Here is a 144,179-nt window from a genome sequence, read left to right as displayed (position 1 = left end):
ACGTCTTATTTTAACTGTGGTTATGGCTCAAAGAATAAACCCAATAGGACAGACTAGAGAGCCCAGAAATAGACCTTATGCATATGGAAACTAGATCATTGCAGACACACACTGCAGCTCAGTGAGGAAAGGAAAAAAATCCACCACAAAGAGAACGAATGATTATTTCTACCTCACACCATACCTGGGAATAAATTCCAGGGGATTTAAAAATGTAATATACAAAACTTTAAAAGGAATAGAAGAAAATATAGGATAATCTCTTTTCATTCTTGGGATAGGAAGGATTTCTGAAACAAGGTGCACAAAACCCTAACCATAAAGAAAAAGATGGATACATTTGACTACATTAAAATCAATAATTTCTGCTTGGGAATTCCCCAGTGATCCAGTGGCTAGGACTCCGAGCTTTCACTGCCGAGGGCCCGGGTTTAATCCCTGGTTGGGGAACTAAGATCCTGCAAGCCGTGTGGCATGGCCAAACAAAAACCAACAACAAAAAAAATCAATAATTTCTGCTCATCAAAGAGGCCACAACGAAAAGTGAGAAGACAAGTCACAAACTTGGGTAAGGTATTTGCCACACGTCAATGATAAAATATATAAAGCATATATAAAATATATAAAGAACTTCTACAAGTTAGTAAGAAGAAAATGAAGCATCCAATAGAAAAATAGGCCAGCGAACACAAACAGGCATTTTATATAAAAGGTCCAATACACATATGAAACTTGACTCACTTTCCTAGTAATCAGGGAAGTGAAAATTAAAACCATAATGAAATACCATTTTACTCTCAGTCTATTGACAAAAAATCCCAAGTGTTGTTAATATTAAGTGTTGGCAAGAACTTGGAACAAGGAGGATACCTATGCAGCACAGGTGGGAATGTGAATTGGTTCAACGCATAAGAAACAATCTGGAAGAGTTTTTTTTTTTAATATTTATTTATTTATTTATCTGGTTGCGCTGGGTCTTAACTGCAGCAGGCGGGCTCCTTCAGTTGCGACTCAAGGGCTCCTTAGTTGCTGCACGTGGGCTCCTAAGTTGTGGCATGCATGTGGGATCCAATTCCCTGGCCAGGGATTGAACCTGGGCCCCCTGCATTGGGAGCACGGAGCCTTAACCACTGTGCCACCGGGGAAGTCCCCAATCTGGTAGAATTTTTGTGAGTTGGCCATTTGCAAACTATGTGGCCCAAAGATTCCCTCCCTAGGGAATACAGGTGTGTATATAATAGAGAAAACCTTGCAGAGGTGAACAGAAGCCTTGTAGAAGAAATGTTCATTAACGCATTGTTGTAATAATAGTAAAAAATCAGAAAGAACCCAAATATTCATTGTTAGAATAGGCAATTAAATTATATATTCACATAGTGGATTGATACACAGCAGTACAAATGAATTAAATACTATTACAGGTATCAACATGGCTGAATCTTAGAAATATAAGGTTGAGGGGAGGAAAGCAAATCAGAGAATAATACATGTATTTTATTACTACTTTTATAGTAGTCAAATCCAAGCAAAACCACATTAAGAGCTTCATAGATATGTGGTCATAAAGACTTTTAAAGCAAAGCAGAGAAACTCAGGATAGGAGTTACCTGGATTCGTTAATTAATATACAAAGATTGGCTTAATAGATGGAAAATTGGTATATTTTCATGATTGTCTTTGGATCTAAAAACAGATGTATCTTTAATGTCCCTCATAGGATATAGAGGTGGTGGTGGGGGGAAGTAGAGGCTGGGATGATGTGGGAGCCTCTGAACATGGGAGCCAACAGTTTGTTTCACCCCTGAGCATGAATGCTTCTCCCCATATTGGGAGGTGGTCTACTTCTCCTCCACTTAAATCAGGGCTACTTTGGTGACTTGCTTTGACCAATAATGCATTAAAGTAATATTCTGGATCTTCGGATTCCAGGCTTTAAAAGGACTGGCAGTTTACCCTTCCCCTCACTTGGAGCTCAGTTGCCAAGCTGTAAGGAAGGCTGGGGTATTGATTGGCACCCATTTGTAGCCATACGCTGGACAGTAGGGGCCATTTTGGATGGTCCAGCCCAGCGAAGCCTCCAGCTGAGTGCAAAGCACGAGGGAGCAGCTAGCCCACAAGGGCTAACAACAGTCAGTGTGGAACTCAGCCATCCTGCAGAATCAAGTTCTGGGGTGGCTTGTTATGCAGAAGCAAGGGGAGAGGGACATGCAAAGAATTCAGTGATATTGGCAGTCTTCTGTTTTGTGGGTTGGCTGTGGGGTCATTGTACTTCATAACTTACATGCTGGTGATTTAAATATAGTATTCTGTACGTATTAAATGCTTCACAAAATAAAATATGAAAAAACCCCCCAATTTATCAGATTGTTATCTCCCTAGTTTTGATTTGTATTTTCTATGCAACTGTGATTAAACATCTGTTCATGTTTGAGCAACGAACCATTTGTATTTCTCTGTGAACTGCCTGCTCCTATTCTTTGCCCCTTTATCTATTGGGTTATTCATTTTTTCATATCAATTTATAAGAACTTAGCATATTAAGGAAAATAGCCCTTTTATGTCCTGTGTTTCTAAAATATCTCCCCCAGCTTGCCACTTATAAACTTTTGACTTTGTGGTATGTTCTGTTGCACATACATTTTAATTTTTTATTAGTCCAAGTTATTATTACTGGTAGGTATCATGCTTAAAAAGATTACCCACCTCCAAGATGATCTTTTAAATCATCTCAAGTACTTTTAAGATTCATTTCATACTTAAAACCTTTGAATTAATTTTGTTACAGGGAAGCAGGACCCAGGTTAATTTTTTGTCAAAATGACTAGCCAGTTGTTCCAATAAAAAGAACCCACACGTACCCCACTAACCTGAATTTCCTTGTACTTAAGTCAACTTCTGGGCACTCCATTGTGTCTCATTGATCTTTTCCTTTGCTACACCAAACTCTTTATATTTGGAGACAGTTCTCCCCCCTTTTCAGGATTTACCTGGCTATCCCCCATGTTTACTTTCCCCAAATAACTGAATGTGTCAGTTAAAGAATAAACCCTGTTGGCATTTTAATTGTGACTGCCTTGCATTTAGATTGGGAAAGGTAACAGAACCCAACATCTCTGCAAGATTGCCTTTGAATCTGAGAACAAGGTGTGTCTGCAATAATTTGAATCTTTTACATCCTTCGCAGGATTACCGAGTCTGTGAGCCAAGGGTGTAGACACCCATCCTTACCCCCAGGGCAGGACCCAGGTCGCACCTCTGGGGTCCACTCAGCCAAGGCTCCAGGCAGGTCCCACACCCTTCTTCTCTGCAGCATGTGACCCTGTGACTCATGCCAAACCCTACCTCAGATCCACCGAGATGGTTACTAATCGCCCAGAAAGTGTGGCGAACACGACACCGTCCTTGTGCTTAAGGACAAGCAATAATGATGTCATCTTCCGTGTAGAACTGAACGGGTGGTTTATAGGCACTTAAAAGCAGCCAGACCTTGGGCAAGTTGCATGATCTGCGGTCCCTTTCCTCCTCCCTTGCCTGTAAAATGTGAATCTACCTGGCGGGGAGTGACAGAACGAAGGGGACACCTACGTTCCTTGGCTGAACCTCGGAGCAGGCCCACCTCTTCAGGGACCAGACGCCAAGCCCTGAGTGAGCTTCTCCTTCCTGCCGCTCCCACCACACCCACCTGCACCCCAGCCCCCAGGGACACCTGCCTAGCCTACAGGTTGGAGGAGCACCGTCACCAAGCCAACACCCCGCCCCGCGCCCGCCACCCGCCTTTCCCAAGCCAGAATCACAAGTCAAAGATGTGTATTGTTCTACAGACACTTCTGAAAAGAGATCTAATTGAGAAAATATACAAGGCATTTAAGAGTTTCATCTCCAGCGAGCACCGAAGTCTGACTGGAGGCGTCGGAGCCCTCGTCTTCGGGGCTCAGGGCTGAGGTTAGCACATCGAATCATCAGTAAAAACATGCAAAAGTGAGAAGGAAACGGAAAATAACGCTGTGTTCCCCCAAAGCAGAGGGGGACGGAATTTCAGAACAAGGAGGCAGGGTGTACAAGTACCAGGTGGCTCTCCCTCCCTTCCCCCGGTTTTCCTCTCAAACTGCCCCGAGCTGGAGAAAGCGGGGAGCCCCGCCCACTGGGCAGGACCCACAGCGCATCCCTGCTCAGTGCTCAGCCCGCAGGGCTGGCCGTGGACAGGAAGAGATACCCCCACTTCTGCCCTGTTCCTTCCCTGGCTGTGGCCGCGGGGACCCCGCTTGTGCTCCTGGGGGGCCAAGGCCCCCAGCCCTGGCTCCTTCCTTCTTTGGTTCCACCCGGAGATTGTTGTGCTTGACGGATTCATCCCACCCCCCAAACTCCAGGCTCCCACTGGTGGGCTGAAGGCACTGACAGGAGTCCTGGGGAGACCCCCAGGACAGCCACCTTCCCTTGTGCTCTGGGCGGGTCCACCTCTGGGTACGTTCCCTCCAGCCTCAGCTCAGGCCCGGGAGTCAGGACAGGGGAGGAAGTGTGCTGTGCACGGAAAACGCCTCTCAGGCCTGTCCCAGCTGTGCAGACGTTCCTGAACCCCCCTCCACCCCCCTGCCCCCAGCCCGCCCCTCGCCAGAGCCCCAGCATGCCTGGCCCTTCCCTCCAGTCCTCCCCCTTGGGCTGCCACTGCAACTGTGGGCCAGGCCCCCGGGGACCTGACCTCAAGATGGTGGTCACAGAAACCATCTTGGGGCGCCCCCTCCATCCCCCAGACCCAAGAGGGCAGCAGAGGGTGAGGCCTTGAGAGGTTACAGCTCTGGTACAGGGAGGCGGGCAGGGCTGGAGAGAAACGGGAAGACACGTCACATCTATGGAAAGGCGTCCAAAGTACAAGCTAAGCGAGGGGAAGGGCCAGAGTGGCCAGAAGAGAAAATGGAAGAGGGCAGGGGCGGGGCCTGGAGGGAGGGGCGGGGCTTCACGCCACCCCGCAGATGAGCGTCTCCACCACGAAGGTGTTCTCGAAGTGGCGGATGGCGTTGCAGTTCTTGGCCCCTCGCTTGTTGATCCCTGGGAGAGAACAGAGAAATCCCAGTGAGGCCTGTGTGCTGGCCTAGAACTGGCTGGGCCACAAAGGCCACCAGCCTCAGAGCCTGAGCAGGGCCTCAGGACCCGGGCCGGGGAGGAGGAGGCCCAGGAAGCGAAACCCAGCTTCACCCAGAGGCAGCGCAGTAAAGCGGCATGAGCTCGAAAGCTGGAGTCAGACCTCCCAGCTCTGCCACCTTCTTGCTGTGTGACCTCAGGGGTGTTTCTTAACCTCTCTGTGCCTTCGTTTCCTCATCTTTAAAAGGGGCGGCAAGAATAATGATGACAAGGATGAGGACGATGATAACTTACACTCTCTTAGGAGGACGTAAAGAGTGTAAAGCAGTGCCTGGCACAGAGTAAGTGCTCATTAGCTGTTATTACTGCTGCTACAGTCTGAGCTCTCTGACAGCTGGTCTCCAGCTACTTGGCCAGGCACTGCCAGAGGGTGGCCGTGGTTTGGAGCTCAGGGCAGGGGCCAAGGTGGGTGGAGTCAGCCACTCACGCCTCCGGGTGGCCCTGCGCCGCAGCCGGTAGGTGTCCTTCCCGCTGCACAGGTGGTAGATGAAGGAGCCCAGGGCCTCCTTGTCACTGACGTGCTCCGTGACCACCATCTCCTCCTGGATGATGTATGTCTGCGGGAGGTAGGTCCCCCTCTGCAAAGGGAGCGGCCCCAACACTGGGTCAGTACCAGGGCTCGCCGCTCTCGGTCCCCGACTGCCCACTGCCCTCGCTTCCCTCCTTCTGCACTTGAGCCCCCAGCGCCTGCAGTGCCCATCCAACACGCCCACCCCCTCATCCAGAGGCCGCACGGCGCGCCTTTCTGACGTCCCCAGGCACTTCCTGCACCTGCACCTGCACTGCCGTGAGTCACGTGTGTGCGAGTCTGGTCTCCCACCCTAGGGGGAGCGCCCCTCGGGGGCAGGGTCCCCATCTCCTCCCTGCACTGCTGACACGGGGCGACGTGGGGCATGGCCATGAACACTAAGGAAGCTGGTCTTGGGGTTCTTCTCAAGTGAGGGAGGCAGAAGGGGGAGGCTGGGGGGGGCAGAAAGGAGAGGTGTTGACTCTGAATGTGGGAGAAGGGAGCTGGAGGCGGGGGGACCAACCTGGGGTGCTGGGCCCAGCTGACAGCAACGCCAGGCCCCCCATCCTTCCCTTGTCTCATGGAGGAGGGGCAAGGGAGGGACAAGATGCTGCCGGGGCCCCGCTCACCTTCACGTTCATGAGGAGCTCCCAGAAGTTGCGAGGGGGCAGCACGATGGTGGTGTTGAGCTCAATGACATAGCACTTGTCCAGGGAGATGTCGTGATAGGCAGTGAGACCCTGAACAGGAAGAGGGGGCCGCGTCAGTCTCCGCAGGCGAGGGACTGGCCCCGGCGGGCTGTACGAGGCCGAACCCCACCGCGCCCACCGCGCCCGTGACGCACCCAGATTCCTCAGCACCGGGGCGGGGCCCCCGGGGCCCCCTTCTCCCGCTCCTCTCCTAGCCTGTGTTTGTAGCAGGTTCCACTCTCTAGATGAAAACACTATTAAGTGCTTCGGTCGTGACAAGGATTCTTCTTGGGGGTATATAGCTGAGGTTCGAATTTCAGGGCAACGTCCCACCTGTGCATCTCACCAAAGCTGGGAGGTCCCGCCACCCCTATGGACAGCCTGGACCCCCAGCGAGAGATGCTCCTCCCAGCGCCCTGTGCTGCATCTCGGTAAGATGTCAACACGGAAATAGCTCAGTAAAAAGGAACACTGGCCTCGCCCGTTACAGCCAGCAGCTGTCAGGTGGCCAAGGAGAAAATCAACCATGACTAGTTCACATTCAGTGACAACCGCATGACGTATATGATAAAAGCGGTCTCTTTAAATCCCTGATTGACCTAAACCATAGATATCTACTCCATGGTTTATATGACACGGTATGTACTCCAAGTTTGTACAAGGGGCGTGGGCATTCTCCTTTCACACCTGTTCCTCCTTGTGGCGCCCCCCTCGCCGCCCCCGCCCCGGTCCCTGCCCGGCCTCACCCGCGGGAAGTCGCCTCACCCGCTGGAAGTCGTGGATGATGTCTGCGGGGTCACCGCCCCCAAACTGGGGCACCGGCACGTTGATGCGCTCGTAGTTCTCCTCGAGGTAGATCTTTACGTCCTCCTCCAGCTCCATGCGAGTGCGGACCTGGGAGGACAGGGAGTCCTCGTAGAGGACGCCACAGTGGAAGAAGTTGTCTCGGGCCAGCTGAGCAAGGCGGGGGGGGGGGGGGGGGGGGAGGGAGGGAGGGAGAGAGAGAGGGGGTGGGGGGAGAGAGAGAGAGAGAGAGAGAGAGAGAGAGAGAGTCCGGTCACACAGCGCCCTCCGTGAGACCACTGCTGCCTGCCGAACCACTCCCGGCTCTGAAGGCCTGGGGAGGCAGGGAGGATGGGTCTGTGACACCCATTTCACAGATGGAGAAACTAAGAAACATGGGGAGTCAGGGAGGGTGAGCCGGGTCTGCCAGTTCCTAGGAGGATGACCTTTCTGGGCCTCAGTTTCCCCATCTGTAAAACAAGGTGACCCCTCAGGCCCCTTCTGGCCTCCGAGTCCATGAGTCTATGGCTGGGAAATGGGGCAGACCAGTGGGGGACAGACACCTGAGAAAGAGCCTGGGGTCAGAGGGGTGTCCTCAGGGGCAAACAGGGGGACTCTGGATTGGACAGGCTGGGCCCTGCAGGGTGCCACCCTCCGCCACCACCAAGGGGTGCTCGCCCGCCCTTCTTGCCCCCTTTGCGAGGCCCTGCAGACCTTGGAGGGCACGGGAGGAAGGGGTAGGAGCTGAGAGGCAGCCCTGTTATCAGATTCTGGTGGCACCGTGTCCAACCTCAAGCAAGGACCCACCACCTTCCCTGGATCCTGTGCTTCCTGAGAAACCTACACAAACACGGTGTCCCCTATCTGAGGGGCACGCCTAATCACTCCATCAGTAAGGGAAGGGAGGCAGCCTGGCGTGACTGAGGCTACGTGACTGACCGGTGGACCGCGGGCCCCTCCTGCTTCTCCAGGGCCTCCTCCAGGTCCGGCCCATGATGGGCAGACACCCTTTTCTCTGTTTTAGTGTAAGCTGTCCCAGAAGGATGAATCATCACACATGAATCATACTGTTCCAGGGCGTAGACCCAGAGGTTGCTCTGAGGTTCCCCTACTCCCTGGGAATTGGGGTGGGGTGAGGAACCCCAAGAGGGCATGAGGGGGGCTGAGATCAGAGGGGAGGTCCAGGGCAGGGCCACAGCCGCAACATGAAAAGTCCCCAGAAAGTGAGAACCAGGAACAGGTGGGGAAGCAGGCCATGGACGGAGGGCAGCTGAGGTTTCCAGGGTAAGATCACATGGACTGCAAACTCTTCAGTCATTTCCACCGTAGAAAAACTGGATGACAACAAAGTCAAAGCCCAGTGCTTGAGGGTGGGAAGAGGTCACTTGGGTCATAAATGACTGGCAATTCCCAACCTTTTTGTCACCGAGATTCCCCATTCGTTATGTTTATGGTTATTCTATTAGGCAACCTTTCATTTAACTACTTTCAGTTCTGAGAGCTTGGTGGCCCTGCCTCCCTCCCCAGGCCTGGGCTGATCGCAAGGTTGCTGTGACCACGACCAGTTCTTTGGCCCAGCTTCGTGCACAGATTGGTTGTGTGAGCAGATAACCAGGGTGTGATCGTAGGTGGAGGTGACCGTCTATAAGCCACCCTCCACCCTTCACGGTTTATAGCCCAAATGTCCACACGTGGAATGTAAGTCCTTAGAGCAAGACCCATGGGCACAGGGGCTGGGCTCTGAAGGGACTGCAGAGTTCCAATTTCTGTTGCACCTGAGTTTCTGGTGCTAATGCCCTGGGGTGACGCTGTGGGAAGGGGCTGTGGGCCTCACAGCCCAGATTCCGATCCCGGCTCCCCCATCACCGACTGTGCTCCTGGGAGAGCTCCCTGTCAGCCTCAGATGCAACCAAAGAGATAGGCAAGGACACTCCTCCGGAGCCCGTGGCAGTCAGTCAGAGGACGGGGACCTGGTCCTGTCTCCTGGACCAAGACCAGGGAGGAGAAGGATGCAGGTCTTCTGGGCTTGCCTGGGCACCCCTCCCACCTAGGGGTCATGTCCAGGGCTTCCTGCTGCCCTCTCCTCACAGCCCCAAGCACCTGGCCCTCCGCCGTTTACAGTGCCCGCTCCTGCCAGCTCCCACCCACCGCAAACGCTCACCCTTCCCTCTCTAAAATGCCACTCTTTCTCCAAGGCCCCGCCTCCCTCCGCCCCGCCTCACCTGAGCGAGGAAGAAGTATCTGTAGATGTAGACAGAGGCGAACACGAGGCCCATGAGCAGCACGACCATGCCCATCGACAGGTAGCACAAGCCGCCCACAGAGCTCCCCTTCTTGTAGCGGTGGTAGGGGGGCCGCTCCTCCTGGGGACAGCAGTGCAGGGTCAGCCCCGTGGTGGTCCCGCACCCCTGGGAATGCCTGCCACCCCTTTCCGGAAGTGAGACCTCACGCTGCTGGCTGGGAAGGAGCCTTGGAGCAAAGGGAGGGGGGGGGACAACGCTCAGGACACACAGAGCATTGTCTCTGGAAGGAAAGGAAAGCATTACCAGGACCCCCGGCTGTTCCCATCTAAAGAGAAACAGAGCCCCACCTTGGACCCACGGGGACTAAGCAAGCATGTTTTGAATCACCCACGCCATTAGTCCCCTTCGTTATGCCACTTGTGACCACAGTAGATTCTTTCGAACGTAGAGAGGGGGGAGGCACAGACATGGCCTTGGTGACTGAGCCAGGCCCAGGAACCTGTAGGAGCTGGAGTCACTGGGCGGGCGGGAGCCGCTGCTCTGGGCAGTGGGGACCAAGGAAGGCTTTTGAGGTAGGAAGTGACAAGATGCACCTGAAAGCTGGAGTGCCCAGAGGGACCGGAATGGGGACAGCGGGGGTGGGGAGCCTGCTGGGCTCTTCCGCGGAAGCTGCGGCGGGAAACGATGGCTGACCAGTGGGGACAGGGCCCTGGGAGGCCCACAGGGTCTGCGCACGCGAGCTCGCGCCTGCCGGCAGCCCTGGGCAAAGGTCAGCCTGCCAGGGCGGCGATGGCATCACACGGGCACTGGTGTCGAGCAGGCTGTCAGGAGCAGGGCCCGCAGGGTGAAGTCTGGAGGCTTCCAGAAGCCTCTGCCAGGAGGGAAACGTGGCTGCCGGCAGGGAGGCCAGGGCAGGAGGTTCCTGGAAAAATCCTCTCTGGGGAGCCAGGCTCAGGTTCGGGACGGCAGCTGCAGGACTGCCAAGAAGCAGCAAGCCAAGCTGACCCAACTCCAGTCCACACACGTCTGGGCCAGAGGATGGAGGTGTGTGTAAAACTCAGCAGCCCCGCTTTCCCTGGAGCACTGGACTGAGAATCTCCTGACTCAGGCTCTTCCCAGCTGTGTGACCTCGGCCGTCGCTTGTCTTTATGCCCTTCCTCGCCGGCACCCCTGCCCTAACCCGGGCCTCCTTCACACTGGAGATGTTGCAAAAGCCCCAGGCCTGGCTCTGCCTCTGGGATCCATCATTCAGTCCCTCCTCCACGGTGTCCGGATGCAGCCGGGTGAGGGTAGAGGCCAGTGCCCCCGCCAACCTCAAGGAGCTGTGGCAGAGGTGGGGGGCAGGCGGGGACCCTGGACCTTCTCACTCCGGCTCCGCCGCTAACCGTCTGCTTAGCCCTCTGTGCCTGCTTCCTCTCTTCCTTCATCCTGCTTAGCAGGAGGTCGGGCAGTGGGGACATGGTTCAGGTCCAAGTTACCCAGGACAGGCCTTTATTCTCAGGGCACACAGGGGGCCCAGGCTGGTAGGGGTGGGGTGCAGAGCCTGCTATGCTTGGGGCACGTGGGGGCGTGGGACCTGGGCCTCAGGGAGCAGAGGCGCATGCTGTCAGAGTGGGTGACGCCTCCCTGCTTGGGGCCCTCCTCTCTCCCCACACCCTTCCCGCAGGAAAAGGGCAGAAAATGCCTGAAAGACACACCCCCCCATCACGAGGCACATGTATCACCAGGCCAGTGGCCCGCAGCCTCCAGCACCATGGGATGGAGACACAGGATGGAGAGGTGAGCCGGCCCATCCCATACCCCCTCACAGGCTGGGCCATCTGCAGGCCTGGGGCCTCTCCCCACCCTGGCCCCGCTGCAGGGGTGCTGCGATCGAAACCAGAGAAGCACCTGGTGAGACCACCCCACTGGCTGGCATCTCCTCGGCATGCTGGGGCTCTCTGGGGGCAATAACCAAGGTCACTGGCACACTTGGGTGGCCACTGCCCACAGGGCCTCCAGGGACAGCTGCCAGTGGGAGGGGTGGGAGACTGCAAGCGTTTTGACTTTCCAACGGGCTCCCGGGATCAGCCCAGGACGGGGCGACCCGATGACCAAGCTCTGCCAGCGTCTCGCAGGAACAAGCCACCCAGGGGCTCCAGCCATCCTCAGTGGGTCCTAAGGAAAGGTGGGTGACGCAGAAGAAAGGCCAGGCGCCACACCCACTGGGAATCCTGCCCTGGGGGCACAACATTTGTATTCAGCGAGACCAGTGGGGCTGCAGGGACCCGGAGGCCCCCAGCAGCGGCTGCGATCCGCGCGTGGGAGCATCCCAGCCTGCTGACCCTCCAACCCTCTGCTGGTCCTCCTGTGAAATGTGAGCAGACTCTTCCTGACACGGTTTTGTTGGGATTAAAGGAGACAGAGACCCTGAAAGCCCTTTGTAAAGGATAAAGTGTTAGATAAAAATAGCAGATCTTTATCAGCTAAAGCTCTCCTTTTTTTTTTTTGAGGGCCACCACCAGCCAGCTGTCGAGGCTGCACAGTGGCCATGCTTTGCTCCTGCGTTTGTTCGTTCGGGAAAACCAGAGAAGCAAAAGCAAGCTTATGAGAATCGCTTTTGAAAAAACCAGAAAACAAAAAAAAGTCAATGGGCTACAAAGCAAGAGCCTGAGGGCCAGCTCCACAATTGAAGCTCACAGACAAGGAGAGGCCTACCAGTTTTATAGCTGCCTTTCTGCTCCCGGCTGGGTCAGGTGTTTCTATGTGCCTGGGGGAGGGGCCGGGCAGGGGGGCCAGGCTGCCCCAGGTGGGGAGGAGGAGGTCAGGGAGGACGGTGAGTGAGGAGCGGCTCCAGAGGAAAATGAGGCAAGGCTAACGTGGCTGAGGACAGTCTCCAGCCGGGACCCCTGGATGCCACCCTGTGTCCTCACACGCCTCTGTGGGGGTCCCTGTGAAGGCTGGGGATGCCCCCCTTTCCCAGAGCAGTGGACAGTGGCTTCCTATCCTGCTCCTACTGACACCTCTAGGGCACACCCACGGCTCAGGCCCTGCTCCCCTCCCTACCCGACATCCCTCTGCCTGGCATGCGGAGGCCAAACCCCCAGAAGCATCATGGCTGAGCAGGGGGGACGGAAGGGAAAGCAGGCCCAGAGGCTGCTGGTGTCCCGGCTTCGAGACAGAGGCACTGGGACTGGGACGTAAAGCCCCACGTGGGCGGGAGGCCCCTGAATCCTGCCCTCGTTGTCAGTGCTTGAAAGGTCAGCCCTCAGAGGCCTCTGGGGAGCCTGTAGGCAGCCTGGGCTGGAACCTGGGGCCTCACCCCTTAGGATCCTGGGGGGCTTCCAGAAAGTAGAAAAATACTGTTTCCATGGCAACTGGGCTTCCTGAGCCACAGGCCTCGCTGTGCACTCGTGTGGGGCACGTGGGCCACATGTCCAGGGACCCGAGAGGGGCCCAGGCCTCGGCCTGCCTGTTTCACGGAGCCTGCGGTGGAGCTCCTTAAATGATTAGGCGAAGCCAGGGCCCGAAGAGTCAGGGGGAACTCAGCCAACTTAAGCATTAGCTCAGAAGACCCGCAGGGCTCACGGACAGAGCTCCCCAGCTACCTTCCCTCGGTAACGATGTCGAAATTAACTGCAAGCAGATTAACTACAGTTGCAGGCTGCTCGGAAGAGGCTAGCAGGGAGCCAGAAATGCAGGCACAGCAGGACCGGGCGGGCGGCTGGGGGCGGGTCTCGCCTCACCTCCCCAGCGCCAGTGCCCCCTCCTCAGCATCTTCCTTTCCCAGGCTGCAGACCACAAAGGCAAGGGCACCAGAGAGCGAGACAGACAGACAAGCCTAGCAGGGGTCAGGGGGCTGGGCCTCTGCCCACCGAGCACGCAGAGCTGCGCTCAGACGTACAGACGTCAGCTGGGTAAATGCGGACAAGGCATCGTGAACCTGCCATCAGGGACACCCACTCCTGCCTGTGACCCACTGGTGCCCACGGTGCAGGCCGTGTGAGGAGGAAGGGCGTGGACCCCGAGACACTCTCCACAGCGCTCTGCTCTGCGCGGCTTGGCTGGGCCAGGCAGATTCCCTCTTCTGTTCTGTTCCTGACAGTCAAGGTGAGACCCCAGAGAACAAAGGCTGGGGAGGACGAGAAGCAGAGCTGCGGCTGGAAGGGCTCTCCTGGGGGAGACACAGCTCAGAGGCACTGCAGGGCCTGCGCCGCGCTGCTCTTACCATAAACAGTTTTTTTATGGGAAGAGAAACTCATCCTCTGTGGCAATCTGCTGACAGCCTTGAAACATGCAAGGATGGGCCGCGGGGAGAACAGAGAAGAGAGGGAAATGAGAGAGAAAGCAGAAAAGCCACTGTGGCACAAGTCCAGACGCCACAGCCCCTCAGGGAAGGCCCAGGGCAGGCGGGCAAAGGGCAGGACTGCCCACTCACCAAGGTCCTCTTGGCCCAGGCCGCAGGGCTGGTGGGGATGGGGCACTGGGGCAGGGCCCTCCCCCAACCACTCCAGGAAACTCAGCTCCCTCCTGCCGAGGACCTGAGGCCAGGAGGAGGAAAGTGAAATCTGATCCCCAGGTATGCGGGCTGGGGGAGGGGGTGACACAGGGGCCATTAATCAAAGGCAAAAGCCAAGGAGAAAATTACAGCGCTGAGACGACTGTACTGAACACGTTTCTCTCCTCTTGCAGGCCCCCAGGCCCGACTGTTCACGAGTCTCTACATGCCCACACCTGGCTGTGTGTGTGTGTGTGTGTGTGTGTGTGTGTGCTGGCGTGCGCACACATGGGGGAGCAAAGACACAGGCAGATGGTGGGGAGAGGGGAACTGGGCTGAGAGGCCCAGGGCAGGCCAGGGGGCCTCCAAAGGGGAAGAATGACCCGGCCAGAGCGTACTAAGAGGGGGTGCTTCCCGTGCAGCCCACTTTCCAGGCTGGCTTGCTGCCAGCTGCCCATCAGCGCAGCATCATCCGGGAGGCAAGCACCACGTGGGGAGGGTGGGCAGCTGGAGGCGCAGCTGGGCCCTCACACCCATCCCTTCCTGGCCCACCGAGGCACTTCCTTCCAGCGGCACGTCTGGGGACAAAATCCTCCTTGTTTCAGTTTTCACTCAGAAGCAGGGGGAGGCCCAGTGTGAGAGTGCTCCTGCCGCCCTACCCTGGCCCCTGGGGCCTGCACACAGGTTGAAATTTTATTAGGACAGCTAGGGGGTGGGTCATTGATGAAAGGCACTCGTGAACTCATCTGTTCATCGAGTGGTCCTTCCAGGGCTTTAAATCTTATTTTCGAGTCCAGTTCAGTAACCAAGGAGGGTTCCAGGGTCACCCCCAGCCAGAACAGACCTTCTGATAAGCTTTCCTGTGGCAGGCCCATCAGCACGGGACAAACCCAAATGCCCTGTGTTGATGAAGCAGCTCCTGGGGCCTCCCAGTCTGCCTGCCCCGGGCTGATGCTGTCCTGGGCTACTGTGAATGCCGGGCGCCTGCCGAGCTTACTGGGCGAGGTAGGAGGCAAGAATGGGGGTGCTTGTTCTACGTCGGGCACTGGATGTGGGGGAAACGTACCCACTGGCCAGGCGAGGCCACAAGAGGCTCACAGAAGTGAACTCTCTTCCCAAGGCTCAGATTCCACCAGGCGACTGGCAGAGCCAACATGCGACACCCAAAAGCCTCCCCTGATCCCCTGAGGGCCAGTGAGCTGTGAAAGTTTACTAATAAGCAGATCTGTCCTAAAGGGGCTGGGATTTTAATCCTCCTCCTGGGGCCCCATCGCTCCCCCTTGCCAATTAAGAGAGCCAGGGGACCCTACCCAACTAACAAGGTCTGGGGGGGAGGCACACTCAGCAGGCTCGAAGCCATTGAAAACAGCACAGGGAAAATGCTGATATTTCCATTTCATGCTGGATGAGGGGGAAGAGAGGACGCTTGACTTTGGAGCCAGAAGCTGGATGTCAGTTACTGCCAAGGCGATGCTGGCATCTGCCATCCCGCCTGACACCATCAGCAGGCTGCTGCCAGAGAATGTGCGACTCCTGTGAAATTCGGCAGACCTTCGGATGGAGTTTGAAATCCATCCTTCCACTGCCTGGCTGGTCCTCCCTCCTGCCCGAATCCTACAGCTTTTGGAGGCAGGGTCCAGTTTTCCAGGCCTCATCTGGGTGCCCGGCCCTGGGAGTAGCAGCTGGGAGAAGACAGGGGTGAGTGTGCTGCCTTGGGCCCCCAGCCCTGCACCCTCCAGGGGCTAAGTGGAAGGGAGGAAGGAGGTTTAAAGGGCCCCCTGCAAACTTTTAAAGCTGCAGGCCATGCCGTCAACTATGAAGTGTCCCCCCCATCTAAGCATCAGAAGAAGATGGAGCTGCTCTGGTGGGGGCTGCAGAGCACCCCCCTCCCCACGCAAACCCAGCCCCGGGGGTCACTGATGCTGCAGCGACCACACCAGGGCAGGGGAGCGTGCCAAGGCTCTTCCTGGAACTCCCCACTTAGGTATCTTTGCTCTGGCTATAACACCCACCTCTGAGGACCCTCTCCTGTGTCCTCTCTTCCAGGGCACAGGTCATCCTGAAGCACCCACCCTCCCATACCCCCAAGCAAGGTTTAGTTTGAGCCATCAACTTGGGGAGGGGCCTTGGCGCTGAGGAAGACTTCCCATAAGCCAGCAACGGGAAGGGGGAGGGGGGGGGGACGGGAGCTTGGCGCGCCCCAGGAACGCCAGGAGCGACGGCCGCGTGGAAGCAGCGTAGACGCCTCTACCGAGGCACCACAGAGCCAGGCTGGACCAGCTCTCTCTCCCTCCCCTCCTTGCCCGCCACGCGTCCTGCCCCCTCTGGGTCCTCCTCCGGTCGGACTCCACGCAACTCAGACAGTTTTCCACGGCGGAAATGCCTCCTCTCCCCCAGGCCGGAGGGAAAGGGGAGGAGGGGAGGCCCCTGGAGGGGGCGGGGTGCACCGAGGCCCGCCTCCACAAAGCGCAGCCTGGGTGCTAGAGGGCACCAGGGCACCGCGGGGTGGAGGGGGTAGCCCAGTGCGCGAGGGAGCCGGGAGGGGAAGGAAGAGGGCAGGAAGGCCCAGGCGGCAGGGGGGGGCGGTGGGATCAGGGCACCCAGCCTCGTAACCCCGAATCTCGAATCCCGGACGTGCGGCCAGGCGGATTCTGGTTTATCTCCATTTCACGTATCATCACTTTCTGGTCCACCAATTCAGGTGCAGACTAACAGCACATCCCTTGCCCCCAGCAGTCCCCCGTTTGGGACGCAATCAATAGTCCCGCCCCCTTCGTTGGCACCAGACCCCCTCTCCCCATTCCCCACCAATCACAACCCACCGCCCTACTTTGGGGAAACAATGTACAACCCTCCTCCCATCCCCCACCTGGGGACTCGACCCGCGGCCCCTCCTCCATGATTGGAACCAGACACACATACCCCCACCGACATTCCTCGAACCTCTCCGGACCAGCTCCCTCCCCTATTCTGGGGCCAGGCGCCTAGGGCTCGGTCCACTTTTGGAAGAGACCTTGAGCGCTTCCTCACCTGGGACCAGCGACTCGGACCCCTTCCCATTTTTCAGACTTATGCTTTCGGCTGCCGCTGAAGGCCAGGACCCAAGGCCCCTCCCCACTTTGGGATGGCTGACCCATTCCGGAATCCCACCCCCGCTCCGCTCGAGGCTCCGGGGTCCCGATGCGCCTCGGGTAGTCGCCGGAGCCGGCAAGGCGCGCTTTGACACCCCGCCCCCTGCCTGAGACCCCCGGTCCCTCTCACCCGAGCCGGCGTCAGCAGGATCTCAGCGGCTGGGGAGGGCGCCGGGGCCGAGGCCGAAGCCTTGTCGGCCTTGTCGGCCTTGTCGCCCTTGATACCGGCCACCGCGGGCTGGAAGCTGATCTTCACCATGGCTGCGCCGGGCCGCGCGTCCGCCCTGCAGCCTCCGGCCGTGCAGCCGCTCTCTGTGCAGCCTCTATCTGTACCGCAGCCGCTCGGCTCTCCGCAGGCACCGGAAGTTTAGATCGCGTTGGGTCCTTTTCTCTAACCCCACCCCCAGCCCGCCCCGCCCCCGCCCCCCCAAGGGAGGGCCTTGGCGTCCTGCGCACCTGCGCCCCCTTCCCGCCAGCGGGGCTCGCAGTGACCCCTGCCGGGCGCGCTGCTCCGTCCTGGGGAAGTCTAAAGTTCCCTTAACCACTCACTCACTCACTCCATCCATCCATCGCATCCATCCATCCAATCAGGCATGGACTCAGTCCCCATCGCTGCTTTATCCCTTCCAGCTGCCTCTCCAAGACCAGCATCTCCAGAACATACAGTTTTTGTTAAAACCGTGTTTGCCAGGCAAATGCATCTTCTAGACAAGTTCCCGGTGCCCTCTATCCCACTTCATACCCTCCTCTTTGGAAATGCTGGAGTCCCCACTGAACCTGCTCACACAGCTCCCTCCTCCCACTTCCTTTTCCGACGCGTCCTGGGCCCTGGCAGGAGGCTTCAGGGCCAGGTGCCCAACTGCTTGCCTTTATCCTGCATCCTGCATCCATCTACACATCTTTCATTCTCCATCATCCTTTTTCCTTCATCCTTAATTCCTGCAGAACCTTCCTGGGCGTGCATGCGGAGGACACTGGGAGCAGAGAAATGAAGGCAGCCCCTGCTCTTTGACTCTCTTGTGTAACCTGTGGCCTCAGTTGCTGAGTGAAGGGTCCTGCTGGCCATTTCTCACCCACCCAGGAGGATTATGGCAAGTGTGATGGGAAGACCCGCAGGGCAGGGTGTCTGGAGGCTCAGTCCCCATCTTACTTGGGATGCCTTTGGGCTGCTCCACCGCGCCCTCACCTGTGACTCCTCCCACTCCCCATCAACCCAGTTGAGGAACCAGGATTGGCCCCAGTAGGAAGGTCTCCTGGAATCAACCCCTGCAACAGTTCATTTTAAAACTAAAACCCCAAATGTGAACTTTTACATGTGTTTTACCTCTTTCCCCAAATTGAGTAGTTGAGTGCCGTTCTTAAAAAAAGATCTGGTTTATTACAATTGAAAGCACTGGTTATTTAAGACTTAACGATGGTAATTAAGCCCTAGAAGGTCAGTGGAGCGGCTTACTGGAAATGCAATGGTCTCAGACAAGTGTATACCCACGACCCTCCGAGCTCTATCAGCTCCCCAGAACTTATTCATCTTATAAATGAAAGTTTGTACCCTTTGACCAACCTCTCCTTATTTCCTCCACCCCCCAGCCTGTGGTAACCACCATGCTGTCTCTGGTTCTATGAGTTAGATTGTTTAAGGTTCTACATACAAATGAGTTCACGCGTAGTATTTGTCTTTCTCTGTCTGGTTTATTTCACTTAGCATAACATCCTCCAGGTTCATCCATGTTGTTCGCAAATGGCAGGATTTTCTTCATTTTTACAGCTAAGTAGTATTCTATTTTATATATACACACATCTTCTTTATCCAGTCATCCACCAATGGACACTTAGGTTGTTTCCATGTCTTGGCTATTGTGAATAATGCTGCAATGAACATGGGAGTGCGGATATCTTTTCAAGATACTGATTTCATTTCCTTTGGCTATATCCCCAGTAGTGGAACTGCCAGATCATATGGTAGTTCTATTTTTAATTTTTTGAGGCACCTTCATACTGTTTTCCATAATGGCTATACCTGCTAATTATATCAAAGAGAGCGTTCTGCTGAAAAAAATCAGTAGAAAGAGACAAATCTCTGGAAGATCTAATTAATAAATAAGAGAGAAAATATTAATACATTTCTATATCCTATAGAAAGAAGACGTAACTATAGACAAGGTAGATATTACAAATTATAATGTATTTTATATACAATCATATCTAATATATATATTCTGAAGTGATGATTTTATGGAAAAGTATAAATGGCCAAAACGTACTCAAGAAGTAGAAGGGGACTTCCCTGGTAGCGCAGTGGTTAAGAATCCGCCTGCCAATGCAGGAGGCACGGGTTTGAGCTCTGGTCCGGGAAGATCCCACATGCCGTGGAGCAACTAAGCCTGTGAGCCACAACTACTGAGCCTGCACTCTAGAGCCCACATACCACAACTACTGAGCCCGCATGGTGCAACTACTGAGCCCGCACCCCTAGAGCCGGTGCTCTGCAACAATAGAAGCCACTGCAATCAGAAGCCCGTGCACCACAACAAAGAGTAGCCCCTGCTCACCGCAACTAGAGAAAGCCCGCGCACAGCAACAAAGACCCAACACAGCCAAAAATTAAAAAAAAAAGGAAGTAGAAGATCATAATGCCCTATAATAAAGGAAACTACTGGAAAAAGTTCTCAAGCAATTATCTCAAAAAATGGTTCTGAGCAGCCAGACCACTTAACTGGATAATTCTTTCCAACTAAAGCAATAGTTAATTCCACTGATGCTTTGATTAGTTTTAGATATAGATTATATCTTCTTTTTTTTTTTTTATAACTAGGATTATTACTTATAACATTATACCAGAACATATAAGATTTTTAGAAGTTTCCTGTAATATCTGAAACATTTATATTAACATATTTCCATACATATTTCCATACAAATACAAATATAAGATTTTTAGAAATTTCATCTAATGTCTGAAACATTTATATTAACATATTTCCATACATATTTCCATACAAATACAAATATAAGATTTTTAGAAATTTCATGTAATGTCTGAAACATTTATATTAACATATTTCCATACAAATAACCCAATGAAAGTTTAGTATTAGTTGTTTTGTTTGTTTTTTTATACTGCAGGTTCTTATTAGGCATCAGTTTTATACACATCAGTGTATACATGTCAATCCCAATCGCCCAATTCAGCACACCACCATCCCCACCTCACCGCAGTTTTCCCCCCTTGGTGTCCATATGTCCATTCTCTACATCTGTGTCTCAACTTCTGCCCTGCAAACTGGCTCATCTGTACCATTTTTCTAGGTTCCACATACATGCATTAATATACAATATTTGTTTTTCTCTTTCTGACTTACTTCACTCTGTATGACAGTCTCTAGATCCATCCACGTCTCAACAAATGACTCAATTTCATTCCTTTTTATGGCTGAGTAATATTCCATTGTATATATGTACCACAACTTCTTTATCCATTCGTCTGTTGATGGGCATTTAGGTTGCTTCCATGACCTGGCTATTGTAAATAGTGCTGCAATGAACATTCGGGTGCATGTGTCCTTTTGAATTACGGTTTTCTCTGGGTATATGCCCAGTAGTGGGATTGCTGGGTCATATGGTAATTCTATTTTTAGTTTTTTAAGGAACCTCCATACTGTTCTCCATAGTGGCTGTATCAATTTACATTCCCACCAACAGTGCAAGAGGGTTCCCTTTTCTCCACACCCTCTCCAGCATTTGTTGTTTGTAGATTTTCTGATGATGCCCATTCTAACAGGAGTGAGGTGATACCTCATTGTAGTTTTGATTTGCATTTCTCTAATAATTAGTGATATTGAGCATCTTTTCATGTGCTTCGTGGCCGTCTGTATGTCTTCTTTGGAGAAATGTCTATTTAGGTCTTCTGCCCATTTTTGGATTGGGGTGTTTGTTTCTTTGATATTGAGCTGAATGAGCTGTTTATATATTTTGGAGATTAATCCTTTGTCCGTTGATTCATTTGCAAATATTTTCTCCCATTCTGAGGGTTGTCTTTTCGTCTTGTTTATGGTTTCCTTTGCTGTGCAAAAGCTTTGAAGTTTCATTAGGTCCCACTTGTTTATTTTTGTTTTTATTTCCATTACTCTAGGAGGTGGATCAAAAAAGATCTTGCTGTGATTTATGTCAAAGAGTGTTCTTCCTATGCTTTCCTCTAAGAGTTTTATAGTGTCCAGTCTTATATTTAGGTCTCTAATCCATTTTGAGTTTATTTTTGTGTATGGTGTTAGGGGGTATTCTAATTTCATTCTTTTACATGTAGCTGTCCAGTTTTCCCAGCACCACTTATTGAAGAGACTGTCTTTTCTCCATTGTATATCTTTGCCTCCTTTGTCATAGATTAGTTGACCATAGGTGCGTGGGTTTATCTCTGGGCTTTCTATCTTGTTCCATTGATCTATGTTTCTGTTTTTGTGCCAGTACCATATTGTCTTGATTACTGTAGCTTTGTAGTATAGTCTGAAGTCAGGGAGTCTGATTCCTCCAGCTCCATTTTTTTGCCTCAAGACTGCTTTGGCTATTCGGGGTCTTTTGTGTCTCCATACAAATTTTAAGATGATTTGTTCTAGCTCCGTAAAAAATGCCATTGGTAATTTGATAGGGATTGCATTGAATCTGTAGATTGCTTTGGGTAGTATACTCATTTTCACAATGTTGATTCTTCCAATCCAAGAACATGGTATATCTCTCCATCTGTTGGTATCATCTTTAATTTCTTTCATCAGTGTCTTATAGTTTTCTGCATACAGGTCTTTTGTCTCCCTAGGTAGGTTTATTCCTGGGTATTTTATTCTTTTTGTTGCAATGGTAAATGGGAGTGTTTCCATAATTTCTCTTTCAGATTTTTCATCATTAGTGTATAGGAATGCAAGAGATTTCTGTGCATTAATTTTGTAACCTGCAACTTTACCATATTCATTAATTAGCTCTAGCAGTTTTCTGGTGGCAGTTTTAGGATTCTCTATGTATAGTATCATGTCATCCGCAAACAGTGACAGTTTTACTTCTTCTTTTCCAATTTGTATTCCTTTTATTTCTTTTTCTTCTCTGATTGCCGTGGCTAGGACTTCCAGAACTATGTTGAATAATAGTGGTGAGAGTGGACATCCTTGTCTCGTTCCTGATCTTAGAGGAAATGCTTTCAGTTTTTCACCATTGAGAATGATGTTTGCTGTGGGTTTGTCATATATGGCCTTTATTATGTTGAGGTAGGTTCCCTCTATGCCCACTTTCTGGAGAGTTTTTATCATAAATGGGTGTTGAATTTTGTCAAAAGCTTTTTCTGCATCTATTGAGATGATCATATGGTTTTTCTTCTTCAATTTGTTAATATGGTGTATCACATTGATTGATTTGCGTATATTGAAGAATCCTTGCATCCCTGGGATAAATCCCACTTGATCGTGGTGTATGATCCTTTTAATGTGTTGTTGGATTCTGTTTGCTAGTATTTTGTTGAGGATTTTTGCATCTATATTCATCAGTGATATTGGTCTGTAATTTTCTTTTTTTGTAGTGTCTTTGTCTGGTTTTGGTATCAGGGTGATGGTGGCCTCATAGAATGAGTTTGGGAGTTTTCCTTCTTCTGCAATTTTTTGGAAGAGTTTGAGAAGGATGGGTGTTAGCTCTTCCTACATGTTTGATAGAATTCACCTGTGAAGCCATCTGGTCCTGGACTTTTGTTTGTTGGAAGATTTTTAATCACAGTTTCAATTTCATTACTTGTGATTGGTCTGTTCATATTTTCTGTTTCTTCCTGATTCAGTCTTGGAAGGTTATACCTTTCTAAGAATTTGTCCATTTCTTCCAGGTTGTCCATTTTATTGGCATAAAGTTGCTTGTAGTAGTCTCTTAGGATGCTTTGTATTTCTGTGGTGTCTGTTGTAACTTCTCCTTTTTCATTTCTGATTTTATTGATTTGAGTCCTCTCCCTCTTTTTCTTGATGAGTCTGGCTAATGGCTTATCAATTTTGTTTATCTTCTCAAAGAACCAACTTTTAGTTTTATTGATCTTTGCTATTGTTTTCTTTGTTTCTATTTCATTTATTTCTGCTCCGATCTTTATGATTTCTTTCCTTCTGCTAACTTTGGGTTTTGTTTGTTCTTCTTTCTCTAGTTTCTTTAGGTGTAAGGTTAGATTGTTTACTTGAGATTTTTCTTGTTTCTTTAGGTAGGCTTGTATAGCTATAAACTTTCCTCTTAGAACCGCTTTTGCTGCATCCCATAGGTTTTGGGTCGTCGTGTTTTCATTGTCATTTGTCTCTAGGTATTTTTTTATTTCCTGTTTGATTTCTTCAGTGATCTCTTGGTTATTTAGTAACGTATTGTTTAGCCTCCATGTGTTTGTCTTTTTTACGTTTTTTTCCCTGTAATTCATTTCTAATCTCATAGCGTTGTGGTCAGAAAAGATGCTTGATATGATATCAATTTTCTTAAATTTACTGAGGCTTGATTTGTGACCCAAGATGTGATCTATCCTGGAGAATGTTCCGTGCGCACTTGAGAAGAACGTGTAATCTGCCGTTTTTGGATGGAATGTCCTATATATATCAATTAAATCTATCTGGTCTATTGTGTCATTTAAAGCTTCTGTTTCCTTATTTATTTTCATTTTGGATGATCTGTCCATTGGTGTAAGTGAGGTGTTAAAGTCCCCCACTATTATTGTGTTACTGTCGATTTCCTCTTTTATAGCTGTTAGCAGTTGCCTTATGTATTGAGGTGCTCCTATGTTGGTTGCATATATATTTATAATTGTTATATCTTCTTCTTGGATTGATCCCTGGATCATTATGTAGTGTCCTTCCTTGTCTCTTGTAACATTCTTTATTTTAAAGTCTATTTTATCTGATATGAGTATAGCTACTCCAGCTTTCTTTTGATTTCCATTTGCATGGAATATCTTTTTCCATCCCCTCACTTTCAGTCTGTATGTGTCCCTAGGTCTGAAGTGGGTCTCTTGTAGACAGCATATATATGGGTCTTGTTTTTGTATCCATTCAGCCAGTCTATGTCTTTTGGTTGGGGCATTTAATCTATTCACGTTTAAGGTAATTATCGATATGTATGTTCCTATTACCATTTTCTTAATTGTTTTGGGTTTGTTTTTGTAGGTCCTTTTCTTCTCTTGTGTTTCCCACTTAGAGAAGTTCCTTTAGCATTTGTTGTAGAGCTGGTTTGGTGGTGCTGAATTCTCTTAGCTTTTGCTTGTCTGTAAAGCTTTTGATTTCTCCATCGAATCTGAATGAGATCCTTGCCGGGTAGAGTAATCTTGGTTGTAGGTTCTTCCCTTTCATCACTTTAAGTATATCATGCCACTCCCTTCTGGCTTGCAGAGTTTCTGCTGAGAAATCAGCTGTTAACCTTATGGGAGTTCCCTTGTATGTTATTTGTCGTTTTTCCCTTGCTGCTTTCAGTAATTTTTCTTTGTCTTTAATTTTTGCCACTTTGATTACTATGTGTCTCGGCGTGTTTCTCCTTGGGTTTATTCTGTATGGGACTCTCTGCGCTTCCTGGACTTGGGTGGCTATTTCCTTTCCCATGTTAGGGAAGTTTTCGACTATAATCTCTTCAAATATTTTCTCTGGTCCTTTCTCTCTCTCTTCTCCTTCTGGGACCCCTATAATGCGAATGTTGTTGCGTTTAATGTTGTCCCAGAGGTCTCTTAGGCTGTCTTCATTTCTTTTCATTCTTTTTTCTTTAGTCTGTTCTGCAGCAGTGAATTCCACCATTCTGTCTTCCAGGTCACTTATCCGTTCTTCTGCCTCAGTTATTCTGCTATTGATTCCTTCTAGTGTAGTTTTCATTTCAGTTATTGTATTGGTCATCTCTGCTTGTTTGTTCTTTAATTCTTCTAGGTCTTTGTTAATCATTTCTTGCATCTTCTCAATCTTTGCCTCCATTCTTATTCCGAGGTCCTGGATCATCTTCACTATCATTATTCTGAATTCTTTTTCTGGAAGGTTGCCTATCTCCACTTCATTTAGTTGTTTTTCTGGGGTTTTTTCTTGGTCCTTCATCTGGTACATAGCCCTCTGCCTTTTCATCTTCTCTGTCTTTCTGTAACTGTGGTTTTTGGTCCACAGGCTGCAGGATTGTAGTTTTTCTTGCTTCTGTTGTCTGCCCTCTGGTGGTTGAGGCTATCTAAGAGGCTTGATGGGAGGCTCTCAGGTTATATCTTCTGATACAAAAATCTGACAAATAAAAGAGAAAAACATAATTTTAGTTATGAATAGAGATACAAAAATTCAGCAGTACCTCACAAGAACAGTGAAATGCCATGTAGGACTTCTCCTAAGAATAAAGACACAGATTTTGTATTTGGAAATCTATTTGGGGAGAAATTGCTTTGTAAAATAATGCTTAAAAGTAATAGTTATTCAAACTTGAAAAGCAGAGAAAAGCATAAAGAAACAAAACAACTATTATGACAAAACCCACAATAACCACTGTTAGTGTTCTGTTATTTTTTCTCCAATATTTTTTACTCTCTGTGTGTATGTTTGTGCTGTGTTTTTTTTACAAAACTGGAACCACATTTTGTGTGTGTGCCTGTGTGTGTGTGTGTGTGTGTGTGTGTTCTCAACTGAGGGCAATTTTGACCCTCAGGGAACACTTAGCAATGTTTGGTGACATTTTCGGTTGTCACAGTGGGGGAGGACGAGGGGGCAGGGTAGGTGCTACCAGCCTCTAGTGGGCAGAGAAGCAAGAGATACAGCTGAACATCCTTTAATGCACAAGACAAAGAATTATCCAGTGTAAAATGTCAATAGTGCCAAGGTCGAGAAACCCTGATTAATATCCTGTCATTTTTCTTTTAAAAATAATTTCAGCGTTTTCTCATGTGGTAGGCAGAATACCCACCCACCTCAGCTCCCCATATCCTAATTTCTGGACCCTGTGAATTTGTTACCTTGCATGGTGAAAGGAACTTTGCAGATGTAATTAAGGTTATGAACCTTAAAATAGGGAGATTATCATGGATTATCTGTGCGAGCCCAGTCTAATCACACAAGCCCTTAAAAGCAGAGAACTTTCTCTGGTTAGAGTGAGAAAGATGTGGCAGAAGGAGGATGGAGATTTGAACTATGAGAAGGACTGGATGTGCCGTTGCTGGTTTGAAGATGATGTGGGCTGGAGGCAGGTGTTGTCAGGGAAACAGGTGCCCTTAAAGCCAGGAGAGAGGCTCCCAGCCGAGAGCAAGAAAACGGAGACCTCCGTCCTACACCCACACAGAACTGAATTCTGCCAACAACCTGAGTGAGCCTGGGAGAACATTCCCCTCCAGAGCCTCCAGATAAGTAGCCCAAGCTGACTGGAACCTTGCTTTTGACCTTGTGAGACTAGGCACAGAGGAAACAGCAGAGCCCACCTGTACTGTTGACCTACAGAACTCTGAGATGGGGAAGCTGTGTTGCACTAAATTTATGATAACATGTTACAGCAGCAATATAAAACAAATACATCTGGCATGATTAAAAATTGTCTCATATTCATGAACCTCTTTGTGTGTAAATCTTGTCTCATCTCATAGACCTTTTTTTTCAAACATTGCCGTGGTCCTCTCCAGAATTTTTTTTTTCAATTTATCATCAGCCATATTTGTGAGAAGTGGCTATACTACCTTTGGTGAAGTCATTTAAAATGTGTCCTTTAATTTGATAAGTAAAAACATATACCTCAACATTATAATTTTTTAAATTGAAGTATAGTTGATTTACAATATTGTGTTAGTTTTGGGTGTACAGCATAGTGATTCAGTTATTTTTTCTGATTATATTCCATTATAGGTTATTACAAGATATTGAATATATTTTCCTGTGCTATACAGTAAATCCTTGTTGCTTATCTATTTTATGTAGAGTAGTTTTTAATCTGTTAATCCCATACTCCTAACTTGCCCCCCGCCACCACTTCAGTAACCATAAGTTTGTTTTCTACATCTGTGAGTCTGCTTCTGTTTTGTATATAGATTCATTTGTATTATTTTTTAGATTCCACATATAAGTGATATATAGCATTTGTCTTTCTCTTTCTGACTTCACTAATCATGATACTCTCTAGGTCCATCCATGTTGCTGCAAATGGCAATATTTCATTCTTTTTTATGGCTGAGTAATATTCCATTGTATATATACCACATCTTCTTAAGCCAGTCGTCTGTTGATGGGCTCTTGGGTTGTTTCCATGTCTTGGCTATTGTAAATGGTACTGCTATGAACCCTGGGGTGCATGTATTTTTCCAAATTAGAGTTTTCATTTTTTTCTGGATGTATACTCAAGAGCGGGGTTGCTGGATCATATGGTAGCTCTATTCAATAATATAACATTTTGTCAATTTTTTATTCAAAAAATTTAAAGTGCCAGATATTTGCTAATTATGTAGTTTTTAAAAGAACTACATCTTAGATTTATCAATTCTGTTTTTTCTGTTTTCTAGTTACTTTATTTCTGCCTTTTATAAAGTGAATATTCTTTTTTCTTCAGATTTGTTCTGTTCTTCTTCTTTAACGTTTTTTTTTTATTACTAGTGAAGATAAAACATTTGTTCTCATGTTCATTATGTCTCTGCCTACCAATTGGGGGAAATATTAGCTATTTCATAGGTAATAATGATTAAGTGATAACATTAGGCTTAAATGAGATAATAAACAGCACAGAACTGGAGGTATCATAACTCAAATAACTTTCTGCTGCCGGTTATTGTTGGGATTGCTTTCAGTTTTTCACTATTATAAACAATGCTGCAGTGAACATCCTCACTACTCTTCACAAAGGGCATCCAGTTCAAACCCCACCAGCTCTGCCACTACTGCTTCTTCCTCTCTGTAGCCTCCCCAGTTGGTGGGGGGGTGGGAGGTAGGTTCCATTTAAATCATTTGAAAAAGAGTAGTACTATTTTATCTGAATTTTTCAGAACACGGCTCAGAAAAAATAAAAATATCATCAACAGGTATATGAATTTGAAATATATTTTGAATCATGTTTTTTTTAACCCATCACGTTATATGAGACTTGATTTCTAGTAAAATTTTTTAAAATTTACAATGGAAATAACTTGTTTGTCTGAGGATGCAGTAAATATTTGCATATTGGAGAAATTTCAGACAGTATAGGAAGTCAGCTGTATTAGTTAGCGAGGGTGGCCATAACAAAGTATCACACATTGAGTGGCTCAAACAATGGAAATTTTTTGTTTCATAGTTCATAGTTTCATAGTGCCCTGGTTGGTTTCTTCTGAGGTCTGGAAGGGAGAATCTTTTCCATGCCTCTCCCCAGGTTCTGTTGATTTACTGGCAATCTTTGGCGTTCCTTGGTGTGTAAAAGCATCACCCAATCTCTGCCTTCATCTTCACATGGAGTTTTCCATATGTATGTCAGTGTCCAAATTTCCCCTTTAATAAGGGCACCTATCATATTCGATTAAGGCCCGTCTTCATCAGCTCATCTTAACTAATTACATCTGCAACAACTCTGTTTCCAAATAAGGTCATATTCTGAGGTACTGAGGGTTAGGACTCCAACATATGAATTTGGGGGGCACAATTCAACCCATAGCAGCAGCCTTGTCCAAAATGACGTTTCGCTAGGATAACTTCTGTTATCAGTATCGATACACAATTGGTGTATATTCTTCTAGGCCTTCTCTACATGCATATATATACTCACAAAGTTTATCTTGTAAAAAATGGAATTATGCAGTTTTCTAATCTGCTTTTTTCAGTTAACAAAATGTTCTGAACAGCTTTCCATGTCATCAAACACAGACTGTAGTTTAATGAGTGCATAGAATTGTATCCTTTGATGTGCCGTATGTTATTGATTGAAGAATATTCCAAACTTTTGCTCTTCCAAGCAAAGCAGCCATGAAGATACTTGTATGCTGTGTGCTTCCCTGCTTCCTAGCTTGCTATTTTCCGAAGATACATTGCTACAAGTGGGTCTGCTGGTTTAAAGGGCCTACCTCTCGCAAAATATGTTGATACATATTGACAACCTGCCCTTCAGAAAAGCTGTGACTGTTTATACTCCCTTCATCAAAGCACTTCCTCTTTCCTACCTGCCCCTCCCCAGCCTTCCACACTTCAGCGAGGACGACTCTGTTCTAGCAGCTAACGCCAGATCTTGATCGTCCCTGTGCCTCTTCTTTGTCTCACACCCCGCACTGAATCTACCAGCAAGTTCCCTGGTCCGAAGTCTATCCATATCCGACCGCTTCTCCCGCCTTGGTCCACGCCATCATCTCACCTGGTCTTTCACCTGACCCTTTGCAGGGTCCTCCCCACTTTTCCCGGCCCCCGCAAAAATCTGTTCTCCCTTCAGCCGCCAGAGGGAGCACTTTAAAAAGTAAATCAACCAAGCCCTGCCTTTCCCCAAGCCTGCCTCTGACTTCTCTGTTCATTCAGGATAAACCCCACAGCCCTGGCCAGGCGGCTCCTGACCCTACTCTTTAGGGTTCTGCCTGTGTCCTTTCCCAGTTTTTCTACTCGTGTGTTTCTCTTCATAAAAAACAGAGATCTCTTTGTATATTAGGAATATTAGCTCTGTCCATCAGAAGTCACTGGTGTTTTTCCACTGTGACACCTGCCTTTTGATTGCATTCATGGACTGTTTTGATATAGAAATCCCTCAAATTTTCCGTTACGGTTTCTTCCTTGCCTGTACACTTAGAAAGACTCTCTCCTCTTTAAACATATATTCACCAATATTTTCTTCTAGCATTGTTATATATGTAGAATATCGAAATCCTTTGTCATTTCTTTTTCTTTTAAAGTTCTTGACGATTGTAACGTATTGGCTTTTCAAGACACATTTTAGAATGAATTTTCTACTTGTCTGCAAAAACCTATTGGGATTTTTATTGGATTTGCTTTAATTTGGGGGAGAGTCTACATTCCTATCCAGGAATATGGTTTGTCTCGCCATTTAAGCTTTATGGTCCCCAGGAAAGTTCTTTGCCTTTCTTTACACAGGTCATAAAGCTGATTCCTAGGAATTCTGTTTTGTAGTTGCTTTTGTGAGGGAAATATATTTGCAGCCAGCCTTCTTCCTGGGAACCCCATCGCAGGCCGGGCCCCTCTTCCTTCCGTCGGGATACCTGGAGGGAAGGAGAGGCACGTTTGGGAACGAAGAACTTGGAGGTGGCGGTGGCCACGCCCAGGGTCCGCCGGCCTGGGCTGAGATTGGCACCTCCCCAGCCTGCTCAGGGCGATTCGGTGGCGCCTCCTGGTGGCCACCTCCAGGGCGGCGCTTCTGCTAATTTTCAATTTCACCTTCGCATCACCCCCCTCGATTTTACTTCCCTGCTAGAATTTCGAGACACCTCTCATCAAAGAAGGCAACCATTTTCAACGTTTTTGATTCAGAGAAGTACAATTTGGTAGATGAACTTGAAAAAGTCACTGTAAAGTCAAATCGACTCAAATGTATCAGCTATTTTTTCATGCACTCAACACCCGCTGATGGAGGGTGTCTTATGGGCCGGGCTGTAAGGATTTAGGCGTGAACCAAGACAGGCAAGGACCCTACCTTTCCCTTGCATCTTCTATTCTAATGAAAAGAGACCAGAAATAATCAAGTAAATAAATGTGATTATTCCCAAGTGTTACATGCTTTGAAGAAAATAAAACAGTGATGTGTAAGAATGGAGAAGGGGTCAGGGTGGGCTTCCATGAGGAGGTGTCACTGAAGTGGAGAGCTGGATGGTGAGGAGTCATTGCGGGAGGACAGCTGGACTAGAGATTAACCCTCTTATCAAATATGGAGCCTGTATTTTTTTTTAGAAGTGGAAATTCAATCAGGAGACAGTGGAATATATGTGTCTTCATTGCCTTGTCCATTCTTTCATATTCATATTTTACGATGCAGTTATGTTTCACCCACAAGGTAAGAGTGAAGTTCCTGTTTGTCTGCAGATCCCGCCATTTGTACTTGTTCAGGGAATGTGGATGTTGTCAGCTTTGACCTGGGCGTGGGACGCATCTTGCCTTAGACCTTGAGCTGTCTTTCAGGCTGTGCTTAAGGACTTTTTTCTTTCTGTAATTATTGCTGTCAATACTAAAAAGAAAGTCTAGGAATTAACAACTCATAGTGTTATGAGCTAAATTGTCACCTCCCCAATTCCTATGCTGATGTTCTAACCCCCAGTTCCTCAGAATATGACTGTAGGTGGAGAGAGGGCCTTTAACATGGTGATTAAGTTAAAATGAGGCCATTAGGGTGGGCCCTAATCCCATATAACTGATATCTTTAAAAAAGAGGCGATTAGGACACAGACATGTACAGAAGGAAGACCAGGTGAAGACACAGGGAGAAGACGGCTGTCTACAAGCCAAGGAGAAAGGCCTCAGAAGAAACCAGCCCTGCTGACTTGAGCTTGGACTTCTACCTCCAGGATTATGAGAAAATAAATTTCGGTTGTTTAGACAAGCCGGTCTCTGTTACTTGTTATGACAGCCTTAGCAAACTCATATACTTAGATGAATGTTATCTTTAGAATGAAATTTAAAAGAATCAAAGTATAGTGGTTAAAATATGTGACTTATTGTAAGAAATACTTGTAAATTGGGGCTTAGAAGGTTGAGCAGCATCCTACTAGGGTTGGGCCATGAGATTATAATGTGTTGAAACCCAAGAAAGCTGAGAGTTAACTAACCATGCTGCACCCAGGCGGGGTGAGGAAAGACTATTAACAGGAAAGAGGCAGAACAGGGATCTCAACGGGCAGGGACCAGACAGCTTTCAGAAACTCATCCATTCAGCCAACTCAAGTAAGTGTCACCTACTTGCTAGAGGATAGAAGTGAATCAAGTTCAAGGGAGGGACGCATGAAGTCAGGAGCAAACTAGACAACAGGGTGAAGCCGTCAGGTTTTCCCACACTCTGCTGAAAAAGACCATCAAACCATCCTAAGCAACCTTCTGGTTTCTAATTTAGCTTTCCAAGTCCCCTGACCTGGGAAAGAGGGGTCCATCCCCCACCCCAAGTTCTGTTTATTGAACATCTACTTTGTCCCAGGCTCTGAGACATACAGTGAGGGATATGGAGAGAAGTGGGTAGATTCGAGATCTGTTGGGAGGTGGAATAAGAAGAACTTGGAGAGAGATAGGAAGTGTGGGGAGGTGGGAAGGAGAGAGATGACTCGTAGGTTTAGGGCCAAAGGACCGGATGGATGGTGGTTAAATGAGAAGCTGTAGGGAGGAGAATTAAGAGCTCTCCTAGCCATATTGGGTTTGAGATGCCCTTCAAGCATCTAGGAGACATCAAATAATTTGATATGTGAGTTCTGGGCGGAGGCTGGGCTGGAGATATAAATTTGGGGTACAGCAGCTTAGATATTGAATTTAAAGTCGTGGGACTGGATGCGGTCCCAATCACATCATAAATCATAGATGGAGAAGCCAAAGGCCAGGATAAATTTTGTTGTGTTAGGTTTAAATTTTCACTTATATCAAAATATTTTCTTACTTTCCTTGTGATTTTTCTTTGACACACGGAATACTGTGAAGATTGTTCTTTTATTTCCAAATATTTGGAGATGTGAGAGAGATTTTATGTAATTGACTGCTAATTTCTTTCTACTGTGTTCAAAGAATATCCTCTAACATACGCTATATAATTTCAATCCTTTTCCTTTCAAGTTTGTTGAGAATCACTTTATGGTCCAGCGTATAGTAGACATTGACAAACATTCCATGTGCACTTGAAAAAAATGTGTATTTTGCAGTTTGGGGTTTAAAGTTCTATTAATGTCAATTACAACAGGATAATATTGTTCAAATCTCCTGTATTCTCACAGACTTTTTTAAAAATTAACTTTTTTTTAGAACAGGTTTAGGTTTACAGAAAAATTGTAAATATAGTACGGAGAGTTCCCATATGCCTCACACCCCATTTCCCTTCTGTATGGTACTTTTACATTTGTATGGTACTTTTATTACAATTAATGAATCAATATTGATACATTATTATTAACTAAAGTTAATATTTTATTCAAATTTCCTTAGTTTTTACTTAATGTGCTTTTTCTCTTCCAGGATCTCACTCAGGATCCAACAGGACATTTAGTTATCACATGTCCTTAGGCTCCTCTTGGCTGTGACAGTTCCTCAGATTTTCCTTGTTTTTGATGACTGTTGGACAGTTCTGAGATATTTTGTAGAATGTCCCTCTAAGAGGGGATTTGTCTGATGTTTTTCACATGATTAGATAGGGGTTATGGGTTTGGGGGAGGAAGATCACAGAGGTAAAGTGCCATTTTCATCACATTACATCAAAGATATATATTATCAGCATCATTTATGGCTGATGATATTGACCTGGCTGGGTTAATATTTGTCAGTTTAACCAGGCGTCCTGTACTTCATCTGGTACCCCACTCTAGTGGTCCTCTGGGATTCTGCCATATGTCTATTTGAAACATCAGGGACATAAGGTGGTCTTCAAAAGATTAAAGTTCTTCCTCAATATTTTTTGTCTGATGTATGAAATGCTTTTCTTACATTATCAAGGTTTCTTTCAGCCAAGAGAGCTCTTAGCCACATTATCATGAGCTTTTTCTCTCATGGGAAATAAGCTGGCTTTAGTAATAGCCCATGAGTCTTTTGAATTCTTCTGATGGAATTTTGGCTTGTACTCTGTAGGTATCCAGCCCAGCTTATCTTGCCATCTGCTTTGGAAAGATTCTCCTATAACGTTAAAGGGCAAATTCTCTCTAGATTGGATACTTGGCAAACTTTCGTTTATTTTTCTTGCTGTAATTCAGGAAGCACTTGAAATTTCTGCTGGTATTATTGCCTCTCCCTTTTTGTGTTTTTCTAACTTCAGTGAAGCTTTCTTAGTTTGAAGACTTTAAATATGAGGGCACTGGCTATTTCATCTTCTTCAGCGAATTTAGCGTACATTCTACTTTTTTTTTTAATAAATTTATTTATTTATTTGTGGATGTGTTGGGTCTTAGTTTCTGTGCAAGGGCTTTCTCCAGTTGTGGCGAGCGGGGGCCACTCTTCATCGCGGTGCGCGGGCCTCTCACTGTCACGGCCTCTCCCGTTGCGGGGCACAGGCTCCAGACGCGCAGGCTCAGTAGTTGTGGCTCACGGGCCTAGCCGCTCCGCGGCATGTGGGATCTTCCCAGACCAGGGCTCGAACCCGTGTCCCCTGCATTGGCAGGCAGATTCTCAACCACTGCGCCACCAGGGAAGCCCCTCTACTTCTTTTAAAGTGTTTTAAAATAACCCTTTCGTTGAGGGGCATCAATCAGTTTCTTCAAAAGTCCTTTTGATTCATCATCTAAGAAGTCTCCTGTTTTCTGGTGCATTTGTTATAGCTAACTCCAAGCTCCCACCATCCATGTTGTCTTCTAAGGACGCCAGCCAAGTGCTTCTCTGTAGCAAGTGGCCACTTTGAGGCTTGATCAGATTTTCTGCAGAATTTTCTAACATTTCATTGTGTTTAATATGTTCACTCACTCTCCCTTTTCCTTCTTTGGCTTCTTGTGAAAGCAGCTTCGTGCATCCCTAAAAATCATCATTTTCATCCAAAGCATCTTTTAGCATTGTCTAAAGCTGTTCTTTTTTTCTTCTGATGCATTTTGAAGCCTGTTTCAGTTGCAGGTACTTGATATTGGATGTGTTTTGATGAATCTTCTAAAGACTGAATGTTTCTTGTAATGCTAGTCATCACCTCAACTTGTTCTGGATGTTTAGATTTCTCTTTGATACATCCTTTTCTAAAAGCTCCTATTTTAAGCCCAAGTAAAGAGTTGTCAGTTTCCAGCTCTTCATTAATGTCCTCCAGTGTCTTTTTTTAAGAATTAATTTTCTAGAGGAGACTAGATTCACAACAAAATTGAATGAAATGTATCCAGATTTCCAGTATGACCCCCTGACCCCACACATGCACAGCCTTTTCCCTTATCAACATCCCCCATCAGATGGTACATTTGTTACAGTTGATAAACCTACATTGACACATTGTTATCACCCAAATTCCATAGTTTACATTAGGGTTCACTTTTGGTGTTGTACATTCTGTGGGTCTGGACAAATGTATAATAATCTGTATCCATCATTATAGTATCATATAGAGTATTTTCACTGCCCTAAAAATCCTGGCTGTTCTAATACGTGTGTAGTGGTATCACGTTGTTTTAATTTGCATTTCTCTGATATATGATGTGGAGCATCTTGTCATATGTTTATTTTGCATTTGAATATTTTCTTTGATGAGGTGTCTCTTAAGGTCTTTGACCCATTTTTTTAATCATGGTGTTTGCTTTCTTATTGTTGAGTTTTAAGAGTTCTTTGTATATTTTAGATGATAGTACTTTGTCAGATATATCTTTTGCAATTATTTTCTCCCGGTCTGTGGCTTATCTTCTTGTTCTCTCTGTTTTTATTTTATTTATTTATTTTTGGCTGCGTTGGGTCTTTGTAGCAGCACGCGGGATCTTTCACTGTGGTGCAAGGGCTTCTCTCCATGTGGCGTGGGGGCTCCAGAGCGCGTGGGCTCTGTAGTTTGAGGCACACGGGCTTTCTAGTTGAGGTGCGTGGGCTCAGTAGTTGCGACGTGTGGGCGTAGTTGCCCCGTGGCATGTGGGATCTTAGTTCCCCGACCAGGGATCGAACCTGCATCCCCTGCATTGGAAGGTGGATTCTTAACCACTGCACCACCAGGGAAGTCCCTCTCTCGTTCTCTTGATACTGTCTTTTACAGAGCAGAAGTCTTTAATTTTAATAAAATCTAGCTTATCAATAATTTCTTTCATGGGTTTTGCTTTTGATGTTATATCTAAAAGGTCATCACTATACCCAAAGTCATCTAGGTTTTTCTCTATATTATCTTGTAGGAACTTTATAATTTCACATTTCACTTTTAAGTCTATGATCCATTTTGAGTTAATTTTTGTGAAGGGTGAAAGGTCTGTGTTTAGATCTTTCTTTCTTTCCCTCTCAGTCCCTCCCTCCGTCTCTCCAACCCTCCCTCTCTTCCTTCCTTTCTTTTGCATGTAAATGTCTAGTTGTTTCAGCACCATTTGTTGAAAAACACATCTCTCCTCCAGTGTATTGCCAGGGGCACCCAGGCCTTGTCCAGCTTGATGAGTAGCTTGATGTTGTTGATAATGAATCTGCAGGTTGACTGGGATTGACTAATTTGGGCTGAACTTGGTTGACAGTTCTGCTGACCTCAGTAGGGCTCACTCCTGCATCTCAGGGTCAGCTGGAGGTTGACTGATGCTGAGATGGGCTGGGTGGCCCTGCTGATCTTGTCTGGGTTTGCTCGTGTGTCTCAGGGTTGGCTGGGTGTCTGCTGAGGTGGGCAGGGCTTAGCTGAGTGCTTGGCTCTTCAAGGCTGCCATGGCCCAGGGACCAGCCTCCAGTTGCTGAAGGGAGCTCAGGTGGCCCAGAGCTCCTGCCACCGAGCTCTACCCAGCACCTAGTAATAGTCCCTCAGGGCTTCTGCCTCATCAAACATCTCACTCCTGCAGGAAAAACTGAAAATCATGCCTTCCTTGCTCCGGTTGGCCTGTACGTTCTTGAAGAGCCATGTGTCTCTCATCCGCCTCCAAGATGTCAACTACTCTTTTAACGGCGTTTTCTTTTCTCTTCCTGAAGTCATCATCCCCAGGAAGATGGTAGATTTCCGAAACCAGGATATAGAGTAGGAGCAGAGCAGATGTAGTTACCCATTTCTTCTTCTCCTTTTTTTCTTTCTCCTCCTCCTCTTCCTCCTTCACAGCTTTATTGAAGTATATTTGCTATACAAAAAGCTATAGAGGGCTTCCCTGGTGGCGCAGTGGTTGAGAATCTGCCTGCTAATGCAGGGGACACGGGTTCGAGCCCTGGTCTCGGAAGATCCCACATGCTGCGGAGCAGCTGGGCCCGTGAGCCACAACTACTGAGCCTGCGCGTCTGGAGCCTGTGCCCCGCAACGGGAGGGGCCGCGATGGTGAAAGGCCCGCGCACCGCGATGAAGAGCGGTCCCCGCACCGCGATGAAGAGTGGCCCCCACTTGCCGCAACTGGAGAAAGCCCTCGCACGAACCGAAGACCCAACACAGCCATAAATAAAAAAAAAAAAAAAAAAAAAAAAAAAAAAAAAAAAAAAGCTATAGATATTTAATGTATACAATATGATGAGTTTGGACCCATTTCTTCTTTGGTTTCTGTGGCTCGCATCACCTCACCACCCACTAAACAATAAAAAACACATGAAAAAAATCCCTAGCCTAGCGGGGCTCCAGCGAGTGTGGACACTTCCTCCTCGGCAGGATTGGGACCATTTTTTCTGATAGAGCTAGTTTTTGACCATCATAGAGTTTTCAGGAAGGAGTAAGTCAGCATCTGCGTCAAAGCTGCGTCTGCTGCCGTGCCATCATCCCCCCTACACCTTGTCCAAAGGTTACACGCCTTTCATTCTTGCCCTGGAAGAACAGCTGCAGTAAGAGCTCCAGAATCTCAGCCAAATGGACATCTTGCTCCTCATCTTCTCTTGTTTCCACCTCTCAGCATCACTGGCCCTCCTTGGGGACTTCCCACGACCCCTCCTTTGGGCTGGGCAGCTGCAGCAAAGTGTGTGGGTGGGGGTGTGGGCATACAGAGGATGCTGTCCCCATGCGGTAAAGCTGCTGTCTTCACTGGCTTTTGTCTGCTGGTCCACCAACTACTACGAAAGGTGTGTTTCGATGATGGATTGCTGCATAACAAACCACCCCAAATCTTCATGGCTTAAAACAACTCATCGTTCCCCATGATTCTGTGGGTCCACTGGGCATTTCTTCTTGTTGAGGTGTTAGCTGGTGTCACCTGTACAGTTGCAACCATCTGGAAGACTCACTCACATGTCTGAGGCCTTGGTACTTGTTGTTGCCTAGGATGCAACAGCTGTCCTCCACGTGGCTTCTCTGTCTCTCATATTCAATAGTCTAGTCCAAGAGTGTGAAAGAGAATCTTCCATGCCTCTTAAGGACTTGGGCTGGAATTGATATAGTGTCACTTCTGCTAAATTCAGTTGGTCAAAGCAAGTCACAAGGACAGTCCGGGTTGAAGGAACGGGAAAACCGCTCCATCTCATGTTGGAAGGCATGGCACATGGTTGGAGGATGGAGGAACTGGTATTGGCCATCTTTGGAGGCAATCTTACCACGGGGGAGTTGCCTATCCAACGATGATTGTGAATTTAACTATTTCCCACTTAGTTCTGTCAGTTTTCATTTCACATATTTTGAAACTCTGTTAATAGGCACAGACATATTTAGGATTGTTATGTCATCTTGATGAATGGACCTATTAATTATTAAGAAATATCCCTCTTTATCTCTGGTGATACTTCTTGCCTCAAAGTCTATTTTATTGATATTAATACGGTTACATCAGCTTTCTTGTAATTAGTGTTTGCATTGTACTTTTTCATCCTTTTAGGTTATCTGTATCTTTATATTTATACTACACCTATTATAAACAGCACGCAGTTAGGTCTTGCTTTTCTATGCAGTCTGACAATTAATTTTTAATTTTATCAGTCTATTAATACATTTAATGTAAGTATTTATATGGTTGAGTTTCAGTCCGTTATCTTGCTGTTTGTTTTCTATTTATCCTATCTGATCTTTGTTCCTGGTTTCTCTTTTTCCGTCTTCTTTTGAATGAATCAGGTATGTTGTAGTATTCTATTATTGATTTTGCAGCTGTACTTTCTTAATTTTCATTTATTTGAATTTTTTTTAGTGGTTGCTTCAGAGATTAAATAAAGCATGTATTCTTACAGTGTATGTCTAATTAGTATTAAGGAACATCTGCATAACACAAGAAACTTACAACAATATAATTACTACTCTCTTATCTTTCACCTGGGTCATACTGTGCTTCTATATATGTTATAAACTCCATAATATGGCATTATTTTTGCTTTAAAAAGTCAACTGCCTTTTAAAGAAATTAGGAAAGAGAGAAAATAGTCTTCTATGTTTACCCGTGTATTTGCATTTCTGGCACTCTTTATTCCTTTCTATTAGATCTGCATTTCCATCTGGTATCATTTCACCTCAGCCTAATGAGCTCCCTTTAGCATCTCTTGTACTGCGAGTCTGCAGGCTATGAATTCTCTCAGCTGTAATTTTTCTGGAAATGCCTTTATTTCACCTTAATTAAATTTTTTTTGTAAAATAGAAATTATTCTTTATGTCCATATTACAATGATATTTTAACATGACTTTGTACTAGAAAAAGTGCATTATCAATTACTACTTTATTTCCCAATGGATTATATTTAGGCAATAGAAAAAAATACAAACAATTTTTATTTGTATTGTAAAGTGTTTCCAAACATTAAGGCAGATGGATAGAAGCAAAATATTCTGTCATATATCTTTTTTTTTGGTTGTTAAATGTATACTTTTTTTCAATTCAATAATTTTTATTAAATCTGTAGCTGAGCAACCATCTTCACAATCCAGTGTTAGGACATTTCAACCACCTTAAAATGTTCCTTCATGCCCATTTGTAATTCATCCTTGCTCCCATCCTCACCCCTAAACAACTGCTGATCTGCTTTCTCTCTCATAAATTTGGGACATTTCATATAAATGAAATCAGATAATATGTAATCTTTTGTCTGGATTCTTTCCATTCGCATAATTTTTTTCAGGTTCATCCATGTTGTAGCTTATGTCTGTACTTCTTAACTGCCGAATAGTATTTCATTGTATGAGTCTATCATGTTTTGTTTATACGTTCATTAGTCTTTGGACATTTGGATTGTTTCAAGATTTTCATTATTATGAATAATACTTCTGTGAACATTCAGGTCCATGGTTTTGTGTGGGCATATGCTTTCACTTTTCTTGGGAAGATTCTTTGGAGTGGAATTGCTGGGTGACATGGTAAGCTTATGTTAACTGCATGGTTTATCTTTCTCCATCCTTTTACTTCCAACCTATTCATGTGTTTGAATCTAAGGTGTGTCTTCTGTAGGTAGAATCTAGCTGGATATTGCTTTTTCACCCAGTCAGACAATATCTGCCTTTTGATTGGGATGTTCAGACCATTCACATTTAATGTAATTATTAATATGTTTGGATATATATTTGGCATTTGGTTATTTATTTTCTGTATGCCTTTTCCCCCTCTGTTCCTCATTACTGCCTTCTTTTGTGTTAAATACATATTTTTAGTATACCCTTTTAATTCTTTTGTTGATTTTTAAATGACATTTTAAGTTTCTTCCCCCCACAGTGATTGCTTTAGGCATTACAATATGCATTTAACCACAATTTACTTCAGATTGATACTAACTCAATTCTGGTAAAACACAGAACATTTGCTCCAGTCTAGTTCAATTCCATCCCCCTCTCCTCTGTGCTATTATTGTCATAGACAACAAATCACTCTATCTACCTACCTATATATCTATCCATATGTATATATGTTATAAACACAACACTACAGTGTCATACTTATTGCTTTATGCAAATTTATGTCTTTTGGAAGTTAAGGGAAGAAATAAGAGAAAAATATGTTTATCTGTTACATAAACCTACATATTTACCATTTCTATTTCTCTTTACTTCTTCCCATGGATTTAAGTTAAGATCTGAATTCATTTCCTTTCCCCCAGAGGACTTTATATTTCTTGTAAGGCAGGTCTGCTAGCAATAAAGCCTCTCAGTCTTCATTTATCTGAAAATGTCTCTATTTTACTTCATTTTTGAGGAATCGTTTTACTGGATACACAATTCCTGACTGACAATTTTTTCTTTAGCATTCTGAATATGTCATTCCACTGCCCCTGGCTTCCATCCTTTTAGACGAGAGAAATCAGCTATTATGGTATTGTTGTTTGCCTTTACTGACGAATTGTTTTTCTCTTGCTGTTATTAAGATTTTCTCTTTGTGGTTTCAATATAATTGAGGTCCTACTATATGGATCTCTTTGTATTTATCTTACTTGGTATTCATTGAGTTTCTTGAATGTGTAGAATAATATTATTGTATACACACTCATGTTGACTATAAGCACTTTCTTCCATCTGGTGCAGGGGTGATCCTTCAGATTCCTCCTAGAACAGGATGAGCTTTGACTGGGCTGTAGTTTTAACTCAACCATGTTCTCTGTGGTTAGCCCAGCCCCCAGTCTCCTGGGCCACTGACTTTTTTATCATTTGAACTGGTAGGCATTTGGCTTCAATTACAGATATTTTTGGTGCATCTTTGGATTCAGCTCTAGCAGAGCCCCAGAATCCAATCACCATAAGAATGTCTGGGATTATGCTGTTTCCTTCTACTTACCATCCTCTACCCTATTGCTGTTTTCTTGGCAAAATTCAGAGGAGGAAATTTCTGGGCCAAGTGTCCTTGTGTTTGGTGCTCTTCCAGACTCCAATCTGTACCACAAACCCACTCTGTTTTCCAAGATCTGGCTGATTTTCCCTTATCTTTGCAAAGTCTCTCCATCTATGGCAGCATTGCTCTTACCCAGACCAGGTTATGGAAGCTGCCTCAGTTTCCCGTTCACCTATGAAAGTCTCAGTCCTCTTGGGAATTTAGTTCATCAAGGCTTCCTTGTGTTCACTTTTTGCTAGCTTCATAGAAACATATAATTTCAATTTTTTTTGTTTGTTTTCCTTCTTCTTATCACAGGAATAAAGTCTTTTGAGACCTGTAAACCTTGGCTGGAAGCAGAGGTCAAATCTGGAGTTTCCACTGGGTGTACTGAACTGTAGAATGAATGCTCTCAACCACTCTGTTCTACTGTTATCTGAGTCCTGACCTCATAGGGCTCTTGTGAGGATTAAATGAGCTGATGCACGTACACCCTCAGCCCCATGACTGGCAGGCAGGCAGTGCTCAACAACCAATAGCTATGGTGATGATTACTAAGCACGGTGGCCTTGGGCCGGGCAGGTGCTGGGATGTTCCTGAGAGTTGCTTTTAACCATCAGCCAGTGTGATGAAATCAGGGTAAGGCAGTATTATTCTGAAGGACACTGCTAAAAATGTGACACCTGATGGTTTTCCCAAGCAAGTATTTATTGAGGGCCTACTATGTGCTGGGCATGCTCCTAAGTCCTCATAAACACGGGCTTGTTTCATCCTCATAGAAAGTCTAAGAGGGGGGTTTTACCCTCCCCCCTACACAGAGATGAGGAGACAAAGGAGAGAGGAAATGCATATACGGAAATTTCACTTAAAGTCCTGTATGAACTTGACTTTTTGTCTTACACGTTTTCAAAATGCAGTAATATTTAAACTGACACATCCTTTCACTGAGACAGTTATTAAACCTCTGACCTTCACAAGTGCAGGTCTGGTGTTATGGATTGTATGCTCGTGTCCCCCAAAATTCATATGTCAAAGTCTAACCCCCAATGTGATGGTATCAGGAGGTGGGGGGGTCTTTGGGGGGTGATTAGGTCACGAGGGTGGAGTGTTCACCAATGGGATTAATGCCCTTATACAAGAGGCCCCAGAGAGCTCCCTCACCCTCTTTCTGCCGTGTGAGGACACAGGGAGAGGGTGGCCATCTGTAACCCAGAAGAGGGCCCTCACCAGAACTGACCACGCTGGCACCCTGATCTCGGCTTCCAGCCTCCAGAACTGTGAGAAATAAATGTCTGGTGTTTGTAAGCCGCCCAGTCTACAGCATTTTGTTATAGCAGACTGAAAGGATTAAGACATCTGGGGCAAAGTCCAACATCCTGCATGAGGAATAAAGGATTTCCCGTCACACTGGCCTCTGTGACATTCCGTCGATGTCAGGGAGCAGCCACTTGGTGGGTGTCCCTGGGAACAGCTATCCATCCCTCCCACTGCCCACACCTGCAGTGGAGTGTTGAACCCCTCCAACAGGGGCCGCAGGGACCCTTTCCTTAGGGTGGTGTTTGGATGGATGTGACAGGAAGCCCACAGCGGCGTGGCTGGATCAAACAAGGGTGTGTTCTTGTCACTTACAAGCAATCGGAGTGGGGTGTCCAGGCCTGGGCCGAGCCAGAAACGCACCACGGCTCCGGGACATCTACCTCCTGCTCACCATCCTTAGCCGGCCGATGCGCTCCTGGGCGGAGTGGGTTACATGCGTGGGGTGGATGCCACAGGGCGAGCCTCAGCGAAGGAAACCCCGCCCCCGCAAGTTGCTTCCAGCTGAGTCGCTGCGAGCTGCACACTGAGCTGGGGAGGAACAGCTGGAGCTGCCAGAGGTCCCAGCCCCCCCGGGACTCCCTCGGCGGAAGCGAGCGCCTCCCGTGCTTCCCTGGGCCCAGCCCTGGGCGTCCGCTCTGCGCTGCACCCACACGGGCTGGTGCGGAATGAGGAAGGACCGCCGAGCCCGGAGGAGCCTTGCTCCCTCTCAAGCCTCGTCTGCCTGCACCTCGAGCAGGACAGAGACTGCTGCCCCCGTGTCAGCCGGTGAAGCTGCTACCAGCCAGACTCAAAACCCCGGCCAGTGGCAGCTCGGGAATGTCCTCCACGTGCTGGAGGCACGTGGCGCTCCCGGAAGGCCTGATGGCAGGGTGGACGCCTACCTGTCCCCACCGCCAGAGGCTGGACCTTCGTTAAGGCTTGGTTCACAGTTGCTCCAGCACAGTTTGCCGCTCGGCCTCAGGACCCAGGAGATCTCAAGTTCCTAGGGTGGGTGGGCAGCCGCCTCCCTCTTCAGCAAGTCTGAGCACCTGGCCCCAGGGGCGGGGACCGCAGCTACCGGACGACTGGGGTTTTGTTCATTCATCGGGTCAGCGAGAGGCGGCCCCGACGGTGTTTCGCGGGCGCTGAAATAAAGGCGCTTCACTGCCGCCTGCTGGAGAAGCGTCGAATTAAGTAGACAACCTGGAGACCGTCCGCATGTGAATGGCGCCCCCTGAAAGTGTGCAGCTTCGGCCGCCTTAGTGGGCTGTACCTCTCAGCTGAGCGTTGAGTGAGGGCGGAGGACAGAAAGGTGAGTGATATCCCTTCCCCCCCGGCCATTCCCCATTCCTGATCCTGAGAAGCCTCCTGGTCTGAGGACAGACGCATAAAAATAAACCGCGATACCATGGTGAGGGATGCACAACACGCTGCGGGCGCCCTGCATCACTCTCCCGCCCAGCCCAGCCCCGCGCCTTCTCTGGGTGGCCGTGCACAGCTCCCTGTGGGAGCTGGGTTCAGGCCTGACTCAGTCCTCTGGCCCCCGAGGCTGGTCCGCACCACAGCCCAGCCCCCTAGGCCTCTCTGGTGGCCACGGCTCAGTGAGCTCTCCGAGACCCGGCATCCCGCCACGCCCGGCCCCCTGCCTGTGCTCATCCTGGAGAGGCCCGTCCATCTCAAACCCGGACGTTTGCTGGAGCTGCTCCTCCTTACTCACTTGCCCTGCCAGGCCTCGCCAGCAGCTGTTTCTGCGGCCAACTCCAGGAGCTGGGTTATCGACACTTGTTTCTGGGCACCTGCAGCTGTCACCTGCCCTCTCTTGCTCCTCCAGGTGTGGTCCTGGGGCCGTAGCGCCCTGGGAGCTTGTTAGAAAAGCAGGATCTCAGGCACCATCCCAGACAGACTGGATGCAAATCAGCTTTTAATCAAGGCCGCACCCCCGCCCCCCACCCCGCCCCACCCCCCCCCAGTGGCATGTTCATATCAGGTTGAGAAGCTGCTCTTAGCCTTGCCTCATGGTTCCAGGAACTTGTGAGGAGGGTGCCAGACAAACGGCCTCTCCTCCTGGGCGTTTAATGTAAACAGTTGGTCAGAGTGGGTGAGATTCTGAGACCCACTTTGCCACTGTTCGTTGGGCCTCAATTATCTGCTCTTGCCAATTTTGGAGGAAGGCAGGCACTTGGAAGAGAATGTAGAGTGTAAGACCGAGAAAGAAGAAAAGAGATGCTGCCTGCTGAGTCCACTTCTGGCTCTGCTACCTACTGCTGTGTGGCCTTGGCTGAGTGGCTTAACCTCTCTGTTCCTCTGTTTCCTCTTCTGTAAAATCAGGATAATAGAGGGCCTAAGAATCTGAGTGTTATAAGGATTAAGTGAGTTAGCCATTATAAAATGCTTGGTAATCACTCAGTCAGTATTAATGAGGATCGTTGGCAGTTAATGAAGAACCTTGAAAGAATGTTGACATGGGTGCTTTAGGAAGATTTAGATGGAGACGGTTAGCAAATATTGGGCCGGCCAAAATGTTCGTTTGGGTTTTCCATAACATCTTACTTTTTGGCCAGCCCAATATTTACCTACCAGTTACCACAAAAATAAAGTTGATACTTATTCTGTATTGCATCATCATACAATTAAATTTCTGTTTCCTAAGAAGGGAAAAAGCTTTCTTATATAATTTTAGAAGTCTTGTTATAATTGTTGCAAGGACATCTGACTTGAAACCTTGAGACCAAAGCATTTGGAGGCAGAACAAACAGGATTTGCTGTCGACTGGATGGGAGGAGATGGTGGGAGACAAGGCAAGGAATCAAGGATGACTGTTGATTTAAGCAACCAGAGCCCTGAGCCTGGAGGGTGGGAGGCCTGCATGAGTTCTGGTTTGGACCTGGTACATCTGTTGGACATACACGTGCAGCGGTGAAGATGCTGCATGTGCTGCTCTGTCCCCTCACATCCTGAAAACCGGGGTGGCCTTTCCCCTTGCGTTCAGCCACACATGCTGGGTGTGTACCACACCCCACCCTCAGCCAGTTTTTGGATCAGTGATTTTGTTTCGTTTTATTATGAAACGTTTCAAGCAGAAAACTGAAAGGATTTTACAGGGGAAAACGATATAATGGGGGAGGAGAGTCAAAGCTCCCATGCAGAAAAATTCCAAGAAATATACGTAGATACTTGCTTCTAAGGAGATGGAGCCTAACCCCCACCCCTTGAGTGTGGGCTGCTTATAGCGACTGCTTCCTAAGAGGACAGAATTGAAAGAGGGAAGATGAAAGAGCAGCTTTGCACTGGAGAAACCTGACAACACTAGCTCAGCCAGGAGATCAAGGTCAGCATCGACAGGAATAGGTCCTGGTGATACTGTGCATCCTTGATATGCTGTGATGAGGATGGCACTTTACTTGTCTTCCTCCCCGAAACCCATAATCTCATTCGAATCATGAGGAAAACATCAGACAAATCCCACCTATGGGAGATTCTACAAAATGCCTGACCAGTGCTCCTCAAAACTGTCATCAAAAACAAGGAAAGTCTGAGAGACTGCACAGCCAAGAGGAGCCTCCGGGGACATGATGACTAAATGTCATGTGGGATCCTCGATGGGATCCTGGCAGAGAAAAAAGACATTAGGGGAAAACGAAGGATACCTGCATAAAGTATGGACTTTAGTTGATAATAACACATAAGTATTTGTTCATTAATTGTGACAAATGTCCCATACTAATTTAAGATGTTAATAATAGAGAAACCAGGTGCGGGGTATAAGGGAACTCTCTATACTATCTTTGCAATTTTTTTCTGTAAAACTAAAACGCTTCTAAAAAGTAACGTTTCTTAAAAAACACAACAACCATATACCCATCATGTAAATCCTACCCTTCACACTTTACTATCTTTATCACACTTCACATCTGCCCCATTCTCTTTTTTTTTTTTAACAGCCTCGCTTGACTACCTCTTCCTGTTTGCTCAAAACGGCACTCAGGAAGCCCGGGACCGCCCGGCGCCCAACTGCCACAGGATCTCTGGGTCCCTTCCCATTTGTTAGGTTGGATTTGCTCTCTGGATGCCCCATGCCCCAGGCTTGGCAGCTGCTGAAAACAAAGAGCTCTACTGTCACCTAGTGGATCTTTAAAAGTAAAGCGTTGAGTGCAGGAAAACGGGAAGGAGGCCCAGAGTTGATTCCACCCTGGTCCCTTCCCCACTGATCCCCATCTCAATTCTAATTGAGACCCGGATATTTCCTAACTCTGGCCCCGATTCCCAACTGTGCAATCATTTGTAGGGTTATACTATACTTTTCTAAAAAAAGAAAAAACTCTTTTGGAAGGGGGCAGAGCATGAGGGGATTGGGAGTTTCCGTTTTGCCAGCAGTTTTGACGACCGTGGAGAACAATTTTGGGGCCGTGGCTGTGCCCTGTCCAGCCGCCCCCTCCGGCGGCAGCGGCGATGGTCCTGAGCGGCCTCGCTGTGCCGGCCACGGTCTCTCCCGAATACCGAGGCGAGCGGGACAGGAAGGGAGCTTCCCGAGGGCGGGCGGCACTGCTCCGCCGTCCCAGGCCTCCTTTTTTGAGGCAGGCCCCTCACCTGGCCGCCCGCAGGCGTGGCAGTTCATGCCCCGGGGTTAGAAGGAACACAGCAAGCACGTCTCAGTGGGGTGTCCCTGTAAGCAGAGCCTGGGACCAGGGTTCAAGTGCTAGTCATTTGCTTGGGTCTCAATCCCAGGAAACCCCGTACCGAGCGGGGCGTGAGCCAGGGGAGGGAAAGCATCCAATAAAAGGCGTGTCAGCAAACCACGGACGCGGCGGCTTCGAGCCGAGTGCTGCTGGGGAGCACACACCCCGGCCGAGGGGCCGGGCGCTGGGTGAGGGCGGCTTCTGGGGACGGTAACTGCTGTACTTCCGGTGCCCGGGGCCACAGCAGGCAGCTTCCGGAGAGCAGAAGGGGGTGCCAAGGGACTGGGGTGAGGCCCTGCCAGGTCTTCTTGGTGTGTCCGTGTGATGGGGGTCGCCACCGGCCCCCACTACTCAGCCCCAGGGAGTTGGTCCCGGGCGGCCTCAGCCCAGGAGGACCGGGCGCTGTCGGGTTAGGAGCGGCGCCTCTGGGACCGTAGCCGCCTCCTGCACACGGGGGAGACTGTAAGGTGGGGAGCTGCAAGGAGGGGCGCGGGGGGGGGCGGTTTGCAGGGAGGCCCGCCAGGGAGGAAGCAGAGGGAGCCGGTTGCCCGCCGCCTCTTAGGAAACTTCCCTGGGCCCTGCCCGCCGCCTCCGCACGCGCTTGAATCGCCAACGAATAGAGGACCCAGCTACTGAAAAGCGGAGCGGAAGCGTGCTGCTCGCACGGAACAGCGAGTGTGCAGGCGATACAACTGTCATCGCCAAGAAACAGGAATGCTCACGGGCTGCAGCTCATCTTGCGGAGGACGGTGAAAAACAGAAACCTTCCCCCAAATATTGGTGCCTGTCTTCCTGAAGGGCTACCTAGAAACGTGTTTCATAATCTCGGAGCACACGACCTCCTGCGCAGACACCGCTGCTCGCCACGCTTGGGAACCGAGGGAGGGTCCCCGGGCAGCGCGCGGACATCGAACTTCCGTGCACGCGCTCTGCACCCTCCCGCCGCAGCGGGGACGGGAGCCGAGGCCCGGTGTGCGGTCCCCGCCAGACGGCCACGCGGGGACCCGGGCTGCGCCATCCCCCGAGGGTCACTGTGGGGCCTCGTGCAAGCGCGGGGCCGCGCGGCCCGCGCAGCCACAGCCGGCGCCCCGGAAGGCGTGAACTCCGGGAGGCCGCAGTGCCTGCGAGCAGCTAGCTGGAAGGCTCTGCTCGCGTTAACCCTCTGGGGCTGCGTGCCCGGCGGCTGCGAGGGACCGGACGTGCGCGCTGGCGCCGGAAGTGGGGTCGCCGCTCGGCGGGAGGGAGGACCTTGAGACTGAGGCGGGAGAGTCTCACCTCGTCCTTCGTGCTTTCACCTCTCTGCCGGGAGGGTCGTGAGGTGTGGGGAGGGCACAGGAGTGGCCGGTGGCCCGCCTCGGGGCCTCTGCGGGGCGCGCTGGGCGCGGGGACTCACGGCCTCCGGCGGCTCCGGCTTCCAGAACAAGCGCGTGAGCGCGGCCGCCCTCCGTGAGCCTTCGCCACCACGGTCTGTTTGACCCTCACGGATGAAGAAGGGAGAGGCCGGGTAACTTCGGCTGCGGGCGTGGGGACGGGGGGCGGGGCGGGGGGGGGCTGAAGGAGGAAGCGGAACTCGCGCGAGAGCCCGAATCCAGGCCTCGGTGTGGACCCTCCTTCTGTGTGACGCTCACCCTCAGGAGGGGCAGCGTCGCCTGGTCCCGTCGTCGTCTTTGGAGAAGCACGACGGACACGTGGGTTGAATTACCTGTAAGAGATAACAAGCAAAACGCTGTTATTCAGATTTCAGATAAGTGCTTTCGGCAAGAACACGTCGGGGAGGACGAAGACCCCGTCCGCTGGCAACGGTTACAGTAAACCTCGAGGGCAGGGCTGTGTGCCACGTCTCAGCAGGTGGCCTGGAGGACAGACCCCCTTGCAGGTGCCGTTTAACACCGTGCTTCCATAGTTCCTTCAACTTTCATTGTAGTTTCACTCAAGGGACTTCGCCCGTGGTCCCATGGTAGAGAATCCGCCTTCCAATGCAGGGGACTCGGGTTCAATCCCTGGGGGGAACTGAGCTCCCACGTGCTGCTAGGCAGCTAAGCCCACGCAGGGCCACTGCTGAGCTCCCGCACCTCAAGGCAGCAACTAAGACCCAACACTGCACACCCCCCCCCCCAAAAAAGAAAATATAATTTCACTCAAGTAATTTATAAATAGTCCTGCCAAGTGCTCACTTTTATCTTAGCGTATTAATAATCACAGAATCAGAGACAGGATCTACTCCCCAAATGCTACGGTCTAAGAAGCAACGCTTGTATAAGGCTTAATAATACTTAACTGTGAAAGTAAGGGCCAGGGAGCTATGACCTAAATGAAAACCACATTTTTGACAACAAAAATAAAACCTCGAATGGGAAAAAAAACTTAAGAGGCTTGTGTATTGACTGTTCCTGGGTACAGTTTGTGACAAAGTTTGTGCTAGTGTGTCTCCTGATGGTGGTGTTCACAGTGACACAAATGAATTTATAAGACATCATAAAAACAAAAAACCCACAAGGCTGTTTCTCCAAAATTTTATTTTAATTTAAATTACAGGGCCAGCCAGATAATCTGATAAGAAATTTACTTTTCCTCAAGAGAAAGGAAATGCTTCCATGGCATTGTTAATGACTGTATACATCTCCACCTTTTTTTAAGGGTTAAAAATCACATTGAGTAACTGACTTATGTAAAATGAAACCTTTATAACACAAAAAGAAACCATTTCCGGTATAATAGTTTTGGTAATATGAATATATTAAATGATCATAACTTCAAATACAACTTTTCAACTTTGAATGTTTTCACATTTTTGTTTAAAAACAACAAAAAACCAAAAGTCTTAACTATCCCCAGATTCCAATGCGATAGTAACACATCAGTGTTTTCTTTGACACGCTGCACCCCTGTCTTCCACACAAAGGCTCTAGTGCTATGACAGCATTGCCAAAGTGGAAGCTGTTGTTTCAAGTTCTAAGAACCAGCTTGGCAAGGAAACCTTTCTTCCACTTGGTGTAATTAATGTTTGCACACGAAATCCAGATACCCAGCACTGGACCACGAGAACAGAATGATGCATCGCAGCCAAGTCTGCCTTCCTAAACGTCTTGGATATTTTCATTTCAAGGAGCTTGGATTTGCTTTCTCTAGTTCCGATAGAAAAACATGAATTATTTTACACAGATTTTGGTAAAGACAGCCTCAGGAAAACCAATTATAAGTGTAGACTGCCATTTCAATTAAATAGAATAAAGTACATCTATGTTTTCTGGAGCTGTTTTCCTAACTGGTGCTCCTAGAAGGAGATCTTAAAGCCTGCTGAAACATCAATTGGGAGTCTCACTTTACTGGCTGATAAATAATTCAATTAGTAAGAGAGCCTAACAAAGAATTATATAAATTTCTTAATCAGCTACAGCCATGCTGAATTCGAACTGGCAAACTCTGATTTGTAAGTTGTTAGTTGTGATCTTCATATCACTAAGATGAACAGATACCATTCTAATAACTTTACATAGATATATTCTAGGAGACGTTGTTCTGCCGTGGTCACAGTAACAAAAAAGTGGTGCAAAATCAGTTACTTTATAAATACTGATAATTTGCAGCATTAAGGAACAGGACATTAAAAAAAATAAATTTCCCCATAGGACACCTATGACTAGGAACTCTTCTTTTCCTAAGAGAAGCCAAAGTTTTAATTATTCAGTTTCACAACTATTGTACTGGATTACTTTAAGAAAGAAAAGGTGCTCTACAGAGGTCTCCGCCGTACACAAAGAATCGGCATTAATTTAGCATAATCGGTATCATTCATAGATCTGGAGAACTCATGACTCATTTTAAATGAATAAGGCCAATACTATGCAGGAAAGTGTAGCTGACTTGAGCTCCAGGTCTGTATTGTAGCCTACTGATGGCACCCCATTGGGTCACTGAATACAAAGGATTGGTTTACTTTTTCTTTTAATGCTGTGATACTTAAATGTTAAATCAGCATTTTCAGGTGATCTTAAGTATTTCAATTACATATGAGCATTCATTTTTTGCAAAAACTCAATATTAGGTAATAGTTACATACTAATACAATAACATTCCTCTGCTGTACAAATTAAATCATTTAAAAGAAATGAGCATTCTAAGAATTATATACAAAAGAAAACTTTAAGCATTGTTGAAATGAAATGCGAGGTGTCGTTGCTAGCTCTACTGTTTTAAAATACCTTCAAAAAGTAAAATTAACAAATACCCTTCAACATATCCAGGTTTACAAGTCTCAAGAAAATCAAATGTCAAAAAATTCTAGAAAGCTGTGAAAAGCATATATACATTTTCCTTATGACCTTACGAAGCTTCACAATTTTGAGAAGCTGCTAAGTTTCAGTATCAATTTATTCGTGTGTCAACTTTATCCACCCAAGAAGCTCACATCTTGGATATAGTTCCCCTATGATTTCAAATAAAGCTCTGCACAATCTTCCATTAGTGAAGGCATATAATCTTACCAAGAATCCACACCCAGATCTTTAACAAAGATAAATGCAAACAAGCAGGTTTGCTCTGATAGTATCAGTGCCCTCTTCCCCTAACACACACTATCATCTATGCATTTGCCTTCATGAACCTAGCCATGTTCAGAACTTCTACAGCAAACGGAGTCTTTGAATTCTGAAATGACACAAAGATCAAGAAAAAGTCCACGTGTGCTCTAGTGTGCAAGAAAGCAGCAGCTACGTTCTCCAACTTGGACTAAAAAAAACAAGGTAAAATGAAAACCGTTCACTTAACAGCAGATTAGCAGTAATGTTCCTCATGAATCGATAACAGTGCCTGATGCTGAATAGCTAACAGCAAATGCTGAATTTGGATTTAATATTTTAGATGTTTATTGGAAATTAGGCTTCTTGCTGAGCTGGTCTCTTCAAATCCCTGATCTGTTTAACTAAATAGGTCTTCTCATCGTTAAACTGTTCATCCTCGGTCCTGTCATTCTGGAACTTGCTGAGGAACTCTATAAGTTTGGTCTGGTTCTTGAGGAGGATGTCTAGGATGGGCTGCGTCTTGTTAGGATTGGCTACAAACACCTGCACAGAGAAAAATCAACATCAGCCACAGGGAAAGAACAAGACACGGAGACATCTATGCCGCAGTTAGCAGAGCACATGCTATACACATCCAGTGCTTCCCTGGGGCCTGTGGTGAAGCCAGGATTATTAATTCAGAGGTGTTGCTTTGGAGGACCTTATTTTACAATTTAAAAAAGGGGGAGAATTACATGTTTTAGCACAAAAAGGATTGACATATTCACTCATGCTCTGAAACTCAGCAGTTGGTATTAAATATAGACTTTGATTTTAGAATAAAATGAGCAGGAGTTATTTCTGGGCAGAGGAGGTCAGAATGGATTTTAAGAACAAAAAGCTCCGTGGAAAGCATTAAGAAATGGATTACCCTTTATTTGTGATTAATAATCTTCTATGCCAAAGATAAATGACACCCCTCTACAAATAAACTTTTCTTGTTCCCAAAGGCAAATGGTATATACCCTGTTTCTGGGTCTATTTTTGTTTAAATGTTGTACCACACAACTATGAAAACTGACTGAACTGAGCTGTGTCACTGAGATTACCAAAATGAACCTAATAAAACTTCAGTAATTTGTAAATGAAATGGGATGAACAACTAGTGTTTATGCTTTTAGTACTCTACCTTAAAAACGTGGAAGGCCTCAAACTGGATGTTACGGCTTTTGTCTCGTAGAAGGTTCATCATTAACTTGAGGTTCTCAGGTTTACTGATGTATTTTGTCATAATTGTGAAGTTGTGTCTGTCTAATAGTAGCTCACCGAGAAGCTGAGAAGACAAACAATTACTCTTCCATTATCATTTAAGATTTGAAGTAAAACCAAAGTTTTAAAAACAATTCATTAAATAATCATCATTATTAAGCACAGAATATTAGTAGGCACTCAACAGACTGATGAACTGAATTATGACCTAAAAGCTAACGAGTGCCTCCTATTTGTTACTTGAACACCTACCTTTTCTTCTGGGGTTTAAACCTATGGTGAGTCTGACACTGCTCTCTGAAGAGGACATTCAAGTCACATTTGGCCCAGAATCTGAGCCTGTCAGAACCTATTCTTTAAATATGCATTTGTGTTATCTCAGTTAAAAAGAAACTATCAAAGAAACTGGTCAGACGATAAGTTACTGAATAACTATATACCTTAGCTTAATTTAAAAATAATTTTACTATTTTTTATTTTATTTATCTGAACTTTACAGGACAAAGGGTTTCATGTACAAAGTTTTCCACATACTTACCCCTAAACACACCAAACTTATCATTTTATCTTATCTGATTCAGAAAGGTTTATAAAAACAAGTACTTTTCTGTTCCTTCTTAAGCAAGGTATCCTGAAGATACTCTAAGCTTTTCTTAGTGACTCCTCAACATCACTAAAAATGACATTAATTAAACTAAAAAAAAGTCCGTGCCTTCAGCTAAGTCTGTGCTTCCTGAGTTCTATGGAGCTGACTATACCGTATCAGCCCTTAATTTTAAAATCGTCCCTGCTTGTTCTAGATTTCTCTTTTTCTGAAGCCAGCAGTCACCTCTTCATGCTGTCAGTGTGCCAACTTCTAGTCAAGGACTAGTGTGCAGGTGGTATAACCTGCCTGGGGACAGGGACCAAGCCGCAGTCCTTGTGGACACAGGCAGAAGCAGAGCCGTGGAGGGCCTGGCCCCTGGCACCAGCCTGCCTGGGTTCCAGTCCTGACTCCCTGCTCCCTGTGAGTTCTATAACCTTGAGAATGTTATTTAACTTCTCTGTGCCTCAGTTTTATCATCTGTACAATGGGAGTGGATAATGGTACCTATATCTTATGAGAGTATAGTGAGAAATAAAAGCATGAATACATGCAAAGCACGTTGGACCCGAGTCTAATAAGAGACATGGAGTGAGGTCTAAGGGAAGGAAAATGCATGGATAGAGCTACTTTGCCATGGTTTACTTGCTGTTATTAATTCCTTTCTGGGTTCCTGGCTATGTTCTAGATACTTGAAGTTTCCAGATAACTGATCTCTAGATAAATAACATGTCATCATAGTAAATCAAAAATAACCTGATGTGCAGGAAAACAAATCTATTCTACTTAGGATTTATAAAGAATTTAGAGGAAGAATTCAAAAGCTCAGATAGGTTTCACATCAAATCTGAATCACAAAATATACAACTTTCAAAGTAAGAAGCCCAGTATTTACACTCTTATGGAGGCTCAAAAGGTAGTATTAAGTATGTATAGACTTATTGGGTATTCATTTTCTGTCACAGAAACCAAAGAAATACTGAAAATGACTCATTTCAATGTGATTATCTAGAGAAGGATGACCAGTAATTTAAAGAATTTCTTTGGACATAAAATAAAGAATTGGGGGAATTCCCTGGCGGTCCAGTGGTTAGGACTCCACGCTCTCACTGCCGAGGGCCAGGGTTCATTCCCTGGTCTTAGAATTAAGATCCCATAAGCCATGCAGTGGGGCCAAAAATAAACAAACAAAAACAAACAAACAAATAAATTGAAGCTTGGTACAGGGAATACAAATTTGCTGGTAAAATAAATATAGAGATAAATAAATGCCAATGTGGCAGTAAAAAAGAGAGTACAAATTAAAGTACATTTTTAGAGTACCACTGGTCCTCAAAATTTCTCCATGTGTTCATGAGAAACTGTAGGAATGAAAGACTTGCTTCATATCCATTCCTTTGCTAGCCATACAGTGTCTCTGGGGCAACGATTCAAATCTGCTGTTGTAGCCGAAACAGCCACAGACAATATGTAAATAAAAGAATGCATCTGTGTTCCAATAAAACTTTATTTACAAAAATACACAGTGGGCTGGATTTGGTAGTTTGCCAAACCCTGTTCTAGAGTTTTAAATTTTTATTTAAGTTTCAAATGGAATTGTCCACATCCTATTTTGATACAAAGCAGCCAAACTCGTCTGTGGTTCACAGTGTCACTGCTCACGGCCACCCCCCTCCCCTCACACAGCAAGCTTGTGCCATCTGGGCAGCAGCATTCTGGGGAACAAAACACCTGCAGTGCCTTCAATTCGGTGATACGATTCTAAGTTTTAACAATAGGCTCCAAAATCTAAAATACCTGATTACTAAGTGATTAAATCCTCTTCAAAATTCTGTATGTTCCATTTTGGTATCTCCAACACATGAGGAGGTGAGCAGGGGCAGCTGCCCCGCGTGAACCACTGCTGAACCCCGCCCGCTCCTTTCCACAAAAATCTTGACCGTGAGCAAATGCATTTTCCCTGCAAAGGTCTAGAACCCATAGCACCATATCTCCCTTTCCCCAAACACACATTTCAAATAAGGGGTGGAGAGAAATGAACTACTTCAATAATCTGTCATACCTTGAGTGACTGTCTTTTTGTCACATAATTTTCTGAATGAAGTAACTTCTCATATTCACTGAAGAACTAAAAGACAAGAAAACACGTATCAGAGTTACTTTTTTAAAGACCAGTAGATAACATTAAAAAGCCTGAGTACAAACTTCTAACAGCACAAAGGCCAATCGCTGCCCAAGCTCAGCCCCTCCTGTCTGCTGCACACCCATCCTCAAGGTGATACCCACTGGTTACCTCCATGAAGAAGGCTCCCGGCCCCCTCCCAGCTCTAACCAGGTGCGCATATAGCTTAAATCTGGTCCTCTTCTGTCCAAACTCCATATGCACACAACATAACTCCCTTTCCCCCCACTGTTTCCTCACTGTTGAGTCAGCTCTCATTTCCTGGTGTTAGATTAGAAAATTCCTATTTTTAACAACTCAACTAGTCCAAAGCACAAGCACAAAGAGAAAAGTTGCCTGTTCTTTCAAAGCAAGAAGAGAAAATAATTAAAAATAGAAGAGAGGAGAAAATCAGCACTTTTAAATAGGTAGGTGTCCCAAAGAAGGTAGGACTTGAGCTCAAACTTGAGTAATGGGAGAGATTTCATTCAGAAATGGGGAGAAGAGATACTCTTGGGGGATAAAAAGGGAAGAACACAGCATGAGTGAAGGGCCCCCTAACAAGAACAGTGTCCCTGGAATGGTAAGGAGCATAAGCAGAGGAAAGCGGGGAGGTGGGAAATAGAAGTGAGGGGCACACAAGGGCTAGGGCCACACTTCCCAAAAGTCAGAAGAGAAGGCCAGTTAGCTCTTTAACTATGGACAGGTTTTATTTATTTATTTATTTATTTATTTTTGGCTGTGTTGGGTCTTCGGTTCGTGCGAGGGCTTTCTCCAGTTGCGGCAAGCGGGGGCCACTCTTCATCGCGGTGCGGGGACCGCTCTTCATCACGGTGCGCGGGCCTCTCCCCATCGCGGCCCCTCCCGCTGCGGGGCACAGGCTCCAGACGCGCAGGCTCAGCAATTGTGGCTCACGGGCCCAGCCGCTCCGCGGCATGTGGGATCTTCCCAGACCAGGGCTCGAACCCGCGTCCCCTGCATTAGCAGGCAGACTCTCAACCACTGCGCCACCAGGGAAGCCCTATGGACAGGTTTTAAAAGTTCCAATATTTTGCAGTACCAGTATGACTCTGTTGGGTATCAGTGCTTTACTGAGACCTTTCCTTGGTTGTGGTGGGTGGTAGAGGATGCCTGCTTTGTAATTTGTCCATGCTAAAACTGTTTCTACCTTTGCTTTATGATGGGTTCTCATCAGCCATTCGTCTGTGGTTTAGAGCAGGGGTTGGCAAACTATAGCTCATGGGCTAAATCCAACCCACTGTCTGTTTTTATACAAGTTTTACTGGAACGCAGCCATGCTCGTTTGTGTTTGGTAAATAAATTTAGTTTATGAACTCTTTATGGCTGCTTTTGCAGTAGAACAGACAGGAAAGCTGACAGAGACTCCATGGCTATGAAGCCTCAAATATTTACTATCTGGGTGGCCCTTTAGAGAAAAGGTTTTCCAGCCCTTGGTTTAGAGCTAACCAGAACTGCCTATGCATTCACCCTTTTGCTTATCTCTAGGCAGAGGTGGGATGGCCATCTATTTAGTATGCAAGCAACTAAAACTTCTCTCTTCAGAGATGGCTGTTAACCCTACCTTCTCTCAAATGATCGTCAAGCCAATGATCAAACAGTTGGGTCTGCCTTTAATCAACAATGCAGAAACAGCAACACGTCAAGTTCTCGACAGAAAATGCAAATTAAGATTTTCTGCCGCATAATTTTTAGGGTAAGCTTGGTTGCAAGAAATTATTCTCAAGGAGAACTGCCTGGTTAGATTTTATCCCTGGGCCGGCAATAAACGACTAAGACAGACAGAGGACAGGCACTGTTTGGGCTCCTCAAAGATTTGCTCTCCGTGAGCGCACTTCAGTTCAGCATTTTATTTACTGCAGAGGCACGCTCGGTGACTGCGTCCGCTACATGACACTGTAATTCAATCCTCGTCTAAGAATGTCAACGGGAGAAATTTGTTCCAGGTCCCAGTGCTAGAAAAGGCTGTTTCTTTTTAACAAGCTTTACAGATACTGTGAGCTTTTCCTTGGTTTTGTTTCCCTCTATGCTTTAATTATTAGAAAGCTCAGAGTCAAGTGTACAGACTTTAGAACGTGTGTTTTTGCACAGTAACTCCACCTCCGCTTAATTTAAATTGCCTGCATCTCCCCACTCTCCTTCTCCTCCTTGGATCTGACTGCACTGCATGCACATTTGTCAGCTGCCGCACATAAATTTGCTAAACTCCTGTTAACCAATGTCACCAATTAATAACATATAGGAAAATATTTTATCGCAAAATTAAAGTGACATCATTGCCGGTAGTAAATTTCTGGGAAATTAGTTTTTATCTTTGGTAGGTTTTAAATCAAGATACTCATATGTTTAACTAAGAAAAAACCTGGGAGACCATGTGGTAATAGAAATAATAATGCTAATGTTTATTAAATGCTTACTGTGTTCCAGGCACTGTGTCTTGCATTTGACACACACATTCTTATCTAATCCTCACAGCAACCCAGTAGTAAGAAGGTGCTACTATGAGCCTTCTTTTAGAGCTGAAGGTCCTAAAGGCACAGAGGGTGAATGAAGGCTGCTGCCCAAGAGCTGGAAGCACACGGTGGAGCTGGGACTTGAAGCCAAGCTCCACGCAGCCTGGTGCCAAAGCCCACGCTTCTAACGACTGTAAAAGGCACCGACAGAATGACTGTGCTTCCGATTTAAACCAACAAACGCACAGGAAAAAAAAACACACCCACATCCCGATGTACACGGGCAGAAAAAAAAATGACCAGGTATGTTTAAGCCATTGATGAGGCTATTTATGAGGGAATTACTATGTACTCAGCACTGTGTTATGATGTTACTGGGAGTGGGAGGGAAAGACGGGAAAAGGAACACAAGAGGATTAGAAAGCATAGGTTTTGCCTCCAAGAATCTTCTAATTTAGTTCAATGGCACAGTGAACAATGAAGTATTAACAATACCTAGGATTTTAAAAATTCAAACAACTAGTGGAAGAATGAAAACCTAAGCCAAATCTTGAGGGAGAGATAGAAATTTTAAGTGGATTGTTATTATCATAACTTCTCCAGGAGCACTTATGAGATCTTGGACAATGCCTTACATTAAACTAGTACGGCATAAGGAAGCGCTCGTGGGACTCGTGGAGAGCAGAGCTGACACGTGGTGGGAGAGAACACATGACGCTACTGCTGTGGTGATCAAGGGCAACCAGGTTATCAGAGCACCCAGCACTATTCACAAACCTCTGGGGGTTCTAATACTAGCTCAATCTGGAGGGGGCCTTAAGGCTGGGCTAATCCAATGTCCTCATTTTACAAATAAGGACGGACTTCTGAGTCCCCCAGCGGGCCTTGGTCTTGGTCACAAGGAGTCAGCAGCAGAGCAAGGGCAGAACTGGCTGCTGCGTCCTCTAGGCTAGAGTTCTGCCCATCTACCCGCTGCTGTCCCCCTTTCTCTCTATTTGTAAGCAGCGGGAATGTGAGCAACTAACGGAAAGTAAGGGGAAGATAAGAAGTCAGACAGTAATTTTCTTTTTATCTTAACTGTATATTATCATTCAGCAGCAAAGTGCTTTATTTTCCTCTTCTAAAGTGAAAAAAGATGCAAAGGGCAGTGTGTCGTCAAAAAGATAAAATTCTGTTTCTGACCACGTAACGCTCTATACCTCGTTTTAGTAGAGAAATGATTACAGCACCAATTAAAAACATTGTATTTCCAAAATAAATACTTTGGTACAAAATCTAATTAAAATCTTTCATTTCTGGTAACAAAACGTACAATGTGCTATTTTAAGATAGTGTTTCATGTACTTACTCTATCATAATGTTGTTCCAAAAATTCTGCGCTGAGCAATTTATGTCTTGTAAGTAAATCCTAGAAAAAGAAAATACACTTTTTACAGTTGTTTGGCATTCAAGTTCTTTTAGAAAAGAGAATCCTAAACATTCCACGCCATTTTACCTGATAAAAACTGTTGTTAAAAATTACTATACTTAAAAACATTTGAGCATGAATTGTACTGAAAATGTTGATTCTATGTAAGAGCAAATAAAATCATTAATAATCAAATTGTGATTGTAATGATTATGAGTGTCACAGGTCTACAGCTCTTAGAAGGAAAAATTAAAAAAAAAAATTATAAGGCAATGGAGATAAAAACTCAAAGAAAGGGAATCAAGAGTTGAAATGAAATAAAAGTAAACGGTTGTGATAAAATGTCAAATAGTATACTGCTCCTGGTGGAGAAAGAAGACATTTCTTTTATTAAAAAAAGTACTGGAGGTTCCATCTTCTTCCTCCTAAATTCAGTTACATTCAGTTTCATATTGAATGCAATCTTTTTTCAGAGGTAGAATTTTTTTTAAAAGCCCCATCATATTATAAACATTAGCTCCTAAGTAAGCAGACTAATGATGCAAACATGTAGCACCAAAAGTTAGTATGACCTAGAGTCCAATTGTGCACCCTTATGAAATAGAGCTTATGCCTCACCCCATGAATTTCCCTGGAAACAACTCAAGGATCATTCATTCAGAAAACATCTACTATGTGCCAGATAAAGTTCTAGGTGCTGGGGCTACAAAAGAAAAAAGATATGGTCCTTGCCTTCAAGGACATAGAAGTTAAGCAATGAACTAGCCTTGGTCTCACCAGGTGGGAACAAGAATGGAAACATGTGACAGCAGGAACAGCCAATTCATCTTTGGTGAATTAATGAATTAAATTCCTTTAGAGCTGCCCACTGGAGAGGTCACTACCAATAATCCCCTTTCTCCAAACCAACTTTCCTTTAACTTGTTTTCTTTGCTGTTTATGTTTGACTTACCCAGGTTACAATGAACTAGTGTTTCCTGAAGTATGTTCTGAGAAATGCTCTAAGGAATGCTCCATGGTCAACGAATGAGGCAAGAGCTACAGCTCTGGTTCCCTCATGGGGATCCACCAGGTTTCAAGAGATTTCGCAGGGAGCTCTTCTGCTGCCTGCTTGTTAGCACCCTTCCCTGAAAGGCCTCCTTTGCACAGGCTTTCCCCTGGCCTAGTTACTTCCAACCTCTGGACCTCGACTCAAACATCGCCTCCATGGGGAACCCTTCCTGACTGGTCACTGGCACCAAAGCATGGTCACAGTTATGACCTGACATCTGTGGCATTATTTTATTAATGTCTCTCTCATAATAGGCTGTGAAGTCTATAAATACAAGGGTCATGTCTATTTTTACTAACCTCTGAATCCCCAGCACCTATGCAGTATCCAGCACATAGTAAGAACTTAATATTTAATAAATAAATGAATGAACCAACAGAATCAGGGAACATGTTTGGGAAAACAGCACATTAAGCAATCTTTGAAGTATGCTTTTAAGAAGGCTTCTAACTCCACCCCAAAGACTTACAGGTGTTCAAACTGCTGGATGGGGTATGTGTCCTATGCCCATGGAAGGTCTACCCAATTTTTCCCAAATCCCCCTTGGGGGTTAAACAGGCAAAATTAGAAAACCTGGAGTTTGAGTACCTTCAAGAATCTGGAAAGAAATGCTATGAGGCTTCCCCATATGGGAAGGAGGAGATGGCAGGGCTAGAAGAATTCATATTATCTGTTGGTCCATGGGGTCAGACGTGAGGGAGACAGGAACATGAGAACTTTAAGGGAATGTATCAAGCATGCTTGTTAAAGAGTGTGTCCCGCCTCTAACACGCTACTGTGTGGTCTATGACGGTCTCTCCTGAGTTAGGAGCCTCAAGGGCAGGTGTTTGTCTGGACAGATCACTGCTGAACTGGGAATTCCCTGGCAGTCCGGTGGTTAGGACTCTGCACTTCCACTGCAGGGGGTCCTGGTCAGGAAACTAAGATCCCACAAGCCATGCAGTGTGGCCAAAAAAAAAAAAAAAAAAAGAGAGATCACTGCTGAACCTCAGGACCTAAAGACACGAGCAGGCACTCACGAGACTCGTGGAATGAACTGAATGAACAATGAAAAAGTGAATTTAAGGACTGCTGTGGCTAGATCCATGCAAGACTGAGGGTCACGTCTACTTTTTTGTGGCTGGGTCTTTCTGAAGGCCACTGTGAGGAAGTACAGAGCCGGGAGCCAGGGGCTCACCGCTCTGTCATGATACGACAAAAGAGAATGCCAAAGGAGCGGGTCTCAGAGACAACGGCTCTCCACTGGGGTTGGTTTCTTAGGAACAGGTAGGTAGAAAGTATTACTCTGAAAAGCAAAGACCCTAAATATGCTGCACCAGAGTTTTTTTCTTTAGGTCTGAGTAAGGTGACTATTTACCTTGAAAGCTGTATCTCCAGCAGCAGCAAGGGGCTCACAGTTGGGCCACACACGACAAGGGGGAGCTTCAAACATCTCCCCATCAGAGATTCTACTTGTTATCATCTGGTTTAAAGAGACCAGGAAGCTCAGGAAACCACTGCCAATCTAGGAATCACATCTCCATGGCCTTGGGGTAGGAGAGACTGGAGAGGGGTGCTGAGGCTGCTAAAGCAGCCCTTCTTTAAGGAGAGTAAAACATCAGCAGGGAAGGCACAATTGCTGGGAGCCGGCCAGAGTAAAAAGGCTGATACTAAGCTGGGAAAAGAGGAAGTGGGGACTTGCGCAGAGCCTCTGTGTCCTGAGCGGTGGGAAAAGACCTTACCCTTGGAACTAGAGCCGAGAGCTCTGGAGAGCTCAAACCAGGCTGGGGGACAGAAACCGACAGACCAGAAAACGAGGGCAAGTGGTCATGCAGCCAGCATCTGGTAAGCGATCTGCAGAGCGGACAGGGTGTACGCGGTCCTCGATCAGCAGAGCTGCTGGGCCAGCCAGCAGGGGGACAGAAAGAACATGATTTCTGACTTCCCAACCTATTAAATTCCAGTACAGCCAAGACCCTGGTATTACCTGGAGAAAGGTCAGGGATCATCTCCCAAGTCCAGCAGATTGAGCAGCCAACTTTTAGGGTGGGCTGAATTAAAAAGATTCCTAAAAGTTATGTGAGTTTGGGTCCCAAACATCATGTCACAAAGACAGCCCTGGAATCCCTGAAGAAATGCTGCTCACCGGGGGCTATTTTCACAGAGGCTTGGCAAGTCATGTGGCCCAATTTCGTACTTGATGACTGTCTATGTCCAAGGACAAGAGACTCAGTTCTTCCAACTGTTTGGTTCACCTCTGGAGCTCTGAAAGTTAGAAAGTTCCTCCTGTGCTAGAGTCAAAACCTATCCCCAGGTTATTTCCAGAAAACTGTCAGAGTCAACAGAACTAGGTTTAGTACATTTTCTCTAGGACCCACTTTAAATACAAGCGGTGCTCTCACGCAAGTCCCTACCGAGTCTCCTCTTCTTCAGGCTAAATACGTCCAGTTCCTTTAACCACTCCTCGAATGACAGGTTCTCAGTCCCCCTCACCATCTACTGTCTTCTGAAAGTCATCTATTTGTCTATGTGCCTCTTAAAGTGTAGCGCCTGGAATGGAACACATTTATGTGTTGTTACCTTATAAGCTTATAGTGGGGTGAGACCATCGACAGCTCCTCAGGTCACACGTTATGTGGTCACAGGTAGCTTAGGGGCAGGGCAGCAGCGTCATGCTGTTTAATTTTACGGGACGTACTCAGAATTTTGTTTACTCAGGGTGGGCTCTCTAGTCAGACTGCCTGGGTTCAAATTCTGGCTTCCCCATTTATGGTCTGACTTCCCCCAACATTTCTAGGCTTCAGTTTCCTGATCTGTAAAGGAGATAAAAACAATATCTCCTTCATAAGGTTGAGTATGATATGACGTTACCTGCCTTTTAGTCATTATTACACTCTGTAACGATTACACCTAGCATTACCTATTATTATTATACCTTACTCCCACATCTCATATTCACAGAGCTAAGTCCTCAGGAGGAAGACCTCAGTTCATCTGTATTTAACTTCAACCTGTTATCTTCTGGCCTCTCTGGATCTTTATGAGGCCTTATTTCAGGATCTCTGTTATCTGCCTTCTATCCCTTCATGGTATACATTTGTTATCACCCTTTAAGTCTTTAATAAAAATGTTCAGCTGTGCTAAGTAAAGACAAATCCACTAAAAATTTTGCTCCAGGAGGGTGGCAATCCATTTTCTGGCTCCTTATGGATATGGCGTTCAATTAATTATGAATTGCTACCCTGAAACCCCATCTAGCTCCTACCTTTTCATTGTTTCCATGAAACCAGACCTGTACAATTATTCAACATCTAATATATCCACATTGTCATAAAGGAATAATTCTAATAGCTACTGTTCACTGCACACGTACTATGTGAAGACACAATAACCCTGACATACTAGGATTACCTACATTTTGACAGATGAAAAGACTGAGGTTAAACGAGCAGCAGAGCTGGGAACTGAATCCAGGCAGCCACGCCCTTAGCCCCCTGATCTACTGGCGTCTATGAGATTAGTATGACTGAACTTACTCTTAGTGAATCCATGCTGGCTGTGGGTACACGGTTTCCTTTCCAAAATGCTCAGAAATCATCTCTTTAGCAATACTTTCTAGTACCTTATACAGGTATAATATCGAGCTCCACCAGCCTCTCTGGGGAATCTACCTTCTTTTACTCTGGAAAATTGGAAATATATTTGTTGGCCTTCTGATGTCCCTCCCCATCTCCTTAATTTCTCAAAGAAAAAAAAAAAAGTCACGAACAAATATTTGGCCACTGATTTACTATCTCAGAACCCCATTCATTCAAGCTATGAATCTTAGACATATTTCACGCAGGTAGTTTTAATTTCCTTTTAAGACTCAGCACCTGTTCCTTGGACTTTAAATCCAGGGTTATGGATAAGCTGCGTTTGTTTCAAAGTTTCTGTGCGTAGAGTGCACTTTCTGGGAAGGTAGCTCTGGTCATGTTCTCGAAGGAGAGCACGAACCATCTATTCTTTTCTGCTATAAAAATGTTCTTTGCAAAGAAGACATTAGCAAACCAGAAGAGGAGCGGTCCTCCTTCCCTTCTTGTCAGCACCTCTGGTGTGAAGGTGAGACCAGAGCCGACCAGACTTTTTAAGGAGGGGTGGGGTGGTACCTTGATAGGTCTGTGCCTCTCCTATACTGTCTTAGTTTTGGGCTCTACTTAGCTTTGCTTCTTGGAGAGCTCTCCATTCAGGAGGCTCTTTAATTAGCTCCGCCCCTTCTGTGCCATCAGGAGCAGCTGAGATACAGAAGCCACGCTCGCTCCTCACTGCTCTCTCTTCTAGAGCTCAGCCTTAGAATCCTGCATGGTTTTAAAGTTTCCCTTCTTCAGGTAGCGAATACCTGCCTGACTCTGCCCAATCCTTCCCTCTCTGGCTACCACGACCCGACAGGGTTGCTTTACCCGCAGTGATTCCATTACCACCGTTTTCTTCTTGGTGAGAATTTCATTCAAAGAAGCAATCCTAACTGAGATGGAATTATCAGCAAGGCCAATCAGGGACTCACATCTGTGGCACAGAGTTAGTCAGCACATCTCTCTCACCTCTGAGCCAACTGTGCCAGGAGCGTGTGACCTGTGTCCTCTTCTTGGTTAGGCGGTCTGGCTGCATTCTCCCATCCCACTGCTGCTCCTCTCCTCTGCCCTCACCCTCCTCCTCCCAGAGTGTCCCAGGCTCAGGCTTCTGGCTTTCTTCCCACCCAGGAGTATCCCTTCTTGACACATGGTGCTGCTACATCTCCCTTCATAACAGGTCTGCTACTTTTGAATGGGGCGTCCCCTTCCATCAATATATCCCAGGTCATGAGTCCCATCCCACCAAGTGCAGTGATACCTAAGATGTCATATTTACCACTCTATGTTATAATCTCAAATTCATTTCATTTTGCTTTGTACATTAACATATAAATATCTGAGGTCTTCTGACATCCTCTCTAAGAATCCCTAGGCACCTCTCACCTTATTCTCATTCAAAGTGAAAGCCTAATAGCCAGGTTCCCAGGCTTTCATCCCATTTTGAGGGTGTTCAATCGCCCTGAGGGACAAATTTTATTCAGAGACCAAGACATGTGCTCATTATCTCAATGGCTCTTTATACATAAAAGTGAACCTTCACAAAAACAGTGGCCACTTCTCACTGTAACAGTGTTCATGGTTTCTGAGCACAGCAGTCTGTAGGTTAGTATATTAAATTCTGATTATATTAAAATTACAGTTCTAAATATTCACTTATGAGGTCAGACATTTTACATAAGGGAATATAACGTATAAAGGCTTGCTCTCATTGCGAAAAACACTAATAAACATTACTGCTTTATCTACATACCTTAAACAGCACAGAACTTTGCAATTCAGAACAAAAATGTGCATGTTGTACAGTGGTATCATATCATCTGTGTATTTAATTTACACAAACACACAACAGGGAGATAAGGTGGGGGGGGGAGGGCAGGGGGAGGAGGAGCACTGGTGATTCTGCACCCCCCACCCCTTGTGTTTAATAAACAAGCTCTGGCCTGAGCAGGAGATGGGAGACAGAAGTCCACTGTGCCCTTGGGCCTGTCCACAATAGGGAAATCTCTGTCCTGAGTGTGGTTCTAGTATACTGCAAATTAACAACGGCCACGAACAGAAGCCAACTACTTTGTCCGATGCTGAATCAAAGAAACTGCTGCAGTATGTTCCAACACAGGAGAAAAATCTGATTTTCACATGTACTGCATATCTATATACCGTACTTGATGGGTAATTTAACAGAAAAGTGTACTTTTGACCGTACAGGACTTTTTGCCTTTTAGACAGACTTTAGAATCTAACTTTTCTACCCTTTTTAAGCTGTGACTCTACTGCGTATACCTGAGTCACAATACACATTTAAATATATCTTCTCTCTTCCCACTAGAGGGCAGCCATGTATAGACTTGGAGGGTAGAGAAGGTTTAGGAAGAACAGCACACCTGTTAATCTCACTTGTATGTATATTTAGAATTCTATAGTTTTTATGTTACCTTGAATGTGGCAAATGCATCTGAAGCTATATCAAATGTTGACATTTCGACATATCTGAAGAAATCATAAAACTGTTCTGACCACAAAATGATTTTTGCAAGTGGTTCATGTCTGATGCATTCTCTTAACATTATTCCACAATTTAGAGCTATTTCTGGAGACTCATACCTGCAAAAAGAAAAGACAAACATGACTGCTTTTTTTCCCCATCACTGTTCTTTTAAAAACTCTAACAGTTCCAATTTTTAGAACAGGAAGTTTCAGGCATGTCCTAATTAAGTGACAGAGCAGGTTACGAAATGCATCTCTCTCAGAGTAGAATATGTGCTCGGAGGGATTTAGTCTAGAGAGCACATACACATTTAGTTGGTGGTGACTGCTTCAACCCAAAGAAAAATAACAGCCGTGAGAGCGATCATGAGAACAAAAGCTCATTACTTAAGCTAAAAGATTTGCAGAGACGCCTACAGGGTCACACCTCCAAATAGGGTTTAAGTTTTACATGTGGTGCTCTCATCAATTCAGAAAAACCAAAAGCTGAATCAAAAAAACAATATGAAATAAGCAAAATAGTTTCCTAAAATGCATAGTATCTACACGGGTCTATCAAATATACAGCATTTATACTTCATTGTTTCAATTCAGTACTCAAAATAGTACTTTCAAGACCGCTGGCAGCAACACATAAATGCGACAAAGGATGTCACCAAGTGCCTAGTCAGGGATGGCCGAGGGCTCCTGCAGCGGACACAGGGGACGCCACGGCATCCCTCACCAGCTTTCCGCACAGCCTTCCTCTACACCCATCTCAATGTCTCTCGTCTCTTCCTTCCCCGTGATCAGAAAGAGAACCTTGTTTTCCTCTCAGCCCAGCAGACTCTTCCGTTCTGATGTACATCAAACCTCTCGGACTGGACTCTGCCATTCTGCTCAAACACACCACTCTGTTCCTCCACCCCCTTTCAAGCTGCACACACAGGCTTAATCTCCTTCCCCACTCAGTGCCTCTAGTTTCCTGCCATCGAATCCATTTCCTAACGTTTTACTAGTAAAGGCCTCCGGCTTCGCTAAAACGAATGGTCTTTTCTCATAAATTCTGCTATTTAATTTCCTGACAATGCAGATCTTTGCATCTCTCTCTTTAAAAAAAGAAAAATTCTCCCAGCTCTCCTTTCTACCTCCTCTGTTTCTGTTTCTTGCCTGGCTGAGGTCTTTCCTCTGTTGCCTCTGGCCTGCTAGTGAACGCTCCTACGATCTCATGGTTCCCTCCATGGCTCCTAAATTGCCCCAGCTCAGATCTACCCTGGGCTGTAGTTAGGCATTTTCTGTTGCTTCTGGACAACTTCAGTTAAAGGCCTACCATAAACTCTACAAGTCTAATATGGCATCACTATTTTGCTTCAGATACCTGGGTCTAAAACAGGTTTAACAGAACTTTCTTTGATAATGGAATACCTGGGTCTAAAACAGGTTTAACAGAACTTTCTTTGATAATGGAAATGTTCTATAACTATGCTGTCTACTGAGCACTTGAAATCTGGCTAGTATGACTGAGGGACTGAATTTTAAATGTCATTTAATTTAAATTAATTTAAAATTAAATAATTACGTGTTGTTAGTAGGTACAGTATTGAACAGCACAGTTCTAAACCTTCCCCTCTTCACCTACTCCCAACCTTCCCATCCTCAATGCCACCACTCCTTTTAAATACTTCTTTGCAATATCTGTTTCATTTTCTTTTATCCATTCCCAGAGCTGCATGAAGTCACACCTAGTCAGTCAAGTGACCCCTAACCAACACCTTTGTTCAAGCTCAGTCTTAACAAATCTATCCGACGACTAGTGTATCAATAGCCTTTCCAGCTTAGGAGCTTAAAATGATTTCTTCTTGCTAATCAAATAGACAAACGTCTGGGCTTTGATGTCCAGGCTTCCCCACATCATAGCTACTCCTCTGGTACAACTCCTCTCCCACTATGCCATAAAACATTCCGGCTATCTCCTTCCTGTTGTCAATCACTGTGTTCATTCCTGCCCTTGTACTCACTCTTTTTTCTGCCTATGCAAATTTGGAACTATCCGGAACCTCAATCCTAAGTCTATCTCTGTTACCAACTCTTGTCTTATTGACTAAACCCACATTTTATCCCCTGAAATCCACTAGTAGTGTTATCTAGTAGTATTATCCTTCTGTTGTACATATGTTCATCACAGATCCTCAACAAGATCAAAACAACGTTCCTCTGTATCACTTATGGCATGGCAGCTAGAATGCTTACTGGCTCTTAGGTGATTAAAATGTCTGTTCACAACATGGCTGATCATACAATTCATCTGTGCTGATCTGTAACAGGCAGGAGACTAGAAAGACAAGGGTAAGACACTTTGGTACAACAAGTTGGGCAGGTTTTGATGGCAGTTTGTCAAGCTTGTCTTAAATGATTAAACGTAAACCAGTGAGTACAAGGTAAACAGTTACGCTGTACAACCTGTTAGCACATTAACATTTAAATCGCCAGTGGAAAAACGACTGCTCCAGATTTAGACTAACACTAGCAACAGGATTATTTTCAACTGCACACTAATATTGTTAGCATAACTCCCCCAAATGTCTAACATCAAAGTGTCAATACTTATAGCCTGAGTGGATAATCTCATTGCGTTAAAGTAGTCCAAACTAATTAATCAACAAAAGCAGAAAAATCTTTTTATTTTTTATTTTTTTGGCCACGCTGCATGGCTTGCAGTATCTTAGTTCCCCAACCAGGGATTGAACCTGGGCCCTGGGCAGTGAAAGCGCCAAGTCCTAACTACTGGATTGTCAGGGATTCCCAAAAAGCAGAAACATCTTAAACAGGTAGTTTCAACAGGGCCCGTGGAAGAAATGGCTGTTTCCGGGCCTGAGGCAGGATCTGTACAAAATGAGCAAGGGACATCTTGTGCCAGACAGCAAGGAAGCCATCAAAGACGAATGGGGTCTTGCCAAAAGGACATAGGAGCCAATTTGAAGGAGCTCCCAATAGCCCAAGATGGGGCAATTTGGACATAAAAATTTGGTCATAATGACTGCAACGGATTGAGACACATCAAATATATTTTAAAACCTCCTAAAACTTGAGGTCATAATGGTGCTTAAGACAATAACATACTCATTGCTCATCTAAGGAAGTGGCTAGGGCACCAATCGATTATACTAAAAAATGATACGGTGGAAAAAATCAAGCATCTATTCTGTCTTTCCTATAGAAGTCACTGCTGACAAACGAAACACATTTAATATACAAAGAAGGAATAACAGAATTAGGAAATCACCATTTTGAACCTAGACAATGATCCTCAATGGATACTAAAACCATTAGGTGAAGGGTGATGGAGAACTTTATGATGGACAGACCGACAACACCTACATCCACTGATCAATCTAAATGTCACTAGAAGTAGGACAACCTGCGTTGCCCAATAGGAAGCAATCCCATCACAATCCCATTCATGAAGAATTCCTGCCTCCCCAAAAACTGAAGCTGAATCTAATCAAACTAACTTGAGAGAATAGAGGATAGAGGAACATGGTTACAGGTGAAACCACAGGATGCAAATCCCAAATATGTGGTTTTCCTGCAAAACAAATGACCCAGTTGCTTCAACAAATAAATGGTGTTAAAAGAAGGGGGCAGGAACTATTATAGATTAACAGAGAGTTAAGAGTCATATCAACCAAATTCAATTTGCGGACCTTGCTTGAAAACTGATTTAAACAAAATGAAAAATGACATTTTTGGTGAAAATCAAGGAAATCTGAACACTGAATGGGCATTAGATAATATTAGGTTTTTAAATGATATTATGGTTATGTTAAAGAAATCTTTATTATGTACTAGGGATGCATACTGAAGTGATGTTATGTTTGAGGAGGAAAAACAGGAGGCAAGGAATAGATGAAACAAGAATGTTAATAAATGTTAGTAATTGTTGAAGCCTGGTGACAGGTAGGAAAGGGGTTGTAAGGGGTGGGGGGAGGGCTTCTGTGGGATCCCAACACCAGTGGCTTCTCCTCGCCTCCCTAAGCTGAGGTTTCTGCTCTGGCCAGCTCAGTTGAGAGCTTGAAACCTTTCTTTAAATATTACCTCAAAAGTCTTACTTTACATGACATTAAACAATGTTCATATCATACCCCTGGCCATTCTAAAGTGAAAACACAGGCAGAGTTAACTAATTCATAGATTTTAATAACCGCTGCTTTCTATGGAAAAAGGAAGATTGGCTTTAAAAATACACAAAGGCATCTGGCAGCTGCTCTAAGAACACTAAAATTTCAGACTACTCACTACATGTTCATACACGCAGCTCTGGATTGATACAACAAAAAATCAGATGCCAAAAATTCCGTATGGCAACATCTGAAGAAGCAACATAGATAGTTAGAACTAGAAAGAAGGAAATAGAATGCTGGCATCCAACACATGCACTGACTCATGCTTTGTCTAAACGAGTTTGAACTTGGGGCAAGTGTTAAACCACAGAGATATGAATCAGAGTGAGGCAAGCTATAAAGCTGGGGTAGGAGAGCAAGCTGATTCACAATACCAGTCATGCCAATAAAACAGTTGCCCGCCAATTTAACAGAACACCACCAGTGCACACGTACCCAGAGCTGGCAAACAACTCTGGTGTGAAACAACAGGAGGTTACCTTGCCAATCAGTGATGAGGGAGAAGAGGATTTTTTTTTTTTTAAACTTTTAGTTTTAAGGCTTTTTTGGTTTTTGTTTGATTTTTTTTTTTTTTTTTGAAACTGACAGGCTACCCAAAGATAAATGCCTGCTTAGTCCAACAGTAATTCCAGGAAGATGCACTGTGAATTACCAAATTAAGTGGGTTAGTGAGTAGACACACACAGGTGAAAAGCAAAGGGAAGTACGTCATAAACATGTACTTTGTTGACTGTTGACTGAACAAGGTTAAGCTATATAGCATCCAAGCTCCACTTACTGGGAAGCCTTTACTGCAGTACAGTGTGCATGTACGTCCAAAGAAGATGTCTTTAAATACATGATTTAGCTGATATTTCAACAATTAAGGTTTTTACATCTTAGAGAACAGAAACAACAACACAGAGGACTTATTTTTTTTCTTCAGTCATGTATGGTTTGAGAATTTAAAGGCTCACAATTCACCTAACTTTAAAATCCCATGGGCATTTTCAAATTCAGTTTAGCTCACAGGTTAAATTTTAAGGAGGGAAATGTGTTCCAGAACTACGGGAAAATGAGCTGATGAAACTACAGAGGAAATGCTTTCTGACATTCACCATCCTGTTTTTGCCCAAGACCATCTTTCTTTCTTATTTTTCAAGTCAAAAATATAAATCTTATTACATTATTATACTTTATACATACCCTTTCAATAACATGAACAAAATATTCTGTTGGGTGCAGATGTATTCAACAGTAGGAGTTCTTGTACCAATTTGTCTTCTGAGAATATTGTTGAAAATCTGAGCCACGTCTTTCTTGCCCTATTAAGGAAGACAAAAACATCAAAATGCCTGACTAAATGCCAAAATGCCCTAAATAAACTCAAATCTAGGTACTGTATATTTATAATTAGGACTGAATATCTGACTTAAAAATGTTCACAGACATTAAATTTTCTTATTTTATTTCTTCCTTCGTAATCTCAAATTCTAATAATAGTGAATTTTTTTTTAAGATTTTTTTTGATGTGGACCATTTTTTTAAAGTCTTTATTGAATTTGTTACAATATTGCTTCTGTTTTATGTTTTGTTTCTTTGGCCTCGAGGCATGTGGGATCTTAGCTCCCCGACCAGGGATTGAACCCGCACCCTCTGCACTAGAAGGTGAAGTCATAACCACTGGACCACCAGGGAAGTCCCTAAGTTTTAATAGTAAAGTATTTTTGACATGAATGATGTGTTGACAAAGTGAAATCTTACTATATATAATTTCAATGATTTCTAACTCTCAGAATCACGCTGACTCAGATATGAAAAACAAAACCTTGCTATATGCTTACATTGTTCAGGGATCTGATTCCCATCCAAGCAGCTTCAAATAGGATGCTTGTATTGTAAACAATACATATAGCTTTGTTTTATAGTGATGGAAGGATAAACTGTACTGTTAGTGTAATAAAAATGAAAGAATTCTGTAAGAAGTTGAGCTTTAATGGCAAGTAGACATATCCTCCTATTAAAGGTGTACTTGGGAAAAACTTTATATATAGTTAATTAAGGTACTAAGTATCACATGATGCAATAGTTCAGAGATCAGAGTTACACCACTGTACTTCACTAAACAAAATAGGTAGATGTTAACACAATACAGTGAAACTTATAATCAGAAAGCTGCACAAGAAAGTAACAAATGGAGAAGTAGACCCCAAGAGATGTTTCAGAACTGCCACTTTATAAGGCTGACAAGTCTGCAGGAGAGTGAGTGAAACGCTAGCTTTCCAGCACTAGAGATCACCCTGGGGCCTGTGCTAGGTCAGGAGTAGTAATGGCAATCTCGAAGAACCAGTCTCAAGGGCACACATTTCTTTTAAATTAAATTTATGTCTCTAAAGTCCCAAATGAACATTAAATTCAGGGTCCAGGTTGGGGAGTGGGGTGGGTAGACGAAGGAGAAGGAGCTGGATGGTCCAGTGCACTCCCACCTTTGCAGTGGACATAAAAATCGTTGTTGTTGGAATTTGACACTCTATTAAAGATACATGAAACCAGCTATATAAATGGAAATATCATAGTTCTGTCTGTTCTAAAAGATAGACATAAATTTTTATTCTCTTTTATTATCTATTGATAATACATTCAAGTAACCTATGAACCACATCTTCCCCACCCTTCTCTAAAACTGAATCTGGCTACAGGTGTCTGTCATTTTCTCCCCTGGTTTTCCAAGTACCTGAATAGACACACAATCCCTCAGGATGATAAACACTGGGGCTTAAACAAAGCACAGCCACAAAGAGTCAACGAGGAGGCTGCTCATGACCACGCCAGAGCCCCTCATTACACACTTCTCAAACTAGTTTATTCCGACTGGTATCAAGGACCATTTTTCTCACTAATAAATGCACTAAATATCCAACATGGGATGATCTGGCTGTATAAGCCTGGGCACCAATCTCAAACGCCTACCAGGGACGAGCAGGAAATGCAAATGAGCGCAGCAGGCCGAGGGAGAAAAAACAAGCTGTGCTGTCTGTGGCTCACCCAAGTGTGGATGCCAACGTCACGGGCTGAGGGGCCACACAAGGCTACAAGGCCCAATGTTGCCAGATTTTTCAAGGGAAGCCAGAAATTCAAAATTGTGTATAAAATCTCCTGCTGTTTTAATGTTATCCTCATTTAAATATTTAAAAGCAGTGCCAAGCAAACAAAACACATATAATCTCTGCTGTAATGAGTTCTCAGCAGGCTAAAACCAAACAAACAAACAAAAAAACCTAGATGTTCTCTACGATCTCATCTACCTCAAAAATTCTAACACTCTATGGCCTTCTTTAGATTGTTTATTCCTTGAGAGTCAAGAACCAGTGAATTATGTAAACCAGCAGCTGTTTATTAAATACAGCCTAAATGAAAGGGCAAAACAAATACCTAAAAAACTTCATATACGATGTAGTGAAAGAGGGGGAAAAAACCTGGCCTAAGTCCGAGATACCCTTGAGTTCCTGCGTTGGCCCCGCTCATTAGGCAGGCAGCCCGGGTGTACTTACAGGTCAGTACCCCTGAGCCAAGAGCCCAACAGGAATCTTAAAATGTTTCAGAGGAGAGAACATGCGGAAAAGGACTACGAACAGTGTTTTTGAAAAATAAAAAACTGATTTCTTACCTCAAAGTCAATGAGCTGTAAATCAGCTACCAGGGTGCTGAGGAGCCCACTATTATACAGTTCTTGAGCGAGCTGTGCCACCGCTTCTGTCTGTGGCTCTTTCTCATTTGTGCCGTACAGAATTTCTTTCATGGCAACCAGATTTTTGGAAACTTCTTCTGTAGCCTGATTTTGGGGGAGAGGAGAAAATTCATTTTCACAAATATATATAACATACCTACACTTGCTAAATACCTTCTCTATATATTACATACCCCCAGGCCCCTGTACAAGACACAAAGGTGGGCAAGCCCCATCCTGGCCCTCAGGAGTCAAAAACTGCATGTGTGCGCACATGTGGGGACTGACATATGTGCTCGACAGGGAAGGCCAGCAGATTCACAACCTGTATACTTGAACGCTGAAAACAACGTTGTTGTAGTAGAAACAGAACAGGGAGAAAAAGTTCAGTTCTGCTCACATGGGAGGGAAACAACATGGAGGAGGCACCTGAGCTGACCATGAGAACGGAGAGACACTGACAAGCAAGAACTGGCTGGGGAGAAGGAGACTGAGGGGAACGAATGGCATGAACCGGGGATGAGGGAGAGGAAGCAGCACAGGGCCTGTCAGAGAAAAGGTGTGGAGGGAATAAGGGAGTGACAGAAGAAATGAAGCTGAAAGAGGCTTTGAATGCAAAGCTAAAATATTAGCAATAAATAACAGGTCACTAAAAAGCTTCCACTTCTGGCAAGATGAAAAACAGGGGTCAGATTTACCTTCCCCCATGAAAAAGACCAAAAATTGGAGGAAAATATTTGAAACAATGAATTTTAAACACTGAACTTCAGGCAGCACAGGAGAGTGATTCCTGAGAGAAGGGAAACAGATGAAGCGCACCTCACAATTGCCCTAGCTTACTGCCTGCCCGGAGAAAATTTCCAGGCCATGTCACAGGGAGAGGGAAGCCAGGCAGAACAGGCAATCTCCACGTGAGGAGACAGAGCTGGGAATCTATGGAGGCCAAGGAGACTTGGTACTTTTGCAGGGCAAAGTACCAGGGAGGAGACAGCTACACTGAAGAGAGTGTTAGAGACCTGCCAAGACTCGCGTGCTATTCTATCTGAGTGCTGGTAAGCACGCGCGTGTGAGGAAAGTACCCCAGGCCAGGGAGCAGAGCCACGGAGCTCACGCAAGGCTCCCATCGACCTGATGGAAAACCTCATATTCACAGGCATAAAGCAGAGCTCTCACAGGGTTTTGTCTCTGCTGTTATAAAAAATTAGCCCTGGACTAAACTCTGCTCTCCAAAAAGCTTACAAGCAAGCCTGGAAAGAATCAAAACTGGAAAACACAACCAAGAATGAGGAGGTAAAACAGTCAACAGTAACAGCCCTGCAAAGTGACACAGATGGTAGAAATCAAACAAGGACATTAAAAGTTACTATAACTATAGTCAGTACGTTCAGGGAAAAAACGAGCATGTTAAGTAAAGGTATGGAAGACATAAAAAAACCCCACCAAAATCAAACACTTAAAAATAAAAACTAAAATTTCTGAAATAAAAATTACACTGGATGGGATTAATAGCAGAGCAGACAATGCAGAAGAAATGGTTAGTAACTATGAAGACAGAGCAATAAAAGCTATTCAAAATGAAACACAGAGGGAGAAAAAAGCACAGCAGTGAGCTACAGGATGGCTGTAAGCAGTCTAATACATGTGTAACTGCAGTCCCCAGAGGAGGCGGAAGGACAGACAAAATATGTGACGACATAATGGCTAAAAAATTTCCAAATTTGATGAAAACTATAATCCTATGGAGCCAAGAAGTTCAAAAAAATCCTAAGCACAAGAAACAGGAAGAAAACTACGCCAAGGCATAGAATAATCAAATTGCTTAAATTCAGTGAAGAGAAAATCCTAAAAAGCAACCAGAGGGGGGAAAAACATTACAGACAAAGAATCAAAAAATAACAGACTTCTTGACAGAAATGATGCAAGTCAAAAGATAGTGGAGGAACATCATTAAAATTCTGGGGAAAAGACAAAACTAAACTGTCACTGTAGAATTCTATACCTAGTAAAAATATTATACAAAACTGAAGGTGAAATAAGAATTTTTAAGACACAGAAAAGCTGGAAGATTTTGTCACCAGCAGACCTGCACTATAGGAAATGTTTAAGGAAGTCCTACAGGTAGAAGGAGATTCAAGATGAAAATCTGTGTATACAGAAAAGAATGAAGAGCACTGGAGACAGAAATGTGGATAAATTGAAAAGATTTTTCCATTATTAAAAAAAAGTCTCTAAAAGACAACTGGCTGTTTAAAGCGTAAGTAACGGTATTTTGGGGTTGTGCCGTATGTAGAACAAGAATATGTGGCAACAACAGCTCCAAGGGGGGCAGTGTTAAGGTTTTTATACATGAAGCAGTATAATATATCTTGAAGACAAACCACAAGTTAAAAGACATGCACTGTAAGTCCTAAAAGAACCACTAAAAAAACTAAAACAGTTACAGCTAATAAGCCAACAAAGTAGAATACTAAAGATATGTGAAAAACATAAAGGCTATAAAAAGCTAAATAAACTGAAATATTTATGACCAGAAATTACTTCAGGGAGATTACTTAGCACAGATTCAGAGGACATCAGCCTTTAATGGTACCTAAAGAATCATCTAGGTCCACGGTATTCCCTTCTACAACCACCTTCTAAATCTTCTTACCAAATGATCACATTGCTTCACCTTAAATATTTCCAGTGTCCAGTAATGCAGGATTAGCAGACTTTAGAATCAGACAGCTGTTAGAAAATTTCATAGTGAAACAAACATTGCCTCACTATAGTGTCTGCTGTCCTGGGTCTGCACTGCAGATAAGGCAGTATCTTAACTTCTCTTCCACATAAAGGCTCCTCATTGAAAACAGCTTGCCTGTCTTCCCTAAATAGTCTTCTCCAGAAAAACCTCCTCTCAGCTACTTTAACTATCCTCCTGAGAAAGACAGGATTAATGTTTCAACTCTATCCAGATGGAATGATGCACAAGACACCGGACCACCATTTCCCTGCAAATGTTGCAAATTTAATGTAGCTCAGGGCTACCTTTAAGAATTTTTGCAATTATATCATATAATTCATTCAAAGCCAGATCTTCGGAATAAACACTGCAATGACGGCTTTACCTCTTCTCACTATTTAATTTAATCTCATTAACAGCCCATCATTCAACACTGTGGAGGTATTTCTGAATTCTGAAGGACATCCAAAATGCCAGCTATTGCACCCATATTTGTATCATTTGAAATCTGATAGGTAGGTATGCCTCCCATGGCCTCAGTCATTAACCAAAATGCCGAAAAGGAAGTAACTGAATGGAGCCTAACATTATGCCTTTGAATCATCATGCTCTTCTCAGTAACAATGTATAAATAATCTTTGGGCATGGCTGCTCAGCCACTTACATATACACTTATTTCCAAATGATATTCAAAAGGCTTTCTGTTAAATACTTTGATAAAATAAGAATATACTATTTCCTCCACATTTCCTGAATATAAGGAAATGAAATAAAGTTAATTTGGTACGACTGTTTTACTTAAGTCTATGCTGATTTCTACTGACTACTGCTTTCTTTTCTAAATGCTTACAAAGTATCTTCCTAATAATCCCATTATGAAACCTTATTCAGTATCAATGTAAGCAGAATCTTGACCTCTTTGTGTCTGCTGTTACTACCCTATTCTGTTAATGTCTTAGATTTCTCACAGCAGTTTGTTGTCATCCCATATATAAATTCTGAGTACCCCAGAATGTACTTTTTCTGGGCCAGGAGATAAAAATCATTTATCAACAGTAAATGTTCTCTTATATTCTAATTACACGTGTTGCCTTTTCAATTTCATTTTATTAATCTCTATTCTTAAGATGATTCTCTTTGACCAGGAAGAATCTGACATTTAGTAGGTTTTCTGAGTATATTATCTCTGCTGAATTTATTCAGTGACCCTATGTCATAGACCTTAACCCCCTCTGCTTCCCTGACTAGATCAAAGTTTTGAGGCTCTTAATAACCCTTCATGTGTCTCAGTTTATACTCTGCTTTGAAATCGTGATATGATTTTTTTTTTTTAACTTTTGGGTTTATTTTTATTTATTTATTTATTTATAGCTGTGTTGGGTCTTCGCTTCTGTGCGAGGGCTTTCTCTAGTTGTGGCAAGTGGGGGCCACTCTTCATCGCGGTGCGTGGGCCTCTCCTCTCTTGTTGCGGAGCACAGGCTCCAGACGCGCAGGCTCAGTAATTGTGGCTCACGGGCCTAGTTGCTCCGCGGCATGTGGGATCTTCCCAGACCAGGGCTCGAACCCGTGTCCCCTGCATTAGCAGGCAGATTCTCAACCACTGTGCCACCAGGGAAGCCCCTGTGATATGATTTTAAATCTGAGATCAGACCATACTCTATGCTTTCTGATAGCAAAGGATGAAGAAGAAGTGCTCACTATGAACTAAAGATGAAGATCAAAATGTTCACTATGGAAAAAAAAAATGTTCACTATGTTGGGGGGAAGGGGAGTGATAGCTAAAGTATGGGGTTTCTTTTTGAGGAGATGGAATTTTAAAAATTGACTGTGGTTGTTTATAGTTGCACATTATTGGTGAATAAACTACGAACTACTGAACTGTACATTTTAGATGGGTGAACTATATGATATGCAAGCTGTAGCTCAGAAAAGCTGTTTTTTAAAAATGGAGGAGAGAAGCAAGGAAATAGAAAGCTACTTATGGTGCTTCTAAGATGAAAGGCACCCTGGATTCGCACATAAAGCCCTCTTCTTCCCTTTCAGCAGATGACACTGTCACCTACATGATAAGTGGGGAGGAAAACACCATCGAATTCTCTCCTCTGCTAACCATTATACTCACCCTACCTATATTAACCCTCCTTGCTTCTGGATTCCACTCATCTCCTGCCTTCTCAGGATCTCATCCTGTCTGTTATCTTATCCCCTCATATAGCCGACTCCCCTCTTACTTGATTCCCCCAAACTCAGTTTTAAATATGATCTATTAGATTCCCACTAACAAAACTAAACAAGCTCTCCTCTTACTCCATAACCCCCTCCCAGCTACTGCCCGCCCGAGTTAAACCTCTCACAACACCTCCCTGTGTCTGCTACAGTCCACATCTCTGTCCAATTCACTCTTCAGCCCAATCCCGTGAGGCTTCTACAGCTAGCACTTTATAGCTTTTAGACAGTCACCAATGACCTGCCTGCCGTTAAAGACAATTTCTAGTTTTCATCACACGTGCGCTCTTGGCAGCATTTGAAGTTGATTACACTCTGCTTTTAAAACCTCTCCTCCCTGTCCTCTGTGACTTACCAACACCCTATTTTTTTTCTTCCTGTCTCCCTGGTTGCTCCTTCTGTCTCCTTTTTGGCCCATCCTCCTTGAGTGGGCCATTTAAATATTGGGAATTCCTCCAGGCAGAGTACAGGGCCCTCTTCTTCTCATTCTATCATCTCTCCCTAGGTGACCTCATCCACACCCACAACTTTAATTAACACCTAAATGCAGATGCCTCACAGATTCCTATCTCTGATCCAGTTCTCTGACTAGTATATTAAGCAGCCTGCTAGAAGTGTCTCTACTTGGATGTCTCAAGGTACCTCAAACCTAATGCATCTAGAACAGAACTCATGCTCTCGCCCCAAAGCCTATGTTCTTCCCTTGTTCCCTGTTTCTGGGAATGAGATGCCACTATTGATGCTCTTATGTCAGAAACTTAGGATTCATCCTCGACTCTTCCCTCTTCCTCACCCTGCCCCGATATCTAATTCATCACCAGGTCTCCAAAATCCATCCATTTATATACTCCACCATCACCACCCAAGTCCCCATAACTCTTCTCTGGAGTACTAAGGAGCCTACTGACTGGTTTCCTTGAATCCCCAACAGTCCGTTGTCCACATCACAATTAGAACGATCTTTTCATAACACAAATATGATTAAGATTTGTGCTTAAATCCCTTGTCTTAAAATGCTTCAATTACCTATTGCTCTTAGGATGGAGAAAATTCCCTTTTAACATGGCCCATAAAACCCTGCATGGTCTGACCCTACCTCTCTGACCTTACCCTGCACTGCAATTCCTCCCCCACCATCCATACACCAACGCTCTGGCCACACTGGGCTCCTTTCGGGCCCCTGCACACGTGGTTGCCCATATGCCCACAGCGCTCTTTGTGCTCACATTCTGCACCCCCTCCTGGCCAACTCCCACTCTTCCTTCACTGCTCAGCTCAATGATCACCTCCTCAGAGAAGTCTTTCTAAGTCAATTCTATGATACATTCTACTACTACCTGGTACTTCTTCACAGTGTTTTTCACATCTGTATATAACTCTGCTTTTCCTTGTATTTCTGATTAATGTCTGTTTCCTTCTGCTCCATCAGTAGCCCAGTACTTGCAGGTACTCCACACATGCTTGATGAGTGGCTGAACGTGAGTATACGTGATCACTGGGATGTAAAATCCAGATGAACACTGGATGTAGGGAAATGTGATGTTCTCACACCATAAAGTCAAGGAATTCCTCTAAAAAAGTAGTGCAGATACAGGGACCTGAAGGAAGGACACTCTGCAACACCTCACCAAGAAAAGTTAAGGGAATCTACCTGACAGAATTACAGTGGTGAGCAAGGAACCTAACTCCCTGTTTCCTCAGAGAAAACAGTCTGGAAGGATACACACCAAACTGAGTACAATATGCCTATGGGGAGGGGCAAGAAGAATACTTTCACTTTGCACTTTCTGTATTTCAGATTTGTTTGAATGTTTTACAGTTCATATTTTAATTTTTTAAGAGCAAAATGACAAAGGGAATGAGAGAAAGAGATCAAAGTGTTTACTAAGTTGGTAACAATTGGCTTATCTAATTTCTGCTTCTGTTTCCCTCCTTTCACTCCTCCCCACACATCCCCCCTAAATTTTTAAGATTTCTAACACATAACTAAGTATTGTGTATAGGTCTACACATGTAAATAGGTCTACCAACCACACCTTGAAAACCAGTGCCACAAACACTGCCAGATAGAAAGCTAAAGACTAGAATTGGGCTTAACAGATAAAAGGCTACTCAAACTACTGAGAAGTAGAGAATGGCACTGGGGACAAGTGACTTCCAAACCTGGGTATTTCCATGGTTAGTTACCATTGACACAGGATAATCAGCAGCATGATATAAAAGAAAAACTAAAATTCATCAACTTTATTGTTTATTAACAGTCCTGATACATGAGAGCAATCAAGTTCATATTTCAACTGAGGACTTCTAATTTCATGTATATTTCAACCATTTGTGCGAGTTCTGTTCCCCATTACAAGTTGAACACAATTACAAGTTGATTTCAAAAAAGCTTGAAAAAGAAATAAACATGACCAAATATTACTAAAAGATGATCAGAAAAGCTTATGAAATTAAGTGATTCACCAGAAAAGGTGATGCAGCAAGAATTTACTGAATGAAGACACCACATGCAGAATAAATAAACTTGGCTGTTCTTGTTCAGATTTCCCTTGGTTCCCTTCATCAGCATGCACATTAGTGAGCCTGCCCATTTCCCCCTCTCTGGCCAGCCTGCATTATGTCAGTATGTTCTCTGCCTCTCTGACCACATCCTCCTTATCTGCCACCTCCCTGCTTGTCCCCTCACACCTACTAAGTAAGCTATTCACTTACAGCTCCTCACACACTGTACCACGATCAAGCTGCTGAGATCATCATGACACCTAATCCACTGGGCTCCTTAATGACCGTGTTACCTGTCCTGTTAAGACTGAAAGTTTCAGGGCTGCCGGTGCTCACAGCTCCACGTCTCTTGCTCCCCTAAACAATGTGGGATGTCCTTTGCTGAAGACTTTCTCTACTTCAGCCCCCAGGGTAGAGAAAGTGACGGAACCTGTGCACAGCTGGTTCACTAAAATTCATGCTGCTCAACTGCTTTCACTCCAGCCAGAAACATTCCTTCAAACTGGATTGATTTTTCAACCAGTTACTCCCAGCAGCAAATACTTCAAAACTGCTTCACTTTCCACAACAGAATTTAGTTCTCTTTCTCTGCTCCATATCCGAACATCAGCTTCACCTCCCTCATACTGAAATAAGACTTTCTAATGAAAACATCTTCGACTTCCTTGATCCACCTTGATGTATTTCTGCCATCCTCTGTCTCGACCCTGGAGATACACCAGAATCACCTGGGGAATTTTAAACAAAGATGCTCGCTCCCCTAAGAGACTTACTAAATGACAAAAGAAAAATAGTACTTTTACATGGAGACGCCCCTTAACCATGTGATCATCAAGAACGGTACTGAGACTACTGGCCTCGTGTGCCTCCTGAAAGGACCCGCTGCAAAGGGCGCGGCATCACTTCTGTGGTCTTTCTTGCCAAAAAGGCATCACCTGCATTGAATCATGAGGAAACATCAGCCAAACCCAAATTAAGGAACATTCTACAAAATAAGTGGCCAGTATTTTTCAAAAGTGTCAAGGTCATGAATGTCAAAGACAGACAGAGAAACTGTTCCTGATTAAAGGAGACTAAGTAGATGTTACAGCTAAAAGCAACGTGTGATTCTGAATTGGATCTTGGTCCAGAAAAAGGACATTAGCAGACACTGTGGAAATTTGAAAAAAGTCTGTGGATTAGTCAACAGTATGGTATCAATGTTAACTTCCTGATTTGATCATTGCACGGTGACTACATAAAATGTTAACATCTGGGGAAGCAGGGTGAAGGGTACTCTTTTGCAATCATCTTATCAGTCTTAAAAGCTAATCAATCCTCTTATTTTGCTTTTACTTCACAGGTAAGAGGCAGCCCTCCGTAATCCCCAGGCTGATGGCTTTATGTATGTGTGCTGGGGAAAGGGCCCCTACATGAAAAGGAGGCTGGCCTTGCCTCAAGTCCCCCCCTTGCAATTTTGCCAGTTGTGTGGCCTCATGCAAGGTTGCTGGGCCCGACGCCTGGTGGGATCTATTCCATTTTTTAAGATCTCAAATTCCAAATAAAGGTTCTCCCAATTCTCTTCTGCCCCGTCATCTACTCTCACTCTCTCGCCCTGGAGGCTTTGTCTCTGCTCAAGTGACCCCAAATGCTCGCACTACTCCCTTCCCCTCTCAGAGCCCATTCCCCCCCTCCTGCCATTCTCCTCCTGATGCCACAGCAGTTGCTACCTTGTCTCAGCCCCTGGCCTTGCAATGCTCTATCTTCTCATCTGCACCTCTCATTTCCCTAACATACATTCAAGGGCTTTAGAAAGGGCTTGCTTACACTTCTTTATACCCTCCTCCCTCCAGTGTGACTGAGACAGTGATTTACACACGGTCTGACTTCATGATTTTGTTAAATGACTGAATTGTCTAGGACATTTCGTCAGTAGAACATGGTGTTCTGAGACACAGATGCTACACTTATGTGGCCAGTGAGCCTCATATTATGTTTCATGGGTACAGTCTACTAACAGTAGTCAACTGTTTTTATAAATACATGGTGATGAAGAGAAACATGTGAGAGAAGCGCCCCCTCGTGATAAGCCCGCTCACTTGACTGGAAAATGATGCGGACTGTGCCTCACTAACTCACACACCGCTGACTCGTCTAGGTGAGACACACAGAATTTTAAGTTCCTGATTGTCTTCTTGCGGCTTTCGAGAAGTGGTTTACCCTGTATGATTCTACTAAGCAGCCATATATATAGTGGGCGTCTGGGGACACCCAGTTGAGCAGAGTCACAGAGGAAAGAGTCTGAGGCTTGGCAGAGCTTCTCAGAGTCAAGGCCGGGGTAGGGTGCGGGGCAGGCATATTAATCCTGTGCCATGAAGCCTCACTGACTTCCACAAACAGCCAGTTGGTAATGACTTTATTTCTAATTAGTATCTTTAAAAAATACTTAAAAATTAAACAATTTAAGGTACAGGATCTACTTAAGCAGGAACCAATATTCCAAAGTTCACACCTACTACTCTCACCTCACTAGTAGCAATATCAGAACTATACTTCTTCCCCTCCCAGGGTGAGGAGACAAGTAACTACTTCAAAATTTTAAGCGTCGTGCCCATAATGACTTCCCCAATTAGAACTAAGGCTGTGAGACTTCCCACTGCCTGCTTTCTCTTTAAAAAAATACGAGGTGGAAAAAAAAGCAACTAGCAAGCCAAACATTTGTACAAGTGGCCTATTTCAAGACTTCCAAAAACTCAGATTTCATACTAAATCTCTTGCCTTAAACCCAATGTTTCCACAGTACCCATCCTTGTACCATTTTACCGTCATCAGTGGCAACCACTCAGATACCAAGTAGTGATACAAAAACACATTTTTAGAAGACCAGAGGAGCTACTCACTCACCCACTAATGCTTCCAGACCACATCCCTGACGTGCTCACAGCCCTTATCACCCACTCCTCTTCTGGACCCAACAAGGCCCAACTACTCAGTAGATCCCAAACCGGCCTTATGGTGGGAGGTGTCTAATCACTGATGGAGGTACAGGGTTTATCTGCTGGAATACAACACTGGGTCTGCCCTCTCCTTGGCTTCCAATTTTCAATAGATAAAGTTACTTATTAAGCCTAACTTACCAATATATAAAGCACACTTAAACACAGCAAGAGTAAAACGTTTAAAGTATAGATATGGCTAATTCAGAAATTAAAAGGCTAATAACCTTAAAAGAAAATATTCTACTTTATCATAATATTAACTTAAAATGATGAAACATTTTTCCCCTCCTATCAGAGGCAACGACTTCTAGAAGATACACTGGTAGTGGAAAAAGAAATTGGTACAACTTTATTGGAGGGCAATTTAGCAAAATGTATCAAAAAGCCTTAAAAGGTGCAATCCCTCTGAATCACCCATTATACTTCTAGGGAATTTACCCTGGGGAAAGAGATAATTACACAAAGATGTTAAGTACAAGCAGTGCCATTTACAATAGAAAATGATCAGAACTAAAAGTTACCCCACTGAACTGGTTAAATCATGGTGTACCCATAAAATGGAAGATTATGGCAAGCTTTAAAAACAATTAAGTAGATCTATACTGACACGCAAAGATGTTAACATTAAAATTAAAAAACAGGGACTTCTCTGGTGGCGCAGTGGTTAAGAATCCGCCTGCCAATATAGGGGACACGGGTGCGATCCCTGGTCCAGGAAGATCCCACATGCTGCAGAGCAACTAAGCCTGTGCGCCACAACTACTGAAGCCCGCGCGCCTAGAGCCCGTGCTCTGCAACAAGAGAAGCCTGCGCACTGCAACGAAGAGTAGCCCCCGCTCACCGCAACTAGAGAAAGCCTCGCGCAGCAACGAAGACACAACGCAGCCCAAAAATAAATAAAAATTTTTTAAAAATTAAAAAACAAACCAGGACCTAGAATAGCATGACCTCGTGTTTAGTAACTTACCAGCCCCAGAAAGAGAGGGAGAGAGCTAGAATATGCATGAGAATCTGTGAGGATATCCCACTATCTTAACGGTAGTCATTTCATGTGGGAGTGGAATTAGGATGAGCTTTATTTTTCCTTTTATACTCTGTTGAATTTTCTGAATTTTTGGAATGAACATATTACTAAAACATAATACTTCATATAGATAGAAATATAGAAATCAATTAAAACTATCAGGCTTAATGAAGATCTCTTGCACACACATATGTACCCACACACCCACGCTCCCACATTACCTACAGAGTGCTTACAAAAAGGGAAAGAGGGAGAAGCTGCAAATTTCGGCCTCCTCTCCCCTCACGTAATGGTTTCAAACGAACAGGACTTCGTCAAAAAGATACTGAAGTAAAGAGGAAGAATCTGATGACTCTAAGGTTTTGAGCCAGAAAGGCAATATTTCTTAAACCAGTCAGTCAGGAAGAGAGAGACCAATTCTGGGGCAGAGAAAATGAATTCTGAGTTGAATATGTTAAGTCTGAAGGGATGCTTCAGCATGGAATCACAATATCTTAAGTGTTGAAGAGATGTCAGAGGTCATCGAAATCAGTGGTTTTTAAGTGCTTTTGAGGCCACTGATAATCACACTTCCTAATCCTGCTGCCATCATTTTTCAAAGTAAAGATCTTGTGTAGAACCCTAATATACAAATAAGGATAAGGTAAAACTGAAAAAGTGGATGAAGGGAGAAAGAACACCTGAAACCATGGCCTGCCTGCTTCTCCAGAGCACCCTTTGCACGTTTGTGGAACATTAAGTTTAAAAGCAAAACAAGAATATTACTCAGCCATAAAAAAGAATGAAATAATGCCATTTGCAGCAACATGGATGGACCTAGAGATTATCATACTAAGTGAAGTTAAGACAGAGAAAGACAAATATGATGTCACTTCTATGTGGAATCTAAAAAAATGATATAAATGAACTTATTTACAAAACAGAAACAGACTCACAGACATAGAAAACAAACTTATGGTTATCAAAGGGGACAGTGCGGGGAAGGGCAGAGCGATAAATTAGGAGTTTGGGATTAACACATATACACTACTATATATAAAACGGATAAACAACAAGGACCTACTGTACACTACAGGGAACTATATTCAATATCTGTAATAACCTATAATGGAAAAGAATCTGAAAAAGAATATACACGCACATATATATATCTGAATCACTTTGCTGTACACCTGAAACTAACACAACATTGTAAATTAACTATACTCCAATTTTTAAAAATGGTTAAAAAAAAAAACCTTAAAAAACAAGGCGAAACAAACACAAAACAACACTTTCCTTGCACACCACACCCCGATTTCTAACAAAATAAGAATCCTGCTATAATCTGTCTCATCAGAAGTATCTTATCAGGACTTCCCTGGTGGCGCAGTGGTTAAGAATCCACTTGCCAGTGCAGGGGATACGGGTTCGAGCCCTGGTCTGGGAAGATCCCACATGCTGCAGAGCAACTAAGCCTGTGCGTCACAACTACTGAGCCTGCGCTCTAGAGCCCGCACGCCACAACTACTGAAGCCCGCAAGCCTAGAGCCCGTGCTCCCCAACGAGAAGCCACTGCAATGAGAAGCCCGCACGCTGCAACCAAGACCCAATGCAGTCATAAATAAATAAATTAATTAATTAAAAAAAAAAGTATCTTATCAAGTTTCTTTAGATATGTAGGTAGCTCTCTTTTTGTGGGTCATATGGTCTTTGTCACAACTACTCAACTCCGCCACTGCAGCAGGAAAACAGCCACAGACCATGTGTCAATGAATGGGTATGGTTGTGTTCCAATAAAACTTTATTTACAAAATCAAGTAATGGGCTGACCTGGGCCACAGTTTATTCACTCATGCTCTGAAAAATATCTGGTGGGTAGAAGGAAAGGCCAAAGGATATGTGAACCTGAAGTTAAATGTGGACACCCATCAAATCCTTTCAATCCTCCCTCAGAAATCTAGTCTCACATCTTGCTTCTCCTCTTTACCCTTAAGCTTTCCTTGTCATCAGTCCTCTTATCAAGTTAATCTTCTGCCATTATGTCCATCTTTACAACACTTCCAATCTCACCCCATCTCTGACTTTGAAACATTACTAGTGGGAATGTAATGGCAAAGAGGTTGGTGGTTTTCTAATAAAACTAAACATGATCTTACCCAAGAATTGTACTCTTGGGCATTTATCCTACAGGAAGGAAAACTTATGTTCACACAAAACCTGTATGAAAATGTTCATAGTAGCTTTATTTGTAATAGCCCAAACTGGAAACAGTCTAGATGTCCTTCAAAGGGAGAATGGTTAAACATTTACCCTATGTACACACTATGGTACATTCATGGAATGGAATACTACTCAGCAATCAAAAGTAATTATTGATATTCACAACTACTTGTACAGATCTATGGGGAATTAAGCTGAATGGGCAAAAAAGCCAATCTCAAAATGTTACATACTATAGGATTCTATTTACAAAGCATTCTTGAAATAACAAAATTATAGGTTGGGAGAACAGATTAGTGGTTGCCGGCAAGGGTTAGAAATGGGGGATAGGAGATGGGTGTGGCTATAAAGGGATAGCAAGAGGGGGCCTTGTGGTTATGGAAGAGCTCTGCATCTTGATTGTGGTAGTGGTTACACATGTGATAAAACTGCACAGAGCTACATACATACACTCACAAAACTGTAAAGCTGGTGAAATGTGAATAAGGCTTGTGGACTATACCAATGTCAACTTCCTGGTCTTGATACTGTACATAGTTATGTAAGATGTTACCATTGCGGGAAACTGGGTGTAAGGTACATGGGATCTCCCTGTATACTTTTTTGCACCTTCCTGTGAATTAAAAATTATCTAAAAATAAAGATTTAAAACAAAGCAGGACAGCAACAACCACTGATTTCTTCAGTTCCCTCAGTCTATCTTTCAGTTGTATATAAGGCGCTTTTCAACCTACCACAATCTACATCTCTAGTTTCACTTCCTATCATTCTCCTCTAGTAACTCCTATGAGTCACCCTAAACTTGTCACTGTTTTCTGGATATGCCATACTTTAGTCTGTTTCACATTCTGTTCCCTCTCACTCTCTGCCTGCCAAACACCTTTAAACCACTTCAAATGTCACCTAATGCTATCTAATGTACCCGTCTCTGACAGAGGTAGTAACTGCTTTATCCTCTTGGTTCCCACAGAATTTCACTCATACCTCCACCAAGTATCTCTACGCTATATGATATTATTTTACATACCTATTTCCTCTACTAGATTATAAACTCCTTAAGAACAGGGACAAAACTTGATCCATGTGTCCATCTATCTGCCAATATATATATATAAGGGCACTAAAATGTCTATGGATTCAATCAAGTTGGGAATCTTTTGCAAAAGATGACAGTGGAAGTGATGACAGTAATTACTCCTATTGTATCTTTTGCAAAAAAACTGTCCTGCTAACTACCGTAAGGATGGAACTCAGCATAAGGAATCATAATTCAAATGCGAATCATTCTTCACAGTCATCTTTTTAAGAAACAATTTTGAAATTAAGCAGAATTTTCCTTGCTTCTGTTCCCTATTAGTTTACACAATCAAGTTTATTATAATTTACATGTAACTAGTTATTATTATTGAGAAATGCCTCAAAGAACCCAGATTTTTTTGAGGAGGAGGGGGCTTAAATCATTTATTATTTTGTCTTATATTCTTCTCTTTTTTTGAGTTTCTTTATACCCACTCTGTAGCAAAAGAATCATTTTAAACAGTCCTCTAAATATATACCAATCTATTTTACTGCCTTAAATATTAATTCATTCTCAAAAAGGGATTAGATGATCTCATTTAAAAAAAGGAAGTTCTTAAAGTAAATTAAGATAAAGGATGTGAGATGGAATCCAAAAGTAAACTGAGAAATATTGCTGGTGCCAAATACTTAATAATGAGACCAATTCTATTATCATATTAATTTCTAAATTAAAAAAGAATCCTACACACATATGTGCCTCTCTACTAAAGAAAATGTCTGAGTATACTAAGCTGAAAGATCATGGACTAAAAAAAAACCTATTAATAACCTTCTGGTGTCAAAGATTACTCTAAACAAGTTTAGTAACCATGAGTCACTGTTAAATGGCTATGCTATGAAAAGGCTATTCCCTTCCCCCCTCTTAAATATGCCAGCAAACTTACTCCTCTCATGAAATGAGTGAATATAGCTATTCAACACTGTGAACACATGCATTCACAGTGATGAAGGGAACCAAGGATAAGCTGAGCAAGGCAGCTATACCTTCTTTACATAGCATGCAGTGGGCAGAGTGTGTAACCAGTCATTATGTATGCAGATCTATGGGGCTGTCAGCAATGAAAGAACAAATTCCACTCCAACCCACTCCCATGCCCCAATTACCTAAAAATGGGGATGGTAAGATAAACCGTGTTTTCTAAAAGTATAAGGAAAGTAGTTTTCAAATTCTTTAAAAGGTACGGCACAGTCCCTAAGGGAGTAATCTATTTGTATTATAGACAAGTCTTAATATGGCAACTGTGTACCATACAGGACATGTAAAAACATCAACACACTACAAAGAAAGAAAGAAACACTCAAACGTTATATCTATCATTTTGTCTACAAGATCACAAGAAATGAATGAGAAAATGCCCATGGATATAATGAATAAAGCAGAAACAGACAAAATTTTACCATGGGTTTGGCAGAGCTAGGAGTGAATACCACCTCTGATTCTAATATAACAGGTGTCCTAGGAAACAAGAGCTTTCTTCATGTGGATCATGAGAATAATAACAACAAATAATTCTACCTCAAAATAAGACGGAGGCCTATTCTCTACAAAGGCACCTTGCAAAATATGGCATTGGATGTAACAATGTGTCAATCGTACAAAGCTTGAATTCCTTCTAAAAGACCTGAGTGACCACCTAGCCCACACCAATACACATCCAGAGACAGGAACCTTGCGATCTCCCATGGAAGCCAACTTCCACTTATTATTTTCCCTAATATCAGGATGAAATTGGACTCCCTGTTTTTCCTCCACTCACGGGGCCTTAATTCTATCTCCTGTCACTGTCTGGAAGCTTCCCTTATCTAATATTAGATGATCCCCTAAAAACATTTTACTAAGAGCTCTAGGGCTCAAATTTTATTCTTTCTCTACATCACATCTCCAGTTCATTCAACTGCTTCTTATGGCAGAACTCTGAATTTCTGTACTAACCTGGTCACTCCCCTCTCCATACACTCTGGTTTCTCTACATCCTCAAATACGGACTTATCTACACAGAGCAGAAGATGATCACTTTGAATTTAGTGTTTTTCTATAATTGCAACCTAGGTTTTCAATAGTCTTTTTTAGGTGCTTTATTACATGATCTATTTATTCTTAGGGCAAACATCTGTGGTTTCTAAGCCACCTATATCTCAGTTGGTACACGGAGAGTCTTTTTCTCTCTTCATTGAGTTATAATTAACATACAACAAAGCACACATATTTAAAGAGTACAATTTGATAACTTTGGTCTTATGTACACACCTCTGAAGCCCTCGAGACAGTGAACATGCCCATCACCACCATGATTCCACTGTAATCCTCTCATACCACCAACCCCACTCTAACCCTCCACATACATCCCTGCCAACCCCTAAGCAATCACTGATCTGTTTTCTGTCATTATGGCTATTCATAGAGTTTTATATAAACAGAATCATACATTATGTACTCTTTATAGTCTGGCTTCTTTCACTCAACACAATTATTTTGAGATTCATTCATGTTGTTGTGTACAGCAATAGTTCATTCCTTTTTATTGCTGAGTAGTATTCTATTCTATGGATGTGACACAACTGGTTTATTCACACACCTGGGCAATTTCCTGTTTTGGATATTTCAAATAAAGTTGCTATGAACATTTATGTAGAAGTCTTTGTATGGACATATATTTCTTGTTCTCTTGGGTTAATACCTAAGGAGTAAAATGGCTAGATGTAAGTTTAGCTTTTCAAGAAACGGCCAAACTTTGTTCCAAAGTGGTTGTATTATCTTACATTCCTACCAGCAGTTCCATTTGCTCTGCATAACCACCAGCATTTGATATAGCCAGTATTCTCAATTTTAGCCATTCTGATAGGTGTGAAGTGGTATCTCATCATAGCTTTACTTTGCAATTTCCTAAGATTAATATCTTTTCAAGTGCTTATCTGAAATCTGTGTATCAGCTTTGGTGAACTGTATATTTAATCCATTTTTTTTTTTTTACTGGATTGTTTGTTTTCTTTTTGAGAGTTCTTCACATATTCTTGATGTAATCTTTTATCAAATATATGCTTTGTAAAAATTTTCCTCAGTCTGTGGCTTGTCTTTTCATGCTTTCAACAGTGTCTTCTGAAGAGTTGAAGGTTTTAGTGTTGGTGAATTCCATTTTATTATTTTTTTCTTTTATTGAGTATGCTTTTGGTGTCATATCTAAGAATTCTTTGCCTATCCCAAGGTCATGAAGATTTTTCTCCTGTTCTCTAGAAGCTTTATAATTTTAGGTTTTACATTTAGTTGTGTGATCCATTTTGAATCAATTTTTGTATATGGTATGAGGCATGGGTCCAACATATTTTTTGCACATGTGGCTATCAAATTGTTTCAGCACCAATTGTTGAAACTACTGTCCTTTCTCCACTGAATTGCGTTCTCACCTTTGTCAAAAATTTTCCATACATGTGTAGGTTTCCTTCTGGATTCTCTATTCTGTTCTACTGATCTATTTGTCTATCTAATATGTCTTTATGTTGATATCACACTGCTTTGATTACTCCAGCTTTATAATTCTTGAAATCAGATGGTGCGAACCCTCCAACTTTTTGTTCCAAGTTATTTTATTCTAGGTCTTTTGCATTTCCATATAAATTTTAGAACCAACTTGTCAATTTCTATTAAAAAGTCCGCTGGGATTACAATGAAATTATAAATCATATTGAGTCTTCCAACCCATGAATAAGGTGTATCTCTCGCTTACTTAGGTCTTTCATCTCTTAGCAATATTTTGTAGTTTTTAGTGTGCAGGTCTTTCATTTCTTTCGTCAGAGTATCTCTAAGTGTTTCATATTTTTTGATGCTATTCCAAATGATACTCTTAAATTTCAACTTTGGTTTTGTCATTGCTACTATAGAGAAATACAATGGCTCTTTGTATATCAGTATTATAACCTGTAACCTTGCTAAACTCATACAGTAGCTCAACTACCTTTTTTGTAGATTCCTTCAGCATTTGAGTAGGTGACATCATGTCATCAATACAGTTTTTACTTCTTTCTTTCCATGCCTTTTATTTCTTTTTCTTGCCTGACTGCATAGTCTGCAATCTCCAAGTACAAAGTTGAATAGAAGAGGTGAAAGTGGACATCCCTGTCTTATTCATGATCTTAGAGATAAATGAAACGAGCCTTTCACCATTACATATAATGCTACCCGTAGGGTTTTTTTAAAACATCTTTATTGGAGTATAATTGCTTTACAATGGTGTGTTAGTTTCTGCTTTATAACAAGTGAATCAGCTATACATATACATATATCCCCATATCACCTCCATCTTGCATCTCCCTCCCTCCCACCCTCCCTATCCCATCCCTCTAGGTGGTCACAAAGCCCAGAGCTGAACTCCCTGTGCTATGCACCTACTTCCCACTAGCTATTTTACATTTGGTAGTGTATGTATGTCCATGCCACTCTCTCACTTCGTCCCAGCTTACCCTTCCCACTCCCCCTGTCCTCAAGTCCATTCTCTACCCATAGGGTTTTTATAGATGCCCTTTACTAGGTCAAGGAAGTTCTCTTCTATCTTAGTTTGCAGAGTTTTTATCAGGAATGCTAAAATTTGGTTTAGAATTTTTGCATCTATGTTCATGAGGGATATTAGTCTATTGTTTTCTTGTAATGCCTTTGATTTGGGTATCAGGATAATCGTGGACTCATAGAATGAGTTAAGAACTATTCCTTCCTTTTAAATTTTCTGGAAAAGTTTGTGTAGAAATTGTGTTATATTTCCCCTTAAATGTTTGGTAGAAATCTCTAGTGAAGGCATCTGTGCCTAGATTTTCCTTTGTGGGAAGATTATTAACTAAATTTTGAATTACTTTAATAGATACAGGGCTATTAAGGTTATCTATTTTTTTCTTGAGTTGAGCTTGAGCCATTTGTGTCTTTCAAGGAATTTGCCTATTTCATCTAAGTTGTCAAATTTGTTGGCAAATAGTTGTTCATAATATTTCCTTATTACCCTTTTAATACCTGTAGAATCTGTAGTGATGTCAGCTCTCTTATTCCAGATATTGGTCAGCTCTCTTATTCCACTCTCTTATTCTCTTATTCTAGATATTCCAGATATTTTTCTCCTGATGAGTCTTAGCTAGATTTTATCAATTTTATTCAACTTCTGATAGAACCAGTTTTGGTTTTATTGTTTTCTCTGGCTTTTATTTAACTAATTTCTGCTTTGATCTTTATTTATGTCCTTTCTCCTTACTTTGTAATTTGCTCTTCTTTCTCTACTTTCTTAAGGTAGAAGCTGAGACCTTTCTTCTTTTCCATCATATGCATTTAGTGCTATAAAATTTCTGAGTAATGCTTTAGCAACATCTCACTAGCTCTGATATGTTTTTATTCCACTCAAATAACTTTGATCCATGAGTTATTTATAAGTATGATATTTAGTTTCCAAATATTCTGGAATATTTCCAAGGCTCTTTCTGTTATTTATGTCTAATTTAATTCCGTTGTGATCACAGGTATACATCACATACATTTAGCTTTTTACTAGCTGATTTTCTGCCTACTTCTTCTATCAGTCATTGAGATTGGGGTACTGATATCTCCAATTATAATTGTGGATTTGACTGTTTCATCTTCTAGTTTTATCAGTCTTTGCTTTGTTTTATTTTGCTTTATTTTAAAGCTGTTATTAGGTGCATAAACATTTAAGATTGTTATATCCCTTGGATTAACTAACCCCTATTTTATCATGAAATAACTATCCTGGATAATATTCTTTGCTCTGAAATCTATTTTTGTCTGATATTAATAGAGCCCCTCCAGTTTTCTTTTGACAAGTGTTAACATGGTATATCTTCCTCCATCCTTTTACTTGTAACTAATTACAAGTAAATGACTAATTGTGTCATTGTCTTTAAAGTGCATTTCTTGTAGGTATATATAGTTAGGATTTTTTCTTTTTTTTTTTAACCATTTTTTAAAATCGAAATATAGTTCATTTACAATGTTGTGTTAGTTTCAGGTGTAGAGCAAAGTGATTCAGTTATATATATATATATATAATATTCTTTTTCAGATTCTTTTCCATTATAGGTTATTATAAGATATTGAATACAGTTCCCTGTGCTATACAGTAGGTCCCTGTTGTTTATCTGTTTTATATATAGTAATGTGTGTATGTTAATCCCAAACTCCTAATTTATCCCTGCTATACCCCCTTTGGTACCCATAAATTTGTTTTGTATGTTTGTGAGTCTATTTCTGTTTTGTAAATAAGTTCATTTATATCATTTTTTTTTTAGATTCCACATAAGTGATATCATATGACATTTGTCTTTCTCTGTCTGACTTACTTCACTGAATAGGATAATCTCTAGGTCCATCCAGATAGGACTTTTTTGTCCAACCTGACAATCTCTGCCTTTTAATTGGGGTGTTCAGACCATCTATACTTAATGTGATTATTGATATGGTACATTTGAGTTTATCATCTTGCTATTTGTTTTCCATTTGTTCCATCTGTTCCTTAATGCCATTTTCCCCTCTTTTTCTGCCTTCTTTTGGTTTAATCAAATATTTTTAGTGATTATGTTGTATTTTCTCCTTTGGTATCTCATCTGTTTAGACCCTAGTACAGAGCTATACTTTTATCTGTACTGCATTTTATCAGTTACAATCATGTCCTTCCTCCAACTCCTGCCCCACTACCCCCAGCTAATTGACCCTTCTTTGGTGCCTGATTTAGTCACCTATAGAGTTTTCTATCCTTCTCCAATTTTTATCATTCACAAGCTCTGCTAATTAAACCTTTTAATTCTCCTCAGATAAATCAGTGACAATAAATGTTGTTAAATGTTTAAAGTTGGGGACAGTATCCTGCAACAGATCACCAAAACCCTGCCTAGGTGCTCAGAGTTATCCACTAATCAGATCCACTGGGTATAATTATTCATCCAATCATGAAAAGTGTCCACTAAGCATCCTGAACTACAGGGGAAGATAATTAATAAACACAAAACTATATGGAAGATACTAGGACCAACAGGGTAGATCTCTTGAGAAGGGTCATTTATCTCACTATTTCTGTGAGTGGTAGCACTACAAGGGAATGTGATACTTGGCCACCATCATAAAATTCAGAAGATACCTGGCTGGGATACCCTCTTATTGGTCATAAACTCAACATACAAATTATTACAACACTCTCAGTAATACATGTTTTATCCTATTCAGTAGAAATTAAGAGTTTAGAAGAGTTACAAGTTGACAGAACTATGTTAACTCTGTATTCTATTTTCAATAAATAAAAAATAATTATTGAGCTGTCTTTGGAAGGCTTATGTTCTAACAGAGGGAAGAACTAGTTAAAAAAAAAAAAATCATTATTAAAAATGTTAAGTAATACACAGAAAACCAGAGCAAGACCGGGGGAACAGGAATGCCGGGGACTAGGCTGCATTTTAAATAGGGGGTTGGGTGAAAAGTGACATTTAAGCAAAAACTTGAAGGCAATAAGGGAGTTAGCCAAGCAGAGAGTTGGGGAAAGAACATTCTAGGTAAAGGGAACAGCCCAACGCAAAAGCCATAAGGCAGGAGTGTGACTGAAGTACAAGAGGAAAAGCAAGCCAATGTGGGGGGAATACTAGGAGAAGGGACCATTGAGGTCACGGGCCTGACTGACCAAGGCAAGGGTGGGCATTTATTTTTTGGTAAAAGCACCAGACAGGAAATATTTTAAGCTTTATAGGCCACATAAAGTCTCTGTTGCATAATCTTCTTTGCTTTTTAAACCAACCTTTTAGAAATGTAAAAACCATTCTTAGCTCATGAGCCTTACAAAAACAGGCCTAGGCAGGATTTGACCTGTAGAACTTAGTTCAGCCCTTGTAAGGATTCTGACTTTTACTCTAAGGGAAATATTATTTGACTCATGTTTTGAAAGAATCACTATGGTTGTGGAAAGGCAAGGGAGACCAGTTAGAAGAATACTGCAGCAATCCAGAGCAAAGATAATGGTAGCTCAGACCCAGGTGGTGACTAAGAAAACGGGGTGAAGTGGTCATTAGAGTCTGGCTTTTTAACACCCCCCTACCCCCCGCAATAAAGTGGATGTATTTGCTCATGAATTGGATCTGGGAAGTGTGAAAGGAGTCATGGATGACTCAAGACTTTTTGGTCTGAACAACTAGAAGGATGGCATATCATTAACCATGATCGGAAAGACTGTGAGTGGATGTGTGAAATGTGTGTTTTTGCTTCAAAACAAAGTAGAATTCAGAGTCCTTAAATTCCAGCATAACTTTGTAGCTACTTTATTAACTCCTCCAGAACTTCAGAATCATTTTTTGTCAAGGTACAAAAAGATCCTGCTGTGATTTGAATGGAACTGCTTTAAGCTTAAAAATTAATTTGATAAGAAATGGCATCTTAACTATATTCCATCCAATAACATGGACGAAGTATTCTTTTGTACCTCTGAATAAGGTTTTATAGTTCTCTTCATATAGGTTCTGCGTACTTCCTGATGAAAGTATTCCCAGACACCTTATTTTTTTGTTGTTGCTACTGTAAATAAAATACTTTTTTAAAAAAAATTACAATTTCTAGATCGTTTTGATGGTATTTAAGGAAGTTATGAATTTTGTATTTAGCTGCCCTAGTGAACTCTCATTTTCACACTGATTCTCTTGTGTTTTGTAAAGATATATGAATATCTCAACATTGTAATTTCCCCTCTTTATTTGAAATAGCTGTGTTTTTTATTTCTAAACCGTTTCTTTGTGCGCTGCCTAGAATTTCCAGAACAACTCTAGATAACAAGTCATAGCAAGCACCCTGGTTTTAATGGGACTACATTCAAGTTTTCAGTCTTAAGTATGATGTCGAAGTTGTTTTTCATGGTTTTTAATTTAGAGGTTATATTTTCATCTTTCCATTGTTTTCAGGTCTCATTCCCTCTTCACCATTTGCATTAGTGCTATTTCCTTCTGAATCTTGATAAGACAGTGAAATCAGAAAGTTCAGGGTTTTCCTCCCTATTTCTAATCTATTTCAGGATAAGTAATTTGCATTGATTGCTCTTCAATCTTCAGAGCTGTCCCCTTCCTTTGAAATAAAATTTATTTTTCATAAATTCAACTAATTTTCTTTGCTTTATTTAGCAGGAGGTCTATTCTTGCTTAGGTTTAGAGCAGGAATTCTCAACCTCTGTGTTACCGAAAAAGGTTCCCTGAGACCCTTTCAAGGAGCCCATGAGGTCAAAACTGTTTTCGTATCAATGAAATCACATAATTTGCCTTTTTCCACTGTTGCCATTTGCATTGATGGTGTTGACCTCTAGGCTGAGTCAAGGCAGTGACAACAAACTGTAGTAGTTATCGTAGTTTTCATCATCACGCACTCAGCTTAAAAAAACTGTTTCACTTAAGAGTGTCATGAGAAAGCAGGAAAAAAATTCATTTTATTAAATTTTGACCTCTGAGTATACACACAACTTTTTAACACTTGGTGTGATAAACAAGAAGTACACATAAAGCACCTTCTGCCCCTTACTGAAGTATGACTGCTTGTCTTGAAGAAAAGTACTTGTATGATAATGTTTGAGCTATGAGCTGAACAAACTATTTTCTTTATGGAACATCACTTTTCCTTGAAAGAAAAACTGACAAATTATTCAGGCTTGTATATTTGGCAGACGTTTTCTCAAAAATAAACAAAGTGAACCTGTCTCCTTAAGGAAAACAACCAACAAACAGTATTTGTTGCCAGATTTGAATTTTGAAATTTGAATACAACATAAGTAAGTTTGACCACTTTCCAAAACTTACACTTTTCTGATGAGATCACAGTGGTGATATTTTAAAATGTGAATTTTTGATATTGAATAATGTGTCAATGTTTTGGAAGATGTACGTAACTCAGTAATCCAATATTTTCTAAATGACCAGTGCATGTTACAAAGTCATGCATGGATAAAGGACCTTTTCAAAGTACAGAGTACGAAAAGTTCATTTAAACAGTTTGAGTCTATTACAACCAAGAAACTATCAACTGTTGAATTTTGCTGTGGTATTAAAAAATATTCAAAATTATCTGAAAGGCTATCAAAATACTCCTCTCTTTTCCAATTATGCATCTGTATGAGGCCAGATTTTCTTTATATACTTCAACCAAAATAACATAACAGCCATCTTTAAAAGAAGTTAGTTTCATCATATTATTAACATTTATCTACATCTCTTACTAAGGTACGCAAGAAACTGTCTAGAATTTCCATGGAAGATCTACAGTAAAGTTGAATTATAGAAAATTTCACTAACTGTAGATTGCTTCCAATGACAGAAGGATATAACTAATAGCCTATAATTACAAATCTTAATCCCATGTGTGTGAAATTCCTTTCTTTATAAGAATACACGTAAACCACAGTCTTAGACTTAAAAAGACGGTAGAAATTAAGCAGTTTAAGTGTCAACTCAAAACAAAAAACAACCTGCTAAAATAAAAGATAGGATGGAAAATCCTGTTCCAATCAAACACTCATCCAATGAATCATCAGGCATCCAGCCCATGGGAGACAGGTACTGTGGAGGGCACAGGTGGGCCAGAAATGAGACATGGGTCAAAGAGCTCAAGGTCTAGTAAGGAAGACAAAAATATGACACAAATAAAATCATGTTGAAGATGGCAGCACTCCTGCCATTTCCAAAGGAGGTGGCCAAATGGTAGATTCATTTTAGAGGGTAAGGGTAAGGCCAAGAGAGGGAGTATTCTGGGAAGCCATATGGGAAAAAGAAACTAATTGGGTGGTTCTGAAAAATGAATGGGGGCTGAGGGGAAAATGGTGCAGGGGTGAAAACAAGACAAAGACAGTATGGCTGATTGTTTGCTATTAATTGCTTTCAATGAACAGAGACAAGCTGAGATTGTTAGAGCATACAGAAAAAGGGAGAAAGGGGTTGAAATTCACCTAGAGAAGCACAGGCCAGGTCACAAAGGGTCTTGTGTGCTATGTGAGAAGGCTGAACTGAAGGTTTAAAGGAGGGGAGATATTTCAGAAAGAGCCCTAAAGAGGCTATTGCTAAGGTCCATAAGAAAGGTCATGAGAATTTTCGTGAAGTAGGAATGGAAGTCAGGATCAATTCATAAACCCCTTAGGAAGTAGGGGTTCATAGTATTTATTGAAAGATGATTTTTTTGGGGGGAGGGGGGACAGATTGGTATGAAAGTCAGGTTTTGGACTGTGGTGACTGCGTAGAAGAAGATACTTGTCATGGATACAAAGAACACAAAAAGAAAATCAGGAGAGGTTATCTCCCTAAGAGGACTACCAGTGGAAACACTGATTTCAGAAATGAGATAAACTACATCAACAATGCAAAAAAAAAAAAACCCCGAAATTTAAATAAACCATTTGAAAACCTCAAATGAAAAACTGAGAAAAAAGTTAAAAATATATTTGTTAGATGGTAGTACAGGAGAAAACACGTGGTGTTTAAGCACCAGCAAATGTCACTTTAGGACTAAATTTTAAAAACCCCAAATAAACCCAAATTGGGATTTACTGATTTTTAGAAATCACCTCATAACTTGTCTTACATTTGCTCCTAATCAAAAGATTAAAAATATAAAATAAAGCCAAATACATACCTTTTCTGCTTTTTTGTCAGAAATGTCTTGCTTTTCCAGCACGGCCATGCTCTCCTTCAGGTTCTTCACTATGTCTGCAGGGGATTTGTGCGATTTTCCAAATGGGAACGGCATGGCGGCAGCGACCGGCGTCTCACTGCGCTCTGCCTGCTTCACCTGGGGACACAGCACAGGGTACAAGTGAGAAAAAGTGAGGTGGATAGAAGACATACTTTCTAAACCCTAATCTGAGAAGAAAAACAGTGTGAGAAAGTTACTTTACATCGCTTTCAAAATCAGTACTAGGAAACGCACAAATATATGAGAAATGATAATAAAATTACAGAACACTTTGTACTTTTCAAAAACCTTTCTAATCCCCTGCTCTCCTAACCACCCATTTGAGGAGGAACATGATGGTGCTGATGATGGAGGGCAACTAGCACTGCCAGGCCCCCTATTAAGCAATTGAATCCATCACCTATGGGATCTTTTTTTTTTTTTTTTTTTTTTCACCTATGGGATCTTTTCAAACAATTCCCCGAGGACATTATTCTACTCCCATTTACAGGTAATGCTGAATGACATTAAGAAACTGCCTCAAGGTACTAAGGGGTAAAACCAGCTCAGGTCTGTCTTGAGCCAAAGCGTCCTTAATCACCACACTATACCTCCAATTAATAGATATCTCTATTTCACAGTTGAGGAAACTGAGGTAAAAAGTTAGGTAAGGAGCTTAGCCAAAAAGCACTAGCAACAGACCCACTCTCTAGGTCTCTCCAGATGCGCCTTTTCCAGTGTTCATGCTGATGCTGCTTCCTCCTAAGCATCCTGTGGGTACACCCTTCCTCCTCTTCGGTCAGTCCTATGGTCTCAGGGCTGGAGAGAACCTTGGACGGAGCCTTGGACAAATCTCCCATCAGATCCTCAAATTCTTTAAGTGACCGTTTCAACGTGTACTTTTTCTGCCTGGATATGACTATATCCCATGAAGGAACTCACCGGACAAATTCTGGGGACAATGAACTTCTGGAAGTTCTTAAAATTTTGCAGGTAGCAGAAAACAATATTTCAACCACATAAACCACAATATTACATCATGCAAGAGGACATCAACTATTCCAAAAAGTCACCATGAAAAAACAAAGTTAACAAGATAAACAATGAAAGTAACTTGGGAACATGTCAGAAGTACAATTTCTCTCACTAAATAAACTAAAAGAAGTTACACCCACAGGCATTAAACAATCTCATATAAGATACCAAAAGACAACACTTTTCCGAAGAACCTTATAGATCACCTAGATGAGTGATTTTCAAACTGTGAGTTCCAAACTCCTATATTTAACCATCCCTGGCACCCACTGCCCACCTCTGCCAAAGTGGGGAGAGGTGGGTCTCAGATACCTCAACCTTACTTTGGTTTTTTTTCCCCATCAACATAAAATATCTCTGTTGAATAGCATCATAACACTTCCTTTGACCTATGCCTAAGACTTCACTGGAAGAAAGTATTGCAATGTTTATTCTCTAAAGTATGAGATACAGTGAACTGCATATCTGTTTACAAATAAACATTTAGGGGAAAAGAACGTGCAAATGAACGCTAACAAGAAGCTTACAACTAAATCATGAACAAGTACGTTATTTCTTGACATGTTTTGATATGATCTGTTTTGACCAATCTCGATACCCAAATATCACCTATATAGTTCACCTTCTGTCAGCTTATAAATCCTCTTTTGATCACATTAAAACCACATCTTCATTAACCAAAGGGAAATGTCCTCAAACACAGGTTCTAAATTTACTTCTAAATATTTTCTCTACGACAAGAAGTTTGGATCAACTACGGGTGGCTGTTATATTTTCTCTCTGATTACCTGGTAAGATGGGACCCAAATTCTGGATCATTCTTTTCCATTACTTTTTTCTTTTTATTTATTTTTTTAAATTATCTTACTTTATTTTTTGGAAGAATGGTAGGGGGCAGTGCAGCCTGCTTCTCTATAAACAGAGTGGATTCACACTCACGATAAGTCCTATGAAAATATAATCTTCTCTACTGGTGCTCCACAAATAATAGCAGTGATGCTACAAGTCAATGCTGGGTAAAGGGCGGGACTGTTTAATGCTATTTTGCAGGAGATGTTAGGGTGCCATACAACAGAGGTATTTTCAGCTCTGGCTCAGTGGTGGAAGAAGTGACTTTCCAGGGCAAAGCGGGTTTTAAAAAGTCCTACCACACACCAAATAGGGGTCATAGCAAAAAGAGTACAGCTGCAGAAGAGAACACATATATAAAATGCTTTTGGGAGGGAAAGGGGAAGCATGACACACTCATTCCTCTTAATTAATACACTAGGCAGCCAAGGTTCTGCAGAACATATAAACTAATAAAACTACACTTTGAGGAAATACAGTTAGTAACAAGTCCCCAAAACAAGAAGTGGACACTCCTCAGCGGGCTCCAATCCAATCCCAGTGCTGAAGCTGTTCATGACATGCTTCTATTTTCTCTCTGCCCTCCCCGCCCCTCATACACACGCTTTAAATATTCTTTTGATTTATTGTTTAAAAAATACAGCTAAGTATAATTAAAAAGTAAAAGAATAAATAAGGACTATATAAATAACTTTATTATAAAATGTATAAATAAAAACTATACCATATAGTTCTTACTTTAAAGCCTGAGTGCAATAATTAAACAAATCCTTTTATTTCTTTCATTTACGTCCTCAAATCCACCAATTCTTAATCAACACAACTAAGATTTGGGGGGTCAAAAACAAGGAAATAATACTCCTTAAAACTTCTGCATTAGAATTTGTTTCTTATGTCTAAGTTTGCTTTGCATTAAGCTTATGCTAATGTATGCCACTCAGTGTTCCAACTTTTTAAATAATTAATTGAAAACATAGAAAAGTTTAAAATTCATGAATGGCTGCTAAGTGATGACCAAGTAGGTAGCCAATACATGTGCCTAGAACATTGCTAAAAGGCTGAGAAATGCTATAAGAAATAAAAGTTTTAATAAACATGTTAGATTAATATGCACAGAGCTACTAAGTATTTATCGTGTTACTGACTTTAATAAAGAAAACAAAAGCAGCTATTGAGGCAAATGTCACGAGTAATATGGTGAAATCATGGATGTATCATATAAGCATGTTCATTAAAGATGGGGAGAAAGATCCCAAAACAATTTATCAAAAGAGGGAGTACCTCTGGGGAGCAGGAAGAGAGTGGGGGACTGGTATTTTTTCTTACAAGCCCTTTTTGTAACTATTTGCGCCCTTCAATTTCACATGTATAATTTGATAAACATAAAACTAAGTGGACAGAAATCAATAAGTAATATAAAACAATCTATCCTTAATACATAAAAAGTACTGTTCATAAAACATTTCCATGGAAGGCTGAACGACACAGAAAAGTAAGGCTGCCAATTTACTAATCTTACTCATCTCCAAAGTCAGAGCCAATAAAACCAGCAAACTTTGATCATGATCTATAAGTAAGAAAGCTATTTAATGTTACACGCATGTGCATGTGCACACACACACACACACAGCTAAAAAAAATACGGATGACTAACCTAGATTTCATGAATCACTAATTTTAGAGACAATAAAGAACAAACTGAAATCCACATGAACCACCACATACAAACTTAGTTTAAGGGTTGAGCATGAAGCTTCAGTCTCCTTACCTCAGTCCTTACAAGCAATAGAAGTGAATCTCTTCACAGAACAACTCGTGACCTTCCAACAGTGCTCAAATGATAGCAAACGCACCACTGCGAGTGAACTCTCCAGCCCACGCTGCTTTCTCCTAGGAGTGGAGACGGTGCCTTGAAAGGGGCCTGGTCCACCATTGAGCAGAACTATTCACAGGGTTCTGTGTCCTTGAAGGATGTGAAACACCCAGGCACATGTCTGAGTTTTGGAACTGACAATCCCGAGAATATGGAGATGCCAAAGCTGGAAGTAGCAATGGTTAAACAAGGGATAAGACGGTTACAAGACACCTTTCACCTGCCTGACTCTCATTTCCCACTTTCTTCCTTTGTCATAAGTGTTTGAGAGAATTCTAGGGAACAATAACAGCAAGAGTTCACTGAGTAAGGCCCTTCAATAACTTTTCATTGCCCTTATGGTAAAATCCAAATTCCCTACCATAGCTTTACCCATCTGCAACTCGCACAGCCCACAGAGGCTCGCACAGAGGTCCAGCCACACTGAGGTCCTTTCTGTTCCCTAAACATGCCAACTACCTCTCAGCCAGAGTACCACAGACTTGCAAATACGGTAAAAATCTTTATTTTTAAATCTAGATGGATATATGGGTTTTCATTGTCACTCAACTATTCTGTACGTTCAAATTTTTGCTTAAACTGTGTTTTGCCTAAACTATGTTTCAGACAACTAGAGTTCATGAAGGAAATGGACAAAAATACACACTATAATTGAAAAAATTCATTTAGTTTTCAAATACTAATTTCCCCATCCCTTCAAAAAAAAATTGGTTCATAATAAACCTCAGTAGGATTCCTTGGGCTGAGTCAAAACTACTAATGCCACTGGCAGAAAGCCAGCCATTGTTAGCATTATAGAGGGCTGTGGAAACCCACACCTATGTCTCTCAAACTGGGGGTAAGCTTGCTCCTGATGGGTACTTAGTGGTGCATGCCTGAATCCCAAAGGTGAAGAAGAGTTAGAGGGGAAATGTAACTTGAAAATTGGGAGGAGGGAGGACAGGGGTGGGGAATAATTTAGCATGCTTTTAAACTAAAATTAATATTTATGAAATAACATGCTAAATCTGCATGAAAGGAATTTGCATGAACATTTAGCACTGTTACACCCCTTAGGTGTCACGCATTTGTTTTTCTGTCTTTCCAAATGCCCTTTCTTTCTGCCTTTAGCTCAATGACTCATCTTTATTCCAATGCTGATGTCCTTTAAGGTTCTACCTTGGCTGTCTTCTTACCCTATATTCTCTGAGTGATCTCATCTACCCACGTTTTCAACAACCTGAAATCTACCTCCAGCCCCGACCAGTCAGCCTACATTTCTAACCGCTGCTCCGATAGATGTCCTCAAGGCAACTCAAACCTCATCCCCAAGTCCTGCTTGTTTTTCTAAATTCCCCTTCACAGTGAATGGATCCATTGTTCACCCAATCACATAACCTGGTCACCATAGCAGACTCTTTCCACTCATTAACTCTTCCATATAATCAGTTCACAATTTCAGTAAATTCTGTTTTCTAAATCTCTCTATCCCTACAGACATCAAGTGTAGACCCTCTATTCTCCACAAAGGGCAGTGGTTGTCAATGGGGCCAATATCACCCCTAGGAGATGTTCTTGAAAATTTGGTTGTCACGATGAGTGGGACATTTACTGACCCACTGAAATCACTTTAAAAAGGTGGGTGGGGTTGCTTTTTGTGCCACTGTTCACATAAGCGTAGTCCTTAGCTAGCCTCTATATCCTTGGCGTAGGCAGGAGAGGGCTAGGCTGGGAGTCAGAATAACTGAAGTTTTTCTATCTACTCCTGCATCTATGTCCATCACTGAGTGTTAAACTTCCAGCTTTTAAAAAATGGTTATACCATTCATCATGCAAAATTCAAACATTAAAGGACTACTCAAGGTAGAAAGTGAAAATCACCTGCAAAGCCTATAGGGACAGCTAGTATTAACAGTTTGATATATATTTTTCTTTTTATTTCTTGCTCTATATTTGTGGTCTTTTGCATGGGGACTCTACTCTTTTCTCTAAAACAGATGGAGACCAGATGATAGCAGAAATGGTCACCTCCATCTCACAAAGCACAAAAACTTCAAGTCACTGGTCTGTTAGGTTAATACTCCTCAGAGTACAAAGCTCCATACCAAGAAACTGCTAGAGAACATACAGAACACCCACTGGGAAACTAGAAGGGTAACACCATTAGTTAGGACTGTTAGGCACTGGCCTTCTTAGGCAATCTGACTGCTTTGGGCTCGTGCAACATACCCCTAACCCCTAAATGCAGCTAACTCTAGTCACCTATATACTGATAAATACTGAAAAGTAGTCAAATGGTCCATAAGCCACTAATTAGGACATTCATTCATTCAAGTACCAACTGTGCACTCACTATGTGCCACAAACTTAAGGCACCAAGAGTGTCTGCTCTCAAGAAGACAACATTCTGGCATATATGGATGTGGGTGTATATGTTTTAAGATAATACAGAAAAGCTCCTGAATGACACCACATTCCTAGACAGTTGAGTTCACAGGACTCTGTGCTAACATATATGTTAGATCTGACTCATAAAATTGGTGGTCAAATGCAAAAACTGCAAACAAAAAACCCCACATACAATAATAAGACTGTTGTAGAGGACTATCAAGGTACTTAATTAAGCAGTCATGGAAAGTGTGAAATGTAGTAAACATCTGAACCCATTTTTTAGATAGCTGGCTCTGAGACCTAATCCCCTGCTTCTAGGGTTAATGTTACTTGATTCAGATAAATATTAAATATCTACAACATGCCAGATCTTGTGTTAGGTGCTAGACTACCCATATAGTAAGGTAGGGCAATTATATAAGGCACAGTAGTTAATTACATGGGCTTTAAAGATAACCCAGGTTCAAATCCTGGCTTCACCATGCCTTAGCTGACTTAGACTTTTCTAAGCCCCCTTTCCTCATCTCTAAAATGGGAGAAACAATAGCGACCTAACAACTTGGTATAAGAATTGCATGTGTTTCAAGTGTTTAGAACAGCATCTGCATATGGTAAAATCTGAATAAACAGCAGTTAAGCATAATTACATGGGTTTTTTTTTCTTCTAAAATCTGATTCATGACTACTGTTTCCAGAGCCAAAATGGGTTTTAAAAAAGGTATCCACACAGACTGTATAGCAATATAAAATGAGTGATCTTATCCTTTTAAAACCTGCATCTAAAAGTTTTCATTCAGTTTTTGGAAGGATAGGCTACATGCCCTTCTAAGCTGCAAATAAGATGCAATGACTCAGCTCCATTAAAATAAACCATGGATAGCTTTAAGAAGCAGCTGGACCTTTGGTTAATTACCAAAGCTACCATATACATAGCTCATCATCAACTATGTCAAAACCAAAATTAAGTGTTCAAGAGCATACAAGACGACCTGTAAAGTGTGCTTTGCAATTAATATATCTTGATCAGACTTTCAGGGGCCAATGATGTGCAACACTGGATACTATGCAAGAGTCAGACTGACATTTTTTTATAGCCTAGATGGTAAATCAGATGGTTGCCATGGTGGTAACAGTAGCAGTATTTTAAATAATGTAAGATCTCTCCTATAGCACTACACTTCACAGTTTACAAAGCCCCGTCACTTCTCTGTTTAATCCCTCCCCCAATGACCTCTCACTTCATTCAGAATAAAATCCACACTCCTGACCAAGGCCTGCAAGGCTCCTTGTGATCTACTGCTCTCTGTCCTCATCTCTTACACTCTAGGCTTTAGCCACACTGTCTGGCTTGACATTCCTGGGCCCGGCCTAAGTACATTCCCCATACTGTTCATGGAGAGTTCTTCGCTCAGATCACCATGGCTCTCTCCCTCATTTTACTCACAGGGCCTTCCCTGACCAATGTTTCCAAAAGAGCACCTTTCCCCTAATCTCGTCTCCTTATCCTGCTTTATTGCTCTTCCAGTACTTGTTACCATTACCTGACATTATATGTCTCAGGAAAAGGACTCTGTTTGTTTCACTCATTCATTGTTGTATACCCAGACAATGGAACAGTGTCTAGAACACACTTGTAGAATATCTGTAGAATGAGCAAACTATCTTTTGATTCTCAAGGAAAGAGTAGAACTCTTTTGATTCTTCATTACTAAATTTTATTTTTTTTCTGTTCTATAGATGAGTAAACTAAGACACAAAAATATTGAATAATTTGTTCAAACACCATGAAGCTAGTTAGGAAAGTGGAAGAGAAAGGACTTCCAAGGTTTTGACTCCAACTCTTAATGCACCATCTATCAGATTAACCAGTGTCTTTCATATGACAATGAATATGTTCACTATGTATCAGGAGACTTAAAAATGCTTCTCTCTTAAACCTGCTTCTCTTAGATTTATGTACCAAGATGGCAGCTGAATCATTACTTAAGACAGTTGAAAAAAAGGGAAAAAGCCCCAGGAAATATAACTGAACACTGTGAACTCATTTAAAAATCAATTCTTCTGAAGATTTCTACTGACGTGAAAAAATGCCCACAATTCCTTTTAACTGAAAACACTTTAGATACAAAGGTGCATACACATATTTATATGTACCATATATACATATGGGTGTATATATGTATATAAAATAGTCATGTGTTCTATATATGCAAACACATATGTTGACTAAGAAAAAAAATCAGAGGTTAATAATGGGTAGTGAGAATGTGTGTTCTATATTAAATTTTTCTTAATGTTAAATATTTACAATGTACATGTACAGTTTTTTCCTGATTATAAAAGCGCTATTAAAAAAAATTAGTACAAGAACATTCCCAATAAAAGGAACCAGGGCTCCATGAAGGAGCAGGAAAATATATAAGATGAGCCGAGCCTAGGGCATGTTACCTCAGAAAGCAAAGATGGATGAGGTCCTGCCAAAAAAGACACAGGAGCCAATCTGAAAGGCTCCCACAGGCCTAAGACGGTACAATTTTGGCATAAAAAAGAAAAATTATTGCAATGAATTGACATGCAAATTAAAATTTGCATATATAATATATAAATTATGTATTTAATAGTAGTACAAGTAACTATAATACAGTTAATAGAAAACATTAAAACCCATGAAGGGCTTCCCTGGTGGCACAGTGGTTGAGAATCTGCCTGCTAATGCAGGGGACACGGGTTCGAGCCCTGGTCTGGGAGGATCCCACATGCCGCGGAGCAGCTAGGCCCATGGGCCACAACTACTGAGCCTGTGCGTCTGAAGCCTGTGCTCTGCAACAAGAGAGACCACGATAGTGAGAGGCCCGCGCACCGCAATGAAGAGTGGCCCCCGCTTGCCGCAACTAGAGGAAGCCCTTGCACAGAAACGAAGACCCAACACAACCAAATAAATAAATAAATAAATAAATAAATAATAATTAAAGGTGCTAATAATTTTATTTTAAAAAACCCATGAAAATTATAATACTAAAAAAGAAAATTCATTGGTCACCTTAGAGTTTGTGAGAACAACTCAATACCCCCAAAACTGGTAAATAAAAGAAAGGGAATGGCACATTTATCCTGTCTTTACTGCGTAGCCTGTATTTGAGGGTAACCAAATAGTTGAAAGGGAAAGTTCTTTACAGAAGATTCACAAAATTAATAAATGTAGAAAGAAAAGTAGAAAATTATCATTTTGTAATCCTTGATGAAATAAGGGATCTAGGCAACAATTATCAACAGCCATTAAAATCATAGGTGAAAGGTTGATGGAGAACTTCATAGTAGATACGTTGGAGCTGATAACTTGGAACACTGATCTATCATTAAAAATAGGAAAATCAGACATCAATGTGTCTCATGATAGGATGCAGTAGGAAGTACAAAGGTCCATCTATAAAAATATTTGATCTCCTTTCCTCCACTTAAAAAAAACCTGAATCTAATCAAGTTCCTAGACCTATCAGTCTATAGGAAACACAGGGGATGAAGGAACAAGTTAAACATCACATGGAAATCACCAAGTCAAACCCAGAACAAGGGCCCCTCGACAAGACGAATATTGGGTTTCTGCAGCAAATCAAATAGCATTAGCAGAGCAGGGGGGCAGGAAAGGCAGTGGAGAATGTTAAGTAATAAAAGAAACTCACTAGACATAGTCAAATGTGTGGCTCTTCTCTGGAGCCTGATTCAAATAAACCAACTATACAAAAGATACATGGGCAAGTCAGGAAAATTATACTGGGTAGGATAGTTAAGAAATTACTGTTAATTTTGTTAGGTATTATAATATAGTAGATATGTAAAAAATATCCTTATCAATTAGACATACATACTGAAATACAGGTGATTTGGGATTTGCTTCAAAATACTACAGTACCACCCCTCCCTAACAGTAAGGTGGTGGGAATAGATGAAACAAGGTGAGTAAAATATTAGTAACTGTTGGAGCTAGAACTTCATTATACTAGAGTATTTGACATACTTGAACATTTTCATAATTTTTAAAAATCAGTAATAGAGAACATTTTTTACTCTAAAGAATTGTTATGTTTCTTGTAATTGGTATGTCCATTGTGCTTTGCTTTTGCTTTTTTCCCCTTTATTCGCCTAAACGGTCAAAGTTAAATTTATGTATAACTGCAAAGTGATCACCTTAAACCATGTTTCTGACATAAAAACAACCCTTTCTCCTCTATAGTCTCACAGCTCTTACTTAACTGTTCCAATGTATACGTGTTGTCATTTTGTCCACTGTAATTCAATAAATAAACTTATCTGCTGATGGCACAGAAAAAGAATATCTAAAGAGGAAACAGGTACACAGGCAATGCCTTCAACAGCTGACTTATAGTGCCCCTCCCTGAAATTCGTGGAAAACTACAGCAAAGCCAGCATGAGTATCCCCGCCTTGGGAATGCCCCCCTTCTCTGCTTGTCCACAATCCTGCCCGTATCTAATTCCACTTATAAATAACAGCTCCTCCATGAAGACCCCCACAGTAACCTTCCTCCTCACACTCCTGAGCTTTCAAAATCTTGATTATAGTGTGCTTTTATTATTTACATATGTATCACCCTCAATGAGTCAGGAAGCCCCAAAACTGAATGTGGCAAAACTGAATACCAGCCAACATGTTACATGCTCGTAACATTTGGCGTATTGCTTTGCATAAGACTCCAGACACATGTATTGACTGGAAGTGAAAAACAGTTCTCAAAACAAAAAAGGCCACAGAAACAACTAATACATAAACAACCAGGAGTTAACCAGAGAGTTTTAATCTGAAACCCAGCCAGAACAGGGTTCGGGGCCACCACCTAGACGGTGTTGGAGGATAAGTGAGCAGGAAATCTAGGTAAGCACCTATAATCCAGCTATTGCTATGTACAAAGTTGGACCCACACCTGCTCACTTAACTGTTCCAATCTATATGTTGCCACTTGTATGCTGTTTGTGCCATGAATATAAACACGGCAAAATTCTGACTGAAGTGTAATAGATTCATGTAATTAACCAAGGTGAAATACTGAAAGCGTGGATCTGGGTTCCCAAGATTGTGGCACGATTTGTAGAACCATCCTGTTTTGGATCTTCACAACTTTTTTGCATTGACTTTTTATTAATGTTAAATTAGAATGAACTTAATTGACTGATCACTTGGGCATTACACTGTGATGTGTATTCTCTAAATCCAACACTTTCTATCCATGAAACTACCCATTCCCACTTTCCCCAATTTCTATGGTAAATACTTGCTGTACGTCTTTAGATTCACATAAAAGGTCAGCCCTGAGATCCCATGTTGAACGTGTGCATCACAATTCAAGGCAAGTCTTTTGACTTCAAATTCTCTTTGTACTTATTTGTCCTGTCATCTTACATACAGATCAAGTATCACAAAATGTACAACATGGAAGTATGACTTAATTATCAAAAAGTAATCAGAAATAAATGTTCACTAAGTGTCTTTTTAAAAATATTGATCTTTAAATTCTGATCAAATAGACAAAAGGCAATTTCTAAGATTATTATGAGTTAAATAAATATGAAAAGGATACCCTTGACTGTCCCCTCCCCCCCCCCCCCGGAAAAAACCCCCACAATACAAAAAACAAAAATTGGCCTATATCTCTGTTCCATATGCTTTGGAGAGGATTTTTATTGCTCATCGTTGACAACCCAAGTTCCTTTTTTCTATTAAATATCAGAAGTGCACTGCAGAGAGAGCTAGGAACTACCTTCCAGTTCCAACTAAAATCTCCCAAACACATGTATAGGTCTGAGTGACCACGAACTTCTCCAGCCACTCATCTTTTGGGAAAATGTCATATTAACTAAAACAAAGCTCCTTTAGGCATATGCTTAATATTTTTTTTTCCAGATCATTTTTTAAAAAGAGAGATTGTTAGAGACCTCAAATCTCTAACATTTTCAGAATTTAGAAGTGTAGGTTAGGGTAGACTATTCTTGGTGGAACTTTCTCCATGACCCTAAAGCTAAATGTACCAATTACATACATCATATGGACCATTAATTTTGTTTTTTGTTGTTGTTTTTATTGTTTTTGGTAATCAAAAGTAGTAAATAATCACTAGGTGAATCAATCTTTAATAGTATTCCCATAACTTTAAATTTCTAGAAAAAATTCCTATTTTAAATTAATAGCTTTTGTTATGTATGAATTACAGATCGAGAACTTAATGAAATGGGCTTAGTAAATACAATGTTTAGAAATAATTTCACTTTTGTGTTCTTCTAATAGGCTTTCTGTTAACCCTTGAAAGTTTCTTTTACTCACACTAAACATGTTAATGTCAAATTATGAATGTTTATGAAATATGCTCTAATGATAAAGTTCATTCTTTATTTGAACAACAAAGCAAGAGACACCTGCTTATAGGAGAGAGCTTTGCTTCAGACAAAGTAATTTTTAGACAAAAGTAATTTTACAAGGATTTTTTAAAGCACCAGCTCTCGTTAAAAAAAAAAAATCTGTGTATTAATTTTACAAACAGGAACCTCATGTTAAACCTCAAACACTCTTTGAGAGAACCATACTACTAGTGTCAAGTTTTACTGTGGTAATCTCAGTGTATCATGCAGTCATTATGGATTTCCAAGACTAAAATTATGATAATTAAGTACAACAGAATACTTCAAGCTACCTTAAATCCTTTCTGGAACAGGGCAGGGCACATATAAACAATCACGTAAACAGTTCTAGAATTCACTTAAAGATATGGTTGGAAGTATTTTAACCAAACTGGAATTAGCTAAGTAATTCTTAGGAGTTAAGACTGTATCATGTTTCAGAGCTCTCTGACTTCTTTCTTATAAGTTTAAATTTTAACCTTAAAAATACACACACACGCGCACGTACTAACTTGAACCTGGCTTCTGCAGAAAAGTTTGCTCTTATATACATCTGCTTTTTGCTCCAGTTGAGTATTGGCCCCATAATAGTTTTCAAATATCTTTTGTTGTTTAAAAGAAAGGTAGTTTGCTCAGGACTAAAATAAGTGCCATGAATGGGACTACTCTTCTAAATGTTTTTTTTTTTTCTAGTTGTGACTAAATGAACATCAAGTTCCAAACCCACTTAATAATGTTATAAATAAAATCAAATTTTATAACTTGAGGTCTATGTCCTTACATTTCAATTATCTGTATGAACATAGCCTGGTATTTTATATCAATAATTCCACACAAAATATACCTTTAACAATGTCTTCTAAATTCATCATAGAAGTAAATATATACTCTCTTCATAGCTGAAATTGTTGGACCAACACAGCTCTTTTCTGAGTCAGCAGGGGGTCACTGCAGCATTTCTCCAAAGGACAGACTGTTTTGTAACTATTTCAGCAAAATTATTCCGGTCATAGGCTTTGGGTTTTATTTCTAATGCGTTACTGTATACCTCTTCTGTGCCCAACCTGTCTGCCCAGCTTTACTCTTTCCTGTAAGTCACATAAAATGAGTGAGGGTAAAGAAACTCCTGGTCTTTCTCTCTACTAGCTACACCTATCTGACTTAGGACAGTCACTGAGTATGTGTCAGTTCATCTTTATTAAAAAAAAAAAGAAATGATCCCTGACTGGCCCACCTTTGGAAGCAATTTCTATAAAGAATGACTAAGTAAAGAGCTGTTCTGGCCCCAAAAAGACCACACAATGTTCTGTATACCAGATACCAGAATAAAAGAAGCCAAGGAGACTCTGAGTGCCTGGGGGTCAAAACACAAAGATTTTAACTTGTAACAAAAGCTTATGCCAATTTACACTGTCATCAACAGTGGATGACGGCAGCTATTTCCTCACCAGCCAACCAATACCAGCCCTACTAACCCTTTTGATTTTTGCCAATCTGTCAGATTAAAAATGCTATTCTCTTGACCTCCTTCTCTTCCCCACACATCAACTTAATTCTCTGAATTGCTGATCACTGATGACAGTGAATGCATTTTCATGCCTATTATCCATTTGTATTTCTTTAGCAAAATTGTTTGTACTTCTCTAATGCCCATTATTCTACTGGGTCTGGAGTCTTTTTCTCATTGACTGATAGGATACTTATAATTATGAATATTATCCCTTTGGCTGTTATTTTTTTGCAAATATGTTAGTTTGCCATTTGCATTCCAACTTTTTGTCAATGTACAAAGTTCTCATTTTCTTATAGCTTTATCTATAATCTTTTTCTTTACGAATTCTGGGTTTCCTATCAGGCTTGTAACTGCATACTGACTATGATGCAAGATTTCATATTATAGATATAGACATTATTTACAGTTAAACAATGGTATCCTTTTCTGAAATTAGTTCTAGTAGAATCTAATTTAACAAACCTCACTATGATATCCAGTTTGACAGTGAGGCAACTTTCACACTAGCACTGCTTAGTTGTGGGAAAAATCAATCAAGAAATCCACTATAGTAACATGAATTAGTGACTTTTCTCCAATAGCCACCTAATTAAGTTATTGAGGGGTGGGGTGGTACAGAATGTCTTCTTTATAAATGGTAACTATACTAAAATACATGTTAAATAAGAATGATGCCAAATAAACATTTAAATGATATATTTTTCAAAAATATAAATCTGTGATTTGAGAATATTTTTAGATGTCATGTAGAAAGAAGAACTCAAAGTACTTTGAACAGCCTAATCAGACATATTAATATATAAATTACCATCACCATGCTAGCCTGTGAGCTGTCTGGGAACAAGAGCCGTACCGTAATATTCCCATTCAGTCTGCTTACATTTAGCACTGTTGGCAGCCAAATTCCTATAAAATGTATCCAGTTGTGCTTTTGCTACAGATAAAGAAGATAAAACTTGAAGGAGCTGACTCAATCAGAGGACTCCCCTCAGTTATTCTCCAGGATTCCAGCTTGTCACCATCCCTCTTAGAAGTGTGGTGTTCCAAACCAGACCCTGTACTCCACACATGATCCAAGACTACCTATCCATAGATTTCGTAAATGTAGTCTTAAACTCCATTAATAGTTTTGATACATTACATGGTAGCTCTCTACTGAGCAACATAATTGACTTGTATGTTCTGTAGTGAACCACATCCTCACCCATCGTTTACTACTGCCTTTTGGGACATAACCTGCTGGACTGAACAATTATTCCTATTAAATTGCTTCTGATTTAGATTCAATATACATTTGACATTTCAAAATTTTTCTTGGATCTCTAGTTTGTTATCCAGAGTATTATTAGTTTTCCTTACCAGATTCCTGTCAAATACAAATCTGTTCAGCAAGTCACACAGGTCTTCCTTTATTCCCCGTTAAAAGCACAGTACAAATACTGGAACCTTCCAATTAAAGCCAGCCATCAGTTTGTACAGTCATTGATTTTTAAATTTTTTTTGACATCAGTCTTAGCGGTTTTCTTTTTTTTTAACATCTTTAATGGAGTATAATTGCTTTACAATGTTGTGTTAGTTTCTGCTGTATAACAAAGTGAATCACTACATGTATGCATATATCACCATATCCCCTTCCTCTTGCATCTCCCTCCCACCCTTCCTATCCCACCCCTCTAGGTGGTCACAAAGCACTGAGCTGATCTCCCTGTGCTCTGCAGCTGCTTCCCACTAACTATCTATTTTGTGTGTACAGTCATTTAAACAACCACAAGGTCACCAGGCCACCTAACTCATTACCACTAGCAGTGATAGCTTACAGATTTCTCTGATTTCAAGACACACACATATTCATACATAAAAAATATGTATCACATACACACCCACACACACAAAGTACCACCAAACAGCACTTATCCTCACTATCTAAAATTACACTGACATTCTCCATTCTATTTTATTCTATCCTAGTCCCCTGCTCCCTTCCCTCCCTTTTAAAATGCTAGTCACAGCCCACTAAGTTGATTTCATAACCAACTGACAGGATGGGATGGGAAGTTTGTAAAACATTTATAATCAACCTGAGTAGTTCATTTACTAACGATGGCTATCTTATTCACAATGCTGAATTTCTCAAATTATCACAAGGCAAAAAGATTTCATCACTTGGTTTAAGACTTGAAATCATAGTTACATATTACAAAGCATTATTTAGAAATACTTGTAATACATGACTAATTAACTGATTTCCATGAATATGTTAAAGGCCTTTTATCAGTATGGATCTGCCATCTTTAATTTTATCTACACTGATTCATTCACAGATATTCTAAGGAATTATTACATTATCATAGTTTTAGAATTAGTTTCAGAAACATGAACTTCAACTATTCCTTGACAAATTTGCACTGAATTTAATAATATGAAAGGTTAACCAGTGTCCACATTTTTAAATGTGAAACCATTAATCTTCAAGGAAAAAATTATAAATCCATTTTTCTTCTGGTTAAGTTTACTACTCACTTTGCCACAAGGTTGTGGAAGCACAGTCCATATGACCATGAGAAAACATCACAGCCTCACCCATGTTTGGTAAAGAAGAAAAAGCAAATAGCCAATCCTGCTCTTTTAAAAAGATGGTAATTCCTTAAAAAAATTGTGTAATTCAAAACTTGAACAGTAAACAAGTGAGAAAATTTGAAACAAAGTTCAAACAAGAAAAATAAAAGCCTTTTCGAGAATTATTTTTTTGTCAAAGAATTAAGATAGATTGAAAAAGTAAGAAAATACTGTGGTTCTAAAAAGTTACACCTGAGCATATTGAAATGATTTTTATTTTTTTCCTTTCAGTCATTCCAATTAAGAACTGTATTTTGAAAAAAAAATTCCTTTTTAAAATTTATAACCTTAAAACTTATTTCTAGAGGATCAGATGTAAACCTGGAAAATCACTCTCCTTCAAGGTTCAGCATTGCTATTTCTGTTCTGGCTAAATGCCCACAAAAGCACAAACATGCCACAAAACCAGCCTGAGCTGAAGCACCATAGTTGGAGATTTGAAGGTTTGTTTTCTTTTAAAACTGCTCAAAGGCCACCGTATGGTGGTATTCAGTGTAAACAGACTTTTTCCAGCAGAAATATTTAGAGTCACAGAATACACAGTTGCATGGCCCTTTAGAGGATCATGTAGAACATTTTACCCAAAGATGATTTCTCTGAGAATTCTTCTAACCAGTCAACATTCCTTTCCACCCCTCCAAATCAACACACTAACTGGCTGGCATATGGAGGCTTGATCCTGAGTTGAGAGAAAAACTCTAGATGAAATAATGAGGCTGAAAACATTTTATTTCAGAGGAAGTAACTGAATTCATTTGTCACCTGATTGGCATGATCGTATATAAAAACTCTTGCTTGTGTTTTTGGAGGGAAAAAGTTCTCAATCCTACAGCCAAAACTCAGCTCGTGGACCAAAAGATGTGGTCATGCCTCATGTGGTACACACAGGAATTCTTCCAGGACTCAGAATACAGCTAGGGAGACAAGGCACACACAGGAAGAGTGAAATCTATGGAAGACTAATACATGCCACCAGACCCTGCATGACAAAACACAAATAAGAGAGCCGAGTGGCAAGCTCAGAGGACAGACAGGGCACTGTGCGCTGAAGGTCTCACACTTCAACAGAGCAGACGCTTCTTGAGCTGCATTCTGTAGACAGAATAAATTTGGGTAAAAGTCAGAAAATGTATTACAATTGATTAGAGAGCTTTATGCAACAATCTGAGCTCTGATAAGGAAACAAAAATTATTTTGTAATTTCATCAAGCTCTGGTGGTTAAAAAAGTGTCGAATGAAAAGGAAGGCAGAAGGCAGTGAGTTTACAGAACTCACTGTAAACTTAAGTGCTGTTTGCAGAATAAACACATGGCTTCTTTTATTGCTCAAAGAACATTCCCCACTTTATGGAGTGGTGCTTTTTAGGTGAGTGTTGACATCACAATATAGTCACAATGGAAAACTTGCTTTTTAATCTGAAAGCTGTATTGAAAATGCACAACAGAGACATCTTATATCCAAGGGAGTATAGAAAGTTAAGTTTTAGGTAGAGGCCACAAAACATTCAGGAAAAGCTACAAAGGATACATTTTCTTCCATTAAAAACTTATTTCCTTCTACAAAAATTCTGAACACGGGATTCTGTTTTTCCTTTACTGTTTCAGCAGAAGAATGCTACCAACTCAAGTGAATATGATTACTTGGCCTCAAAAATCCACCTTCTTAGTTTTTAACTTGATCTACCAAATGTTTGGGTTATTGCTAATCATGTCACCAAGCTATCAGAATCACAGTGGTTTAAACAGGAAGTTAATGAGCTAAATGTTAAAATTAGGCTTTCTGCAGGTATTCTGTGGGTAGGGGGCACACAGGGTGAGTTTGTTCCATAAAAGTGGGAGTCTGGTGATCCAGGCTTTCTTGAAGTTTTTCCAAACTAAAATGGTGTTAGCCTTGAATCTCACAGTGGCTTTTAAACCTTGCCCTAAGGTCTGGAGCAGGTGAGGGCCCACCTCATCTCTAGCCCAAACACCTCACTTCTATCAGTTTTTTATGTTGGGCTTCTGTGTCAGAAATTTAACAAATTAAAAAAAAACTACTACCTTATGACGTAAAACACTATCCATTAAACATGTTTGGGGGACTTCCCTGGCTGTCCACTCGTTAAGACTCCATGCTCCCGTTGCAGGGGACACATGGGTTGGATCCCTAGTCAGGGAACTAAGATCCCGCATACTGCGCGGTGTAGCCAAATAAAATAAAATTTAAAAACCAAAAAACATGTCTGCGTGTTGGACACAGACTGTTTTCTGAGGAATTCAATGACCTGGCCTCCAAGTCAATTTATACAACCAGATCTGAAATCAAGTCCTGATTAAACTTTTCAATTTTTCAAAGGCAGATGATTAGTGCTGCCGGCCCCCTCAGTTAATTGTTAAAGCAGAGTAGTTACTAGAAAACTATAACCTTGGACCTCTTTGGTACTCAATTTTCATAAAAAGTTCAATGGCATGAATGATTATAGGGGGCCATTTCCATAGCTACAGAGCATCAGAAAAGTAGTGATTTAATTAAACTGTGCTCCAGTCTAACATTATTCCTGTGTCTTGTACTAAGATGTCTTATACTTGAACTGGGTACTTTTACAGACACTTTAGAGAACAGAGAGAAGTGTACCAAGGACCCAGAGCCTTCATTAATAAAGGATCCACAGGGTCTCAATTCCTGGAAAAAGTATGCTTCTCCTAAGTGGCTGGTTTACTTTTTATCTCATGAACACAGCCTTGCAATTGATCTTGTTTTCTTCTTTGTTTTGGCTTCTAAAACTCAAAGCCAAATGGGTGGTCCCCAACTAGCTAGTGTAAAATACATGCATTTATTTGTGTACTAACCCTGCCCCAGGAATCATTTTGTCTTTCCTTATTTTTCCTTTGCTCCTTATCTAATTCTCTGGGGTGAGGGAGAGGATGGGACAGAAAGGGGAAAAGAGAAGGAAACATACCCCTATTTTTTTCCATTTCCCTAAAATGGAAGGCAAGAAACATGAAAAAAAAATAACTAGCTAATCTTAACATAAGGGTGTGGTTTTAACCTTACCACCATGATAAACTTGTTAAATACTGCAAGATGTAGTGCGTCAATTTTCTCGCTCAGGTGGAAATAGGTAACACTGCTAAGGGGACATCCCGTCTGAGGAGAGATTACTAAATTAAGTCAAACACGGAAAGTGCATTGAGGCAATCAATGTGTATGGTGTGCAGCAAAATAAAGTACTTCCATCACTGTTCTTCAGAGTCAAATAATTTCTAGGAATAACAATGGCTGCGGCCTCTTTTCTAACATGAGAGATGGCTGTTACAGCTCCTCCATCACTTAAAGAGCTCTGACTCCAGCATGCAACTCCTATTCAGTCCCTGTCGTTTGGTAAGGATGAATAAAAAATACTTCCAAGTTTATTCAACATACATATTTTTTTTTAATTTATTTTTGGCTGTGTTGGGTCTTCGTTTCTGTGCGAGGGCTTTCTCCAGTTGCGGAGAGCGGGCCTCTCACTGTCGCGGCCTCTCCTGTTGCGGAGCACAGGCTCCAGACGCGCAGGCTCAGTAGGTGTGGCTCACGGGCTTAGTTGCTCCGCGGCATGTGGGATCTTCCCAGACCAGGGCTCGAACCCGTGTCCCCTGCATTGGCAGGCGGATTCTTAACCACTGTGCCACCAGGGAAGCCCTATTCAACATATTTTTCAAGCCCCTATTATCTGAGGCTTTACAGATACAAGGTCTGAATGGCTGTGTTTACAGAAATATTTTTAGCCAGTTATACAAAATGTATTCTATTCAACTAGTATAAAAAATACCATTCATAAATTAAAATAATGGCTGAGTTGTACTTCCAAACCTCTATTCTATATTCTATTCCCATGTCTTCTAGGAAATTAGGAAAAACAACAAGAATACAACTAGGGGTCAGGGCATTTGGGGTGGTGGGGTAGGGCAGAGGCAAAGGGCATTTCACTGTAGCTGAAACAAACTAAGAATGATGAGATAAATCAAAATGCTACTCAATCAACAAACACTGCTGGTTTAGACTAAAAGCAGAACACCTAGCCGCTCCTTCTGTATTTCCAGGATTGTTGATACAAATGCAGTGGCTTTTCAGTCAGAGGTGGACTTCCTTTAGGATACTATGGGCCAATTCTTTACAGACTCCTCTGGGCCTTGAGGGTATCTATGGCCAGAGGAGCTAAGAGGGAGCCTGCTTTTAAGGCTAAAAAGAAAGATAAAGGACAAAAGAATAGCAAGAAATATGTGGTCTCAGGGCAGACAAATAACCAAAAAGTCCTTTAGAACTTGTATCTTGGACACCTAAACAAATGAGATAGGAGGATAAGAATCCCAACAATCCTCACAGTTGGGAAAATCATAGGGTCGCTCTATAGGGTCATAAGGTCCCCAGCACCATCCCCTTCTGGCAACCGCCCCTCCCACCCCACACCATTAACACAGCTCCAATACGAGGTGCTATAGTCCTGTAAGAACCATACCCCTGCTGTCCCCAGCAAACTAACCTAGAGGGGAAGGTAGACCCCGGGCTAAAGTGTCTATTGAGGGGCTAAAGCTCCATGAAAGAAATGTAGGTGGCCAGGCTTTCTATCAGGTGGAGAAAGCTGGTCTGCCGAGAGAGGATGTTGGGGGGAGGGGGGCCACGGCAGTGAGTAAACAGAGAAACGCTGTGGCAGATGGACACTCACAATAGAGTTTGTGTTCCTGGTGAGAACTCTTGGTGAGACCCCAGTGCATTTCTGCCTTGAGTGTTGGACTCCTCCCTGAGATAAACTTTCACTCAATCTCTGCCTTGTTGGAAGAAAGAGAGTTCCAAGTAACACAGGGGCTGCTTCCTAGGCATCACTGCTCCAGGCCTGTGCCTCAGAAAGGCAACTCTAGTAAGGGTAGGGCTTAGACACTGCCCTCTCACCCTTTCAGAGGCCACAACTGGAGTAGTGAAGACTGAGCGTGGCACCTCTTCCGTGTACTCCCCACACCCACCTACTTGGGGCGGGAGATCTGAAGTGTGTCATGAAACGACACAGGAAGTAACATAAAAAAAATGAAAATGTGTAAATAGATATGTCCATTTATTGTCACAAACTGAGAATAAAGCTCAAGATTATATAAGCGAGTGCAAATTAAATGCAATTTTTTCCCATGGACATCTTAAACTGAACTCTCAAGATGATTTTGTGAAACCCTTGCTCTTTCCCTTGAAAACAGTTGCTCTGAAATGTGGAAGAAATATGGGAAAGTTGAAGAATTAAAGATTACATAAATATATAAGTGTAGTGAATACAGGTGTATCATCTCTTCAAACAGTCCTTTTAAGAAACCATAAACAAAATGAAAAGACAACCTACAGACTGGGAGAAAATATTTGCTAACGATGCAACCGACAAGGGCTTAATTTTCAAAGTACACAAACAGCTCATACAACTCAGTAACAACAACAAAAAAACCCAATTAAAAAATGGGCAGAAAAAAAAAAAATGGGCAGAAGATCTAGATAGACATTTCTCCAAAGAAGACATACAGATAGCCAATAGGCACATGAAAAGATGCTCAAAATCACTAAGTATTAGAGAAATGCAAATTAAAATTAAAATGAGGTACCACCTTACACCGGTCAGAATGGGCATCATCAAAAAAGTCTACAAATAACAAATGCTGGAGAGGGTGTAGAGAAAAGGGAACCCTCCTACACTGTCGGTGGGAATGTAAATTGGCTCAGCCATTATGGAAAACAGTATGGAGGTTCCTTAAAAAAACTAAAAATAGAGTTGCCATATGATCCAGCAATCCCACTCCTTGGCATATATCCGGAGAAAATGCTAATTTGAAAAGATACATGCACCCAAATGTTCACAGCAGCACTATTTACAATAGCCAAGACATGGAAGCAACATAACTGTCCACTGACAGATGAATGGATAAAGATGATGTGGTACATACACACAATGGAATACTACTCAGCCATAAAAAAGAATGAAATAATGCCATTTGCAGCAACTTGGATGGACCTAGAGATACTAAGTGAAGTAAGTCAGAAAGAGAAAGACAAATACCATGAAATCACTTACATGTGAAATCTAAAATATGACACAGATTAACTTATTTACAAAACAGAAACAGACTCACAGACATAGAAAACAAACTTACGGTTACCAAAGGGGAAAGGTGGGGGGGGGTACATTAGCAGTTTGGGATTAACAGACACACACTACTACATATAAAACAGATAATCAACAAGGACCGGCTGTATAGCACAGGGAACTCTACTCAACATTCTGTAATAACCTACATGGGAAAAGAACCTGAAAAAAGATGGATATATGTATATGTATAACTGAATCACTTTGCTGTACACCAGAAACTAACACAACATTGTAAATCAACCATACCTCAAAAACAAATTTTTTCTAAAAAAAGTCTTTTTCAGAGTTATATGGCATCCAACATCAACCATTTAAAAACTAGAACTCCGCAACTTCCTTTCTTCAATAGTTCCCGAGAAGCTACACGTATGAGTGGAGAAAGAGTGAAAGAGGGAATTTGGGCAAAAACAAGGTGTTTACACTTAGAATCTCTCCATTCAAATGTCTGACTTGAGGCAAAGCAGAACATTTTAGAGTTAGAACATCAGAGTTCTCATTCAGAGAGAAAAGTCTTTTGGTTCAAAAGAAGAATCAGATAGCTGCCATGGCTCCAGAATAAATGTCTCAAAAATCAGGCTACTTTAGGAGGAGACACCTGAGGATATGAGAGACAACCCTGCTCCTTAAGCATCAAAATAAATAAATAAATAAATAAGGCAGGGAAGGGGTCCAAGAACAGTTAGTTTTGCAATTGCCAAATGTTAGATGACATAATTTATCATCCAAACCAGGACAATTCAGGGAATAAAGGGTGACACAATGAATAATTATGCGAGGCATAAACCTGGACTTTTCCTGGCAAACCAAGACGTTTGGTTACCCCTACTAAACTATGGCTATCTTGCCTCCCCTATGACCAGACAACTTTTCTATTTTATTTACTCTGATTTAGCAAAGGCAAAGCACCCTCCACCTACAGCAAGGCCTAGCAGGGTCACCTGCATATAAATATTTGTCAGTGATGATGAAAATAAGTCTTTCTTAGCAATATTTGGTATTTCAAATCAGCAAACATCTACAATTCACCAGGAAGAATATGCCCATGTCATGGAATAACTTAACTCTTGAATCTCCCACCACTCTGCTCCAGGCCAGGTAGTCAACAATTTGCCAGTTCCCCTATGTCTTAAATATCCTGACTCATCCTATCCTGCTCTCATTGCTGAAGGGATCAGAACAAGCTGATGCAATTGATCTAGTTTGCCCCAAAGGTTAACTGTACTCTGTATTTACAACATTTACATAGCATTTACATTGTATTAGGTATTATAAGTAATCTAGAAATGATTTAAAATATACTGGCGGATGTACAAAGGTTATAGACAAATACTATGCCATTTTATACATAAGGGCATAATTTGGTATCCAAGGGGGTCCTTGGAACCAACTCCGCTCAACCCCTGCCTGTGGATACAGAGGGCCAGGCTGTACATAAAATTGCCTTATCTCACGTCTCAACGCAACCCTAGCAGCATAAAGCATTATCAGTTTTTAAAATCTCTATTTAATAGCCTCTGCCCCATTGTTTATTCGAATTTCTTTTATTTAGCCGCTATCTGAATTGACTACTCATTTATCTAGTGCTTTTAGTCTTACAACCTGTTTGAAAAACAACATCTTTTAAGAGTTGAGAACATAAGCTCTCATCACACCCAAGTTGTAATCCAAGACCCGCCATTTAGTAGAAGTGTGCACAAAAACTCTTGGGCAAAATATTTACCTTCTGAGTCTCCATTATTTACAGAATGATAGGATGACTATTAAATTTTTAACATGAATAAGATGCCCAGGGTAGCACTGAAAACATAGGGAGAGCTTACTAATAAATGGCAGTTATCAGTCTGTATAAGCTTTTACTAATACTGAAGTAAATATTAACCTTTTGTCTATCATCATGCAAAGTTTTTTCACATATTTACCTTAGTGCTTTTTCCCTTTCAATCACTTGACAGCAATGGAAATAAGCCTGCTTCTCATCCAAAGGTCTGATAAATATTCAGATAAATGTTCTAATTTATGTTTTTATTTGTTTTCTCATTCTCCCATCAGATTTATTTTCATAAAGGGCTTAATTATCAAACTTGATTTTCCCAAAGAACAAATAACCAATTATCTAAAAATCTTTTGCGAAACCATCCTTCCTCCTTCCCCACTGATGGATGATTTCACTTATGTATTAGGTGCATATATACCTCTCACTGAACTCCCTAAGTTGACTTTTTAAAAATCTGACTGTACTCTCTGGCCAAGAATACACTAATTTAACTTGGGAAATTTTCTTGCTTCATAACATTCAGTACTCACATTCAAGAACATGGTAACTCTCCATTCTTGTCTTTTTTTCACTCAGTTAAGTTTATACTAGTTTTCTTCAGAGATCCTAAACATTTCATATCAACCCCCCCAACTTAGGAATTTTATTTTTTGTTGCTATGATGAGATTTTTCTCCCAGTATTTTTATAACTGGGTATTGCTAGCAAGAAAAATGCTGCCAACATTTAAATATCTTTATGTGGTATGCGACTATCTTATTGAACTCTCACTTTTAGTTTTTCAGTTGATTCTGTTGGTTTTCCTAGGTTTAAGATTGCAACATCTGCAAATATTGCTATTTTCCACCATTTTTTTCAAGCAGTTATACCTTTTATTTGATGCATTCTTGCATTGGCCAGGATAATATCAAACATCAAAGGTGTATGGCATGCTTGTTTCATTTTCTGATTTCAAGGGGAATTCCACCAATGTTTTCCCATTTAGTAGGTTGTTTGCTGTTGGTTTAAAACAGATATTCTTTTAAAGAGTTCATAATCAGGAAGAACTGTTGAATTAGCATTGTTATCTTGGCACATACTGGTATGATACCGCATGTTCAATGTATGCTGATACCAGACCCCAAGGGTTCAAAAACTAGGCTCTGTGACTTACTGGCAATTTATCCCTGGACAGATAATTTAACTTCTTGGCCTAAATTTCTTCACGCATAAAATTAGGGTAATAATAACAACCTCTTTCTTAGGGCTGTTTTGAGGACTGTTAACTGAGATAATATATTAGAACAATGCCTGGCACACAGTAAATACCAAGCATTATTTGTCTTCTTTAATTAAGAGAATTTCCTATTTAATTAAATTTGCTGGTGTTTTACTGAGAATTTTCATGGCTATTTCCACAAGTGAAATCGAAACATACTTTTCTTCTTTTGTAATGTCTTGGCAGGTTGTCTCTCTTATATTTTATTATGTTTTTAAGAGTTCATGCTGGTTTTTAAACATGAATTTTATACCTCCTGGTATTTTTGTAGAATCTAGAATAAATGAGATAGTTTATTGATAAGTTTTTCAAGATTTTTAAAAGAACTTATCCTGTCTATATTATAGAGGTCTGAAGCTTCCCTCCTTTTTTTGGGTGGGAGGCCACGGCCTTTAATATACATGTAATATATTCCATGATTAACAATCTATTCAAGTGCGGCAGCTCTTAAGACAATTCCTAAAAGCAACCAGTTCCACTTCTATCATTAGCTCTTTCAAAGTTGCACGTGACATACAAATTTAGAGCCACTGTCTTTCTCTCTGGTCACTTCCTTCCGGATGCACTGCTATGCCTTGTTCCTCTTCCCTATTCCTTATTCCTTCCTCTTCTTAACAACAACAAAAGCATCTGCAAAAGATAGCTGTGCCCTTTCCAAACACCTATGATATCCTAGGCTAAGGACACTCATCCCTCACTACATTTCTATGATATCCTAGGCTAAGGACACTCATCCCTCACTACATTTAATTTTAAAAGTGGGGGAGCTTTCATAAGGTAAAAGAGAAAAAAGCTAACCACCCCCTCGCATAAGGTTTTAGCTTTTGTGAGGACGGAGTGCACTCCCCTATTGTCCAGTCCTCTTCCATCAACTTACTTCCAGTCACTCACTAGGCAGTCTTCAGGAACAAGAGCAAGACTAGCTCTTGAGTAAACAAATGGGTTATGACCAATCTGAAAGAACAGGGGTGAATGATTTTAACAATATAAAACTAGGAAGTATTTAGTTTGCTGTGTGCACATACAGGAAGATGGTACTAGTTCTAGTTCCTTCTCGCCTACTTGAGAAGGCAAGGCACAGGGATGCGGGCCGCTGTATCTGCGACTGATTTGCCAGATGCAGCCTAGGAAAAGTGTATTATTATAAAGCTATATTCTAATACAATGAACATAAGTAAAATGATCTCGTAAAGACATCAAAATGACTTCTAAGTCCTAAAAAATATTCCAACTTAAATTATATGATTTAACATTTTTCAGACAATCTCAAATATGAATGAAACTATGAATCCTTACGGATCCGTATCTTGGCTACATCCTTATCCAACACAATTAACAGAATCCTATTAGGAAAAGAAATAGTTAATAAATGGACAGTAGCTTCTAGAAGTCGACACTTTGCTAAGGACTCACCCCTTTCTGGAATCTGTCCAGCAATCATCAAGTTCAGTGTCTATGATTTGTGGATTCCACCTTTTCCTCTTTTGGAAGAACAGTACATTAGCTTCTCTCCTCTTCCTGCACAGCTCTCTCTATTCACAGCTCCTCAAAGACCACTGACAGCTACTTAGTAATGTGAAAGTTCTCTCAGTGTCCTAGGATATCACACATCCTGACCAAAAAAACTTGATCTCATCTGTTTCTGTAACAGAAATTTCCTATGTTCCAGAATGATTCTACATTTCAATACCTTGTGGTGAAGGCAACAGAGTATGGTGGGATACAAGTGCACCCTCTGGGACCAGGGTTTCAAATTTACGGCCCCTTTCTAGGTGTATGATTTCAGACCAATTACTTAGTTTCTTTTTCTCTGTTTACTCAACTGAAAATATGGGAATGAAAATAGGATTATTAAAGGAGTAAATGAGGTAAACATATATAGCCGTCTTAAACTTTATACCAGCAGGTAACATACATGTGCCATGTTAGTAATTATTTATTCTTTTTACCTCATTCCTCTTACTTACACAAGTACAGAATCTTTATGCTTCTTTAATACTGACTTGGTCTGCCTCAGTGATGCTGATTAGAAACTCTCATTTCAGAAACTTCAGGTCATACTGAGGACAAATGGGCAATAAAAGAAACAACAGGAGAAAATTTAATTAGGGATAGACAATGTAAATGCCTCAATAGGTGACAAAAATGACTGAAGCAGCCAGCTAAGTTCAGGACAATGGAGAACAGTCTACAAACTGGATTTGGCCCCTACCATTGTTAATACCCTCTAAATGTTCCTTTTCTTAGGTCAGGACACAAAAATTAAACCCTCAGTAGCATTATAAAATACTGAGGATGGGGGAACTTAAAAAATGCAGAAATGGAGATAAAACAGGAGAGAACAACTTTTACCTTGTTCTTCTTTTAGTGAACTACAACTATAAGAATACTAAGTTAACCACTGATGTAGGTACGTACTTATTTGTACTTAATTACATGCTATAAAGAAAAACTATTCTAAACTTAAGATACTGTTAAAAATAGTTTAAAAAATACAATAATATGGCATGAAGCAATTATGAGTCCATTTACAATTAGGAGGCAAATCAACTTTAAGTGGGTCCTTACGGCATTTTAAAGCTTACCATTCCAAAGGACTGATATCAGAACAAATGATATATCCAGCTACAGATCAAAAAGAGTTCAGGTTCACCTGAAGGCCACTTTAACACTTTCAAAGTCCTAAAATATTTTTGAAAGTGTGTACGGTGCAGAAGGAGTTTTAGAACTTCAGTTATCATAAAAGCTAAAAGGTATTGGGCACTTAAAGCATATCAGACACATTATGCAAAGCGCTTCTTACTGAATCCTCGAATCCTCAAGACTACTTCATCCGTAGGTTCTACTCTTGCTATTTTACAGATGAGAAAGCTGAGGCAGAATGGACACTGAACACCCCGCCCAAGAAACCACAATCAGAATCTAAATCCAGGAATTCTAAAGTGAGAGCCCTTCCTCTTCTAGGCTGAGCTTTAGTTTTCTCACTCACAAAACAGTCTTGACAGTATCTTAACTCTAAATCTTAAGAGTTTATAAATTCATGTAACCTCACAGTGTTTCTCAAATTGCATGGTGAATTATTTTAGCAACTAATAACATACATCTAAAAATAGAACAAAATAAAAAGTATCAGAACGCATGCACTGTACATAGGAAGGCCTAAGTATTGTTTCATGAAACTTCTTTTTCAGTTTTGACAGTGTGTTTATATATGTGCCGGGTCACTGATTAAAAATGGAATTTCTCACTGTGGGCTGAAGTTTAAAAAAAAGGGGGTGGGCTTGAAAAGCCACTCATATAAAGTGTTCATTCTTTTACTTAACAAAACTGAAAATAAATTATTCCAACCTTAATTGAATTCCAACTTGCTGTAAGTAATCATTCCAATTAAAAAGTAAATGCTTTGAATTCCATACTACTAAGTATGGAAATAGGAGGTTCTCCCAAATTATGTTCCAACAGAACCCTCCTTCAAGGTGTTTGTGGGTATTTCCTGGGGAAAGGAGGTGTTCTTGTTACCAAATAAACTCGAAAGTTGGGAAATACTGTACATTACATTTCCCTCTTGGACAGTCAAAATGCACATCATTAAAAACTCTGAAAAGCTCTGCAGAAAAACAATAACACGACCATCATCAAAAAATAAAAACTGATTAACTGTTTTTAATCCAGTGCTTTCTGAACTTAAAATTTCTCTGGAACCTCTCCTACCAACTACTAATCTCTCATAAAACCATATTGTAAACAGACAGCCAAACGATCTGCAAGGATCATTTTAATGACCTGAGTTTCTGTCTCCCTGCTGGAGAATCCAGAAAAAGTAAACTGGCTGATAACATGCCATCAAAGAGGGGAAGAGTTGTTTACCTGGACTAGGAAACCTCTGAGACTGACATATAGAACAGGACCCAGCATAATGGGCAATAAAGACTGCCTGTGGAACAAATTAATTCAGAATAGATTTTTTTTTTTTTTTATAAATTTATTTATTTATTTATTTTTGGCTGTGTTGGGTCTTCGTTTCTGTGCGAGGGCTTTCTCCAGTTGCGGCGAGCGGGGGCCACTCTTCATCGCGGTGCGCGGGCCTGTCACTGTCACGGCCTCTCGTTGCGGAGCACAGGCTCCAGACGCGCAGGCTCAGTAGCTGTGGCTCACGGGCCCAGTTGCTCCACGGCATGTGGGATCTTCCCGGACCAGGGTTCGAACCCGTGTCCCCTGCATTGGCAGGCAGGTTCTCAACCACTGTGCCACCAGGGAAGCCCCCAGAATAGATTTTTGAGGAGTTACAAATGCTCAGGGGAGGTGAATATCACTCTCATCTCTTATCAGTGACAGAACCCTGGGCTAGAAACCATCCTATGATCTAAGCCAGCCTACCACCCTTTCACAGGTGGAGGATTAGTACCAATTATAACCAAAGAATACTATCTTGAGCATGTTCTTCACATCTTCAAATCTGTTTCTACATTTTTGGTCTTTTCTTTTCCACTCACATTGCCTTTAGTTAATATTTTTCCTTTCTGCAAAACAAACAGCTCATAACACTTCACAACATATAGTATTGATACTTAAAAGTTGACAGTGAAACTAGATGTGAGACTTGAGGATTTGTTAATCGTTAACTTACTAAGCTTGTACTTCACAACCACATAACATTAGTTTGTAACCATTTATTCATAAGTACAAAAGAAGAAAATTTGAAAAATAAACACATTTTGATGTAACATTACCTGAAGCAGAAAACTACTGCATTGTGAAGTAACACGAGGCACCTGACCAACCAGAAGAAAAAATGTAAAAGCATGGTTACGTGCCACAGAGCTCACGTAAAGAAACTGACTTCAAGACCACTGGCAAAAGGAGAGGTGTCCAGTAGAGGGGGAAAAAGCCTACAGAAAGCTTACACACAGGATCACTGAAAATAAGAGCAAAAGAGGCTGAAAGGGCTTTTCGGTCTGGTCCCCTTAGTATAATAATGGGACGACTGAAGCCTAGAGAGGTGGAAAGACCTGCCCAGAGTGACACGATTAGTGAACGAGTCAGGACCCAGCCCAGATCTTCCAATTCTCAGGCTTCTGCATTGCCCACTATAACACAAGGCCTCCCACCTTCTCTAAAAGACCAACATGAAAAATAAACACTACTTACTGGCCTAATAACCACTAATCAAATTATGACTCTATACAACTAGAACATTTAGAAGAAAACATCTCATTTTGCGTTACAACATGTGGTTGCTGCCTAGAAACCTATTAATACCCTCTTATGTATATTTACAAACCTTCATTCTAAAGTACTAAATCAAAAAAAGTCAGCAAGAAACCCAAACCCTATGGACTGAAATAAAACTATGTCATATGAGAGTCATACTGTTTCCGGGAGCACACATTTTGAAGTGAGGCAGATCTGGGTTCAAATCCTAGCTCAACTGTGCAATGTCTGTGTGACCTTGGACATGCCCTCACCTTGGATTCCATCTGTAATGATGCTGGGGGATAATACCACTTGATTCTTCATCTACTTCAACTTTATATTCATACAACTACCCCCTCTCCAAAAAAAACTTGCCAGCTACATCATGATTATAAACATCAGTATATCAAACACCTTTAAAAAAACGATTAAGTGCCATAAAGCATTTAACATATGAATACAATCTTTGTAAACGCTAGTGAAAAAATTCAAAGAAGACATTACTGCATAAAGTATAAAACTAACTTTCTTTCAAGCAAACTGGATAAAGAACAAAGAACCAGACTCTGCATCAGTCCTACAACCAATAAGCAGCACAACCCTAAGCAAGTGACTCCACCTCGCAGAAAACTCCACCAGTTACAGCTCAAAGTCAGCCACACCCCACTCCAGTTATGGTCAGGAAGAACCATTCCGACTACAGGGTTCCTAAAGCTCTCTTCTACTTGAAACAGTGTAGCATCAGCACCAGCCCAAAACGCAGTATGAATCGGCCCTGTTCTAAGCACTCTAGACACAGTAACTCGTTTAATCCCCCTACAATCTTCTCAGATGGTATCATTCCTATCCAAGGAATCTAAGCTAGAGAGAAGTGAAGGAATTTGTCTAAAGTTACAGAGCCCATAGGAGGGCTGAGGGTTCAACAATCCAGGAGTCTGGTTGCATCTGTGCTTTTAACCACAGGTAATACTGGCTCTCAGAATCCTATAAATCCCAGAGTGGGCCTTAAAACTATAGACATGTAAACAGAAAACTGTTAATGCTATTTCTTCCTTGTGTCCAAATACAGCTGATACATAATCTACTGTGGAGGGAGAGAACAGTGACTAACATGTTAACGGTACCCTGTAAAAGAACAAACTACAGTTCATTTGACAAAGTTATAAAGCAGCAACTTAATTAAGATCAAGCTACAAAATGTGTATTTTGTTTCTCAAACGTGTTATTAAAATAATCAAAGTGTTGTGATGTTTTAACATTATCATACTTCCTTGGTTATAAAAATTTATCTGCTGGATAATGCTCCTAAGGAATAATTATCATATAAAACCAGAATGTCACTAAATATTGGCTAACTAGATTTTCTGCCTCTGTAACCATGCACAGGAAAATATATATATATACATATAAAGAAGCACATACACACCTACAACTTAAACACTGTATTCTGAGTATGGAAATCTCAAATTAGACACAATGTATTAAGGGTTATGCAAATAGGTATGTGCCAGACACTGCCAACATAAATGGCCAGGGCAGGCTTGACCTCCCTCCTTTGGAGCTACTTCACACCTGACTGACTTCTTGCAATTCTCTGCATGCCACTCTTCCTTCCTCTGCCAACTTAACATCACAGTTGCTAAAAAACCACAATCTGCCATCCCCTCACCCCTTCTATCTCAAGAGAAAAGTTAAAAGCACAGTGGCGCCAGGGAAGCTCAGTGGGGTAGAAAACAAATCACACTGGAGGACAACACACACACGTACATATGCACACACATGCGTGCGCACACCCCCCCCCAAATATGCTGACTGCAATAAGCTGTTAACCTTAATTTCATCACCACAGTCTATCATCTGCCACCTAGTCTTGCAATAACTCTTTTCAGAATCCTTGGAAGGCCTAAGAAACAGAAGCAGAACAAACATTTAGCGTTTACTCCCAGACAAGTCTACTCTATAAATGCTGGTGGTACAAATATTTGCCTCACTGTGCTCTGCCCTCATACTCTGGACTGACAGGGTAGTGATTAGGGTCCAGCTGGATAGTCATTTGAGCGGTGAGACACACAAAGTAAGAAGTCCCATAGATCAATTCCTTCTTTAATTAAGGATGGCTGCAATACTAGTCTCCTCTCCAATAAAAAACAAATTATAGACTGATGACTAAATTGTTATGCAATTTTTAGGCTACTTGGCTTGATCTGCATTCACACAAATACAAAATCTTTATATCTCAATAATTAAATAACAAAACAAATCATAAGCAACCTAACACAGAGGTTCTAAGATTTGATCTTCTTTTCCACAATTTCATCACACAACAAAGTTTTACCAACATTTTGCCATTATACACACTAATCCACCTATCAGACTCCTGCTTCTATTAACACCAGACAACACCCATAAAATCAAATTTCTAAATAAAAGAAGCCATGGAAGAGGGAAACTGATGTTTAAAATACAGACATCACCAGAAAGGTAACCAGAAGACACTACCTGAAATGATGAAATCCTGCTGTATACTGGATTTTGTTTTTGCCTGCTGAGGTGAGGTGGGAGGAGGTAGGGGGTGGGATTTGGGTTTGTGTCTGTATTTTATGGCAGATGGCATAACTGTGAATGATCAATGAACAACTCCTCTTGGAAAAAGACGCTTGGTAAAATATGGCAGTAATTACAGAAATCTATAACCTACAAAAGTTGATCAAAAGAAAAATACTTTAGTAAATATTCAGAAGTAATAAATTATGCCTTGTGGTATACACATTTGCAATATACAAATAAAGATTCAAATAAAACCATATTAGGACTTCCCTGGCGGTCCAGCGGTTAAGACTCTGTGCTTCTACTGTAGGGGGCGTGGGTTCGTTCGATCCCTGGTCAAGGAACTGAGATCCTGCGTGCTCAGGGCTCAGCCAAAAATATTAAAATAAATAAATAAAAATAAGACCAGATTATAAAACCAAGCCCCATACTTAAACTGGGCTTTCTCAGCTCTTCTTTTACAGTAACTTTATGAAAATGTATACAGTCTAACTCAGCATCACACTTTAAATGCCATTAGAAAGAGAAACAGAGACCTCATTAATACAGTTTAGATTGTAAAGCACAAGGGAAAAAACTGGTTTAAACAAGAACCTGCTAACGAACTAAAGTGACCTGACTTGGAAAAAAAAAAGTCCCTTTTGTTACAGCAGCAAATTATTTCACAACAAATTCTATATTTTACTAAAGAAATACCGACAGAAAAATGAAACACATCTAGCCTGAATCTTTGTGATGTTATGATCAAAAAGTAGTTAACCTATATGGATGGCCTTAGTATAAAGACTATTTTTTAGGGGCAGTGGGGAGATGGGGTGGAGTGGGAAGGGGAGGTGCATCACAGTGTATAGGAGATATTATACCAGCTATGAAAGTAATCTTTTTATAGTACCTTTTAAAAAAAAGTACATCCACTCATATAGCAGAAATGTGTGATCTCTTCCATACCTGATGACAACACACATCCCAAGTAATAAAACCTTTCTTTATTCAACAAGCAATAGGATCCAAATCTTACAGAGAAGTTAAAAAATAGTCTTCAAACAAGAAGCCTTTAGAAAAAATTCCATCCACAGCAACAGTTATTAAGCATGATTACTGCATTTTATCTGAGGTAAATAAGGCAATCTTGTCAGAAAAAATACACTTAAGAAGAAAGACTTCCCTTACACTTCAGTAAAAATATTTTTATATGAAGATATTCAATGACAAAAATGAAAAGCCTAATAAAAGCTATATATATAGCTTATTTCATTATGTAAAGAAAAAAATAATCATAAAAAGACTGAAAAGGAAATATGCGAAAATGTTAACAGTAACATAAGTGGTAAGATTACAGAAGATAATTTAAAAAAATTTTACAGTACTTCCTGCATTTTACAAGTCTTTTTTTTAACTGAAAAAAGTTGGCATTCACTTGTCATATAAACAAACAACAAATAAGTCCTTACAAAACCAACACAGGTTCTAAGCTGCTTCCATAGACCATATTTCTAGACTTCGAATAAAGGTGCTAATTATTTGCTAGTAATCTGGAAAAAAGGAACAAAATAAAGCCACAGACTTTCATTTCTGGCTCTCCTATAAATATTTTCATAACTAAAAACTAATAAAGAATTTTTTACCTTTCTAAGAAAAGGTTCTATGTCTAACTTTCTATTAGTGACAATCTGATTTTTTAAAGCATCAGTTTAGAATGCCTTACACAAAAACCATCTCAAAGAACTAAGTTACGTTCAGTTCAGTAGTTCCAAAATGTAGACACCTAATACACAGTGCGAGAAGTTTTGATGCATTTTAGTGAACTGCACCAACAGAAACACCTCATTTTATACACACCTTTCCATTACTTCTTAAGAGCCTGATATCTAAGGACGCTTTTTGCAAAAGGTACTTTGCTTAGCCTGGACGTGGATTTATTTGAATATCCGGGAAGCTGTCAAAATCGATCTCAAGCTGCATTATACTCAAGGCACAGAATGTCACCTCTTTACTGGGCCTCCGTCTCTCCTTTCTTTCACAAGAGCACCCTTAATATCCCCTAGCTTACATTTCCGGGCCCATGAGTCACTGAGAAATGAGCTCTAAGTTTTCTTTAAATTGCCACTCAAACGGCTCCTCTACAGCATTCAATGATCTGTCCCCCCAGCAACTCTTTGGCCTACCCCCAGTCCCCACCGTGGCCCTACGCAACAAACTGCACTATCTACTATTTCTAGACTATACCTTTTTACCTTTGTCCTCTAGCTTTGCTGCTCCTCCACATACCGTTCTCTTCTGCAACCCTCCTCTCTCCCAAATCCCGTCGGGCCTTCAAGACCCGCTTTGTACCGCCTCGCCAAGAAGCCTTCCAGATTTCTGCTAGGCGGAAGTGATCGATCAGTCCGGTCTTCTCTGGGTACCTTTCTAGCATTCTGTAGTTCTTTCACAGGACTTATCATCTCCTTCCCGGTATCGTGGTTATTTGTGTACTCGCCTTATCTCCTGCACCAGAGCGTAAGCTCCTCGGGGGAGGGGACCGCGGGCCCGGGTTCCCCTTTGAATCCCTCCGGCGCGGACCGACCAGGGCGCCTGCACGCACTCAGCGCGCAGGTTGGTTCAACCGAACTCGGGAACGCTCCGGCCGCACAACTCCTAACCAGAAATCGGTTAGGCATTTTCCCGAAATGAAGATCGCAGAGATGCTATCCGCCTCCCGGTAACAGGAAGTTTACCAGGGACCAGGAGCGAGGTGGCCGGAGCCCTTGTGCAGTGGGAGTGACAGCTGGCCGGGCCCGCACTCCCCTGTCCTCCCGGCTCCGGCCGCAGACGCCCCCACGCCGCCAGCCCCGCCACAGAACCGCGGAAAGCTGGCTGGAGAGCACGGGGCCTCCGGAGACCCGGCCGCAGGCCCCTGGGCGCCGCGCCGGGGAGGACGAGGGGGAAGGCTTCGCGAGGGGCCCGGGCCGGGCGGAGAGGGCAGGCCGGGCCTCTCCCGCCGATTCCCGGGCCGGGGCCGCCGCCGCCACCCGAGAAAATGGAGGCAGCCCCGGGGCCGCTGACGGGCCGGGGCAGGGAGGCGGAAGCCGGGCTGGCGTCCGCGCCTCGAGAAGGGTCGGGCCGGGGGTCACTCACGGGGCTGGGCCGGGCGGCTCCCTCTCCGCCTCCGCGTCGTCGCCGTCCCCGTCCTCGGCCGCCGCCGCCTCGGGCTGTTCGCTCGGTCCCCGCGGCGCGGCTCGGGCGCTCGGCCCCTCCGTTGTCTTCCGCCCGCTCCTGCTCCCGGCGACAGGATCCCGCGGCGGCGGCGGCGGCTGCGCGAGCGGACGGCGGCCCAGGGGCTCCCGCGGCGGCCGCCGCACTGCTGCTCTCGCTCGCTCGCTCCGGCTGCGGCTCTGCTGCGGGGCCGCGCGCCGCCTTCGCCCGGCTCCCGGAGGTTCAGACTCTCCCAGGCCTCGCCGCTCCCCGCTCCCGGCCCGAGCCCGGCTTTGACGTGCGTCTGCGCAGCCGCCGAGGGCGCGACGTCGGGCGGTGCCGCAACGCCCCCTTCGGCCTCGGGCGCCCCCGGGCGGCCGGGCGGACTCGCGGCGTAGGAGTCCGCGCCGAGCCGCAGCGGGAGGGGGCGCAGAGAAAAGCGGAAGCAGAGGAGGACAGTTCCTCCTCTCCTTTCACCTGCGACTTAGATGTTGGTGCTCAACCCGGTCTCGTCAGTCTAAGCACTCTTCCCGGAGGACTCCTACGTCCACTGTCTACGACCACTTCCTGAACTCTTAACAAAGCTCTATTTCTGCTAAAGGCCGAGGGCTGACTTTTGCAGACTCATTCCTTCCTACTTTCGAGGGACAGATAACTCTCATTTTAGCATCCTCTGAGAGAGAGTGTAGAAAGTGATCGAATGACCCATATTAATAGGATTCAACAGCCTGGATTTAAATCTCAACTCCACCATTTAGTCTCTATGGGCTATTTCCGGTCCCTATTCCTACGTTCCTTCACATACACTCACACAAAAGTATAATAGCACAGTTACCATAGCCTTCTGTGGTTGAACGAGATAATGCATTGCAAAGCTCTGACAACAGACTCTGGTACATAAAAATGCCATACATGTATATTTTCATTTCTTTCTGTTGCTTTGCTTTTAATTTGTAACTGAACAGCTATTTTTGAGTATCTACTGTGTGCCAGGCACTGTTCTAGGTGGTGGGGCAGTGAATGAAACATTACCTGCTCCTGAGACAAACAATAAACAAATAAACCAACATATATATGACATCAGATGGTTTTTAGTGCTATGGAGAAAAAGCACACAGGCTAAGGAGGCGAGGGAGTGCAGGGTATTGTTATTTATAGCGCTCCCGCAGGGGGCAGCTACTTGAAGAAAGAGCCTGCTGTGAGCTATGAGTATGGAAAAGCAGAAGGAACAGCAAGGACCAAGGCCCTGAGGTGGGAATGCCTTGGAGCCCAGCAAGGCAAGAGCCCTGAGGCGAGAGAGGAGAGATAAGAAGAGAGGGAGGCCATATAGACCAAACTGAGGACTGGTTTTTACTCTGAAAGAGAGCGGGAGCTATTTGGAGGGTTTTGAGCAGAGAAAGGATGTGGTCTGACATTTCAAAAGAATTACTCTGGTTGTGGTGTGAAGCCCAGCCTGAAGGGCCTGAGAGTTTCATCCAGGAGACCAGTTGGAAGGCTTTGGAAATAGTCCAGTGACAAGAAGACAGACGAGGCCTAGTGGAAGACTAAAGAAGTGGTCGTGTTCTAGACACATTTAAAAGGGGGAGCTGACATGATTTTGCTGAATTTTTTTTTTTTAAAGATAGATTTTATTCATTTAAAAAAAATTTTTGTTTATTTATTTTTGGCTGCGTTGGGTCTTCATTGCTGCACACGGGCTTTCTCTAGTTGCGGCGAGCAGGGGCTACTCTTCCTTGCAGTGTGTGGGCTTCTCATTGCGGTGGCTTCTCTTGTTGCGGAGCATGAGCTCTAGGTACGCGGGCTTCAGTAGTTGCGGCATGCAGGTTTCAGTAGTTGTGGCTCGCAGGCTCTAGAGCACAGGCTCAGTAGTTGTGACGCACGGGCTTAGTTGCTCCATAGCATGTGGGATCTTCCCAGACCAGGGCTCGAACCCATGTCCCCTCCATTGGCAGGCGGATTCTTTTTTTTTTTTTTGATTTTTTAAATAAATAAATTTATTTTATTTATTTATTTTTGGCTGTGTTGGGTCTTTGTTGCTGCGTGCAGGCTTTCTCTAGTTGTGGAGAACGGGGGCTACTCTTTGTAGTGGTGCATGGGCTTCTTATTGTGGTGGCTTTTGCTGCGGAGCACAGGATCTAGGCACGTGGGCTTCAGTAGTTGTGGCACGTGGGCTCAGTAGTTGTGGCACACGGGCTTAGTTGCTCCACAGCATGTGGGATCTTCCCAGACCAGGGCTCGAACCCGTGTCCCCTGCATTGGCAGGCGGATTCCTAACCACTGCGCCACCAGGGAAGCCTGATTTTGCTGATTTCTAAGTTGTTTTTTCGTGGGGTTTTTTGTCTTTTGTTTTCTCAAGCAACTGGAAGATACAATTTGGGGAAATGGGGAAGACTTAAACAGAAACAGATATGAAGGGAGGAACTTGGAAATACATTTGGGGGCATATTAAGTTGAGCTGCCTGTGAGACACCCAAGGAGGGAGCTTGATGTAGAAGTCTGGGGTTTGGGGGAGACGTCTGGGCTGGAGATAGAATTGGGGGAGTCCTCAGAGTAAGTAAAATCTCAATACAGTACTCAGTGAGATCCTTTAGGGAGAGAGGGTTAGTAAAAGACAAGGCCAAGGGTGAGCCGAGGCCCCAACATTGAGAGGTCAGGGAGATGACAAGGAACCAGCAAAGGATGCTGAGAGCAGCCAGCGTGGCAGGAGGAGACTCAGGAGAGGTTCACATGCTGGACGATCAGGGATGGAGGATGGATCCAGGCTCTGAATGTGGCTAATAGTTCAAGTAAGATTAGTAGTGGTGATTGGTCATTGGTGTCAGTGCCACAGTGGTAACTAGCGGCCTTGGGAAGAGCTGTTTCAGCAGAAGTGGGTGGCAAAGCCTGACAGGAGTGCTCTCTAGAAAGAATAAGACCTAGAAAGACCTCTGTAGAGAGAACTGGGCTCTAGAATGAGAGACCATGGGTGCAGACAATTTTTTCATGACGCTTTGTTCTAAAGGAGAGCAGAAAGATGGGGCAGTAGCCAGAAGGGAAAGTGAAGTCAAAACAGATTTTTTTGTTTTATTTCATTTTGTTTTGTTTTGAGGATGGGAGCTGTTAGAGCCAGCTTACGTGTTGACAGGAATGATTCAGTCATGAGGGAAAATTTGATGATGGCTGGGGAGGGGCGGCATTTTCTGGAGAGTTATCCTTGAGTGAGCAAGAAGAGAAAGTTGCAGCGCACAGTGGCGGGTCTGGCCTTGGAGACCAGCAAGGCAAGCGTTCCCTCACAGTAACGGAGGACAGGCAGCCCTGGGGAAGAGGTGCCAGAACGTGTGGATGTTCCCTTTGAGGGCTTCTCTTTTCTCAGGGAAATAGAAGCAAGGTCATCAGCTTAGAGCGTGGACGAGGTGGAGGTGTTGGAAGTTTGAGGGGAGAGGGGAAGGTGTACAGAAGGGCCAGTCAGCGGGATTAGTCTGTTTTTCAGAGGCCACAATTTGCTGGGAAGGCGCCAGCACAGGATGGTGGGGGCTTGGATTCAGCCGGGGTTATTTTTGTTAGGTAATTCCATGGAGAGGAAAAGGGGAAAGGAAGGGGAGAGTATATACAAGGAAGTAATAATAATAATTGCCGACTGTTGCCTCCGAGCTGGATAGGAAGGAATGAGGAAATGGGGGAGGAGGTGGGAGCCGTGGGAGGGCAGAGACCCTGTGGAAGTGGCAGCAGGATCTAAGGAATGATGGGTGAAAGGATGGTGTGATCAGCGCCGTAGGCCGAGTGAGCTGGAAAGGAGGAGAGCCAGGTTGCTTACCCTGAGACTATGGAAGAAGTAGCTTCTGGTAAATGACAAGGCCTGGGGGGCAGCTTCTCAAACTAAGGTCCACATGCATTACCAGGGGATCTTGCTGAAATGCAGATATTGATTCCGTTGGTCTAGGGTGGGGCCTGTGATTTGGCATTTCTAACAAGTTGGCGGTGGGATGGGGGAGGATTATTCTTATTCTGGTTATAGCCTTGATACCAAAACCTCAATAAATGCAACACACACACACAAAGAAAACCAGACTAATCTTGCCAGTGAGAATATATATATGAAAAACCTAAATAAAAAGTATGAAATATAAGTAAAATAATAACACATTACAAGTGAAGTTCATTCCAACCAAGGACAATTGATCTCAAACATATTAGAAGCTATTAGAAAAACTATAGCTGTCTAGGCTCAGAGAGAAATCAACTGATGACAAGCCCTGAGCAAGCTGCTTCCTGAGGCTGCCTCTGCTTCTCTCTAGTTACCAGGGAAGCGAGGCATCTCACCCTCTTCAGTGAGCAGACTGCAAGTTTTATCGAATTTTGAAACTTTGTTCAATGAGGAGTTTACTCCCACAGCATTTTTTTTTTTTTAAGAGGAGAGTTCTTTTTAACTGCAGTCCCCCAAAAGGTGGCCTTTATTGTGCTGACATTCCACAAAAACAAGTAGGGACCCAATTTCCCACAGAATAAAAGAATGCATGGGGGTGGATAATCCCACATGCTAGGTTTGGATTCCTTTGATTTAAGGGTCAGAGCAGGATTCCAGATTAATCTCTTAACTGGGATAAGTCCACTGCAGCTGAGAATTATAGCAGCAAGATGGCAGAAGTTTCTGGAAGAAGGAGTTTGTAACAAATTCTGAAGCTGAAGTGAAAGGAACAGCATCATCTGACCACTTGACCATCTGAGCACTTGAATTTGCCCTTGGGGAGATATCTTCTCAATCCTTCTACTGGACTCCAAGCACTTTCTATTAATATAATATATATGTATTATATAATAGATTCTATAATGTATAGTGTATGAGGCATGACCTCTTTCTTGGAAATTCCTTGACCTCTTCACCTTGAAGCCCTCTCTACAGAGGCCCCTCACTCTCCCATGCTATGTCCACAGACCTCAGAGTCACACGGCAGGGTCATCATTCTCCTGGAGTCCGTGTTGGTCCTGTGTTAATTCTTCCATCACGTTCATTTCCCTTCCTCTCCTCGGCTGAAGCTGGGCCATCGAAAACAGGCACCTCCCTGCCTTAATCACACCACTCGTGAAAGGACTTTGAAGCCTGAGTCACAGCTTCCCTCCCCACCCCACCCTGTGCCTGACTTCTCCAGGGCAACGTAAGTGCCACTCATCTGATATATTAGGTCATGGTTCCCTCATACTCTCTGCCCCAGTGACCTTCACTTCCACTCCACTCACCAACCACTTGGTAAGCCCCATCCTGGTCTCTGCAGTCACCAAGATTCTACCTTTGAAGCTTGAACTCTGTAACTCTCCTGTTTAAATGCTCCTCCCACCCATTCACCCTTCCCACACCCTCATACCCACAAAACCTGCTCTGAATCTCATTGAAACTTTGTTTATTCAACAAATACATATGGAGAGCACATAATTACTGGGCACAAGCCGTGGGAATGAGACATTGGGCCAATACATGGCCCCTGCATGCAGTGAGCCTGTGGTCCAGGAAAAGCACACAAAAAAACAGCAATTACAGAAGAGTGAGACATCAAGTATAAATAAGATTTAGCCGGTTGAAAATGGGGGTAAATACTCAGAGAAAATCATGTGAATGGCACCCAACGCAGGAAAGCACAGTGAATATACAGTATATACAGCTTAGAGCTTGCGGAGGCGAATTTTATTTTTTTAATTTGTCATTTTTTTTCCCCGACTTACTGAAGTATTATTGACATACAACATATGTAAGTTAAAGGTGTACAATATGGTGATTAGATACATGTATGTATTGCAAAAGGACTACCATAATAAGGTTAGTTCAAATCTTCACCCCCTCACATAATTATGATTTTGTGTGTATGTGTGTGGTGATAACATTTAAGATCTACTCTCTGTTAATTATAGTCACCATGCTGTACATTAGATATGTACATCTCTATGTGCATTACACATGTGATATATTATATGTACATTATATATATTATATTTACATTAGATATAGTATGAACATCTCTCCATTTCCCCCACCTGCAGCCCCTGGCAGCCATCATTCTACTCTCTATTTCTGTAAGTTCATCTTTTTTAGGTTCTGCATATATAAATGAGAACATGCAGTATTTGTCTTTCTCTGTCTGACTTATTTCACTTAGTAGAATACCTGAATACCCTCAAGGTCCATCCATATTGTCGCAAATGGCAGGATTGCAGAGGGAAATTGGCACCAGATAAGGTTGAAGGATAAACAAAGTTCCAGTATTTGAAGATCCATATCATCCATGTTAAGGAGACTGGATTTCAACATGAAGGCAATGGGGATAGGTTGGGTAGAATGAACATTGAAACTTTAAGCCATGGAGTGACAAGCTCAGATCTGTACTTTAGATGTATTT

The 144,179-nt window shown here is 42.6% G+C and overlaps 2 protein-coding genes across 6 annotated transcripts; both read right to left on the bottom strand.

Moving 5' to 3' along the window:
- Positions 1-4,331: 4,331 nt before the first annotated feature.
- Positions 4,332-17,351, bottom strand: ITM2C (integral membrane protein 2C). 2 transcript variants are annotated; one of them, XM_057551587.1, is made up of 6 exons: positions 17,098-17,351; positions 9,339-9,479; positions 7,099-7,287; positions 6,274-6,384; positions 5,564-5,714; positions 4,332-5,043 (listed from the first exon to the last, which is right to left on the bottom strand). In XM_057551587.1, the coding sequence occupies exons 1-6, from the start codon at positions 17,224-17,226 to the stop codon at positions 4,952-4,954; spliced, it is 813 nt and encodes a 270-aa protein (XP_057407570.1). In that variant the 5' UTR covers positions 17,227-17,351; the 3' UTR covers positions 4,332-4,951. The 2 variants fall into 2 exon arrangements, with proteins under 2 accessions (XP_057407570.1, XP_057407571.1); XM_057551588.1 differs by lacking the exon at positions 9,339-9,479.
- Positions 17,352-49,790: 32,439 nt separating this feature from the next.
- CAB39 (calcium binding protein 39) lies at positions 49,791-138,119 on the bottom strand. 4 transcript variants are annotated; one of them, XM_057551201.1, is made up of 11 exons: positions 137,758-138,119; positions 128,871-128,963; positions 126,515-126,641; positions 101,034-101,189; positions 74,614-74,778; positions 72,153-72,271; positions 66,756-66,924; positions 59,623-59,682; positions 55,705-55,770; positions 52,980-53,123; positions 49,791-52,354 (listed from the first exon to the last, which is right to left on the bottom strand). In XM_057551201.1, exons 4-11 carry the CDS (start codon positions 101,145-101,147, stop codon positions 52,166-52,168), a joined length of 1,026 nt encoding a protein of 341 aa, XP_057407184.1. In that variant the 5' UTR covers positions 101,148-101,189; positions 126,515-126,641; positions 128,871-128,963; positions 137,758-138,119; the 3' UTR covers positions 49,791-52,165. The 4 variants fall into 4 exon arrangements, with proteins under 4 accessions (XP_057407184.1, XP_057407183.1, XP_007184762.1 ...); XM_057551200.1 differs by lacking the exons at positions 126,515-126,641; positions 128,871-128,963; XM_007184700.3 differs by lacking the exons at positions 126,515-126,641; positions 128,871-128,963; positions 137,758-138,119 and adding an exon at positions 137,120-137,724.
- Positions 138,120-144,179: the final 6,060 nt, after the last annotated feature.

Source organism: Balaenoptera acutorostrata, chromosome 8, assembly GCF_949987535.1.
Source record: "Balaenoptera acutorostrata chromosome 8, mBalAcu1.1, whole genome shotgun sequence".
In the NCBI taxonomy this organism is placed as follows: Eukaryota; Metazoa; Chordata; class Mammalia; order Artiodactyla; family Balaenopteridae; genus Balaenoptera; species Balaenoptera acutorostrata.
The sequence above is the reverse complement of the archived record's forward strand: the minus strand, read 5'-3'. Positions and strand labels throughout refer to the sequence as shown.

Bases quoted from the DNA above. Each gene is read 5' to 3' on its own strand.
- ITM2C (XM_057551587.1), bottom strand. From the start codon at position 17,226: ATGGTGAAGATCAGCTTCCAGCCCGCGGTGGCCGGTATCAAGGGCGAC. The intron at 9,480-17,097 runs GTGAGAGGGACC...TGCTGTCCCCAG, and splicing joins TCCTGCTGACGCCGGCTCGG to GAGGAGCGGCCCCCCTACCA. The intron at 5,044-5,563 runs GTGAGTGGCTGA...GTTCTCTCCCAG, and splicing joins GCGCAGGGCCACCCGGAGGC to GGATCAACAAGCGAGGGGCC.
- CAB39 (XM_057551201.1), bottom strand. From the start codon at position 101,147: ATGCCGTTCCCATTTGGAAAATCGCACAAATCCCCTGCAGACATAGTG. The intron at 74,779-101,033 runs GTATGTATTTGG...CCCCAAAATCAG, and splicing joins CTGACAAAAAAGCAGAAAAG to GCTACAGAAGAAGTTTCCAA. The intron at 53,124-55,704 runs GTATGACAGATT...TTGTCTTCTCAG, and splicing joins CAAAAAGACAGTCACTCAAG to CTTCTCGGTGAGCTACTATT.